This window comes from Vulpes vulpes, unplaced genomic scaffold (genome assembly GCF_048418805.1).
Source record: "Vulpes vulpes isolate BD-2025 unplaced genomic scaffold, VulVul3 u000000707, whole genome shotgun sequence".
Lineage (NCBI taxonomy): Eukaryota > Metazoa > Chordata > Mammalia > Carnivora > Canidae > Vulpes > Vulpes vulpes.
The window spans coordinates 1-126947 of NW_027325785.1; the positions used below are offsets into that span (position 1 = coordinate 1).

The 126947-nt window shown below is 39.1% G+C and overlaps 2 protein-coding genes and 2 long non-coding RNA genes across 5 annotated transcripts; all 4 read right to left on the reverse strand.

Moving 5' to 3' along the window:
* Positions 1-14324: 14324 nt before the first annotated feature.
* Positions 14325-24116, reverse strand: LOC140597343 (uncharacterized). Of its 2 annotated transcripts, XR_011999200.1 has the most exons (4): positions 23545-24116; positions 17272-17333; positions 14545-14635; positions 14325-14383 (listed from the first exon to the last, which is right to left on the reverse strand). It is a non-coding gene; the product is annotated as an uncharacterized lncRNA (long non-coding RNA). The 2 variants fall into 2 exon arrangements; XR_011999199.1 differs by lacking the exons at positions 14325-14383; positions 14545-14635 and having other exon boundaries at positions 16646-17333.
* A 9773-nt stretch (positions 24117-33889) lies between these two features.
* Positions 33890-60156, reverse strand: LOC140597344 (uncharacterized). Its single transcript, XR_011999201.1, has 2 exons — positions 60022-60156; positions 33890-36201 (listed from the first exon to the last, which is right to left on the reverse strand). It is a non-coding gene; the product is annotated as an uncharacterized lncRNA (long non-coding RNA).
* Positions 60157-66284: 6128 nt separating this feature from the next.
* On the reverse strand, positions 66285-76549 carry LOC140597341 (rho GTPase-activating protein 20-like). The gene is made up of 5 exons (XM_072745558.1): positions 76248-76549; positions 75246-75435; positions 73905-74016; positions 69695-69870; positions 66285-66398 (listed from the first exon to the last, which is right to left on the reverse strand). The coding sequence occupies exons 1-5, from the start codon at positions 76418-76420 to the stop codon at positions 66285-66287; spliced, it is 765 nt and encodes a 254-aa protein (XP_072601659.1). The 5' UTR covers positions 76421-76549.
* A 90-nt stretch (positions 76550-76639) lies between these two features.
* Positions 76640-120381, reverse strand: LOC140597342 (rho GTPase-activating protein 20-like). The gene is made up of 17 exons (XM_072745559.1): positions 119779-120381; positions 119584-119698; positions 108682-108991; positions 107577-107744; positions 100454-100603; positions 98650-98691; positions 97931-98015; positions 94126-94203; positions 91898-91958; positions 88868-89056; positions 87088-87260; positions 85614-85775; positions 83733-83842; positions 83027-83216; positions 81702-81813; positions 79664-79839; positions 76640-78336 (listed from the first exon to the last, which is right to left on the reverse strand). The coding sequence occupies exons 3-17, from the start codon at positions 108744-108746 to the stop codon at positions 78139-78141; spliced, it is 1959 nt and encodes a 652-aa protein (XP_072601660.1). The 5' UTR covers positions 108747-108991; positions 119584-119698; positions 119779-120381; the 3' UTR covers positions 76640-78138.
* Between the last annotated feature and the right edge of the window lie 6566 nt (positions 120382-126947).

Genomic DNA, 126947 nt, shown 5'->3' on the forward strand with positions numbered 1-126947 from the left:
TACTGGCACAAAAACAGACACATAGATCAATGGAACAGAATAGAGAATCCAGAAGTGGACCCTCAACTTTATGGTCAACTAATACTCGACAAAGGAGGAAAGACTATCCACTGGAAGAAAGACAGTCTCTTCAGTAAATGGTGCTGGGAAAACTGGACATCCACAAGCAGAAGAATGAAACTAGACCACTCTCTTGCACCATACACAAAGATAAACTCAAAATGGATGAAAGATCTAAATGTGAGACAAGATTCCATCAAAATCCTAGAGGAGAACACAGGCAACACCCTTTTTGAACTCAGCCACAGTAACTTCTTGCAAGATACATCCAAGAAGGCAAAACAAACAATAGCAGAAATGAACTATTGGGACTTCATCAAGATAAGGAGCTTTTGCACAGCAAAGGATACAGTCAACAAAACTAAAAGACAACCTACAGAATGGGAGAAGATATTTGCAAATGACATATCAGATAAGGGATAGTTTCCCAGGTCTATAAAGAACTTCTTAAACTCAACACCAAAGAAACAAACAATCCAATCATGAAATGGGCAAAAGACATGAAGAGAAATCTCACAGAAGAAGACATAGACATGGCCAACATGCACATGAGAAAATGCTCTGCCTCCCTGGCCATCAGAGAAATACAAATCAAAACCACAATGAGATACCACCTCACACCAGTGAGAAAGGGGAAAATTAACAAGGCAGGAAACCACAAATGTTGGAGAGGATGTGGAGAAAAGGGAACCCTCTTACACTGTTGGTGGGAATGTGACCTGGTACAGCCACTCTAGAAAACTGTGTGGAGGTTCCTCAAAGAGTTAAAAATAGACCTGCCCTACGACCCAGCAATTGCACTGCTGGGGATTTACCCCAAAGATTCAGATGCATTGAAACGCCAGGACACCTGCACCCCGATGTTTCTAGCAGCAATGTCCACAATAGTCAAACTGTGGAAGGAGCCTCGGTGTCCATGGAAAGATGAATGGATAAAGAAGATGTGGTTTATGTATACAATTGAATATTACTCAGCCAATAGAAATGACAAATACCCACCATTTGCTTCGATGTGGATGGAACTGGAGGGTATTATGCTGAGTGAAGTAAGTCAATCGGAGAAGGACAAACATTATATGGTCTCATTCATTTGGGTTATATAAATGATAGTGAAAGGGAATAGAAGGGAAGGGAGAAGAAATGGGTAGGAAATATCAGAAAGGGAGACAGAACATGAGAGACTCCTAACTCTGGGAAACGAACTAGGGGTGGTGGAAGGGGAGGAAGGCAGAGGGTGGGGGTGAATGGGTGACGGGCACTGAGGGGGGCACCTGACCAGATGAGCACTGGGTGTTATTCTATATGTTGGCAAATTGAACACCAATAAAAATAAATTTATTATTTAAGAAAAAAAGGATGCAAGTAAGAAGACAGCACAGAGAAACCTGCATTTCTGCCTCCTGGGCGGTGAATGCCGAGTGGATCTTTCCAGGTTGGAAGGAAAAAGAGAAAGAGTTTGATGTACTTGTGAAACAGGACATAAAGCCACCCCGACGAGGCTTTGACAAAAGTTACCGGTAAATAAAAGATGAGCGATTTGTCTTTTTGAGGCTTAACTAGGGTGGCACCTGGCTCCGTGATGGGGTTGTAACAAGGAGAAAGCTGCATAAGCAGGCACGATGGGGATTCGGTCACGGGGGGACAGTCTCTGAAGGTTGAGCCACTCACAGGAACACGGCCCCCGTACTGCAGCCTTTCAAAGGGAGTCGCACGGGATTTCTGGGTCTGGTTAGAATGAATTTACTTAATTAAGAACAAACTTTAGTTATGGGCATTCTCTGCAATCTGAGAGTGCAGCAACCAAAAGAAAAGCAAGGACATAATCCTGCTGCCTTTATAGGGGATTACGGAGATGCTCCGACTCGAGCCTTTAAACCCACTCCAGACACGCCTCCCGTCCTGCAGGCCTTAAGACCCCTTTGAGCAGCTCATTCCACCCATCAATGTGTCCGACAAACTGTGATCACATAGATGCAAAAAGGACACTTCACACCCAGATATGTCCCCACTCAGCAGCGTCCAGAAAGTTGGGAGCCAGGCCGCTGCACCTCGGGGCCAGGTCCCCCTGTGGCCAGGCCGGTGGTGCAGCCAGGCCCAGCTCCCGGAAAGCACGGTGTGGGCAGCTCAGGGTGCAGGTGAGGGGGTGCTGTGATGTCCGGGGGTCGGGGGCACCCCACCCACCTCCTCCCGGTCCCCCTGCTCTGCACGAAGGCTTTGGCTACTGGCTCTGGCCCAACAGTGCCTGCCCTAGGCCTGTGTCTCCCTTCCTGTGGGAACCAGGACACAGCCAGGCTTCAGGGTGGCCCTGGACCCCTGACACTCTGCGGGGGAGGGTCCCCAAGGGTCCTTCAGCCTGGCCCCCGGACTAGCCAGCCCTCCACCTCCACACCAGGATGCTCCAGGGGCAGGACACAGGACAGGGCCCCGGGAGGGCCTGGCGGGTGGGAGGGTACTCCTGTGACTGGCCCTCCTCTCCATCCCTGGGGTAGGGTGCTCCTGTGACCCAGTCCTCCTCTCCATCCCCAGGGGAGGGTGCTCCTGTGACCTGCCCTCCCTCCTCTCCATCCCCAGAGGAGGGTGCTCCTGTGACCCCACCCTCTTCCCCATCCCTGGGGGAGCTTGCTCACAGTGACCAGCCCTTCTCCCCAGTCCCAGCCCCTTTGCCCTGGGAAATGTCTCTCTTCATGTCAGTTGACACCTTGAGCCTTCCTGAGACCTTTGCCTCTAAAATGGGCTTAAAAACACAAAGGCTTTTACAGTTTGACTCCTTCTCGCTCTTAAAGTGCAATGATGGTCTCTTGCTGTTCTGGACATCTTACCTGTAATTAGAAGAAATTCTCTGAAGGTGCATTTACCTTGTTTTCAATGATGAGAAAAATTATTATTTTAATGAACCTGATTATCCCTGTCTTTTTGGTTGTGTGTGTAAGTGCCCTCCGCATGGACTTTAGGGATGGAGTTCTGGATCATAGGCTCTATGTAGTTCGTGTATTTTAATTTTACATGCATTTTATACTCCATGAGCTATTGTTTCTGCTTTTAGGGTCATAATTTACTTATATTTGCCCACACATTTTTTCTTTCCATTACTCTGTACCTTAATGATTTTAGTGTTTCTCTCTGTTATCGTATTTTTGTCCTGGAAAAAGTAATTTTCGTAACTCTTTCAAATGAGAGTGTGCTGCTGATGAATTCACTCCATCTTATTTTGGTTGGAGATATTGATTTCTATTCTTCAGTCCAAAAGATACAGATATAGAATTCTGTTTGGCAGTCATGTTCTTTCTGGAATTTAAAGGTTATTCCATTGCCTTCTGGCTTTCATCATTTAAGATGATAATACTTAACTGTCAATTTTATTGTTACTCCATGAAGGCTAAACTTCTCTTAATGCTCCCACCCCTGGCTGCTTTTCAGTTTCTAATTTCTTTTTAACTTATATTTTAATATGCTCAGATTCATATGTCTTATGCTAGTTTGCTTCTTTGTGTTTACCTGCCTGGGATCTATCATTCTTGAATCTATAGATGATGCATTTTATCATTTTTAGAAAATCTCAGCCATTATTTCTTCAAGTATTATGTTAGCATCACCTTCTCTCTTCTGTGTTGCTTCATTTGCAATTACATAAATTAGACGTTATTCCATATACACACATTTTATCTTTTTCTTCCTTCTCTTTGTTCACATGTAAAAGCTCTTCTGGTGCTCTAGTCTGGATATTTTCTCCTGAACTTTATTCCAATCCTCCATTCTTCTTTACCTAATCCATGGATGAGTGACTTTTTTTTTTTTTGTAAAGGACTAGATAAGAAATATCTTATGCTTAGGACATACAGGTAGAAAACTGGGCATCCTAATACACAGAGAGTCAGACACATTATGTAACCACGTGGCTATGACCTGTTCCAATACAAAATCCATTATCAAGTATTCTGCACTTGGACCGTAGGCTGACATTTGCCAATATTATGTTTAATAAGACCTTTGAGTTCATAATTTCATTACTGTATTTTTTATGCCTAGAGTTTACATTAGACCATTTTCATAGCCTCTAGTTCTCTGTGAAATTTAACAGATTACCAGCTCTTTCCTGAGCACCTTAGTTGTCATTATTTTGTCATTTGTGTCTGAGAATTCCAACATCTGAATCAGCACTGAGTCTACTTCTACTGCTGTTTTTTGCTCTTAGCTGTATCTCTTGCCGTGTCTATTAACATCTTATGAAGTCGGAGACTTAATTAATATGAAAAACTCTCAGAGCTCTAGATGATACATTATCTTCAGCCTGTAGTCAGCATATGGACGTATCATCTTAGTACAAGTCAGGTCAAGCTCGATCAAGGCTGAGTTTAGTGCTTTTAAGTCCTGGTGTATTTCTGCTTCTCCCTTACTCCTGTGGTTACTTGTTTTCAGAAGTCCTACATGAAATTCTTGGGAATTTGTAAGGGGCCCTACTCAGTGGCAAGCCCTGTGTGCCATCCTGGTGCTGGAGCTGCCCACTGCTGCAGGGCCCCAGCCCTCTGGCCTGCATGGCCTCGGGGTCGCTGGGTTCCTGGAGGAGGCAGCAGTGCTCCCTTGCCCAAGTCTCACTTGCAGGGAGATCTTGTTACTCAGGCATGGCGGGCTTAGCATCCTTGGCGTCTGGGTTGCACCTACCAGTCTTCAGAAATGTGGAGAAACTCCATTTATGGTCTCCGTCCCTTAGCAGCCATCCTGCTCAGCTTCTCAGCTATTCACTCTCATCTTAGAAATGGATGTTTGCTTGTCATGAAGAGCGACGTGTGGCACCAAGTCTTCCCCTGTGAGCATCTCTTCTCCTGCCATAATCACCTTTCAAGCACACACTTACTTGCTAATTTTTCATTGCCTTTAAATAGATGGTTGATTTTTATTGTCTGCTTGTTTGAATAATTTCTAGTTTTTTCCTTAGTTTTTTGCTTCGTTTTGAGAGGATATTATATAGATTGCTATGAGCTAGTCCGTCATTACCGGGAAAATGAAAATTTACCTATTATTTTTTTTAATCTCTTGAAAATAATTCAACATGACATTTTCTCCTCTTTTTATCACTTGCATTTGCTGTATCAAAGTCATGCACTTCATGTTTCCTCTCTGCTCCATGTCCGAGGAGATCCCTCAACCTGTGTTACCCACACTCCCTTGCTGCCTGGCTTCCTAGTGGGTTTGGGGGGAAGAGAGTCCAAGCATGGCAGCTGAGAGGCTGAAGCATTTGTTACCTTTCTTCATGGAAGGAAGCATTCTCACCCTTTGGCCTCAGGTTCTGTGTAAAGGCTACTCTCACACGGGTCTAGCTTCCGTTTGGCTAGACCACCATCCTGCTTTGCCCTTTCCATGTACTTTGGGCCTAAGGGTAGGTGGTGGGGTTTCTTGCTTTTGCTGGAAATGTGGTATTTAACTTGACCTTGGTTATTCCCTTAATAGCCCCTTAGTTATGTTTCTTTCAGTTAATCTTTTGAATATGCCATCTGCTCTGCTTGGACCTTGACTGATACATATTCACATTCTTCATTAGGGTAATGAGAGGGGCTTTTGGGGATTTGTAGCTAGGATGGTTCAGATTTTGCCCCAAACTATGGACCTTTTAATGAATGTAGCCTTGCATTCAACAGAGTCAAACCTAAAAGAACAAATAGTGATAATTTCATAAAAAGAACTCTCCAAATGCACGTGTACACTAATGTAATTTGTGCACCTACAAAACACAAGATTAAAAAACAAAATGTTAGTTATGAAGTAGAACAAGATACATAGAGTTGTTAAGTAAGATTCCAGCTGGCAATGTACTACAAAGGTAAGCCAGTAATTAAAATGCATTGGGCTGGACAAAAATGGGGTAGACAAAGCTCAACTGGCTTTAGTATGTCAGTGTCACTGACTTTGAGTATTTTTCATTACTATAATGATTAGTCTAAGATTTGCAGTTCTTCCCTTGACATGCTGACCTTTTCACACTGATTCTTTCTACCTGCTGCTAAGATGCAAAATCAATATAATCAAACAAGCAAATCACTTGATACTGAAATTGCCTGATAATAGAGAAGAAAATCTTATTACCCAGTGTCCTTGGATGTGCTTATGCATCTATAAAGACAGGCCCAGAGACCTACCTTGAAGGAGACCTGTTACACTCCCACATCCAACATATGACCTTAGTATTTAAAGGTGTGCTGTTGAACAGAATCCAGTGGGCGGACATGCCTGCTGATGTTTGATGCCGTCTCCCCTTGATGATATCCTATGGTATTTCTTTCTCTTTTACTTTTATGGTAGTTTTGTTAGCTTTCCTCCCATCCCCATTTCTATCCTGTTTTTCTGCACCTCACCTGACATAGAGCTCGTCGAAACCAGATATGTAATGGAAGGGTTTTAAGGAGGTGATTCAAAGGGATTGTGGACCCTGGTCGTTTTTCTTCCCTTCCCATCCTTCCACTCCTTTGGGAGACATGCTGGTCATTTGAAGTATTAACAGCAGCCCCTTCAGCCTTTGTGGGGTTTTTTCTGCCAGAGTCCTGGATCTTGTTCACAAAAACCCAAAGCAAGTTGCTTCCTTAGGGGGGTTACCCTGACACAATTCCTTAAATCATAGTTTGTCAGTAGTCATCCATGTATCAGTTAGATTTAATATACTACTAATTAATCTGTATAAAAAAACTAACTGTAGTACTTGTAAAATTTGTAAAACTTTGTTTTTAGAGCACCTTGCTCTGTTTGGAAAGTTTTGACTATTAAATTTTACTCCCTGAGAAAGAAAATCCCATAGGGAGTTCTATGATTCAGGTATTTGCTGGAAATGATATTTTATTTAGCTGTGCTATGTGTTCATCATTGTCAAGAGTGGCAAAGCATATATGCTGATTTAAGGGCACAGTGCATTTCCTTTTGAATATTTTATCAAAGTTAAGTTTCTTAGTTACTTTTTTAAAAAAGTGGTAATGTATTTTATAATCCATTGTTTTGAATCTAGGAATCAAACTGGTAACAGGACAATATAAAGAATCTACAACACGTTTTTCCCTTTGGAAGCAATCTTCATATAACTCATCTATAATAAGGATATTACATATTCTCCAAATGTAATGCATTCACGTTAACTGGTGATAAATTGAGATGTTCATTCTTAATGTCTGGTTGGAAACTAGTCCCAAATTTTAAAAATTGCTGTTTAAGGAAATAAATCTTCTATAGAAAAATGTATTTTTATAGCATACTTGTAATTCATTCCATGAATGGGGCAGATGGGGCTAGTTGTAATCATCAACTCAACTAAGTGCCTTTTATTTGCTGAGATTGGGTCTCATGTCTATAATATAAAAATGTGTTCTAACACATTTGTTAGTTGTTTGTCTCAACTTTTAGTGGAAAAAAAGGTGATCGGTGTTGGGTTTAAATTATGAAAACATTTCAGACTTAAACTGCAATTGAAAAATATATTCTTTTTTTAAACTTTATTTTTTAGAGCAATGTAAGCTTCACAGCAGGACTGGGAGGATCATGGAGATTTTCCACACATTGCCCACTGACACACACACGTGGCCTCCTGCATTATCAGCATCACTCACTAGGTAGTGCATTTGTTACCAATGATGAATCTACATTGAACATCAAAATCACCCAGAGTCCAGAATTAACCTCGAGGTTAGTGCTTGCTGTTGTGCATTCCGTGGGCTTAGACAATCATATAATGACACTTATCCATCATTCTAAAATCATATAGAGTAGTTCCACTGCCCTAAACATGTGCTCTGTACATTTATCCTTTCTTCTGCCACTGTTGACATTTTTACTATTTCCATATTTTTACTTTTTCCAGAATATCATTTAGTCATAATCACGCAGTCTATAGTCTTTTCAACTGGTGTCATTCACTTCGTAATATGTACTTAGGGTCTCTCTGTGTCTTTTCATGGCTTGAAAGCTGATTTCCTCTTAGCACTGAATAAAATTCCCTTGTCAGATGTACCATAGTTATTTTTCCATTTACCTACTGAAGAAGAATAAAAAAATTAAAAAATGATGGATATCTTGGTTGTTACCAAGTTTTGGCAATTATGACTTAAAGATCTATGTGTATGTTTTTGTGTGGACACATTTAAAACTTTTCTGAGTAAATGCCAGGAAGAGTGGTTGCTGGATCAAATGGTGCGTTTAGTTTTATAAGAACCTGTCAAATTGCTTTCCAATATGGCTAGACCATTTTGCATCTCATCAGCAGTGTATGAGCGTGTTCCCATTGCTTCACATCCTCACCAGCAATTAGTGTTGCCAGTGTTCCAGATTTTAGGAATTCTACTAGGTATTTTGTGGTATCTTCTGCATTTTTCTGTGGGCATATAATGTGGACTATTTTTCATATGCTTGTTTTATATCTGTATATATTTTAAGGTCTTTGGCCCATTATTTAATTGGTTGCAAATATTTTCTCCTGGTCTATACCTTGTCTTCTAATTCCCTTGACATTGAATTTCATTGAGCAAAAGCTTTTCATTTTAATGAAGTTCAGCTTATCAATTATTTCTTTCATGGGTTGTGTCTTGTGTTATATCAAAAAGGCATCACCATACCCAAGATTATCTAGGTGTTCTCCTATATTGTCTTCTAGTTCTATGACCCAGTTTTTTCTTTAAGAATTATTCTAACCACATATTTTATATAACCACTTTTTAAAAATATACCATTTATATAAGAGAAAAATGAATGACACAGTGTTTTTATATTAGATTATATTTAGATTTTTTGACTGTATAAATGGCCAGTTTCTTATAAGATAAAATATATTTGCACATCATTCTGAAAAATGGCTATTATAACTATTTTTAAATGAAAAAAAAAGATCTCATCTAATACAGTAAATTCTGTAGTACCATTGATACCACTGATAGAATCATCTTCATTTGGGGAAATAATTACTAATAATTCATAATCTTGTGTTGGAATAGCTCTCTTAGAAAAAGGATTATTTAACTATTTTATTAAAGGTTTCCTGGTCAAATGATGAGAGACTCTTTAACTCTGGGAAACAAACTGAGTGTTGCTGAAGGAAAGTGGGTGGGGAGGATAGGGTAACTGGGTGATGGGGATTAAGGAGGGCATGGGATGTGATGAGCATTGGGTGTTATACTAGATGTTGCAAATTTAATTTATTTATTTTTAAGATTTTATTTATTTATTTACTGAGAGAGAGAGAGAATGAGCAGAGAGAAGAGGCAGAGAGTGAGAAGCAGGCTCCTTGCTTGAGCAGGAATCCCTGATGTCGGGCTCAATCCCAGCGTCCCAGGATCATGACCTGAGCCCACCCAGACACTCCAGCAAATTGAATTCAAATTTAAAAAATCAAATAAAAGTTTCCTGGAATTTTGTGCTATGTTTTAGAAACTCCTCCTCCTGACTCCCTATCAATGGATTCACTTATTCACCCAGAAAATATTTACTCAGTACTTTCATAGACACAACAGGGGTTAATGGATATTTGTATTATGGATAAATGATTAAATAGAATGCAAATAAGACTGACATGCATTCTTTCTTTGACAAATATTTACCTCTCAACTTTTAATTTTTAGCTCACTGATCCTTCATTTATGAAGTCTTTCATTTATTTAGCACTTACACTGGAATCTCGACCTGTAAGTTTTAGATACTAGATTTATATAAATAAGAGATAAGTATCCATTCTGCATATGGGTATTTTTTAAACAAAACAAAATTTTGAAAAGACAATCTTGTGCCCAAATCCTTTTCTAACCTAAAAGGGGGGGAGCAAATATGGTGGCAGGAGTTTATGGAACATCTCTTATTTCTTTCTATTTGTTTGTTTTCTCTGAGAAATGGAGAAGAATAAGAAGTCATAGACTCAGTAAGGATCGGTGAGGATGCATTATTAATTTGAGAAGAGGTCTGGCCTAGTCTTCCAGGAATGCAGAAGAGTGAACAGAATAGGAAAAATATATTGGGTGCCATTAAAGTCCTACTTGTGGTGAGACTCAAATGATCACAGAACTCACATGGTATGTGTTTTTCTTTAGCTGCATGAAACTTTGTGAGTTCAGATCCCAAGGAGGAGGAAATTTGTTTTAAACTAAGATTGTGATTATTCAAGCAAATGCTCTGAAGGGAGCATTGCATAACGGAGTTACAGGTACATGCCTGAAAGAAATTAAACCTTCCATGGAATTTAAGCTAGTAATATTGAAAAGGAAGGCACAAGGATGAGGTCATAAAGAACATCGAAAATGCAGTAGAAATGATGGACCGAAAGTCCAAGTGGGTCTGTGGCATTTTTGGAATTAGAGTACTAGAAGAAGTAAGCTGGAAAGATAGGAGCTGGTGATTGGTGAGCTGGGTTCTTAAGGCAGTGGAAATTAGTAATTACAAACATAGGCATGATTATGTGAGTAGCTGAAGCATGCTGAGAGCCAAATCCACTGGAGAGAAGGACATGGAGTCACTGAGTGAGACACCAGGATCAAAAGTCATCAATGTAGATAATAAAATTATCAAGGATTTTGATAAGAATTGTGGTGTAAGTCTTCAAGGAATAAGAGGAAACACAAAGGAGTAATAAAAGGCTTATAAGTAGGGAGGAATATAGTGAGTGCAATACATATGGGTAATTCCTCAAGATTATTGTAAAAAACATGAAATTTTAGAAAGGAGGAGGGAGAGAGCCTGGTCACAGCAATGATTACAGGTCTTGTTACAATTCCTGAGCCTCCAGAGGAACAACTATGCCCCCACCCCCACCCACCTCTCCCCACCTCTTGCCTTCTGCGTTCCAGGCATTTGTGGGAAGAGGGCAATGGAGGACATAGCCTTCAATTGACAGGACTTTAGGGGAAGCGATGTCCTCAGTGGGGAGACACTTTCAAGTAGGGAAAAATATTGATAAGAACTTTGGGGTAGCAGTTAGAGATACAGGCAGGTTTAGCAAACCCTGATTGTGAATTCTGAACATCACTGTGCAACAGTGTCAGGATATAGACGTAGGAGTATCACCTAACAGAACGGGAATTTAAGACTGATGTTAACATATTTGGGGATTAGATCCGAGAAAGTCATTATGCAAATGTGAGAAATGAGGAAGATTTGTTTAATGCTGCAACATGCTCTGTTTGTGAGAAATAAATTTTTTCTTTTTTTAATAAATTAATTTTTATTGGTGTTCAACTTACCAACATACAGAAAAACACCCAGTGCTCATCCCGTCAAGTGTCCCCCTCAGTGCCCGTCACCCATTCACCCCCACCCCCCGCCCTCCTCCCCTTCCACCACCCCTAGTTCATTTCCCAGAGTTAGGAGTCTTTATGTTCTGTATCCCTTTCTGATATTTCCTACCCATTTCTTCTCCTTTGCCTTCTACTCCCTTTCACTATTATCTATATTCCTCAAAAGAATGAGAACATATTATTTTTGTTCTTCTCTGACTTAATTCACTCAGCATAATACCCTCCAGTTCCATCCATGTTGAAGCAAATGGTGGGTATTTGTCGTTTCTAATGGCTGAGTAATATTCCATTGTATACATAGACCACATCTTCTTTATCCATTCATCTTTCGATGGAGACCGAGCTCCTTCCACAGTTTGGCTATTGTGGACATTGCTGCTAGAAATATCAGGGTGCAGGTGTCCTGGCGTTTCATTGCATCTGAATCTTTAGGGTAAATCCCCAACAGTGCAATTGCTGGGTCGTAGGGCAGGTCTATTTTTAACACTTTGAGGAACTCCACACAGTTTCCAGAGTGGCTGCACCAGTACATATTCCCACCAACAGTGTAAGAGGGTTCCCTTTTCTCCGCATCCTCTCCAACATTTGTTGTTTCCTGCCTTGTTAATTTTCCCCATTCTCACTGGTGTGAGGTGGGATCTCATTGTGGTTTTGATTTGTATTTCCCTGATGGCAAGTGATGCAGAGCACTTTCTCATGTGCATGTTGGCCATGTCCATGTCTTCCTCTGTGAGATTTCTCTTCATGTCTTTTGCCCATTTCATGATTGGATTGTTTGTTTCTTTGGTGTTGAGTTTAAGAAGTTCTTTATAGATCTTGGAAACTAGCCCTTTATCTGATACGTCATTTGCAAATATCTTCTCCCACTCTGTAGGTTGTCTTTTAGTTTTGTTGACTGTATCCATTGCTGTGCAAAAGCTTCTTATCTTGATGAAGTCCCAATAGTTCATTTTTGCTTTTGTTTCTTTTGCCTTTGTGGATGTATCTTGCAAGAAGTTACTGTGGCCAAGTTCGAAAAGGGTGTTGCCTGTGTTCTCCTCTAGGATTTTGATGGAATCTTGTCTCCATTTAGATCTTTCATCCATTTTGAGTTTATCTTTGTGTATGGTGCAAGAGAGTGGTCTAGTTTCATTCTTCTGCATGTGGATCTCCAATTTTCTCAACACCATTTATTGAAGAGACTGTCTTTCTTCCAATGGATAGTCTTTCCTATTTTATCGAATATTAGTTGACCATAAAGTTGAGGGTCCACTTCTGGATTCTCTATTCTGTTCCATTGATCTATGTGTCTGTTTTTGTGCCGATACCACACTGTCCTGATGACCACAGCTTTGTAGTACAACCTGAAATCTGGCATTGTTATGCCCCCAGCTATGGTTCTCGTTTTTAAAATTCCCCTGGCTATTCGGGGTCTTTTCTGATTCCACACAAATCTGAAAATAATTTGTTCTAACTCTCTGAGGAAAGTCCATGGTACTTTGATAGGGATTGCATTAAACGTGTAAATTGCCCTGGGTAGCATTGACATTTTCACAATGTTAATTCTGCCAATCCATGAGCATGGACTATTTTTCCATCTCTTTGTGTCTTCCTCAATTTCTTTCAGAAGTGTTCTATAGTTTTTAGGGTATAGATCTTTTACCTCTTTGGTTAGGTTTATTCCTAGATATCTTATGATTTTGGGTGCAATTGTAAATGGGATTGACTCCTTAATTTCTCTTTCTTCAGTCTCATTATAAGTGGATAGAAATGCCATTGATTTCTGGGCATTGATTTTGTATCCTGCCACGCTACCAAATTCCTGTATGAGTTCTAACAATCTTGGGGTGGAGGCTTTTGGGTTTTCTGTGTAGATTATCATGTCATCGGTGAAGAGGGAGAGTTTGACTTCTTCTTTGCCATTTGAATGCCTTTAATATCTTTTTGTTGTCTGATTGCTGAGGCGAGGACTTCCAGTACTATGTTGAATAGCAGTGGTGAGAGTGGACATCCCTGTCTTGTTCCTGATCTTAGGGGAAAGGCTCCCAGTGCTTCCCCATGGAGAATGATATTTGCTGTGGGCTTTTCGTAGATGGCTTTTAAGATGTCGAGGAAAGTTCCCTCTATCTCAACACTCTGAAGTGTTTTGATCAGGAATGGATGCTGTATATGCTGTATTTTGTCAAATGCTTTCTCTGCATCTAATGAGAGGGTCATATGGTTCTTGGTTTTTCTCTTGCTGATATGATGAGTCACACTGATTGTTTTACGAGTGTTGAACCAGCCTTGTGTCCCAGGGATAAATCCTACTTGGTCATGGTGAATAATTTTCTTAATGTGTTGTTGGATCCTATTGGCTAGTATCTTCTTGAGAATTTTTGCATCCATGTTCATCAGGGATATTGGTCTATAATTCTCCTTTTTGGTGGGGTATTTATCTGGTTTCGGAATTAAGGTGATGTTGGCCGCATAGAACAAATTTGGAAGTACTCCATCTCTTTCTATCTTTCCAAACAGCTTTAGTAGAATAGGTATGGTTTCTTTTTTAAATGTTTGATACAATTCCCCAGGGAAGCCATCTTGCCCTGGACTTTTGTGTCTTGGAAGGTTTGTGATGACTGCTTCAATTTCCTCCCTGGTTATTGGCCTGTTCAGATTTGCTATTTCTTCCTGTTCCAGTTCTGGTAGTTTATGGCTTTCCATGCAGGGATCCCAATGTGGGACTCGATCCTGGGTCTCCACGATCAGGCCCTGGCCAAAGGCAGAGGCTAAACTGCTGAGCCACCCAGGGTGCCCTATTCATTTGTTTCTAATAGTGATTAAGAAAAAATCATTTTAAGATACATTGAGTACCACGTGCCAATTCAAAGTTACTATTGATGTTTTTTTTTAAATTTCCAACTGATCTAGATACTGAAAAAGGAATCTGACAATATTCAGTTACCTGGCAAATAAAATACATATACATAAAATATACATAAAATATATATTACAAATAGAGACAGTCATATATATCAAAGGAAAGGCTAATTATCTAACTTTCTAAAAGTGAATTCCACATCATCAATTTGCCCAATGCAGTAACATCTTGTGGAGGCCTGTAAATGCAGCAAAAAGAAGTTTATTAGTTAATGGTGTCATTTCTGCATCTAGAGAACACTATGCTATCGGTGATCTAATTATTAATATTAAATTTAAACTAGAATATTAAAATTAAGTTAGAACTTTCATGTTATACGACAGGGAACTACAAACAAACCTTAAATGAATTTCCAAAACCCTGGTCCAGAAAGAGAAAAAAGAACAGGCAACTGAGAGGTTCAAAGAATTGAGAGAATCATCATGTGTACCTAAATCCAAAAAATAAATCATTTTAGTAACAAACTACTTGCAAAGCTCTTCCTTTGGACTGATAATCGATTCAAATAAGTAAAGTACAGGAGAATGTTGATCTGTATCTCTGAATGACACACAAAAATCATGGTGGCTTACAGTTTTATTAGATTCAACATTTTGGTAGTAACATCTCATATTGAATTCAGATTTACAGGCAAATTTGCACATACAAGAGCTTCTCTGAATGTCCTAGTTGTTAGGGTTTTTCAAACAAACTTAGGAAATGAAGATAAACAAGCCCAGAAAAATGTAGTAAGTAACCTGGCTGGAATGATTCAACAGGAAAACTGGAGATAGTGCCTTATGGTAGAGATGCTACAGAGTATTCTCTTGAGGCGGGTGCTCTGCCAAAATCCTAATGCACCACAATGACCGTTTCTGAATTCATAAAGTATGGAAGGGTCGCCATATAGTGTTATATCCAACTGTCATGAAGTTTGAATGATTACCTGTATGCATATAGTCTTTAAAAATTACTATCATCAGTGTCATTACCTCTTTCCTTACTAGTAACCTACTCTTACCTCGCTAGAGTGTCTTAGCTGATTGGGAAGTTCCAACACAGGAATCAGTACATAGTGATGGAATCAGCCCCTATGCCAAAATAAAAACTCAGGTCTAGAGAAGAATAAGGAGAAAGACTGGACGATGGGCTTTAGAACTAGACTAGGAACTGACACTACTCTCTTACTTTCTGCCTATGTAGATATCCTTCCTTATCCCATGGGCCTCAATTTCCTCATCCATAAAGCAGAAAATAGAAAACTTATTTATGCCTTGGATCGTACTGCTATTTTCCAATAAGTGGCTAAGAACACATAAAAGAAACAACAATACCTCACATTGATATAGCACTTGGCAATTGTCTAAAAATATCACGTATTTTATCAGGCTTTCACCTTCTGAGAGATGGATGAAAAAGTCAAGTGCATTTCCAAGTACACTGGGTGGAGAGACTCTGCCTTGGAATCAGATAGACCTGACTTGGGATTCTGGTATACAACTTATTAGCAATGTATCCTCAGGAAAGTTTATCTTAACTTCATTTATTACCTTATCTACAAAATAGGATCAATAGCACCTACCTAAAAGAGTAATTCTGGATTAAAAAATTCAAAAAATATCAGGAAGGGAGACAGAACATAAAGACTCCTAACCCTGGGAAACGAACTAGGGGTGGTGGAAGGGGAGGAGGGCGGGGGGTGGGGGGATATGGGTGACGGGCACTGAGGGGGACACTTGACGGGATGAGCACTGGGTGTTTTTCTGTATGTTGGTAAATTGAACACCAATAAAAATTAATTTATTAAAAAAATTTCAAAAAAATCTGGGTCCATCTCCCAGAAGAACACCTCCAAGCTGTGCACATTTTACCAATGGGAGAGTTGAGACAAAGTGATGATAAACAATTGTAAAGCTCACACTTAGCAAATCCTAGAGCCAGCCTATAACTAGAACCATGAGAAGAACAGGCGTAGTGAACTCAGGAGTGAAATAGAATGAGTTAATCTATATATAGCTTTCAATTTTCCTGGATAAAACATTTCTTAAAGGAGGCTAAAACAACCCAATGCGTTTGACAGCTAAATGGAATTTGTCCTCATATATTTCTTTTATTTCTTATGCTTACTTTTCAATGACTCACAAAACAATTTCCTTTCTTTGGCCAGACACCTATTATTAACTATGCTACCTCAATGTTATGTGCAGGAAGAAAACTTATATTCTGTTATGTACATCTGATATTAATGTACTCATGAAATAGCCACTTATATGTCATATACAAAGTAAGAACACTTAATTAGGAGACAAGATTGTTCTTCTGGCTTTGGCTTTCCCATTTGGGCCCTTTCACCTTGGGCGAGTCTCATCATCTTTGAAACTCTTTCACTTAATCTGTAAAATGGTGTAGGTAGACTTTGTAATCTCATCCCTTTCAGAACTAGATTCAATCACAGGTGAAATAACATCTTTCCCAAGAGCTTTAATGACGTTAAAGAGAAATGCATATACAGGATGATGTGATCATTGCTGCCCCTCTCAGACCTCACCCTTTGAAAAGGACAGTTGGTATGGAATTAAGAAACACACTTAAGTGGGATATGACAGTGAAAAACTGGAATACACAATCTTGGAAGATTGGGGGAGGGGACTTCTCTGAAATTACACAGGATAATGTAAGCCACCATTTGATAAGCTTTTACCAATGGAACTGCTTCTGTATTGTGGCAATAGCTAGGACCAAATAAACTCACAATGCCTTCCAGTCTAATTCTTTCTGATTCCATCACTATCACAAAACATTTACTCCTGGATATCTAGATGTATCTACTTTTCAAACTTCCTATCTCCTTCCAACATCCAGCATCACTCACAAATCTCCAATTTCTCTGACAAGTTGCCCACTGTCCCTTTTCAAGTACCATACCCCACTAAGATTTCATGTTCTCATGCATTTGAGGTTCAGTTCTGCTATTTCAAAACAGCAAATGTAACTATCTCTTGTTTTGTAAGGAAATATAGTCCCCACTGTGCACAAGTAAATATAACTCTAGAAAAGGCCATGCGTGATTTGGTATTTCAGCTGCACCTGTCTGTGACTTAACTTGGTTTCTCTTTACTTGCTGGGAGACTGTTGTCCACATGTGGATGCTGTTAAAAAAAAAAAACAACATGACTATGAAATTGGCAAAGGCATAATTTAGTGTATTGAAATGGTAGTAGATAGCGTCAGATTATCCAGCCAAATTGACTAATGACTAATCAATACAATAGGAAATAGTCTTCAAAATTCCTAAAGTTACAAACTGAAACTATACCAGTATGGACGAAAAAAGTTTGAACTCCCGCTCAATTATCAATAGAAGTAGGAGACAAGTGATAAAGGTGGAGAAAATAAAATATTGTGAAGTAGGAAGTAAGAATTCCATATGTAATGTCCTTTCACTTAATTCTTCCTTACAAAGATCCTAATTCAATCTCAACCTGTATATTAACATCAGTTCTACAGAGTTCAAAATATAAAGCTGAAAAATATCAGGAAAAAATTATTTCCACAGTAAAATTCACAAAATATATCCTTAATACTCCTCTAACAAAACAAAAAATCTTTAAAATGAACACTGGGTGTTTTCTGTATGTTGGCAAATTGAACACCAATAAAAAATAAATTTATTATTAAAACCTAAAAAAAGACCTGACTGTAACAGAGCATTGCATTCCTATTTATTTACTCCCATCCCAGGAGGGGGCACTGTACCAAGTTGTGATCTAGCCCAGAGTGGTGTGTGTGTATGAGGTGTGTACTGTATCAGGCTTGACCAAATGACTTGTACTGACACATGAAATGTGACTGGAAGCAAAGTGAATCATCTCCAAGAGAATGCTTTAAGAGTCGTCATGTTTGGGGGACTGTTCTTTCCCTTCTGCCAGAAAAATGCATGTCTCTTGTAAGTGTTGTTCCCTTACACATCAAGTGGAACCAAATGCTGGAAAGAGTCACAGCCTCCTGTACCCCACACTTGCATGGACAAGAGCTAAATCTTTGTTGCTAGAAACCGCTAAGACTTTAAGGTTATTTGTTTGAGCAGTCTTCTTGGCAAAAGTTGACTGATACAATGACTTAAGCAAAATAATACTTTTTAAATTATTCCCTTGGTAAAAATGAAGCATCTTTTAATCAAGGAAATTTATGTGAAGCAGAAAAATGACAGGTGTATTCAAAAGAGTGAACTGTGCAAAATAAGTTAATTTCATATTTACGGCACACTCATCGGGTCCTATTAAAAAGTGAAGTTTCATTTTTTTTTTTATTTTATTTATGATAGTCATAGAGAGAGAGAGAGAGGCGCAGAGACACAGGCAGAGGGAGAAGCAGGCTCCATACACCGGGAGCCCGATGTGGGATTCGATCCCGGGTCTCCAGGATCGCGCCCTGGGCCAAAGGCAGGCGCCGAACCGCTGCGCCACCCAGGGATCCCAAAAGTGAAGTTTCAAACAAATGTAAATGTTTCTTTTCTTTTCTTTTAAAAAAGATTTATTTATTTATTTGTGAGAGAGAAAACAATGGAGGGGAAGAGGGAGAGCAAGAAGGAGAGAAGCAGATTCCCTGCTGAGTGTGGAATCCTACTCAGGGCTGGATCCCACAATCCATGAGATCATTACCTGAGGTGAAATCAGGAGTCAAATGCTTCACCAACTGAGCCATCCAGGTGACACTAAAATGGTCTCTGATGGTTTCTAATCACAGCTAATAATCAGCCACACAGCAAGGAAACAATTTAATAGGATTCCTAGGAATGGGATACTATATTAGACAAAAAAACTAAGTCCATAAATAAAAAACAACAACCACAAATCACTAACATATATGCTATGTTTCTCTGAGGGGCTCAGGCAAAGACAGTAATCTTTTAAGTATCTTACAAAAAAAAAATCTGACATGGAAAAAAAGTCAACAGAAAAGACAAGAAGAATAAAAAGAAAAATCTGTTACACAGAAAACATGTGATCTGATCCTAGGAAACAGGTACTCTTCACAGGAAAAAAAGGTATACCTCAACTATTTTACTTAGATAAATTACCAATCTCGACAGGCCAAGAAACTTTAGAATAAGATTATGTCACAGAGAACAGAGTGGCTATTTTATAGACAAGCAATTAGAGAACATATTGTGTTCCCAGAGCATTTTTGCTCTATTTTACATCAGAAGTTTTTTAACTGACCTCCACTTAACTCATTCCCAGATTTACCTGACACTGCATCAAGTCAGCTGAATGACGTCCAAAGCAAAGTCTTCTCAGTTGGCAGCCTGCTCTCTGCTTTACGGGCACACCTCTGTCCTCAGCCCTTGACTAGCATGCTTGTGTCGCGAGAGTCCCTTGTGTGTGTTCCCACATATGTTTATGACACTTGTACAAGATATTTTAATCGATAACTTAACCAAATATTACATAAACCAAAGATATACGAGTAAGAAAAAAATTCACTTGTTTTTAAGAAAATCAGCTGTATATTTTTAAAAAACACTCAAAGGAAAAAAAAAAACTCAAAGGTAAATCTGTAAAAAGAACTGTCAAGTTACAGAATGAAAAAAAAGAGGAAAAAAACAAAAAAAGTTACAGAACGAAAGCAATTATAAAAGATGGAGGAAAATCATAAGTCTGGAAGGAGTTTATACTCCACTTGCTTTACAAGAAGGAGGCTTTACTCATATTACTTTAAAAATAGCAAAACTGAATACTATAAGGAGTGGTTATAAAAAATATATATGGTTGCAAACTCTAGTGAGAAAACCTATGCTCAGAATCAAGAAGGCTTTGGTCATAAATTTTATTTTTTAAAAAAGATTTTGTTTATTTATTCATGAGATAGAGACAGAGACAGAGACACAGGCAGAGGGAGATGTAGGCTCCATGCAGGGAGCCCGACGTGGGACTGGATCCCGGGTCTCCACTATCACGCCCTGGGCTAAAGGTGGCACTAAACTGCTGAGCCACCCAGGCTGCCCATAGTTTTAAAAATTAAAGAATCAATGTGTTCTCATTCATTTAGGGAATATAAATAATAGTGAAAGGGAATATAAGGGAAGGGAGAAGTAATGTGTGGGAAATATCAGAAAGGGAGACAGAACATAAAGACTCCTAACTCTGGGAAATGAACTAGGGGTGATGGAAGGGGAGGAGGGTGGGAGGTGGGGGTGAATGGGTGACGGGCACTGAGGGGGGCACTTGACGGCATGAGCACTGGGTGTTATTCTGTATGTTGGTAAATTGAACACCAATAAAAAATAAATTTATTATTTTAAAAAAGAATCAATGTATACTTACAAAACTTAAACTAAAATTAAATGGTTGAAATATCAGTTCTATTTTCCCTGCTAGCACAAACTTTTTCTATTACCTGACCACGTACCGGTCCATATCACATCAGAAAAGAGAATTTCAACCAAATTATTATATAACCAAGTTTGAGCAACAGATTCCCCACACATGCCTCCCTAACCAACTTTGCTATCCCTATCAAAGTATTTCCCACCCTGATCTGTATTTATTTAGATGCATCCCCCAACTGGGCTGCAAACTCCATGGGGGAAGGGGTTATATCCTCAAATTACATATAAATTATCATTCCCCAAATATATATTATTCTCAATGGCAGGAGACTTCACTAAACACAGATTTCTCCTTCCCCTTGCCTCCTCCCTTCCCCAAAGATTCCTTGCTCCCAGAGGGCACGCAATACATCATATTCATCTATGTAGAAATCTCAGTACCTGACACAAAACCTTGCTCACTGAGGGCCAGACACAAAGAACCCAATGGACTAAAAACTAAGAAAAATAACTGGCATTTTCCTGTAAATTAATAAGATGATAAAGGCAAGAATGTCATTCAGGAAAGTGGAACTTGCTAGAAAAAGGACTGAGGAATCAAGTTCCCATTCCCAACAAATTCTTAAGAAATCAAAAGTTAACCAATAATTGAGAGTATTTTAACCGACTGGAAATAAGAGGACAGAGTAGATAAGCAGATGTGCTTCCTGGAAAGAGAACCAGAATCAGGCCAAGCACACTCCACTCACATACCAAAAGTCAATTCAAAAACCTATGAGAGAAACCGAGTGTTCATTCAATGCATTTATTGTAGCACATCATGTGCACCATCCTGCAGGACCCCCCCACCCCCCACCACTCACAAGAAAGTCAATACCAGTTTCTGCTCTGTAGGACTTGACATGCTTTTGGTGGAAACAGAATAGGAACTGGTTAAATTACCATAAAAAGTAAAAGGGGCCAAGACAATTGCATGGAGAGCAGCAGCTATGGAAGTTTCAGAGGCAGTTTCACAACAGTGTTTGAGATTCACTCTGAACCTTGAAAACTAGGAAAGTTTGGGACAAGACAAGATTGAGAGGGAGTGGGTTTATTAAAATAGGGCAAACAATGTCAGCAAAGTCACAGTATTACCAAGCATAGCTTAGATTATGGTAAGCAACAAACCTAGATAGAACACTGGGTATTGCAGACAAGTTGTAGAAAAGGAGACTGAAAGAGCAGCTTCGATGTGTGGAGTGACTGAAAAGTCAGGCACAGATTCAACATGCCCTGCCTTTGGCTCAGCTCGTGATCCTGGAGTCCGGGGATCCAGCCCTGCATCAGGTTCTTTGCTCAGTAGGGAGCTTGCTTCTCCCTCGGCCTTTACCTGCCTTCATGTTCTCTCTCTCTTGCTGTTTCTAATAAATAAAAAAAATCTTTTAAAAAAATCTAAATATGCCTTGTCAATTGCAGCATTTGAAGAAAATTATAAGGCAACCACCTCACCCTAATGAAATAGAAAAAAAAAAAAGACTAAAAAGTAGAAATCTATAATAAATTTTGTTCATTTGATCAATATGATGGTATATTTTATGTATCAACCTGACTGAATCATAGGTTGTCAGATATCTGGTCAAACATTATTCTGAGTGTATCCATGAGAATATATTCAAATGAGATTAATATGTGAATTCATTGACTGACTATAGGAACTTGCTAGCCACAACATGGGTGGGCCTCATCCAATCAGCTCAAGGCCCAAACAGAACAAAAGACTAACCCTCCCCTGAGAATTCCTCCTGCCTGACTGCCTCCAAACTGGGACATTAGCTTTCTTCTGCCTTTGGACCTAAGTTGAAACACTGGTTGTGTCTCGAGCTTGAGAGTCTTTGACCTGAGCTATACCCTCAGTTCTCCTGGTTCTTAGGCCTTCAGACTCAAACTAGTACAGCACCAGCTCCCTTTGGTCTCCAGCTTGCTGGCTTACCCTGAGGATCTCAGAACTTGTCAGCCTCCATAACCACCTTAGCCAATTCTTACAGTGAGATATATAAAAAGCGTATAAGCTGCAAAAAAATAGAACAAAAAAATGAGTGGCTAGGAGATGGTTTCAGTGAAGTCAAGGAAGAGAGTGCTTTAAGAGGGAGGTATCTGTCATCTGTCAACAACCCCTAATGCCACTGGGCAGATCAGCAGAAGGAGCTCCAAAAAGCCTGCAGTGCTTTAGTGACACAAAGTGCATGGTGGCCTGAGAGAGTCACTAGAAAGCTCAGGGCAGAAGCCATCTCAGTGCGGGCAGAGGAGCACATTGGAGGTGAGAAAACTGGAGACCTAGAATATCCAAGCAAAGAGGGGATCCCTGACGAAAGGGGATGTAGAATCAAGAGGGAACAATTTTGAAAAGAAAAAGTCTGAATGTTTAAAATCAATGACAATGATCATCAGTGTCAGAGGGTGAATATCAAATGAAGAGAGGGGATGCTCTACGTCCTAAGTGTTCATCAGAGGGGGTACACAGGCTTGTTCTTCAGAAAGAGGAGGGGACAGACACTTCTCTATGCCGGGAGGACGAAAACAGAACGAGTGCACCGATGAGTGAGTGTGAGTGTGTGCTGTCAGGAGCTGATGTGTCAGTGTTATTTACATTATCTTTCCAGTTGTTTACTGACATTCTAGGGTTAAAATTACCATAGGGTTTCCTATGGGATTCAGATGGTGTCAACAGAATTAAAAATCTTACGTGTGGCAAGGTACAAAGTATTTCAAGGGATTATTAAATGTCACTTTTGTGTACAATATGGCATTGGGTTTATTAAAATAGGGCAAACAATGTCAGCAAAGTCACAGTATTACCAAGCGTAGCTTAGATTATGGTAAGCAACAAACCTAGCTAGAACACTGGGTGTTCTACCATGAATGGGTCCTACCATGAATTGAAACAAAGCAAAATATATTTATAAAAGTTTAATATAGCATATAAATACCCAATAATGTGCATTTAAATTTAATAGAGAAAAAAATGAAGAAAGATCAGGAAAGCTGTTTACAAGCACACTACATTCCAAAGTCGACAAATGGGCCCATGGAACTAAGTCGCGGAGGGAAAGCTCTCCAAAGCCTGCTTGGTTCCATGCTGTTGCTAGAGGAAGAGTCAGGGAAACTGTCAGCAAGAATGACCATGCTCCTTTTTCTTTGCTTTTCCTTTCTGAAAAACAAAAAGAATGGGAGGGAGGGAGGGAGGGAGGGAGGGAGGGAGGGAGTGAGGGAGGAAGGAAGGAAGGAAGGAAGGAAGGAAGGAAGAAAGGAAGGAAGGAAGGAAGGAAGGAAGGAAGGAAGGAAGGAAGGAAGGAAAGAAGGAAGGAAGGAAGGAAGGAGAAAGAAAGAAGGAAAGCAAACCGATAGACAGACAGACATGTAACCCACCCCTAACTGTGCACAGCCATACATCACAGGACTTAGTTCACCAAAGGGAAAGACACAAGGAAATGTCGCTGTCATCTCTGCCCACTGAGATGAATTAAATCAATCGCCCATTCAATCCCGCCTGAAGGAGGCAGCTGAGCTGGGGCGGGACCCTGAGGCTGCGTGTCCTGCCCCTGAACAAGGGGCCTGGGACGCGGCCTGGGTGCTGCTGCTCCTGCTGGCGCTGCTCCAGGCGCCTGTGGACAGCGCGCGCCTGCACGGATCTCTGCATGCAGAGAATTCGATGCCTCAGGAAACCACCAACAGGGAATGTCACCTCTGTGACCTCCAGCTCTAGGAGCCAGGCCACCAGCAGCTCCGGGAACCCGCTGACCAACCGCCATCTCCATCTCCAAGACACGTGGCTACAGCCAGAATCCCAGCAGCTGGGGGCTGGGCCAACAGGATCTCCAGCAGCTCAGGGTCCCAGAACACAACCCAGGCGACACTGGCCTCGGAGACCATCCCCACGACAGTTCAGCCGCGGCCTTTTCTTATCAGTCACAATCACACCAGCTATTAGCTCTAAAGGAAATCCAGGATCCAGAGTGGATACTGGCAGCTCTCTGGGCGGTATTGTGCTGACACTGGGTGTCCCGTCGGTTCCTTACATCGGAGGCAGAAGGTATTATTCCAGAAGAGGCGTTCGATCACGAACCATTGGTGAACATGATGCCATCATCTAAGGAGGTCCAGGACCAGTGGAAGAAGACGGATACAGCCCTGTCAGATCATTTCGGTGATTCGGCCATGCACATAATATACAATGTGCTATATAAACATGTGGAGCGTCCTCCTGGTTCCTAAAGGGAAAACGGGTTTGGTTTGGGTTTTCTAAAGGAGTATTTGGAACATAGAGTTAATGCAATGGTTATAGTCACTTTTAAGAAATACACAGTAAGACAAGGCCTGCCCTTTCCTTGTATGGCACTGGTCACAGCAGGGGAGTGATCGGCAGACATGGTCCCCCACGGGTGCTGTGCCCTCCCCACATACAAATAAGGCCCTCAGGATGCTGACAGAAACACCACACAGCAAAAATTATAGGAGTTCACCAGCTCGCAAGCATAACTTTAAAGCGTTGTGCCCGGTGCACTGCCCCCAGGGCCCAGTCAAACTAGCAATGATATCTGGGCTTTGCCCTGCTAGGGAGAGCCTGAACTTTCAATGAGAGGTAATCTAAGTATTTTTTTCCTCTGTGTATTTCACTAAATTGGAACACTGAACAGTGTTTTAAAGATTTGGTTAGGTTATTGCTGATGTGAGACTAGTGTCACTACCAGAAATCGCTCTATTTCATATGGAACAGTTATTTTCTGTTTAGTGAATATTTTTAAGAGGTGTAAAGCTTTCTGCTCCTAGAATCGCTGAATGTCCTGTAAACTTCCCTAACCTAAGTTCCTCCTGTGATTTCCAAACCCACCCCACAAGCTAAGGCTGTGCCAGTCCATCCAGGGGCCGTAGGGCAGCACTACCTACACAACCCCTCAGGCTCCCACCTACATACCAAATGCTGCATTTTTGTGCACTGTTGATTTTACTCAGATTGGGGACATAGCATTTTTATACTACAAAAGCTTTGGAGTACATTTTTAAGGCTTTTAAAGATAAGCTTTTATTATTCTTCAGGCCACTGGTCTCCTGGGGGCGGGGACATGGCTGTATTATGGTATTAGAGAAAGCCCCATGTTGTAGGGACCCCAGGGCCAGTCAATGTAGTTCCTGTTACAAGCAGCCAAAACTCGTTCATGTTTGGTGAAAAAATGGTACTTAATCTGACTATATGACCATCCGACAGAGTGTTGCTATCTTAGTAAATTTCTGCTAATCCAGAAATGCACTAATATGTCCTAATGTCCCTCGTCTGCACTGCAAAGGATTTAAATGTGACTTGTGATCAGCTTTTGTGTTTCAGAGGATGCTAGGAATTTCTATGTAAAAGCATCACGTCTACGCACTGTGCATTAAGGCCTAGTCTGCTGAGGACCAGGTAACGCCGCAGGCCTGAGATGTGTATTGTAGAAGGAATCCAAGGAAGCCTGGGTGGGCAGAGTTGGTAACAGACCACATACTTGCCTGGTAGGAACCCCCACCGTTTCCATTTCTTTGTAAAATGACGATGCGGGTGGGGGGTGTTTTCAATTTTACCTTTTTCATCTCTTGTGTTCTTTGTGCTTTCCGGCTTGAGGTCCATTAGAACCCCAGAGGCAGGGGATCCCTGGGTGGCGCATCGGTTTGGCGCCTGCCTTTGGCCCAGGGCGCAATCCTGGAGACCCGGGATCGAATCCCACGGCGGGCTCCCGGTGCATGGAGCCTGCTTCTCCCTCTGCCTGTGTCTCTGCCTCTCTCTCTATCTCTCTGTGACTATCATAAATAAATAAAAATTAAAAAAAAAAAGAACCCCGTAGGCAGCTGGATTCTGAGCACTCTGAGGATAGGGAACCACTTCATGTCCCTGAATACCTTTCCGGTGGCCTGAGGCCTGTCTTCTCCGTGTGGAAGCTGCATCGCTCACTTCCCAGGCCAACCACTGCTCCCCTAGTGCACATTTCACGGGCATAAACTCATTACCTAGTCCTGTTCACTGCGGCAAATACTCGCTTCCGCTCCCGCTGAGAAATGTATTCACTTGAAGATGCGTGAGAATCCAATCCAGGACTTTAGATAATCCAAAACATGAATCACTCCCATTCAGGTAAATGAGAGTTGACAATATATTCGTGAGAATTTTCTATTTTTAAGGAGAAAAATTTAAAGCAAATTCCTTTAACTCTTTTTTCCTTTTATTATAATGACCAGGTTTTGGTATTTAATTGTCACTGAGAACTATTTTTAGAATAAAATTTTGTTCTTCATCTAAAAATTAAAAAAAATAAAAAAGTAAATACCAACCTAAGAAATAATAGACACATCAGTCAGTTGATTATGCATTTAATTAAGAATAATAGTGTGTATAGTTTTGACATAATTCAGCCATGATAATAATATATTTAATTACTTTTTAGACTCTTGTTAAACAAACTCCCGGGATCCCTGGGTGGCGCAGCGGTTTAGCGCCTGCCTTTGGCCCAGGGCGCGATCCTGGAGACCCAGGATCGAATCCCACGTCGGGCTCCCAGTGCATGGAGCCTGCTTCTCCCTCTGCCTCTCTCTCTCTCTCTCTCTCTCTCTGTGACTATCATAAATAAATTAAAATAAAATAAAGTTTAAAAAAAAGAAAAAAAAAAACAAACTCCAAAAAAGAGAAGGCCACATTTTAGAACTCCTCTCCTTTTTTTAAATTTATTTTTTATTGGTGTTCAATTTGTAAACATACAGAATAACACCCAGACTCATCCTGTCAAGTGCTCACCTCAGTGCCTGCCACTCAGTCACCCCCACCCCACGCCCACCTCCCCTTCCACCACCCCTAGTTCGTTTCCCAGAGTTAGGAGTTAGAACTCCTCTTCTATTCAACTCTGTACCCTCTTGATGCAATAAAGCACCACAAACAGTGGCCTACAACTCAGTAACTTATCTTCCTTTTTCTTTTCTCCAAGCAGTCTTTTTTTTTTTTTTTTTTTTTTAGGCACAGGATTTCTTTTATTTTTGATTTTTTTAATAATAAATTTATTTTTTATTGGTGTTGAATTTGCCAACATACAGAATAACACCCAGTGCTCATCCCATCAAGTGCCCCCCTCAGTGCCTAGCACCCAGTCACCGCCCCCCCCCCCCCGCCCACCTCCCCTTCCACCACCCCTAGTTCATTTCCCAGAGTTAGGAGTCTTCATGTTCTGTCTCCCTTCCTGAGCAGTCTTTTTTGGATCATGTGAGATTTCCAAAGAGGGCTAAGGCACAATGAAGGATGACTAAAGTTCTAGGAAACATTTTTCCTAAGGTTCTAAGAAACATTTTTCTTAAGGTTCTGTGAGCTTGTTTCTCAAATTCTCATAATTTAATATACTTAGCTGAATACATCTTTATTGTGCAGGTTACATTCACTGAATTATATAAACTATAAATATAAATCATAAAAATTTATATTACAAGACAAATTTTAAACCTTCTTTTGAATATTTTATTAATTCAATGATGCAATGTAGAACTTCACATTTTATTTTGTATGGCTAAGTAGTGGCTGAATCTTTTATAAGTATCCACTCATGTTACTAGATGGAATACATTTTTCTTGAATAAAAATCTCCCTAGAAACACAACTTTCCTTCATAAAGAACTAAATCTAGCTAATTCAAGTGTTTTATGTTATGTGCATTAAATTAACTTCACTTTGCAGCTTATTGACTATTTTTATACCAATCATTAAGAAATAATCTAATACTCATCATAAAATATATCCCCAATTAAAAAAAAAAAAGGCATTTTCTTCTTTATCTTCCTACACAAAGAAATCCTGTCTGGAAACAAGCAATATGTATGTTTAATTTTAGTTGTCTAGATATTAGATTTAACACTTAAAAGTGTTATATTCTTTTAATTTCCTCTTGTGATAAGTGATGTATTCATGTTATTTGCCTTACTGAATCTAACTCGAATGCCTCTTCTTTTCATCATAGTTTTTAGCAACAAAAGATTGTAAACTTTCTCCTTTTTAGTTTTTACCATATCTCTTCTTAAACCTGTGTATTTAATGCAATGTGGATTAATTTTAGAATACTAATCTTTCATTATTACATTTGTTAAGCATAATTTGAAAGAACCCTGCAGCAAATACCATCTTCGCATGAACCTTAGTCATTTCACTGCTCTATATCCAGGTTTCTGAGTAGTCCAGACAGGACTGCCAGGTTCTTAGTCAATGGGGTATCTTAATCGAAGGCTCTGATTATCTGTGGTAATAACCATAAAAAGATCTATGACCTAACAACAAGATGCTGTTGGCCACACAGTTATGTGGCTCAGAGATAAGCTACTTACACAGTAGACCAAAATGTGTACACACATACCAGTACATACTCAGCAATCCCAGGGTAAAAATGTAACACTTTGCCAGACCAAATACTTCCATGCACATGAACAGCAGACCAGAGTTCAAGTGGAAGAATTTGCTTTCTGTGACTTCCAAGGAAAGAGACATAAGCTTTCTTCCGAATTGAAAAGGCACACTGGACGAGGTGTACTGCATCAGGAGAGAAACGAAAGGGAACAGAGGAGGCCAGATCACCCAGCATTCACTGAGCCCCGACTGCCAGGGTGGGCAGTGAGAAAATAAACATAGCTGTTCTGTGTTCCTCAGTTCTTGAGGAACTCAGTTCAGTGACAAAAACACATATATAAGTAAATCATTTCTCTAAGTGGGCCCATGGATATATTACTCTAGATTTCTATTCTAGAGGTATTGGGAAAATCTTAAACAATTCTGCTTCAAATTCACTTAAAATGTTAAATTAGAAATTAAATAGAATTTAATTTTAAATTAGTAATAATAATAACTTTAAATATAAAATCGAAGACTCAGCACTTTTCCTCCCAAAGAAGAATTTCACAGAATTCCTTTTTTAAATTCTATTTCATACTTTCAGTATCACCAATCCTGTTAACAAAGGCCGCAGCGCAGTTAGGAAACAAACACTCTAGCTTCTCCTTGGTTGATGCCTCAGCGGTAGGCTTTACTGCCCTACAAATTATGAAGGTGTAGGCTCACTGAAATGATTTCTAAAGACCCTACCTACTAACATCCAGCATTCCCCATTCGGAAAGGTAGCTGACTGCAGGCACAAGGTTGACTAAGAAACAATCAGCTGGCACAAAACCTGCTTCTCTTAAAAAGCTGAAAGCGGTTTAGCATAATAATAATGATCTTAAACCTATCTCTAAAGCTGCCAAACCACCATATCTAATAAAGGTCTCTGCACAGCACAACAAGATATCTTCCCTACAGGACATTTCTTACATTTATAAAGTCCTAGCAACCTTTCCAAAGAGAAGACAGGCCACCCAGCCATAGCCAGTACGATGGCCCCGGTAAACAATATTCAAGTGGCCTAAGTGAACACATGCTTCCCTGTGCATCCAACTGAGGAGCCCAGGAACAGGGCACTAGGCTGCTGCTGTCTTCATTGGGAGTAGGCCCGTTAGGACTGTCATCCACATAGCACGTTGTTCCTTGAGTGGTGATTATTTACTTAAACGTCTTTGGCATGCTTGGGATTTATACCAGCTACCTTGAGATGTTAGAGAAATAAAACAGACTTTGCTCTGTTTTATATAGAAACAAAACTACAGAGACAAAAACTATACACATGGCAGAGTGGTGATAAAAATACTTGCTAACTTATATGGCACACATAGGGTCCAGGTGTTTTGCTTATGTTATCTTATTTAACTTAATCTTCACAAAATCCAATGAGGTAGGTATTATCATCATTAATTCACAACAGAAACAAGAGTTCCAAGATTATTTTTACCACTATGGAAACAGTGACTAGATTATCTTTTGAACTATAACATGTCCAGTGTTCTGTACAGGCCCTGGCCCACAGCAGATGCTCGAGGGCTATCAGTTGAATGAATGCATCAAGTGAAGTGTTCAGCCAACAAGGGTCAGAAATTAGGCATTTATTGCCTTTCTTAACAGAATCCAAACTGGGCTCAGTTTTGTACAGGCCCTGGCCCACAGCAGATGCTCGAGGGCTATCAGTTGAATGAATGCATCAAGTGAAGTGTTCAGCCAACAAGGGTCAGGGCCAGAAATTAGGCCTTTAAATTGCCTTTCTTAACAGAATCCAAACTGGGCTCAGTTCTGCATTCTTTCTACTTCTATATCAAGTGTTTGTTTTGTCCACTGACTCTAACTTTTCCTCATCCTCCAACAAAGCTAATTTCCCTCACCAAAGGGAAAAAGAGGCTAAAACACATATTGCCTACGCATGACTTTTGTATAAAAGAAAAGAAGGTGCAATGCCTTTGAATGAATTCAGGATGTTTTGAGAACTTAAAAATATCAAGGAACATGAGTTCTAAATAACTCTAAACTATGTATATTCTTAAATGAAACTGTTTGCAAATGTTCAGTAGTTTCAAAACTATCTAAATAGTAAATTCAGAAGCATGGAAGGCTTTTAAAATCTGTGTTTACTCTTTTGCAAATTAACTCTAAGGTATTAGAGCACAGAGGTTTACACGGTGGACAGGGAAGACAAATTACCTGGACTCAGTTCCTATCCAGCTACTCAATGGCTGTGTGGCTCAGGCAAGTTACTTAGATTCTGTATCAGCAACCTCACCTGACAGAGGAGGGGACAATTCTAGTGCCTTCCTCACATATTCATGGTACATATTAAGGTTCTAATACACATGACCACTTATAGGCACATAGTACCTATTCTGTGCTAGCTGCCGTCACCATCATCATTATTAAGGATTAAATGATGTATTTCAAAGTTATCAATCTATACAGCTTAAGGATATTTCTAAAAATAGTCGTTTGACTTGCGGATAATCTCCAATTGAATTAAAATAATATATTTATAAGTAATATAATAATTTAACTTCCTATAGTAATATGTAGCCACAGTAGGGCTAGTACTTAAAATTTCATAGGACCTACTGCTTCTAATTGTACTTATTTTAAACTTTTAACTAAGGAAAGACAAATATGTACTTTACTATAAAATAATCCATTAAAAGATCTCCAAGATATTTAACTGATATTATTATGGTATTACTAAAGAAATCATTAGATAGCTGCTCCCTAATATTCTGTAACAGAGTCTAGAAAAATTATTAAAAAAACATTTATATAAATCTGATTTAAAAAACAGAAAAGAAACTGAATTAGAGAAAAGTCTTTATAATTTTTGGTATAAATGAAAAATCCAGTTGATTTTTTTTTTTTTTTTTGGTTGCTAGGTTGGTGCCCCTGCGATCTGAATGCTGCATCAACAACATTTAATAAGCCCATGGATTTCAATGTCTTCATGACAATGGAGAAAGTCTTGTCTGTGCTTTAGAAACAATCAAGTTGCTTCTCTCACAGGAATCCACATTTGATCTCTTGGCTTGACCATTTTGAAATATCATGTGTCACCAGAAGACTCCAAGATAAACTGCCTAAGACTACCCATCCTTGCACAAGGCAGAGAAAGGAGAGAAAATAATATGTAATAAAATAGCTCTCCTGCTAATGGGAAAACGAAACTGACATCAGAATTGGGACAAAGCTTTGTTGACATCACAAGTTTGGCTCAATACCTAGTGCTCTCTCAACATATTCAGTCCATCCCCACAACCTGACATCCCTCATGAGGTGTTCCAAAAACCCAGGTTTTCTATATGCTCCTTTTTCTTATAACACCAAGCCACCTTTTCATTTATGTTGATATTATGCTGCAAAAAAGTCCCAGGAAGGGATGCCTGGAACTATGTCTTTAAGAACATGAGATGTAGCACTATATCTAAAATATTCCAAGAATTCAAAGTCTTGACTTTAAATGATGTAATTCTGTACATAAATAATTTTCTATGAAAAGATCAGAAATTTTTAAAAGCCTGTAAAATCTGAGTAGGTCAAATATTTCTTCCAATATTACATTTTTCCTTTGGTGTAAAGAAATTAATACTTAGTAATAAGAATCACCCATTTTTTATGGAGCCTAAGAATTCTTTTGGTTCATTTTAAGCCACATCTTTCACACTTAGAATTTTCTGGTTCAGTTGGAAATACTTTTCAGAAGTTTGAACTTACAGTTCAATGAATTGTTCTGAAATGTGTGCATGTGGGAAGAATTTTTTGCTTATGAGATCCTTCAATAATTCATATATTTAAATCATCATTTCCAAAGCAAATCTTCCAAAATCAAATAAATTGCAAAACTACCAGTGAACTAAGTCTCCAAAAAGGAGTTCCAATTCTCTGCCAAAACAGACTTCAAATTCTTAATCCCTTGTCCAAAAAAATTGGACCAACTATTGATGTTTTCCACCAAGCAAGCCACATAGCCACAAATGTTTCTCATTTACTCCAATCCTGGGACATACAGCTCAAACAAGAAATTTCCTGAATACCCCAAATTTCAGATACAATTTGGAATGTAAGTGATTCATAATGTTAAGCAGGAAACATTATGGTCTTCTCCTACCAGCTCGATGTTTCTGGAATGCAACCCTCAGGAGATTATTCCACCGAATCAGAAGGCTGACATCACTGTCAGCCTTGTGACCCATTATAGCTGGGTCCTCTGCTCCCAGCTCAGATGTGATTCTGAACCCTGAACAGTCTGCTACTCCAGCTAGCATTCAAGGAAAACAGACGTTCCGCCAAGGGAGCGAACAAAGATCCATACTGTGCTCTGTGGCAAGGAACACAGAGTGCACTCGATCCCACTCTAAGGAAAAGCCAAGATAATGTTAAAAGGAATTAAAGACACTGTCATCACTTGTGCACCAAAAGGCTCTCACACTGGCCTCTGAACAGATTCTAATTAATTTGAATATGAAACTTCACAGATCTTCTAGTTTATGAATCCTCTTCCAGTCCCACCCCCACTTCACCTCCTCTTAAATCGAACAATAATTTCTGAGAGTATCAAAGTTGCCAACAGTCATCTTCTGTAGATTCCTACTCTATTTCAAGGAAGGAAGCGCACCTGACATAGCAGAAGACAGGTATGACACTGAATGACCGAATGACCGGGAGAACTGTGTGAGTCTTTGCAACACCGGCTACTAAACAAGAGAGACGTGCAGGTGGTTCCCTTATAAAGAAATACATAAGTAGGGCCTAGAGGAGTGATGTGGGTAAAAGGTGGAGATAAACACTTACCGACATAGTATTCCATTACCTAAAGGGATCATTGCAAGCAAAATATACAGTTAAAGGGAACTCAAAGCTGAGCAGCCAATCCTTTGGGAGTCTGGGCAAACCTAGAGTGTTATCGATGATACAGACATAACCACCAATAGGAAGAAAGGTCACAAACAAAAGGCAGCTGAGCAAAGGTTAGAGTTACTATTTAAGCATAAGGAAAAAATGTAGATTAAACAGAATAACATTCTCTAAAACACAGAATAAAGAAAGAACACAAAACAGTGGATTTGCCTAAAGTAAATTCCATGAGTCTACATGTAGGCTTTTTGATATCAGTAACATTCACAAGGAGACACTTGAACTGAGTTTGTAAATTAAAATTGTGAGGTCATGCTGGAGGTGCTGGAAGAGGACTGCATCAGGAAGCCATAAAAAATACAAAATGCTTGGAAAAAATTAATGTATGCACATTTAAAAATATCAGTTGAAATTTGTGGTTGGATCAACGTATATCCTGAATAACCTAAAAAGTGGCTTGAATATCTCCAGCTGCCAAAAAGATTCTATTTTCCAGCCCAATCTAGCCTTTTGTAAGAGGCATCTCTCATTTATCCAGACAAAAAAAGACAGTAATTACATTGGTTATCCAATGCTTATCTGTATGGAGAAAATATGGTTAGCTAATAACATCAGGAAATGGAATATTCTAGATGACTATCCTTTCTGGTTACTTTAAAAACTAATTCTGTGCATTTTCCCTCTTCTGACTGTGGACTTTACACTCAGAATGGAGTGAAATCAGCATAACTCTCAGCAAATTATTAAATTTACAGTCTTTCGGATCAGAGTAAATGACATGATGTACAATGAAGCTTCTAGAACAATAAACATGGTAAATTCTTTGTTTTTAAAGATTATTAATTTATTTATTAGAGAGAGAGAGAGAGAGAGAGAGTGAGAGAGAGGCAGACGGAGAAGCAGGCTCCATGCAGGGAGTTTGACATGGGACTTGATCCCGGGTCCCCAGGATCACGCCCTGGGCAGAAAGCAGTGCTAAACCGCTAAGCCACTGGGCCTGCCCGCACATGGTAAATTCTTAAAGAAATATTAGTTTCCTTATTCTTTCCCTTCTCTCTTACTTCTGCCAACCATAGCTTTGCTTTTTTTTTGCAGCTTAGGTACCAGGAGCTGTGCTTTCACATGCAATCAACCAATTTCCCAGTGAATTGCAATGTTTCTTCATTCTGTTAACCATCTGATAAAGGAGTTTTAATTAGAGGACTCCTCTAAAAACTTATTGCTTAACTTTTTCTCATCTTGGCGGAATTTCTGCTGAGGAATCAGCTATGTTCAACTCACAGTTTCTGTCAGAGCCCAATGTAATGTGCAGCACTAGGCAAGGATACAGGGATATGGAATTCAATAAAATACGGTTCCTACTGAGGATGGTTAATTTTATGTATTAACTTGACTGGGCCACAGGATCACCAGATAGCTGTTCAAACATCATTCTGGGTGTTTCTGTGAGGGTGTTCTGGCATGCGATTAACATTTAAATAGATGGACTTGACTAATGCAAATTGTCCTCCAGTGTGGGTGAGCCTCATCCTATCAGTTGAAGACCTGAACAGAACAACAGGGTGATCCTCCTCCACATAAGAGGATTCTCCTGCTTGATGATCTTCAAACTAGAATATCTGCTCTTCCAGCCTAACGGTGTGTAAAGTGGGACACTGGTTCTTCTACGTCAGCCTGTGGCCTCTAGATTCAAAGTGGGACACTTGTTCTGCATATTCTGGACTTGGCCAGCCTCCATAACCACGTGAGCCAATTCCCTGGAATGAATCTTTCGATAGATAGAGAGATATATAAATAGATAGACAGAAAGACAGATATCTAGATCCTATCAGTTCTATTTCTCTGGGAAACACTGGCTAATACACTATCCTCGAGAAGCTCAAAATCTAGTCATGAGGATATACCCAAATAAAATTTCTCCATGAAGCCTTTCCCAAGTAATAACACAGAATATTGCACTATGAGCCAAATAAACCATCAAGTAAAGAAACTATCAATAAATGTTCACTGAATGAATCAAAAGTACTTGAAAACAAGATCTGCCAAGGACATTATCAGAGCATGTAATTCATTCCCTCAAGAATTCTCATAAAGAGAATGATCTGGTGTCAATTTACAACTAGATTTAACCCTTTTCTGCATATGCTGAATACATGAGATTTCTCTGCTTTAAGAGTTAGTTACTGTAATGTGAAGCAGGTCATTGGGAATAAATTTAAAACAGGGAGTGCAGTTATAAATTGGTTCATTCCTCTCACAGTACATAGTACAAATAAGAAGCAAATAAGCTTCCTTGAATGGCAGCCAAGTTTTTCTGCTCCTGAGATGGTGCCTCATGAACAAAGCGAAGCCAGTTGGAGTGTCGAGGGTTGGTAGCATCCAAAATGTATAGTACTTCTCCCTTACTCCCACGAACCTGAAACATAAAAAGCTGCTGAGTTTGGACATGAAGTTAGTATTAGTCATACTAAACATATCAAGAGTAGGATATGATATTTTCTCATAAGGATACACATTTCTTATTGACAGATGTTGAATAGATGCTGGATTAACATCCATTCTCCCCCTTAAACATACGTACAAATAGAACCTACTATTTTATTTGGCAGATGTCTAGACGACTCACAATTGCAGCAACTCTCAGAGTTGATAGCTCTTTTCTGGTTCAAATTATTTGTTAGTTGGTATATTTTAATAGACGTGTTGCAACTGCAACCACCCAGGGGACAACCATAATTGCAACCTGTCCCCCTTTTCCCACTGAAAAGGGGATACTGCTTGGTTCCCACTTGAGGGGGGCAGAGCTGGAGCAATCCTTTCAATTTCACTCTCCACCTGTTTCCTGAATCTTTTCCATATGAGGAGAACTTGCCAATGAAACCAGTAGAATCTGACATCCACTGAGCCACATTTTCACATTTCTAAATAGTAGATAAATAAAATAGGTTCCATTTTGTCTTTTCATGGCCTGCTCATGGCTTGTTGAGGTCAGTGCGCCCTCTGTCTTTTGTTTCATGCCATAAGGCTTCCTGGTCAGACCCACTCAACATTCAGTTGGAGGGAGAGAGGTAACTGCCAAAGGAGTGGGTAGCTCATTTTACATTCTGGAAACCAAGTTGCTTCAACTCAAGCTTCTCCAAGGCCCCCACGCTGCAGGTTATCAGGCGGTGCTCAGTTTAATAATGGAAAAATCAATCTCCATCCAACTCACTGTGTGTTTAAATTCCAGTGGAATCCAGGGGATGAGGAAAGGAGTGAGTGATCAGCACTTCAGATCTCTAATACCAAGTAACACAAATATAAGAATATAAATTCACCTTTGCAGACTTGGGGTGGGGATAAACAAATTCTACATCTCCAAAACTTCATTTAATAAAATAAAGCACCACGAGCCTAATAATGTCTGAATTTCCCAATGATCCATTTGGACAATCATGCATTCACTGGACATAATTCACTGAGTCCCTACCATGTGCCAGGTACAACTTAAGGCACTATGAATCTTTCAGTGAACAAGACAGCTGGAACTGGACATCGTTGCAGCACTTAAGAACAAACAAGCATAGGATATCACTTCAGGGAAAGGTAAGAGCTGTGAAGACAACTCAAGCAGAGCAGAAGGAGGCAGAGTGAGGGGAGCTGAGCAATCTCAGAAGAGATGATACAGCCTCTCTGACCTGAGAGGAGCTCTAAAGAAGGTAGGGACTGGCCAGTGGCCAGTGGAGGGCTGGAGACAGAGTGCTCCTACCCAGAGAGAACAGCACATAGAAGGCAATTAGAAAGGCCCCGGGAGTGGCACAGAAGCAACCAAGAAAATGAGGGGCAGGGACATCAAACAAACTGCACAGGTCCAGCCACATACTGATGTACAGACTAGGAAGCCATCTGCAGAGGTCAAGTTACCTCCAAAAGACTGTTACATCAAAACATCTGCTACATGAGCTCCAAACACTGATATGTCAAGATTTTAGCATATATTGTCCAGAAAAAATGCAGTTTTCCTGTTCTGTCTTTATACCATTCACTGCCATGTGTCTCAAACAATTCCTGTTTTCTTAAATGCCAAAGGATCCTCAATAATCATTTAAAAATCTTGCTGACAAAATGTGAGACCTCCATGAGAAGCAGAAATTTAATTTTTGATATTGTAACTGCTAAAAGAAGAACTCAGGACTATAAACACCTACTATTTATATCTCATATGTTTAGGTGAGAAGCCATGGGAATTTTAACTTCTCACTAGGAAAGCTCATACTGAGATCTCCTTTGGGAGGCACTTGAAAACTGTGCTATGTTGCTGCTTACCCCTCACTGCCCATTGGGTAACGTCAGAAGTGTCCAGAAAGACTGCTGGGATACATAGAAAGAACTCTCCATGCCCCTCCTCAAAGAGGACATCAACTCACTGTTCTTTAAGGACAGTGAATAAATCATTAAATAAGTCACGTTAGATAATTGGGTATGAAGTCTCCTTTCCCGGTTCCTCTGTAGCTACAGTAACAAAACTGTTTACCTTGACAAAGAGCTAAATGAAGCAGAATGAGCAGCAATGCCATTAGATTCTTGAAACAAAAATTTTCTTAGAATCAGATTTTAAAATCTGCGACTGTTTTACAGAAGGGAGACTGAAGCAGTGGAAGGAACACCCTAAGGCACGGTCCCCAGTCTTTAAAGGGAAATGATGGGGAGAGGAGCAGAGGCAAGGCTGGTGATAAATAAGCTACACATTAAAATCCTGGGAAGAGGCATGCCTGGGTGGCGCAGCGGTTTGGCGCCTGCCTTTGGCCCAGGGCGCGATCCTGGAGACCCGGGATCGAATCCCACATCAGGCTCCCGGTGCATGGAGCCTGCTTCTCCCTCTGCCTATGTCTCTGCCTCTCTCTCTATCTCTGTGACTATCATAAATAAATAAAAATTAAAAAAAAATCCTGGGAAGACAATGGCCTCCTTTGTAGTTTCTAAGACCTTGGGGTGGGCAGATCAAATGCCTCAGGTGTAGAACATGCTCTCTCCCCTTCCACCCCTACCCCAAGGTAACCCCTAGACTCATTATAATGTATTTGCATAATGGCTACAACTCTCTATCCCCCCCCCCCCACGGAGAAGGCTGCCAAACCTCAGAGGGTCAAACTCTTACTCCCAACTTGTGGGAGGAGTTTCCCAAATGACTGGAGGCAGCCTCCATTAAGAGACCACCTCACTGCAGATCACAGCTCCTCCCAGCCCAGAGAGGCCCAGTAATACCCAATTCCAGAACAACCTAGGGGCCGGTTCCACCTCTCAGAACCTGCCTATTCTCCCACCTTGAAAGTGCACTTTTTTTGCTTTAACGAACCGCTTTGCATTTACTACATTCTTTCTGGCTATCTTTATTGGAGTGCAGATCCCCACATAAATCTTCTGGGGAATCCAAGGACTGAGACCTCCATTTACACAAACAGACACTCTCTTCCAGAACACCATTACTGTTGGAATCCACACAATCCAACTTTTTTTTTTATGTAGGGAAACCCCAATGGCTCTGTCAGGGACATATCTCCGTTGGAGAGGACAGCACTACTCACAGAAACTACCTCTGAGTCATACATTGGCTGCCCAGTAGGAAGTACAATATACATCAGATGTGTCTGACATTTGGAATTCTTTCTTCAAAGATGTGAAATGTAACAAAGATTTCTCTGTGACTTATTAGAGTAAGGACACTCGGCCAGGGGCATCGTTGGCTCTTTGTATATTTCAGCTTTTTCCCAGGCCCTTTGCCTCCAACCAGGTCCAGGTATTCAGTATTAGTGACTTATTTCCGGTCCATTAGATGTATTCACTCTGGTTGTCTGTAACCATCTCACACCACATCACAGCTTAGGAGACAAGCACCATTTAATTTTATATTAAACTTCTGATGAAACCTGTCCCTTTCAATACATCCATTTTACATATCGATTCAGGATTACTTATATTCTCATAGCAACAAGATCATAGACAGCAGTGTACTGTAGAGTTGCTTACATATTCATAGCTGAGATACTTCTTTTTGTTCATTAACAGAACCACTATTTATTTTATTCAAAACACCCTGAACCAAATGACTTCTGAGTTCCTCTCTGCAGGCTACCTGTTCCCTCCAACTCTGAAGTGCCTTGTTCCCCTTCCCAGTCTTAACACTTCCCTGAAGCTGTAAGATCATCTGCTCATGTGATTTGTATCTTCCCACCCTACCCACAGCATTCCCCTCTTGAAATATCTAAGAGACATTCAAAGATAATCTAAGCCATCCTTCCTCTCTCCAGACAAACCAAATAAAAACTCTCCAGACAGATGGCTACTATTAAAGTCTCCATTTATCTATTTTTAATTTGATACCAAACCCTGAGGTAATAAATTGAACATTTTTAAAGTCTAAGGAATAAGGAAGATATTCCTCTTAGTATCATTTTCCTGCATCTAACTAACCTTTGCAGCCAAAATATAATTTTTTCCTGTCAAAACTTGTCTTCCAAATAGCATCATCTTTTATTTGAATTTTCATGAAGATGAAGTGTATTGGTTACTGTCCTACTGAAGATCATCTCCCACATGTCTGGGGGCCTGTAATGAGTGAATATTCTCATCTTGCAGTAAAAACCATCTCGATCCCAAACCCTGTTTGATTTGCACAGACCTCCTAAGCCAGTTACATAAAAAAAAAAAATGTAGCTAAGGTGGGGAAGGAAAAGAAAAGAAAAAGAAGCTAGTTTTAAGCACTAATATTTAAGGTAGGGATATCTTTGGAGAATCAGATGGCACCATATGTTTATATTAAATTACAGGCATTTTTTCCTTTGTTTTTAACTGAAGTTAGGCCAGATGCTCTGCCTTCAGTGTCCAATTAAACAGATCTCAGGATATCCTTAGAAGCACAAAGAAAAAAAAAGTCTGCTCATGTAATCAATTCTGACAGCACACCGTTCTCAGATTTAAACCCAAGAGAGACACATTTTTAGAAATCAACAAAGATCGTCACTAGGACAGTAGAGATTTACGGTTTTTCAGCAAAGGGCACAGGGCTTTTTCTATTGATTTCTCAAAGGATTCTTTTTTTTTTTAATAATAAATTTATTTTTTATTGGTGTTGAATTTGCCAACATACAAAATAACACCCAGTGCTCATCCCGTCAAGTGCCCCCCTCAGTGCCCGTCACCCAATCACCCCCACCCCCTCGCTCCTCCCCTTTCACCACCCCTAGTGATTTTTCAAAGGATTCTGTTAAAAATTCTTGCTGTTTTGGGCTTATACACACGTATACACATATCACCGAGGCCTACCTGTTTATATCTTCTCCAGGGGTATTATCCAATAACCCCGACCCATGGAATCCCCTATCTCCAGATTGAAAAGCAGATAGAAAACACATATTTTTACAGATCGCAGTCTCTTTAACTGAACAGCATTCAGAATACAGTACACAGGAAGTTAAATAACTTAAAAGGGTTGATGTGAAAAATTAAGTCAGTTTTTCATTACAAGTAATTAGTGCCCTAAATATGTGTAGCTGAAGAATGTCAGAAAAGTATTCTGGGCAAGATGGTGGAAGAGTAGGGTTCCCAAGTCACCTCTCCCCACCAAATTACCAAGATAACCTTCAAATAATCCTCAAAATCTACCAATTTGGCCTGAGATTTAAAGAGAGAACAGCTGGAACGCTACAGTGAGAAGACTTCATGCATCTATCAAGGTAGGAGGACGGGGAAAAAGAAATAAAGAAACAAAAAGCATCCAAGGGGAAGGGGCCCCATGTGGAGCCGGCTAAGGCTGGGGACGGTGTCCCCAGGACAGGAAAGCCCTGTCCCGGAGAAGCAGGAGCTTCACCAATCTTCCCAGATGGAAAGGGGCTCACAGGAAGTTGGAGCAGGACCCAGGAGGGTGGGGATGCCCTCAGGCTCCCAGAGGCACTAACAGACACCTGCGCCCCGGGGACAGCACGCCACACCCCAGAGCCGAGCTGCCTAAAGGGCTGCAGTGCACTTGGCTAGACCGGGGAGTAGCTCGGAGGGGCTCCGGCTGCGGCTCCGCGTGAAGGGGGTTGCGTGGCAGGAGCAGGATTCCAACAGCACAGGCCTGGGAGCCCAGGGCGCCGGGGACACAGCCCAGTATCTGGCCTCCTTCGCTGACAGGTAGAAGCCGCGAGGGCCAAGGACAACAAGGAGGCTCCTGCCACAAGCTGAGCAGATGAGTGCCCCCGCCCCGGAGTCTCCAGGCCCCTGCAGACTGAGAGCTCCCGAGTTACTGCGGGAGCTGACTGTAGGGCTGGAGAGCTGGCTGCCACTACTCTGGTTGCTCCTCCTGAGGCCTCAAGGGGTAAACAACCCCCACTGAGCCTCACAGTGGCCTCACCTGATAAACAGTTTAAACATCTTTCACTGAGCCTTGCAGCAGGCAGGGGACTGAGCAGTTCCCCCAAGTGCTAACACCTGAAAATCAGCACAGCAGGCCCTTCCCCCAGGAGACCAGCTAGGGGGACAGGGGAAAAACAAATTATTCACCAAGCAGCACTGGAAAGTTCCAGGGGGGTCGAGGGATTTACAGTACACAGAATCAAAGGGTACTCCCCCTTGTTTTTTTTTTGTTTTTTGATTTGTTTCTGACCCCCCACCCATTTTTTTCTTTTCTTTTTTTCTCTTTCTTTTATTTTATTCTCTTTCTCTTTCTTCTCTTCTCTTCTCTTCTCTTCTCTTCTCTTCTCTTTTCTTTTCTTTTGCAAGAGAAACACAAGCAAAAATGAACTATTGGGACTTGATCAAGATAAGAAGCTTTTGCACAGCAAAGGATACAGTCAACAAAAGTAAAAGACAACCTACAGAATGGGAGAAGGTATTTGCAAATGATGTCTCAGATAAAGGGCTAGTTTCCAAGATCTATAAAGAACTATTAAACCCAACAGCAAAGAAACAAACAATCCAATCAGGAAATGGGCAAAAGACATGAACAGAAATCTCACAGAAGAAGACATAGACATGGCCAACACGCACATGAGAAAATGCTCTGCATCACTTGCCATCATGGCAATACAAATCAAAACCACAATGAGATACCACCTCACACCAGTGAGAATGGGGAAATTAACGCAGCAGGAAGCCACAAATGTTGGAGAGGATGTGGAGAAAGGGGAACCCACCTGCACTGTTAGTGGGAATATGAACTGCAGTTAGGGGATTCCAGGGTGCAGCCACTCTGGAAAACTGTGTGGAGGTTCCTCAGAGTTTAAAATATATCTGCCCTAGACCCAGCAATTGCACTGCTGGGGATTTACCCCAAAGATACAGATGCAATGAAACGCCGGGACACCTGCACCCTGATGTTTCTAGCAGCAATGTCCACAATAGCCAAACTGTGGATGGAGCCTCAGTGTCCATTGAAAGATGAATGGATAAAGAAGATGTGGTCTATGTATACAATGGAATGTTACTCAGCCATTAGAAACGACAAATACCCACCATTTGCTTCGACGTGGATGGAACTGGAGGGTATTATGCTGAGTGAGATTAGTCAATCAGAGAAGGACAAACATTATATGGTCTCATTCATTTGGGGAATATAAAAAATAGTGAAAGGGAATAAAGGGAAAAGGAGAAAAATAATTGGGAAATATCTGAAAGGGAGACAGAACATGAGAGACTCCTAACTCTGGGAAACGAACTAGGGGTGGTGGAAGGGGTAGTGGGCGGGGGGTAGGGGTGACTGAGTGACAGGCACTGAGGTGGGCTCTTGACGGGGTGAGCAGTGGGTGTTATTCTATATGTTGGCAAATTAAACACCAATAAAAAATAGATACATGAAAATAAAAAAGCCACAAAATGTAAAGTAGAATAAATAAATAAATAAATATTTTTTAAAAATTTAAGGAAATGAGACATATAACGTGACAGCATAGAGTCTCAGACAAACCTTATGCCTAATACAGTCTTTAATACATGATAGATATTACTTTTCAGTTAATCAAACATTATTAAATGGAGTATACCTTCAAAAGTGATTTCTTGTAAAAATAAAAATTATTCAAGAGGCTTGTACAGAACAACTAGATGTTAGCCACTGCTGCTTCTTAGGCTCCTGTTTTAAAAGCACTAATATCTGTACAGAAACACTTAAAGGAATAAAATGGTCTTTTCAATGCTTGTTTTCTCTCAATTTAGTACTGAAAAACCATTAAGACTCCCTAGACTAATAATAACTACACTATATATGATGTAATTTTCTGAATAATTTATAAAAATAAAGAGCTGAATATTTAGTTGAGAAAAATAAATATAAGAACATATCTTGTTTTCCCATTACTATCAAAAACTTAATTTTTTTTGCAGAAATAAGTTATAGATTTGGGGGACCTTTTTTCAAAATATCAAAGATAAAACTCACAACAAATGTGAGAAAATATATAACTATAATGAAAACAATTGCAATATTTCACAATAATCATAATTCTAAATCGCAGAATGGTTTTTAGTACTAGACAACATAATACTTTAACACTCTGATACAGATTTGGAAACTAAAGTTGGTCTGTTATAGCTCCTACCGAAGGGGCTCAATTGAGGAAATTCTCTAAGTATGCTGAAGCTTGGGCCTCCAGGAGGGCTATGCACCAGGTTTTTGAGCAGTAATATTTGGGGAGATTTGCAGGATGCTTCAGACAAGTAGATTAAAAAGTTGCAGGACCTGAGTAATCCACAAAACACAACATATTCCCAAGTTTTGAAGATTACTATTAAAGTGTCATCCCTTTTTCTTTCTGTCCAGTGCTTTTTTCCATAAGTCATGTGAATTAATCACTTTAAAACCAGAATTACAAAAATTATACTAATTATTTGTCTGGAAAGGGATGGTTAAACACCTATACGGAAATCTGCTAAAATGATCTGTAGGAAAACCACAAAAATAACTCACAAAAATAAATATAACATTAGATATTTTTCCTGCCCTTCAATCCTAATTTTACAGTTTGAGTTACACTGTTTGAATGATTTGACCTGCATCCACTACTCATATTTTTGGAAAGTAGTTAAAGAAGAAAACTATTGAATCTGAGAATCTGACACTCTGCTCTCCTTGTGAGAATCAAGAATGCTTAGTGCTGGGGCACCTGGTGGCTTAGTCGGTTAAGCATCTGCCTCTGGCTCAAGTCATGATCTCAGGGTCCTGGGATAGAGCAAGGAACCATGGGCATCAGGCTCCCTGCTCAGGGGAGAGTCAGCTTCTCCCTCCTCCTTCTGCAGCTCCCCCTGCTTGTATTCTTTTGTTTGTGTGCATGCTCTCTCTCTTGCTCTCTCAAATAAGCCTAAAAAAAGAATGCTTAGAGCAGAGAGTTTTTTATTCATAAATTTTTTTTTATTGGTGTTCAATTTGCCAACATATAGAATAACACCCAGGGCTCATCCTTTCAAGTGCCCTCCTGAGTGTCTGTCACCCAGTCACCTTCACCCCCCGCCCACCTTCCCTTCCACCACCCCTAGTTCTTTTCCCTGAGTTAGGAGACCTGAAAGAGATTTTTAAGCTCACTAATGAATGTCTCTGCTTTGATTCCCTACCCTCTCTCACTTTAAAGCTGAGGGTTATTAATTTGGGCCAATTCCAATGCTGGGGACAGCACTGGGAGGTCTGAGCTCCCCTTCCACTTCCTTTTCCAGTACCTCACAGAATTCACAAATGGTTCTGTTCAAATCATTAATTAACATTCATGTAAAAAATAAGGACGCTTAAAATCTATAAAATCACCATTCATTTGTTCTAATTCCCACTTGCCAGAATAAAGCAATGACTGTCTGTGATTATATTTAAGGTGCTGATGATTCTCAAGATAAAGAAAAAAGAGTAAACTACTGAAATTCATTCTAGGAGAGAGAAGAAAATATACATTATTTCCTTTAAATTTCTTAAGAACCCTACAAAGTAAATGCTATCCCCATTTTACAGAGGAGGCAAATGAAGCACCTAAGGTCATACTCTTTGAAAGAGATAGCTCCAGGGTTTGAAGCTAAGATTTGTCCTATCTGGGGCCCTTACACAGTATTCATCAGTAGAAATCAATATGAAAGAGTTTGGAACAATGGCTTCTAACCAAGTAGTATGTACGTAATAGTATGTCCTTGGGGGCATTTGGAAATGTGGGTCAGTATGATGGGGGCACTCTGGCAATTAGTGTCTGGGGCCTTGGGATGTTAAATATCCTGCAATGTGTTGTACAGTGTCTCAAAACAACATAAAAAAGCCACCATCGAACTCCAATAGCATCCCTCACCTTTTCTTTTTGAGAGGGGGAGAGAGAGAAGCTGGGGAGGGAAAAAAGTGAGAGGGAGAGAGAGAGAATCTTAAGCAGGGTCCATGCCCAGGATGGAGTCCAAGGTGGGGCTTGATCTCACAACCCTCAGGTCATGACCAGAGCCAAAATCAAGAGCTGGACACTTAACCAACTAGACCACCTAGGTACCCCCACAGCATCCCCTTTGAGGAGTACTGCTTTAGATAAAGAAAAGATGACTACACTATAATAGGCTATTATATGAAGCTGGGGAGATTCGGAGCACCTCCAAGTGATATCCTCAAATAACCTCTACTCCGATATTACAGTGATTAGTTCTCTTGGATCTGGCATGGAAAGGACATGAACGCTCTGCCTGAAGTTATCTAGTATTTCCAAGTTTTCTCCAGCTATGAAAACATCTGAGAAGCTAACTGGGACCCAATACAAATTAAATGCATAACTGCTTCATGTGGTTTTACATTCACACTTGACTGAGAGTTGAAAGAGATGTGTTCTGTAAATTTCCGTGCACTCACAAACACATGTGTGAAAAATATTCCTTAAAGGAAATCCTACTTATCTCTGAAAGAAAACATAGTCACTGACGTCTATGCTGTAAATATGTAAACTGATTTGTTTTGCAGCTGAGATATGGGAAAGACTGTGCTGGTTTGGCACTTGGGGGCACCTCCAATTGGAGGGACCCCAAACAAGTGTGTTGTGGAGATCTGTAATTTTTCTATGAAAGTGTCTTAAATTTTGTGTTTCCACACTGATGATAATAATAATAATAATAATAATAATAATAATAATAATAAGAAGAAGAAGAAGAAGAAGGAGGAGGAGGAGGAGGAGGAGGAGGAGGAGGAGGAGGAGGAGAGAAAGAAGGTGAAAGAAGTATACTTTAAAATACTGGGATGACCACCTTGGAATCAAGCACTGTCCTGCAATTTTGGCAGTCAGGTATATATTTGTGTTCACAATCACACTGCAGTTTAATGGTCGCAGAACAAAGGGAAATCTTGAAAAGAGACCACCTTGATATGCAAATATGCTTTCAGACCAAGGAAAACCCAAAGTTGGTATGCTGTGCTATTGGAATAAAAGCTTCCTGACTGAGCAGACCCAGGGGAAGAAGTCAATCATCATTAAGGCAACTGTAGCAAAGGTGAGCTGACCTCAGCAGACCCTTTACTGGGCAGGCAGGGCCAGATTCACTCTAAAAGGGTGATTTAATAAATGCTGTCAACTTGTATCTGGCTGGGGTTGTACCATTTTAGTTCGTAATTAACTCACAAATTTATTTTGGTATTACAATTGGAAAAATGCTGTAATTATGGCAGCATTATACCAGCTCTTAAGAATTCCACGTTTAACTAACATTAAATAAAAGGAAGCCCGGCACTAGATGGTAGGTATCTGGAACTTCTTGCTGTGTCTACATCGCTTTCTTTTAGGAAATTCCCTCTCCCCCAAAGGCATTTCAGATTGTGGCTTATCCACCCCTTGGATAAACCTATTCTTCTGGACACAGTGATTGGTCCAGAGCTGGCACATGACCCAAGCAGGGCCAGAGTAATTTTGAGAGGACTGACACAAATAACAAGGTATTTCTCTAGTTTCAGAATATTAAGAGCCACCGAAAGTTGCACCAAAAAGGCTTCCAGCCTATAAAGAAAACGTACAGAATAAAGCCAACACAGCATAAGACCAAAAACTGGAAGGGTAGATGGACAGAAGGAAAGAAAGAAGGAAGAAGAGGTGAATGGATGGACTGAAGGAAGGACAAACAGATTAAACAGACATACAGACAAACAGAATCTTGACGGGTATTTGATCAGCTCAATTTCATAACCAAACCAATCTCCAGGCACTTAATCATGTAAGTCAATTTTATATGCATCCAAGTAGGGTTTATGTTACTTATGACCAAATGCTTTCTAATATGCTAGAGATGAATAAGACTGTCTTTAGCAGGGGAACACTACTTAAGTCTGAGAAACACCGGATTTCATGATCCTCTCTAACTCTAAAGTGCAAAAATTCTGTGTGTGTGTGTGTGTGTGTGTGTGTGTGTGTTTTAATTATTTCATCAGCTTAAGAGATCCGGATCTTTTCTTATACCTCGGTATATGTACAGAGAGCAGAAATAAGGATGGCTATTTTTTATAGTTATCACTAGAGATATGATACTAGAAGAGGATCTTTTCAGTCCCAAGTTTAGTTTTAATAAAATTATTCAGAAAAGGTAATTTCCAAAAGGTTGACTTTACAATTCAGAATCAGAGGAAAAGTCTCGAGGAAAACAGAAGCTACCAATGGCACATAACACTTTAAATAGCATGTTCAGTACAAACTACAAACCAGAGAAATAAATAGATATCCTTAAGAGCTTCTTAAAAGGTTTTTAGAATACTTAGCAAAATGACTCTTAAGAACTCAAGTTCTTAACTAATTCAGCACAGTTTTGCAGTGTCAAAACTTAAGCCAAGTGAGTACTTGGCTTTACCTGCCTTAAACATTTGCTTGGCAGTAAGCGTAAATTTCTACCAGTTAGAGAAAATGAATAAAGCACTTACATCGTAAAAAAAATATATATAGTTCAAGTTAAGTGGGAATACCAAGTCGGTAAATAAGATTACAGAGCTAAATATCAAATGAATGACTCCTATATTGGAAAGCCTTCCTTCATTTTTTATTCCTAGGTATGTAGCTCACAGGCGCTTTTTACTCAGAGCCTGATATAACAGATATCACCACGACCACATCAATCAGCTGTAAACACTGGTCAACTGAATCCGCATCTATCCAGCTAAACTAATTTCATAGGAAGTCCTGCAAAGTCAGTAACTAGACTGCATCCTAAATTCAGAAATTAGTCGTTTTGAACCCTCCACGATCAATCAACTCAGTGATTTGTTTAATTGCCCAGTGGTCCTTATGGAAGACTTTCCTCCTAGGAAGAGGCTGTCATCCTACAATCAGCTCTGAGAACAAAGAACACATCTAATTCGACATAACAGTTACAGGTTTAATAAAATATTAGGTTGAAAAATGTTTGGGGGATAAAGTAATAAACACCAAACAGTTCTGTGTAGCCTTTTCAACTACAGAAGAAATCTTTCTTGAGCATTCTTAAAATGCAGTAGGAAGTTCAAGCAAAGTCCTAAGTTATTTTGTGTTTCAAACCTTAGGAAACCTTCTCTGTATTCAGATAAGGATGAACGTACAAATTCTACCTTTGAAACTTAAAAGCCAGTTTCAGATATTTTAAATATTTAGGTGGAATTACTAAAAAGAAAATTTTGTTGCACAACATATTCAAAATACTAAAAACTGCACATCTTGAGGTGAGTACTAAAGAGCAGCTTAAAGCTGGCTATATGAACGCTGTTTATAAACCATACAAAAAGAAAAGGTCATCACCGCATCAGAATTACCACCATAAAATTATTATAAATAAGACCGAAGTCAGACTGAGTCAATAACCATAGAGTTTTATTATCTTCAACACTAGTGACAACTTAATAACATATGCCTCACAAATCATTTATCTGATAATTGGAATTATATTCCTATATATTCACAGAAACAGTATCTTTTGAAAAAGTGGATGGCAATATTTATTTGATATCTATCATCTGATTTTATTTCATTTGAATTTTTTATAATACATTTATCTTTTATTGGTGTTAAATTTATTTCATCTGATTTTAATAGAACTATTTTGCAAATAAGAATATTACAGCTTTTAGAGATGAGAAAAATTATGACAGAAACAAAGAAAGAGAGAAGAAAAGAAAAGAAGTGAAAAAAATCCTAGACACAGGACCAGGAATGTGAACTAATTCAGCACAGTTTTGCAGTGTCAAATAAAAAGTCTATCGCTGAAAGCTACACGGAAGTGTAAGACTTCTGTTTCTGGACTTTGATCCAAGCGGTCATAAAAACTTGTCCTCACTTAGTAATTCCTATTTCCATTAAATGCCAAATATTCTGAATATTCTCTTTGCCTAGTACAAAACAAAGCAATAAAAAGTCAACCATGCTACTCCTACAATACTAAATGATGTAAAACATCACCCTCCTTGGCAGAGAAGTTTAGTAAATAATGAAAGGTAACATTATTTTAGTATGATGGCAAGAAGAAGAGCTGTTAAAGTGGCACTGGCACCAGAAGCCTTCATTTGCAAATGCATGAAGATTAGAGCCCTTAGTTCACAGGGTATGTACACAGGCAGGTAGAACAGTGAGGGTGGGATTTTCCATACGTTGTAGTTTGCAAGTCTCAAAATAATTTTTCTGCCTATAGACTATGTTATGAATTCTTCAATTGACACTCAAATTCACATAAAGAGGCTGCGATTCCTTTTTTTTTTCTTTGAGGCTGCGATTCCTAAAAAGCATCTATGCCCCAAGCTTGTAGCTTTAAAGTAGGTGCTTAGCTCTGTGTTTGAAGATAAGTTATAACAAACAATGTAATATAGCAGCAGAACTCCTTTCAAGGTCAACCAATTTTCACAGGTATTTTTTAAATTTTATTTATTTACTCATGATATATATATGTGCAGAGACACAGGCAGAGGGAGAAGCAGGCTCCATGCAGGGAGCCCAATGTGGGACTTGATCCTTTGTCTTCAGGACCACAACCTGGGCCAAAGCCAGTGCTAAACCGCTGAGCCTCCAGGGCTGCCCACCTGTACTCTTATCTAATTAATACTTTCCTTAAGTAAATTTAAGGCTTTTATCTAAAATTTTATTGATGATGGAACTCTGTAACTAGTGCAAATCAGAAACCAGAACTAATTGCCTTAAGTAAGTTGTAGAAGATTTGTACACTGCAAACAAAGTCTGGGTTTATATTCTTCCCTGCCCTTAAGTGAAATAAGGAGACAGAGAGAGAGAAGAAGAGAGTAGCAATTACTGCGGGAGCAATATATACAAACTGGCACCAGTTTGAGACTTTATCCTTGATGTAATAAAGTTAATTACAAAGAAGTTTTAAAGGGAATAATTTTTTTATGGTCTGATGCTGTTGTTACTTAAGACCACTTTGTTTAGTCCCCATAATCATCTTGTTTATAGCCATGGCCTACTTTGGGAACATTTCTTGTAACATGGTCCCCAAACAGAACACACAGCACACCTAAATTCGTAATTGTTTGATTTTTCACAAGTTACTTAATTCCTTTAAGCCTTGGTTCCTCATTGTGAAAAAGGGCTAATATATTTACATTTCAAGATCACTCTGAGAATTAAATGAGGTAATGTCCACAATGTGTCTAGTCCTGTGCCTGGAGTTTATTAAAATACATGAATACCTTGGGGCAGCCAGGTGGGCTAAGTGTCAATTGGTTAAGTGTCCTACTCTTGATTTTGGCTCAGGTCATAATCTCAGGGTCATGAGATGGAGCCCCATATTGGCTCCATGCTGAGCGTGGATTTTCTTTCTCCCTCTCTCTGCCCCCCCCACCCCACCCCCACGCATAAGCTTTCTCTCTCTCTCTAAAACAACAAAAACAAAACAAAACTATGTGCCAAGCACACCTCTTTGGGGCTCAGGCTCTAGAAGAACACGTGACAGAAAATGGCTCTGCTTTCATGGAACTTACAGTCTGTTGAGATACAAATTAACCATAAACTCAACAAAAGAGCAAGTCACTCCAGGCAATATCGATAAAATCTCTATAGTAAATAAAGTGAAGCACCATGAAAGAAAGTGACTGGTGTTTACAGAATGCTAATTTTCCTCCTGATTTTCAACTGTATGTGATTAGTGTTCCATATATGGAGAAAGAGATACCGGCTATTGAGAATATGCTTGTCCAATGAGATAAGCAAATGGCAAAAGATAGAGAATGAGTAAGAACTGCAGTTTAAAACATAAATACGTGGCCCAAATTTTAAATGTCTGTACTGCTCTAAGATGTGCCTTCTTAAATGATGTTCTTTTTTTTTTATTAAATTACTTTCTATAGAACACATGATCCTCTCAGAAACAGAGAACATTTCATTGTTCATTGTCATTGGAAAGAAAATACAGTTGGGGCTTTATCACTTTTGTTGTGGTTGTGCTTAAAGAAAAAAAAAGAACATAACCAACTTCAGAACTTACTGTAATATGTGTGATGAGTTTGATTTTAGTAAAACTAAGAACATTTTGTCACATTATTCGGGCCCCTAACTACACTGAAGTCCACAAATTCTGAGTTTGGCTGGGCTCGGAAGTCAGCGTGCTGATGAGGACAGAATGGGAAAAATTAGGATTTGTTTCTAAAACAAAGGATGGATTTATATAGAGAGAACCAGTTCTGAGATTTCTGAGACCTATTATCTGGCCCATGAATGATAAATGAACTCATTTGAGGCACTGCAGATTAACTTTAGAGGGCCAGGAAAAAAGTTTCCTGTTTTCCAATCCATTTATCTCTTTGCCACTCTAGTCATTTGCAGTGACTTTGAATCCTGTTGCTCTTACTGGACTCTGTTTAACATCCTTCCAATGTCTAAATGGCTTAATTACTGGAATTAAGATTTTGAAGAATCCATTAAGAGTATCTTCTGGAGATAGGATACCCAATTAGGAAGCACTGAGAAGGCAGCTACTCTGCTCCCAGCATCCTTCATCTCAGTCCTAATGGAATTCTGCTTTTCCCTCTCAAATAAGAGTAAGTCTTTTGATCTCTGTGAAAGAAGCAAAGATCAAGCTGATCCTCTGAATGAATATCCTCCTTCCTCTACTTCTTCAAAGATGTAGTTAAGTGTGAGTTGTACTTATTTTTTAAAAATGTTTTCCAATGCAATTACCAGACACAAAAGAAAATTACTTCATCATCATAACACAAAACACCATTTCTTTTTTCTTCTAGTTTTTTTATGTTACATTTTAAATCAATGAGAGTCTTGTAAATTTAATTTTTTTCTCTGACAGTTCACAGTAAGAGACTTTCATGGTAATGCCACAAATAGTTGCTTTTTTTTTTTTCTTGTGTAAGAACTGTTACCTCTAACACAAGTCGTTCGGGGCTGTTGGTTCATAATTTACTTTGGAAACATAATGATTTTTATTTCCCAGAACAGCAATTGAGAATGTTTAACAGACGAGATGATATAGTGGATAAAGCTGTGATCTACTTCTGACCCAGTATTTGCTATTTGTTTTCCGCAAGTGAAATCTGAATTCTGAGCCCCCAGTTTCATATCTGTCGAACAATATTTGTCCATGGTGCTATTTGGAGGAAGAATCAAATGTGGAAATACATATGTGCTGTTTTTAAACTGCCAAGGCTGCTACGATTAAGTTTTATTATTACCACGGTGCTAGAAGAAAAACGTGAAAGGGCTCATGAAGCATAGCAATAGTTAATCTCACGTTTTAGTGCTTACTTTATGCAGCTACTTGCATTCATTTGAATGCTTTCAAATGTCATTTCGACAGAGTTTGAAATGCCCCTGATGCTGTATCAGTTCTGCTCTAAAAAAAATCCAGGAGATGACTGCTGAGATTCCAAATACAGAATGAAAGAGCAGCTCAGATCCACCCTTACCTAGCGACTCTCCATCAGTCTTGACATATGTATCAGGGTACAGGTTTAAAGACTTCAAGAAAATTTACTTCGAGCAATAATGACACAAATGATACACCATCCATGATGTGAATTCAGTGGCAAATGTGTATTAACATTTTGAGATCAGCCTGCCTCATAGACATTTGCTTTTTTCACTCATTGTCTCTTCCACCAAACCTACCATGCAGGAAAACCTCTGATACACAAAGCTGTTGGGAATTTGGTCTTTGTGGCTGTGTCATCTAGAGAGCTCTTTGAACTCCTGATTAGTTCAGAGGTTTTAGGTCTGTAGCAGATTGGAGACCCTTACAAAGCTGAAATCATATTGCATTTTATTTGGTGGAGTAAGGTGAAATGAAGTAGAGCTGAGTGAGGAAAAGAGGTAGAAAACAGAGCCTAATAGACAATGACACACCGTGATGGTTAATTTTATGTGTTATTGTGGTTATGCTATGGTGCCCAATAGTTTGGTCAAGAACTAGTGTAGACGTTACTGTGAATATATTAGATGTGAATAAGATTTAAATTAGTAGGCTTTGAGTAAAGCAGATTACATTCCGTAGTGTGTGTGTGTGGGTGGGGGGCATCATCCAAACAGTTGAAGGCCTTAAGAGCAAAGACCAGTTTCCAATAGAAGAAGGAATTCAGCCTCAAGACTGTGCCATAGAAACCTTGCCTGAATGTCTCATTTGCCTGTGCAATTTGGGCTCAAGACTATAACATCAATTCTTACCTGAATTTCTAGCCTGCAAGCTTGCCCTATAGATTTGAGACTTGCCAGACTCCACAATTGTGTGAGCCCATTTCCTCTTTTGAAATAAAGATTTTATTGAATGATTGATTGATTGATTGATTGATTGAGAGCATGCAGGAGAAGGGGCAGAGGGAGAAGATAAAAAGTTTCTAGATAAAAATTGTGGTTGTTTTTCCCTCCAAATTCTAATCTTCTCTTAAGGATAATACTTTCTTCTTAAATTATAACCATTTACAGATTTTCTTAACACCCATTAATGTGCTTTGGAAAGAAATCTAAAATTTGCTGTCTGCAAAGAACCATTAATGCTATAAAATTTGTGTTCATTCTGGGAGGCCTGAGGCACCATTTTTTAAAGAAAATGTTAGAAGGGAACTAACATTTAGGAGATTGGCACAGAGATGTTTGAAAGATTAAGAGGAGTGATGACTATGGATGTAGTCTGCATGTTTGCACACAAACCAATCAAGAATAAGCTGACCCAATTATCTAGACATAACTGTGCCAGTCTCTTTGGGAGCAGAAGCCTGTGTTCTCCTAAGAGAGACAAAGCTAAAACATACTACACATTTATACCAATATTTTTGGGTTCACAAAACTTTTTGCTCAGATCCAAAAATGAAGTAATAAAGCAAAAAGTATAAAAAAAGAGTTGAGCTGCTTGTTCAAGGCTGTGGAGTGACCAGAGCAAGGCTCCACTGGTTTGCTTAAATTTCCCACTGCTCTAGCCCTGCTCTTGTACGTGCCATGTAGAACCACCTGAGAACCATTCAGCAGTCACATTTTCTATTTCCTCATATTCTAGGACCCGTGGATTACATATGTGTTATCCATAAAAAGCATTTGATGGGTAAACAGAGAATTGCTGAAAAAGATATAGATATATACACAGACAAGAGAGTAAAATTGAAATTTCAATTTCAGAAAATGTAAAATTACAAAATGAAACGTGCCTTAAAGACTACATGTCACAAAAATCACAGGAAAATGATTATAAGGCTACAGAAATTCACAAGAGAAAATGCCAACATGACTGAACAAATCAAGACAGACTTTGTTGGGAAGCTGACTCTATAGGTCGGACATGGATGGGAAGAGGACAAGAAGGGAACTGTCTAGGGATAGCAAGAGCATGAGTACAAGTGCTAGAGCAGAGATGACAAACTGAGAAATTCGGAAACTTGAGAATTTTCCACATCTTTGAGTCCTGACTTCTTTTTGCTTAATACCTTCTTCAACTCATTTCTCTCTTCTTGCATTTTAGTATAAGCAGTCAGGAAGAAACAAGCTCCTTTAAAACTTTCCTGAGCAATCTACTCAGATAAATCTCTGATTTTATTGCTTCCAAGTTCAAACTTCCACAAAATACTAGAACACTCGTTAAGCCAAGTTTCTGCCATTTCATGACAAGGTTCTCCTTGTTTATGGTTTCCAATAACACGTTCCTTATTTTCATCTGAGATCTCACAGAAAGATCTTCAACATCCATGTTTCGAACAATCTGTTTCTGATTAGTTATGTATTCTCTAAAAGATACAGTCTATCTCTGAAGCTCTTGCTTTTATTTCTGAACTCTTACCAGAATCGCCTTCAACATCTATTATTTCTACCAATAGTTCCTTCACAGCAATGGGGCTTTTCCCAGTGTGGCCCTCCAAACTTCTACAGCCTTCCCCCTTACCCAGTTCTAAAGCTGCTTTGGCATTTTTAGGTATTTGTCACAGTAAGACCTACTTCTTGGTACCAAAATCAGAGGGGAAAATGAATGAAATGAACTTTTTAAAGATTTTCATTTAATTAAGAGAGAGCACATGAGCAAGAGAGAGCAGGGAAGGAGAGAAGAAGAGAAGGTATCTCAAGCAGACTCCCCGCCCAGTGAGGAGCCCCATGTGGGGGCTCCATCTCATGACCTGAGCCAAAATCAAGAATTGTATACTCAACCGACTGAGCTACTCACATGCCCCTGAAATGATCTTTACTGAAAAAATATAAAATTGTATGAATAGGAAAAAGATCTGATTAGTAATCCCAGAAAACATATAGGTGTGGAGAAAAGAAAAAATAAGAAAGTAAAAGAATAAACTCTAGAATGACCAAGGTTAAGGAAATAATAAACTGGAAAAAAGAACTGAGAATTTTACCCAGGATGCAGTACAAAGAGAAAAAGTGAAAAGGTTGTTCGTATCGAGTGTTCTTTGAGAATCATTGTTTCAGAAAATTTTAATGGATTCTTGTAAAAGATAATAGAGGAATATTGGAACAAATTGGTCAAAGACATAATAGCTGAGAAATTCTAATATAAATAAAAATTGACACAGAGCATACAAAAATATGATTTATGAATCTAACAAAACTTAGGAAAGAAGAAAAAAGGAACCAGGAGGAATCTTCAATGAAAAAGAAACACAAAATACGGTTTGTCAGTATAACTCGAAATATACTATAATGACAATAAATGTAATAGATTAAATCGCTTTAATAAACATCAGAAATTATCAGTGTGGGGATCCCTGGGTGGCGAAGTGGCTTGGCGCCTGCCTTTGGCCCAGGGCGCGGTCCTGGAGACCTGGGATCGAATCCCACATCGGGTTCCCGGGGCTTCTCTCTCTGCCTGTGTCTCTGCCTCTCTCTCTCTCTGTGACTATCATAAATAAAAAATAAATAAATTATCAGTGTGGATATAAAAAAATCAGTTATATGCTGCTTACAGGGGACACTGCTACACACACAACCTAAAACAGAAAATATAAAAAGGGAAAAAAAGAAATAGACTAAGCATATATGAACCAAAAAAAAAAAAAAAAAAAAACGCTAGTGCAACAATATCTGTGAAAGTCGAATATGAAGTTGAAGCATTAATGTGAATAAACCAAATAAGCTATAATATATAATTCATGAAAAGGCTATAGAAATTATAAATTTGTATGTGCCTAATAATATAGACTTAAACCATAAAACACCAAAAGCCAGCAACTACGAAAACTCAGAATTACAAAATAAAAGTGAAAAGCTCAGAGAAGCATAGTGGCAAAATTTAACACCTCTCTCAGAAACTGCACATTCGGAGAATATATAGAGAATTTGAGTAACACGTATGACATAATTGTGAGTTTACATATCCCTGCACTCAAAAGAGGATACAACAGAGAATAGACATTCTCCTAAAGCATGCATGCAACATTGTAAATATTTATAAAATCAACTGTACACTCTCAGTCACAAAGAGTCATAGTTATTCAAACCATATTATCTGATTACAGTGCAGTTTAATTAGAAATGAACTATTACAACTAGTAATTAAAATCCTACAGGTTAGAAAATCTGAAAAAAAAAACCCAAATGCTTAAATAATGACTAGGTTAAAAAAGACTTCACAAGGAAAATCATAAACTGTAATGGCTTTATCAACAAACTAAAATATGAAAAATAAATTTGTGAGGTATAGCTAAAGCAATACTTAGAAGTTCTGAATAGTCTTAAATATATTTACTACAATCAGCTAGCATTTAATCCAAGAAGCTAGATGAAGAAATCAAAAGAGTAAGAAAGTTGAAGCAACAGAATTATAAAAACAAAACACAAATTAATAAGCCTAGGAAAAACATTTATGGAGATGATTTAAAAAATCAATTTCTTTGAAAGCTAATAAACTAGGTAAGCCTCTAGAAAGTTTGACTCGATGTGCCCACACATACATATATCATCATATAATGGAATACTACTGTTCAGCCACTTGGACTGAGTGAACCAGATCATCAATACAGAGGAATCACAGATAAAATTGCTGAATGCTACGAATTTCTGTAGTTTAGGGACCTCTGGGTGACTCAGCGATTGAGCATCTGCCTGCCTTTGGCTCAGGGTGTGATCCTGGTCTGGGGATCGAGTCCCGCATCTGGCTGCCTGTGAGGAGCCTGCTTCTCCCTCTGTCTGTGTCTCTGCCTCTCTATCGGTCTCTTATGAATAAATACAAAATCCTAAAATTTCTGTCGTTTATTTACTTATTCATTGAACAGTGTTTTGTATGTTTACATATACAATTCAATGTGTGCGTTTGTGTGTGCATGGGTATGTGGTAGATATTTATATGATCAAGTTACCTACAACATGTTCTTCATTAGTATGAAGCACATGGTGAAGTGTAAGCATTTTGAAATCTTCCAAGAATTTAAATTGATGTATGTGTGCTTGGAGTTTCTTTCTTTCCCCTTTCTCCTAATCCTGGTCTTTCCTTGCCCAGAGATAATTATTATCCTGAGGATGATGTTGCTTTGTTATGTTTTTTTTTTTTCCCCCAACTAGTTTTACACTTTTACATTTTGGAAAACCTCCCATTCTTATAAAGCAGTTTCTCTTTATCCACTTTAAGAAATTACAATTTTCCTTTGGCAATTTGGTTTTTCTACTTGTTTCTTTTATTTGACAAAGGAATGACTTCATTCTTTAAAAGAGCAAGCCAACTAAATTAATACTGACATTGAGGCCCAAGACTACGAAAAAACCAATTTGTTCGTAGCACCAGTTATGCTATGGGTAAGTAAAACAAAACAAAACTGGAAAAGACTCACCATCCACTATAAATCTTCAGAGTATTTATTGGCCCATTCGACTAGCATAGAAAGAATTACAGAAAAATATAAAAGGCATTGTTCAGTGCTCTCTGAAAAAAAAGCTGGTTTCTTGTACTGATATATATTCCATTCACCAAATTCTTACATGTTCCTCGTATGAATAAAAACTGAGTCTTATTAGAGAGAGAGAGAGAGAGAGAGAGAGAGAGAGAGAGAGAGAGAGAGAGAGAGAGAGATTCATCATGGTAATTGATCCACCAATTATGAGAATTAGCTTTCTTATACTGGTAGCCTGTGAGTAACTTTCTTTCTGGAATAAAGTCAGATAGTCATTCTAAGTACCTTTGTTTTACTTTTAGACATGTTAAACCTTAACTGTATCACTAAGTGCATATTAACTAATGATTACACACACCTTACTCCCAGGTATGGTAAAGGCCAATGGGGAACACCTAATTGCCTGTCATTCATTCTAGATTATGCAATTATCCTTTTACAGTTTATCAGTATTCTCAGGATCTTCTCTTCAAAATTAAGAAATGAATTGCTCAGTCCAAGTTAACTCTGTCCCCAGAATTTAGTTTCTGCTTTAGGATTCTGCATGATTTTATATTGGCTGATTTTTTGAAGATGCCTCTGTGACTGTCATTTAACAAATTCTGTTAGGATTCATGGATTCATATTTGGCACAGGATGTGTCTTTAGTCTTAGGTAAGATGTTTTCAGTTGTTAGATTAGGTAGACTCAGTTGAAAGAGACTGGAGACTACTGTGAGTTCAGAAGGCAATGGGAAAATGTGAAGATGATTCATGCACAGAGTCCATTTTGACTGATCTGAACAGGCCTACGTGGGTCTCTGGAAAAAAGTGGAATGGACAAAAAGTTGTCCTGCTGTATTGGCCTCATGACTCTGCAATAGATAAATCAAATGACACTACCAAAGCTTCTCAGCCACAGCCAGGGGCTGTCTATAGGTTTCCCCATTTGGGGTAAGTTTGCATGAGAACACTTGGCCTCTCCGAGGTCCCCCTCCTCAGGAAGGCAATAAAAGACCAAACTGAGACCTACCAGAATTGGGAAGGGCAAGTTGTCATTACTACAGATATCCACGAGAGGGAACTCCAAAGCGCTGTCTGGGATCTGCAGAAGGCTCAGGTGTGCACTTGTTGCAGCAAGTAGCACCGCAGCACCAAGAGGCTAACCTTCTGAAAAGACTTCTTTTAATGATCTTCTGGCCTGAATCTAAGGAAGAAGGGAGGTTAGTGTATTTTCATTCACTTAGCCTTATTTTCACCATTGTCATTCTAGAGCGTGTTCATTGTGGTGGCTAGAGGAGGGACACGGAGTCATTTGTTGGGTACAACTCTCCACGTTGTGCTGTTGGCTAATACCATCGTTATGGTGTTGAAGAGTTCTTCCTCATATCCTTCATTCTGATGGTTAAACCTAGAGACTAGATCAGATTGAAGGTCAGTATTTCCTGTGCCATCAGTTACTGTCTTTGCAATGCAACAGGAGACACTGAACCTGGAGATGTTTGTTTTCTACTGGAGTGATCAGTGGGTTCAGGTGTCAGATCTGATTTTAAAGGCTAGAAGGATTTGGTACGCAAGTCAAACTGAGTGTGGTGATCCTCTGCTTTCACAGCCAGTCTCCCCTCAGCCTCAAATTTCCTCTTTGGCTTTCTGACTGCTCAAGTTCTACCATCCAAAGGATCTGCCTCTTTGGAAACAACTTGCTGACCCTACTTCTCTGTTCCTCTGCTCTGGGCCACCTTCAAGGACGACTTTCTGCAGTCAGGGTCCTTGGGAAGTAGTCATTCCATGCTGGCTATGTGGTGGCTGTGTTCCCTTGTGATACCACTCCAACCCACCCAGAAATGATGTTTTCAGTTAAATAGGTTTAACATTTACTGAAAAGAGCCTAAACCAGAATGAAGTGTGGAAACACTTCCTCACACACACACTCAAACATACATGTATATATACACCTACACACAAGCACAAGGCTTGAAAGAAAACATAGAAAATGCAAAACAATAAGAGGTTAGGAATGCATTTATAGACCACCAGTTTCCAGAGATGATTTTCAACTACTCAACATTCCCTATTGAAGGAAGAACTTTCCAAAGAAAAGGAGATCAGCAGTGAAAAGCTGAGTTCAAATTTCTACTGCTCAGCAGTGAATGTTTCCCTTTGAAGATACCTTAACATTGCTTAAATAACCGATTGCTTTAAGAGTCAACAGATGAGCCAAGCTGTCGAAGGATAAAAAGATGAGGAACATTTCGCCAAATAACCTTAAACACCGGGCAACTTGGCTTTTCTGGGATGTAGTACGTGCATCAGCACCTCCACTCATGTAGGGCCAGCACTGCAACAGAAGCATCCATGTTCTGCCACTTAGGAAGCTCAGCATTTTAAAGCTTTGGTTTGCTCAACTTTAACGTAAATGATGCTGTCTACACCAAGTTAAACTAAATGTATAAGATACTATTCGGCACAAGACAATAAATGTTCCCAGGATCATTAATGAATGGGGTCGCTTCAAAAGGGTCGAATAATGTGAAATATATGGGGAAGAAAACTGGGGCATTTGACTTCCAAAAGGAAAGTAAGAATTTCCTAGACCTATTTAACAAGGGAACCGTTCCTGGGAAAGGGAAAACAATGCATGGATCATATATTCTATATGCACTGATAGCAATCTCCGTCTACACGCTGGCATAACTCAGAAATGTACAGTTCTATAGTTCTAAATAGCTCACTTGATGCCTAGTTTGATTCTCTGTTCTGAGACTGGTAGTGATTTAGGTTTTCTTAATTGCCCCATGAGTGTGTCTATGTTCTGGAGTCTTCTGGTGCAGGACAAGTTGTAAAATGGTGAAGTGCCACTTATCTAATTGCTCTGTGTCATTGATGTATATAAATAGCTGCTGAGGTGTCCAAACTGCTCTCTGGTCCTGGGAAATTGGCCTGTACTCCTATTGCTGAGGCATGTCTTTCACACCCAGTGGCTTTTTATTTCTTCCATACTATTCTGGGACTGATGGAGATACATGTTCCATGTTGAGGTATAAGAAACTTACATGGACATAGAGGGCCCCATAGTTCTTAGACATGTCAGCTCACTATTCTGTGAGGATTTTCTGCTTCCATTTGGTTTCCATGCAGGAAATGGTGCAGATATCCTATGTACCTACCAAAGGTTTTGGGCTTTTTTCCCGTGAGATTGCCACCCAAATCTTCTACTCTATGCCATGAATCATTTCTGTTTCCTAGAAAGCCAACACTGTAAAACTCATAAGCAACATGGAGATCCCTTTTCCTCATATTCTCCTCTTGCTTCTATGCCCGGAGGAGGTGATTTAATTGTCTCTAAAGGCAGCTTAAGGTAGGAAGAAGGTTGAGGGAAGGAATATCTCAGGTAAAAAAAAATTAGTATTTCAAAGATTCTTCCTACCCTACTTGGAATACCCCTTAGGAAATGCTGGTGTACAGAAATGAGGATGAAAAGCCAGTGAAGGAAAGGATATGTGTGGTAGTGGTGCTGCTGTGAGTTTTATGATGTGTGGTCTCAAGAAATAATGCCTCCTCGTCTTGAAAACCACCACCTTTGGCGTGGTCCTTTGCACAGTCCTCTCCCACATTAACTCTTGAAAAGTCCCTCTTGCCTCTGGGTACTCTTCCTCCACCATATGAAACGAGGAGAAGCTACCTTATGGAAGACATGGGGACCAATTGAGAGCCAGCGCCAATACACAGACACCTAGGTTAGCTCGACAGGAGCTGCAGGCTAACTGTAAGTGCACAGGTGACCTCAGCTGAAACCAGAACTGATCAAATGAGCTTCCACTGAAGGGTTATGTGAATCATGAACAAAGAAATGGTTGTCTAACCTACTGAGCTATGGAATGATTTTTATTATCCATATAAAAGTATACAACACAACACAGTACAATACAATTCAAAAAGTAGGTAATAGGATATGGTCGGCATTGAAGATAGAGGAGATAATTTGTGGGACGATATCCTCAATATGAATATATGGGACCATGGAAAATCTTTTGAATGCAAATAGCTGGGTCTTGGAAGGGGTTCATTTCTCATTCATTGGAAAAATAAAGAGGAGGTGTCAAGTGTCATTATGGAGATTCCAGTCTTCAGTGACTTCATAAACTGTAGATATGTAGGTGGATGGACGCATGCCAGATGGGAACTTGGTAACATTCTGCAGTTGTGCCTTTTGGGAAATCAGTAGCACTCTCAGTGGCTTGGATTCAACAGTTTGTTTTTCTGTCACTGACGACATGAAAAACAAACACTTGTCTTGCACCAGCACATTCTCTGACATGGCACTAGACTCATCTTAATTCCTGATGACACGGATTATCCAAAAGCTTCCCTCAACACAATGAGGTATATGTCGTAAAACGAAGACATGTCAAAAGTATGGAGGGATTGATGATATGTATCTCCAGGTTCTGAATCTAAACGCCATTTTACAAAAAATGGGGTGTTGCCAGTGAGCTGTGATTTGTTAGGCTCCAATAATACTCACACTAGTCTCAGGGGAACTTTTCCTAGTTCTATTAATTACGTTTTAGAAATGTGTTTTACACCCTTTATCTTATTGAATCTTGACAACATTTCTAAGATTTAGACATTATTTTTATCCACATTTTAGGCATGAATAAAGTGATACGGAGCTAGAGTAATTGGCCAAAGGTCCTATAGCTGATAAATGGGGGCACTGGAATTTGTACCCTGGAGAGGTTGTTTGACATCAAGTCAAGTCCTTTTCTCTCAATGATGCTGGTTCTTTTCAACTTATTTTAAAGAGCACTGGAATCCTGTGGTGCCTCAAGAGCCACTGATCATAAAGAGGATGGAGCAGGAATAAAAGTCCCGTGCTATGGTTTCAACCAGAGCACATTTATATATTATTACTAGAAATAAATAATTATGCATTATATGCTTACCTACATATATAATACAATATAGATGTGGGATCCATTTAAAATTGTGTTTTAAAAAATCCCCAAACACTGTATCATACCATGCTATCTCCTAATACTGCCAAAACGTCTTGAAGTTTCTATGCTTTCGTGGGTCTCCAACAGTGTGAAACCTCCCTTGACCTGCTAGCCAGCCTTCAGAAGAAGGAGCAGCTGGGAATCATTGCCCTGGGGATGCTCTGGGCTCCAGAACAGGGCTAAGTATCTGCCATGACCCCTGGCAACCTTGCTGTCTGTGTCTCCCTAAAGCTTATTAAATTATCCACAGTACCTGCAGCCTTCTCATTGTAATGACAACTCTTTGAATTATCTCCCATGAGAGAAGTGATGTCTTCGCCAAATATCTTCAGACAATTTTCATACAAAAATTGTATAAGAGAAGCCTGTAATGCAAAAAGAACACAATGGGGTGCTCTTTTTCATATGGAAGAGTTATAAGTCACATTTTGTTTATAAACCTTGGATCTAACCAAAACTGTGAAAGACTTCTATGAAAAATTCAGAGATGATAAAAATATATAGAAACCCAATTTCTCTAATAAAATAACATAGAGTGATACTTTCCATTGTACTTTGAGTACAGATTTTAAAATACTACTAGTCAGTGGGCTAAAGTCCTAATTTGTGGCATAATTTAATAGCTAATATTGTGATACCAATGGTTACACCTTAAAACTAGGATAGCTTTCAAAGTAATCTACCTTCTGAAAGTTTACTTATTTTGTAAATATTTGCTTCCAGAAAATATTGGGATGTAACTTAGTATAATATATGATTAAAATGTATAAAGCAGAGACAAATTCCTATGAAATCAATTTCTTAAATAGGGCAGAATATTTTTTGGAAAGTGCATATTCCTGTGGATTTTTTTTCTATGTTTTCTTTTGTTTTGTTTTTGAGTAAAACCTCACAGGGATGGGGAGAAAACATGTCTGTCTCTCTAACCGAAGTCCCTTCTCATGTCTCGCTTTGCCTAAAGCTGGCTCTTGGCATGAGCTTGGGGAAAAGCGGTCATCTTATTAGGCATGTGTGGCTTCATTAGGATGTTCTGGAATATCTCTCTAGTTTCTGTCTGATGTAGCGGAGGCAAAACAGTAGCCAAGTATTTTTCTAAATGAGCCAAGACTTGCAGAGCAAAGCCAATGTGTTTGGAGCCATGGGTGCTCATAGTGCCCGAGGCACCTAGGACGTGCCAGTAAGGACCACAGAAGCCGGGGGTTGTTATCATTGTGTCATGAAGAAACCATGGCTTTGCCCAAGGTTACAAGCTCCCGCCTCAAGGATAAGGCTGAGATCTGACCTTGGCTTGTCAAACTCTGGAGCCCAGGTCTTTTCTACCATATTACATCATTCTTCTCTCTCTTTTGTTTAGTCAGTCTAGTATTGAATCTCCTGGATGGGAAAGAAGCAACTCAACTGCCCTGCGTTTCCCACTTTAACAACACCCCTTCCCAGATTCCACCACAGAAGGATAACAAACTCTGCAATTCCAAGGAAGCCTATGAAGATGTGCACTTTTCAGAACTGATCCATCCAATTGACTACTACACATTTCAGGTTCAAAGCATGGATTCTAAACCTCAGGGGACACATATGAGAGCTCTCCCTACCTTTTTTATGAAGTTCTCTTCCAATTCCAAGCTGCCACAATTAGGTGGACAAAGAATGCTTGGGGCTATACACACTGATAAATCATAAGCTGATATCTGGTTGGGTGAGGATTCTTGCTCAATGTTGTGTAGCACTCCGAAAAGGTATCGCAAGACAACCACATTCACATTTGGCAGCTGAGCTAGAAGCCTAAAGTCAGAAGGATGTACTTTTGAATAAGGCAAGTCATTGCACTTAGCAGCTGGAAGTATAGAGATGGAGAGCAGAGAACATCTTTCTAGATCTAGTACACAGCCTGCTGTAGCAGAGTTCCAGGCATGAACGTATACAAAAATGTTTTACCGAATTCAATTTCTGAGATAACCCACTCTGTTTAAATCATTGACAAACTGAAGGTTATACCACAGACTGTTGATGCTCTGGCATCTCTTTTAGGCCACTGACTTTTGTTTACCAGTTTCATATATACAGAAGTTGTATAATGGCTAAGGAGTCCACATTAATAAGGTCTGGAGAAGAGCAATAATAGCCATAAGGCATGCCTGTATTCTGAAACTGGCCTCCATGGGTGTGAAGAATTGAAACTATTTGGCATTGAATATTGTTTTAGTGGTCAAAGAGGCAAGAAGGAAGCCAGTATTTTCCTAATAGTATATTGGCTGTATTTCTGAGCCATGACCAGAGTAGAGTACTTATTGAATCATTACCTCCGGGCTGCATTTATTTTCTCCTCCTCGGTCATTTCGTCAAGAACACCAAGCCATTTTTCGTAGAGTTCCGATGAAAGTAAACTTCCTTCGATATTTTCAAGAAAATCCTTATGTGGATAGAAAAATAAATCAATACATGCAAACAGACACATTCACACAGACGCAGACACACACACACACACAAATATATAGGTATATATGATACAAAATATATATTGGAAATATCACAGAGAAAACACTTAGTTCAAAACTTCAGTTCAGTCCCTAATTTCTTCCTAGATACCCGAACTGTGACCCACACGGAGTTCACCTCATACTCTCCATTGACTTGCACGTGCAAAAGCAGGTTGTGGATTTTCTCTAACAAAAATGAAAGCATCAAAGCAGAGCCTACGCTTCAGTGGAAAGGAAGACAAACTCCCTTCTATCATATGGCACTTACTCTCTTGTGTGCTTTTTTGCAAACTACTACAAAAGCTACTCTCATAATTGCTTCATTCTTCCTTTCCTTAACTATACAAAAGTAGATGGTCTAATGGCAAACTCATGATGTTCCTGTGGATGTATTCATTTCTAGTGTAGACCAATTCTCCAGAGAGTTTGACATCATACTATTCAGGCCAAGGTTGCAGAGTCTGTTCCTCCACAAAGATTAGTCAACTTTAAGTAGGGAAAGCTTCAGAAATGTCTAAGAACTCTATGCACACGTGGTCACCATCCTCCTAGGCTGTGCCTATAACACGGAAATAGAAAAGACCCTACTAAACCTTGCTAGAAACATCAATTGCAGGTGTGCACCTTCAAGAGGGCAACACTTATCATGCTATTCGAGTACCTAATGTATCATCATTCTTTCTCCTGTGTCTTGATGCCTATATATATATATATATATATTTACTGGTGTGTTTTACTGTAGCCCGGTGTAGTAGTGGTCAGGGAGTATTGCTATTTATCATATAGTTGGACAGTAATGGGGGACAAGGAAAGACCACTTGTGACAAGGAAGGACCAAATATGACCTTGGTTCTAAGAGTGCCATCATTACTGCCTTCACATACTTTTGTTCAGAGCTGTTAGCAAAGTGCCAAGGTAAATGGATTAAATTCTTTGTTCTAGTTCTCACTTCTTTCTCCATTACCATTTTAGCAATAGAATGGGATATCTGTGATGTAGCTGTATAATTTCCAAATTAATCTAGTTTTTAAGTCATTCTATTGAATTTTCAGAATACCAAAGTACTTTTGTCTCTTGCACCTACTCCAAAAGTTAGATTTATCAAAAGAGGCATGTAGCTAGAGCTGGTTACCGTGTCATTATAACCTTGGATTTTGGGCTAGACATCACAAATATTAACAAAAGGATACCTAAGATCTGGTGAAAGGAGACACAAATGGCGAAATCCTTCCTCCATGACTTATAAAGTAAAAGGCACTAAGAAACAGGAGACAATGATGGTTAAGAATGATTTGGTCGCCTCACTGAGCCTTTTTGTATCCCTCATAAAGTAAACATTTGCTTACTATTGTGAACTTCTAGATCTATTCTCAAATTTTTCATGTGATTTTTCTTTTGGAAACTGCCTTCATTAGGAGTGTGGTGAGGTAATCATCAGGAACAGGATGTTTTCTTTGGTAAACGTTATGAAAGTGTCAATGTATATTTTGAAATTTCTTATTATTATAGTAGTCACATTAGTACTAGTATTTTGCATGGAGTCTTCAGGTGGGAGGTGTGTGGTGAAAACAGAAAGTATCTCTAATGTAAGGGGCTTTTTCCTTCTACAGTATCTTCCTTAAATTTTTATTTCATGAAGTGTTTTCCATCTGACCAGTTCTTAATCAGTTATGCCTATGTTGGTTCTTGGGCAATCATAATGAAAGACACCATCACAGCTTGAGTAACTCATATGTGGATAAAGCTAGAACTTTCCCCACCTTTAAAACAGATGGTACCAGAAGAACAGATTCACTGTCCAAGTTCACTCTGTGCCTAGAATTTAGTTTCTCTTTTAGGATTCTGCATGATTTTATACTGGCTGATTTTCTGAAGATGCCTTCCATGAGTGGTCCTTTTTGATTGATAAAGGAAAGCATATAATGTAGGAAAAAAAGAAGAGTATATGGCATTTCATATCTCAAGCCCAGAGCAAAAGCTTGCTTCCTTTTTGAAAGAGCTAGGCTATCGGATGGTATACAGTTTTAGAGCTGCAGAAGTAAAGTCAATTTAGATTCTTTAGTCAATGTGTCTCTATCGTTTCTACCCAAAATCCACGTTACAGTCATACACTGAAACTTTGTAATCACTTATTTAAATCAGATTTTTTCATTGAATTTACTTTTAAATCAAGCTTCCGTGTTTCAAGGTCTTGTGGAATCCTCGCCGGGTCTCCTACTTTATCAGTCTTTTTTCATTATTCCCTTCCATAGATGCACTTCCCCATATATGGAAATCTTTTGTATACTCATTTCCCATTAGTTGATTCCTCTTTAAGTGATTGTATCCTCCAATCCTACTATCTCTATTTCCCTTCCTCTTTAAAAGAATAGCTCAAATGCTCTCTTATTCTCTGATTACATTCCCTTCATGAGTCTTTCAACCGTCCTTTGCTCTATCTTCATGCCCTCTCCCTGCAGTGTAGAAAGATAATAAGGGCTGGAGTCAGATGGACCAAGGGTTCAGAAACCTACTCTGCTTCTGATCTATTGTGTGACCTGGGGCACATGCGAACTGTACTGAAAACTTTCTAATCCATTTATAATGTGTGGAGGATGACAGTTATAGCTACCCCCTAAAATTGCTGTGATGCAAGGACTGGGGTAGTAGCAAGCATGGAACTAACGTGGTTAATTTCTTCACACCTAGGATAACATTCCCAAATCTAGTGCAGGGTTGCAGATGTCCTGGATACTCCGCAGTTTCCATACTGACAATTCAGTATACCGATTTCAGATAACACAGGCCAAACTCTGTGGCTGTCATTTAACATGCTCTTTTAGAATTAGCAGATTCATATATGCCTCAGGGTGAGTCTTTATGCTTAGGTAAGATGTTTTCAGTTGTTAGATTAAGTAGACTCCATTGAAGGAGACCTGAGACTACTGTGAGTTCAGGAAGACAACAGCAGAATGTGAAGATGATTCATGCACACAGAGTCCATTTTGACTGATCTGAACAGGCCTACATGGGTCTCTGTGGAAAGAAGTGGAATGGACAAAACGTCGTTCTGTGTATTGGTCTCATGACTCTGTAGGAGGTAAATCAAATGACACTAGCAAAGGTTCTCAGCCAAAGCCAGGTGCTGTCTAATGATTTCTCCATTTGTGGGTAGGTTTGCATGAGGACACTTGGCCTCTCCGAGGTCCCTCTCCTCAGGAAGGCAATAAAAGACCATACTGAGACCTACCAGTATTGGGAAGGGGAAGTTGTCCTTATGAAAGATATCCGTGAGGGAAACTCCAAAGAGCTGTCCTGGTTTTTCAGACAGTGCAGCTCTGCACTGGTTGTTCTGGCAAGTGCCAGCACAGTGGCAAAATGCCGAGTTCGTGAAAGCACTGCTTTCCTTGGTGTTCTGGTCTGAATCTAAGGAAGAAGGGAGATTAGTGTTTTTTTAATTCACTTAGACATATTTTCACCATTGCCATTATACAGCATGTTCATTGTATAGGCTAGAAGAGGGAAACTGAGTCATTTCTTGTGCAGAGCTCTCCACGTTCTGATATTGGCTAACAGCATCCTCATGGCATTGGTGAGTTCTTGCCAATAACATTCAGACTGATGGGTAAACCTGGGACTTGATCAGACTCAGGGTGATTATTTCCTTGGCCATCAGTTACTGCCATTACACTGATGTGGAGGCACTGAAACTGTAGATGTTTGCTTTCTACTGGTGTGATCAGTGGGTTCAGGTATCAGACCTGATTTTATTTTTTTATTTTTTATTTTTTTCTGATTTTAAAAGCTATAAGTTTTTGGTATGCAAATCAAGCTGAGTTTGGTAATCCTGTGCTTTCACAGCCAGGCTCCCCTCAGCCTCAGATTCTCTCCTTGGCTTTCTGAGTGCTCAAGTTTCTACCATCCAAAGGAATTGCCTCTCAGGACACAATCTGCCTGACCCCTACTTCTCTGGTTCCTCTGCTCTGGGCCATCTTCAAGGACGACTTTCTGCAGTCAGGGTCCTTGGGAAGTAGTCATCACATGCTGGCTATGTGGTGGCTGTGTTCTCTTGTCATACCCCACCAACCCACCCATAGATGATGTTTTTGGTTAAATAGGTTTAACATTTACTGAAAAGAGCCTAAGCCACAATGAAGTGTGGAAACACACTTCCTCACACACACACTCAAACATACATGTATATATACACCTACACACAAGTACAAGGCTTGAAAGAAAACATAGAAAATGCAAAACAATAAGAGGTTAGGAATGCATTTATAGACCACCAGTTTCCAGAGATGATTTTCAACTACTCAACATTCCCTATTGAAGGAAGAACTTTCCAAAGAAAAGGAGATCAGCAGTGAAAAGCTGAGTTCAAATTTCTACTGCTCAGCAGTGAATGTTTTCCTTTGAAGATACCTTAACATTGCTTAAATAACCGATTGCTTTAAGAGTCAACAGATGAGCCAAGCTGTCGAAGGATAAAAAGATGAGGAACATTTCAACAAATAACCTTAAACGCTGGGCAACTTGGCTTTTCTGGGATGTACTACGTGCATCAGCACCTCCACTCATGTGGGGCCAGCACTGCACCAGAAGCATCTTGGTTCTGCGACTTAGCAAGCTCAGCATTTTAAAGCTTTGGTTTGCTCAACTTTAACGTAAATGATGCTGTCTACACCAAGTTAAACTAAATATATAAGATACTATTCAGCACAAGGCAATAAATGTTCCCAGGATCATTAATGAATGGGGTCGCTTCAAAAGGGTCGAATAATGTGAAATATATGGGGAAGAAAACTGGGAAAGTAAGAATTTCCTAGACCTATTTCACAAGGGAACCCTTCCTGGGAAAGGGAAAACAATGCATGGATCCTATATTCTATATGCACTGATAGCAATCCCCGTCTACACGCTGGCATGATTCAGAAATGTACAGTTCTGTAGTTCTAAATAGCTCACTTGATGCCTAGTTTGATTCTCTGTTCTGAGACTGGTAGTGATTTAGGTTTTCTTAATTGCCCCCATGAGTGTGTCTATGTTCCGGAGTCTTCTGGTGCAGGACAAGTTGTAAAATGGTGAAGTGCCACTTATCTAATTGCTCTGTGTCACTGATGTATATAAATAGTTGCTGAGGTGTCCAAACTGCTCTCTGGTCCTGGGAAATTGGCCTGTACTCTTATTGCTGAGGCATGTCTTTCACACCCAGTGGCTTTTTATTTCTTCCATACTATTCTGGGACTGATGGAGATACATGTTCCATGTTGAGGTATTAGAAACTCTGCATGGACATAGAGGGCCCCATAGTTCTTAGACATGTCAGCTCACTATTCTGTGAGGATTTTCTGCTTCCATTTGGTTTCCATGCAGGAAATGGTGCAGATATCCCATGTACCTACCAAGGTTTTAGGCTTTTTTCCCGTGAGATTGCCACCGAAATCTTCTACTCTATGCCATGAATCATTTCTGTTTCCTTTAAAGCTAACACTGTAAAACTCATAAGCAACATGGAGATCCCTTTTCCTCATATTCTCCTCTTGCTTCTATGCCCTGAGGAGGTGATTTAATTGTCTCTGAAGGCAGCTTAAGGTAGGAAGCAGGATGAGGGAAGGAATATCTCAGGTAAAAAAAAAAATTAGTATTTCAAAGATACTTCCTACCCTACTTGGAATACCCCTTAGGAAATGCTGGTGTACAGAACTGAGGATGAAAAGCCAGTGAAGGAAAGGATATGTGTGGTAGTAGTGCTGCTGTGAGTTTTATGATGTGTGGTCTCAAGAAATAATGCCTCCTTGTCTTGAAAACCACCACCTTTGGCGTGGTCCTTTGCACAGTCCTCTCCCACATTAACTCTTGAAAAGTCCCTCTTGCCTCTGGGTAATCTTCCTCCACCATATGAAAGGAGGAGAAGCTATCTTATGGAAGACATGGGGACCAATTGAAAGCCAGCGCCAATACACAGAAACCTAGGTTAGCTCGACAGGAGCTGCAGGCTAACTGTAAGTGCACAGGTGACCTCAGCTGAAACCAGAACTGATCAAATGAGCTTCCACTGAAGGGTTATGTGAATCATAAACAAAGAAATGGTTGTCTAACCTACTGAGCTATGGAATTATTTTTATTATCCATAAAAAGGAAACAACACAACACAGTACAATACAATTCAAAAAGTATGTCATAGGATATGGTCGGCATTGAAGATAGAGGAGATAATTTGTGGGAAGATATCCTCAATATGAATATATGGGACCAAGGAAAATCTTTTGAATGCAAATAGCTGGGTCTTGGAAGGGGTTCATTTCTCATTCATTGGGAAAATAAAGAGGAGGTGTCAAGTGTCATTATGGAGATTCCAGTCTTCAGTGCCTTACTAAACTGTAGACATGTAGGTGGATGGACCACATGGGGACTTGGTAGCATTCTGCAGTTGTGCTCTTCTGGAAATCACTATCACTCTCAGTGGCTTGGATTCAACAGTTTGTTTTTCTGTCACTGACGACATGAAAAACAAACACTTGTCTTGCACCAGCATATTCTCTGACTTGGCACTAGACTCATCTTAATTCCTGATGACATGGATTACCCTAAAGATTTCCTGAACACAATGAGGTATATGTTGTAAAACGAAGACATCAAAAGTATGGAGGGATTGATGATATGTGTCTCCAGGTTCTGAATCTAAACTTTATTTACAAAATGGGGTGTTGCCAGTGAGCTGTGATTAGCTAGGCTCCAATAATACTCACACTAGTCTCAGGGGAACTTCTCCTAGTTTTATTATTTGCATTTTAGAAATGTTTTTACATCCTTTATGTTATTGAATCTTGACAACACTTCTAAGATTTAGGCATTATTTTTATCCACATTTTAGGCATGAATAAAGTGATACGGAGCTAGAGTAATTGGCCAAAGGTCCTATAGCTGATAAATGGGGGCACTGGAATTTGTACTCTGGAGAGGTTGTTTGACATCAAGTCAAGTCCTTTTCTCTCAATGATGCTGGTTCTTTTCAACTCATTTTAAAGAGCACTGGAATCCTATGGTGCCTCAAGAGCCACTGATCAAAAAGAGGATGGAGGAGGAATAAAAGTCCCATGCTCTGGTTTCAACCAAAGTAGAAAGAAATAATTATGCATTATATGCTGATCTACATATATAATACAATATAGATGTGGGATCCATTTAAAATTGTGTTTTAAAAAATCCCCAAACACTGTATCATACCATGCTATCTCCTAATACTGCCAAAACATCTTGAAGTTTCTAAGCTTTCGTGGGTCTCCAACAGTGTGAAACCTCCCTTGACCTGCTAGCCAGCCTTCAGAAGAAGGAGCAGCTGGGAATCATTGCCCTGGGCATGCTCTGGGCTCCAGAACAGGGCTAAGTATCTGCCATGACCCCTGGCAACCTTGCTGCCTGTGTCTCCCTAAAGCCTATTAAATTATCCACAGTACCTGCAGCCTTCTCATTGTAATGACAATTCTTTGAATTCTCTCCCAAGAGAGAAGTGATGTCTTCGCCAAATATCTTCAAGCAATTTTCAATCATAAACTGTATGAGAGAAGCCTGTAATGCAAAAAGAACACAGTGGGGTGCTCGTTTTCATATGGAAGAGTTATAGGTCACATTTTGTTTATAAACCTTGGATCTAACCAAAACTGTGAAAGACTTCTATGAAAAATTTAGAGTTGATAAAAATATATAGAAACCCAAGTTCTCTAATAAGATAACTTAGAGTGATACTTTCCATTGTACTTTGGGTACAGATTTTAAAATACTAGTAGTCAGTGGACTAAACTCCTACTTTGTGGCCTAGTTTAATACCTAACATTGTGATACCAATGGTTTCATCGTTAAAACTAGGACAGCTTTCAAAGTAACCTGCCTTCTTAAACTTTAGTTATTGTGTAAAATTTTCTTCTAGAAAATATTGGGTTGTAACTTAGGATAATATCTCATTAAAATGTGTAAAACATACATGAAATCCTATGAAATCCATTTCTAAAATAGGGAAGAATGTTTTTTGGAAAGTGGATATTCCTGTGGATTTTTCTTTTTTGATGTTTTCTTTTGCTTGGTTTTTGAGTAAAAATCACAAGTCTGGAGAGAAAACATGTCTGTCTGTCTAACCACAGTCCCTACTCATGTCTTGCTTTGCCGAATGCTGGCTCTCAGCATGAGCTTGGGGAAAAGCTGTCATCTTATTAGGTATATGTGGCTTCATTAGGATGTTTTGTAATATCTCACTAGTTTCTGTCGGATGTAGCAGAGGCAAAACTGTAGCCAAGTATTTTTCTAAAAGAGCCACAACTTGCAGAGCAAGGCCAATGTGTTTGGAGCCATGGGCACTCATAGTGCCCGAGTTACCTAGGATGTGCCAGTAAGAACCACAGGAGCTGGGGGTTGTTACCATGAGGTCATGAGGAAGCCATGGCTTTGACCAAATTTCCAATCTCCCTCCTCAAGGATCAGACTGAGAGTTGAACCTTGGCTTGTCAAACTCCGAAGCCCAGGTCTTTTCTATCATATTATGCCACTCTCTCTCTCTTTTGTTTAGTGAGTCTAGTATTGAATCTCTTGGATGGGAAAGAAGCAACTCAACTGCTCTGCATTTCACAATTTAACAACACCCCTTCCCATATTCCACCAGAGTAGGATAAAGAAGTCTGCCATTCCAAGGAAGGCAATGAAGATGTGCACTTTTCAGAACTGTTCCTTCGAATTTACTACTACATATTTCAGACTCAAAGCATGGATTCTAAACCACAGGGGACACATATGAGAGATCTCTCTACCTTCTTAATCAAGTTGTCTTCCAATTCAAAGCTGCAGGAAATGGGTGGACAAAGCAGACTTGGAGCTATACACATTGATAAATCATAAGCTGTCATCTGATTGGATGAGGATTGTTGCTCAATGTTGTAGAGCACGCCGAAAAGGTATCGCAAGAGAACAACATTCGCTTTTGGCAGCTGTGTTAGAAGCCTAAATCAGAAAGATGCACTTTTGAATAAGGCAAGTCATTGCACTTAGCAGCTTGAAGTATAGAGACGGAGAGCAGAGAACATCTCTCTAGATCCAGTATACAACCTGCTGTAGCAGAGTTCCAGGCATTAACGTATACAAATATGTTTTATCGAATTCAATTTCTGAGCTAACCCTCTCTGGTTAAATGTTTGACAAACTGAAGGTTATACCCGGGCTGTTGATGCTCTGGCATCTCTCTTAGGCCACTGACTTTTGTCTACCAGTTTCATATATAAGAGAAGTTGTACAACGGCTTAGGAGTCTACTTAATAAGGTCAGGAGAAGTACAATAATAGCCATAAGGCATGCCTGTATTCTGAAACTGGCCTCCATGGGTGAGAAGAATTGAAACCATTTGGCATTGTATGTTCTCATTGATTTGGGGAATATAAATAATAGTGAAAGGGAATATAAGGGAAGGTAGAAGAAATGTGTGGGAAATATCAGAAAGGGAGATAGAACATAAAGACTCTTAACTCTGGGAAACGAACTAGGGGTGATGGAAGGGGAGGAGGGTGGGGGGTAGGGGTGAATGGGTGACGGGCACTGAGGATGAGGGTGAATGGGATGAGCACTGGGTGTTATTCTGTATGTTAGCAAATTGAACACAAATAAATAACAATTAAATATATTATTAAAAAAAGAAACCATTTGGCATTGAATGTTATTTTAGTGGTCAAAGTGGCAAGAAGGAAGCCAATATTTTCCTAATAGTATATTGGCTGTATTTCTGAGCCATGACCAGAGTAGAGTAATTATTGCATCATTACCTCCGGGCTGCATTTATTTTTTCCTTCTCAGTGACTTCGTCAAGAACACAAAGCCATTTTTCGTAGAGGTCCGATGAAAGTAAACTTCCTTCGATATTTTCAAGAAAATCCTTATGTGGATAAAAAAAAAAACACACACACACAAATATACACAGAAACACACACACACACATATGTATATTTAATACAAAATATATATTGGAAATATCACAGAGAAAACACTTAGCTGAAAACTTCAGTTGATTCCTACTTCCTTCATAGATACCCAAACTGTGACCCACATGGGGCTAAGCTCTGACTCTCCATTGACTTGCACGTTCAAAAGCAGGTGTGTGGCTTTTCTCTTACAAAAATGAAAGCATCAAAGCAGAGCATAGCCTTCAGTGGAAAGGAAGACAAAGCTCCCTTCTATCATAGGGCACTTGCTCTTTTGTGTGCTTTTCTGCAAACTACTACAAAAGCTACTCTCATAATTGCATCATTCTTCCTTTCCTGAACTATACAAAAGTAGAGAATCTAATGGCAAACTCATGATGTATTCATTTCTAGTGTAGGATGTATCCATTTCTAGTGTAGGTCAATTCTCCAGATAGTTTGACATGATACTATTCAGGCCAAGGTTGCAGATTCTGTTCCTCCACAAAGATTAGTCAACTTTAGGTAGGGAAAGCTTCAGAAATGTCTAAGAACTCTATGCACACGTGGTCACCATCTTCCTAGCCTGTGCCTATAACACAGGAATAGAAAAGACCCTACTAAGTCTTGCTAGAAACATCAATTCCATGTGTGCACCTTCAAGAGGGCAACACTTACCATGGTATTCAAGTACCTAATGGATTATCATTCTTTTCCTTGTGTCTTGAAGCCTATATATATATTTGCTGTGTGTTTTACTCTAGCCCAGTGTAGTAGTGGTCAGAGACTATTGGTATCTTTTGTGTAGTTAAACAGTAATGGGGGACAAGGAAAGACCAAATGTGGCAAGGAAGGACCACATATGACCTTGATTCTAAGAGTGTCATCATTACTGCCTTCACATAGTTTTGTTCAGAGCTGTTAGCAAGTGCCAAGCTAGATGGATTAAATTCTTTGTTCTAGTTCTCACTTCTTTCTCCATTCCCATTTTAGCAATAGAATGGGATATCTGTGATGTAGCTGTATAATTTCCAAATTAATCTAGTTCTTGAGTCCTTCTACTGAATTTTCAGAATACAAAAGTACTTTTGTCTCTTGCACCTACTCCAAAAGTTAGATTTATCAAAACAGGCATGTATCTAGAGCTGGTTACCATGTCGTTATAACCTTGGATGGTGGGATAGACATCTCAAACATTAACTAAAGGATGCCTAGGATGTGGTGAAAGGAGACACAAATGGCGAAATCCTTCCTCCATGACTTATAAAGTAAAAGGCACTAAGAAACAGGAGACAATGCGACAATGATAGTTAAGAATGATTGGTTGCCTCACTGAGCCTTTTTTAGATTCCTCATAAAATAAACATTTGCTTACTATTGTGAACTTCCATACCTATCTTCAAATGTTTAATATGATTTTTCTTTTGGAAACTGCCTTCATTAGGAGTGTGGTGAAGAAGCCATCAAAAGCAGGATGTTTGCTTTGGTAAACATTATGTATGTATCAGTGTATATTTTGAAATTTCTTATTATTACTAGTAATCATATTAGTATTAGTATCTTGCATGGAGTCTTCAGGGGCGTGGTGTGTGGTGAAAACAGAAAGTATTTCTAATGTATTGGGCTTTTAACTCCTACAGTAGATTCCTTAAATTTTGAATTCATGAAGTGTTTTCCGAATTGAGAAGTTCTCAATCAGTTCTGCCCATGTCGCTCCTTGGGCAATCATAATGAAAGACACCAATCACAGCTTGACTTACTCATGTGCAGATAAAGTTAGAACTTTCCCCACCTTTAAAACAAATGCTACCACATGAACAGATTTGCTGTAATGCCTCACTCTGTCTCCAGAATTTAGTTTCTTCCTTAGGATTCTGCATGCCTTTATACTACCTGGTTTTCTGAATATGCCTTCCGTGAGTGGTCCTTTCTCATTGATAAAGGACAGCATATCCTGAGAGAAAAAAGAAGAGTATATGGCATTTCATATCCCAAGCCCAGAGTAAAAGCTTGCTACCTTTTTGAAAGAGCTAGGCGATGTGATGGTATACGGTGTTAGAGCTGGAAGGACTAAAGTCAATTTAGATTCTTTAATCAATGTCTCCCTATAGTTTCTACCCAAAATCCACCTGACAGTCATACGCTGAAACATTGTAATCACTTATTTTAATCAGATTTTTTTCTCATTGAATTTACCCTTTTAAATCGAACTCCCGTGTTTCAAGGCCTTGTGGAATCCTCGCCTGATTCCTTGTGGAATCAGTCTTGATTCCTTATTCCCTTACATAGATGCACTTCCCCAAGTATGGAAATCTTTTTGCCATACTCATTTCCCATTTGTTGATTCTTCTTTAAGTGATTGTATCCTCCATTGCAACTATCTCTATTTCCCTTCTTCCTTAAAAAAAAAAAAAAGCTCAAATGCTCTCTTCTTATTAACTGATTACATTTCCTTCATGAGTCTTTCACTGTCCTTTGCTCTATGTTCATGTCCTCTCCCTGCAGTGTAGAAAGATAATAAGGGCTGGAGTCTGATAGACCAAGGGATCGGAAACCTATTATGCTTCTGATCATTTGTGTGACCTGGGGCAAATGTGAACTGTACTGAAAGCTTTCAAATTCATTTTTAAAGTGGGAGGATGATACTTCTAGCTACCCCCTAAAATGGATGTGATGCAAGGACTGGGGAAGTAGCAAGCATGGAACTAACGTGGTCAATTTCTTCACACCTTGGATAACATTCCCAAATCTAGTGCAGGGTTGCAGAGGTCCTGGGTACTCAGGAAATTTCCACAATGACAATTCAGTACACCGATTTGAGATAACAAGGGCAAACTCTGTGGCTGTCATTTAACATCCTCTTTTAGAATTAGCAGATTCTTATATGCCTCAGGATGAGTCTTTATGCTTAGGTAAGATGTTTTCAGTTGTTAGATTAAGTAGACTCCGTTGAAGGAGACCTGAGACTACTGTGAGTTCAGGAAGACAACAGCAGAATGTGAAGATGATTCATGCACACAGAGTCCATTTTGACTGATCTGAACAGGCCTACATGGGTCTCGGTGGAAACAAGTAGAAGGGACAAAACGTTGTTCTGCTGTATTGGCCAAATGACTCTGCAGTAGGTAAATCAAATGACACTAGCAAAGCTTCTCAGCCAAAGCGAGGGAATGTCTAATGATTTATCCATTTGAGGGTTGGTTTGCATGAGAACACTTGGCCCCTCTGCGGTCCTTCTCCTCAGGAAGGTAAAAAAAAAAAACGACCAAACTGAGACCTACCAGTATGGGTAAGGGCAAGATGTCCTTATCAAAGATATCCGTAAGGGAAACTCCAAAGAGCTCTCCTGGTTTTTCAGACAGCACAGCTGTGCACTGGTTGTTCTGGGACGGTCCAATGCGCTGGCAAAAGGCCGAGTCTCTGAAAGCAGTGCTTTTCATGGTCTTCTGGTCTGAATCTAAGGAAGAAGGGAGATTAGTGTGTTTTAATTCACTTAGCCTTATTTTCACCATTGCCATTATACAGCATGTTCATTGTAGGGGCTAGAAGAGGGAAACTGAGTCATTTATTGTGTAAAACTCTCCATGTTCTAATGTGGCTAAGAGGGTCCTCATGGCATTGATGAGTTCTTGCTCCTATCGTTCAGACTGATGGTTCAACCTTGGGACTTGATCAGATTGAAGGTCAGAATTTCCTGCCATCAGTTACTGTCTTTGCAATGCAACAGGAGACACTGAACCTGTAGACGTTTGTCTTCTACTGGAGTGATCAGTGGGTTCAGCTGTCAGATATGATTTTAAAACCCAGAAGGATTTGTATGCAAATCAGGCTGAGATTAGTAATCCTCTGGTTTCAAATCCAGTCTGAGACCAGAACTGCTCAGATGAGTCTCCACTGAAGTGTTATGTGAATCGTAACCAAAGAAATGGTTGTCTAACCTACTGAGCAATGGAATGATTTTTATTATCCATATAAAAGTATACAACACAACACAGTACAATACAATTCAAAAAGTAGGTCATAGGATATGGTAGGCAGTGAAAAGGGGAGATAATTTGTGGAAGATTCCTCAATATGAATATATGGGACCAAGGAAAAAACTTTAAATGGAAATAGCTGGGTCTTAGAAGGGGTTCATTTCTCATTCATTGGAAAAAACAGAAAAAGAAGTGTCAAGGGTCATTATGGAGATTCCAGTCTTCAGTGCCTTACTAAACTGTAGACATGTAGGTGGATGGACCACATGGGGACTTGGTAGCATTCTGCAGTTGTGCTCTTCTGGAAATCACTATCACTCTCACTGGCTTGGATTCAACAGTTTGATTTTCTGTCACGGACGACATGAAAAACAAACACTTGTCTTGCACCAGCATATTCTCAGACATGGTACTAGACTCATCTTAATTCCTGATGACATGGATTATCCAAAAGCTTCCCTCAACACAATGAGGTATATGTCGTAAAACGAAGACATGTCAAAAGTATGGAGGGATTGATGATATGTGTCTCCAGGTTTTGAATCTAAACTCCAATTTACAAAAAATGGGGTGTTGCCAGTGAGCTGTGATTTGCTAGGCTCCAATAATACTCGCACTAGGCTCAGGGGAACTTCTCCTAGTTCTATTAATTGTGTTTTAGAAACGTTTTTACATCCTTTATGTTATTGAATCTTGACAACACTTCTAAGATTTAGGCATTATTTTTATCCACATTTTAGGCATGAAAAAAGTGATACCGAGCTAGAGTAATTGGTCAAAGGTCATGTAGATGATCAACGGGGGCACTGGAGTTTGTACTCTGGAGAAGTTGTTTGACATCAAGTCAAGTCCTTTTCTCTCAATGATGCTGGTTATTTTCAACTCATTTTAAAGAGCACTGGAATCCTGTGGTGCCTCAAGAGCCATTGATCAAAAAGAGAATGGAGCAGGAATTAAAGCCCCGTGCTATGGTTTCAACCAGAGCAGATTTATATATTATAAGTAGAAATAAATAATTATGCATTATATGCTTACCCACATACAAAATATAATATAGATGCGGGATCCATTTAAAATTGTGTTTAAAAATATCCCCAAACACTGTATCATACCATGCTATCTCCTAATACTGCCAAAACGTCTTGAAGTTTCTATGCTTTCGTGGGTCTCCAACAGTGTGAAACCTCCCTTGACCTGCTAGCCAGCCTTCAGAAGTAGGAGCAGCTGGGAATCATTGCCCTGGGCATGCTCTGGGCTCCAGAACAGGGCTAAGTATCTGCCATGACCCCTGGCAACCTTGCTGCCTGTGTCTCCCTAAAGCCTATTAAATTATCCACAGTACCTGCAGCCTTCCCATTGTTATGACAACTCTTTGAATTCTCTCCCAAGAGAGAAGTGATGTCTTCGCCAAATATCTTCAGGCAATTTTCGATCAAAAACTGTATGAGAGAAGCCTGTAATGCAAAAAGAACACAGTGGGGTGCTCTTTTTCATATGGAAGAGTTATAGGTCACATTTTGTTTATAAACCTTGGATCTAACCAAAACTGTGAAAGACTTCTATGAAAAATTCAGAGTTGATAAAAATATATAGAAACCCAAGTTCTCTAATAAATAACATAGAGTGATGCTTTCCATTGTACTTTGAGTACAGATTTTAAAATACTACTAGACAGAGGGCTAAACTCCTACTTTGTGGCCTAATTTAATACCTAACATTGTGATACCAAAGGTTACATCTTTAAAACTAGGATAGTTTTCAAAGTAACCCACTTTCTAAAAGTTTACTTATTTTCTAAAATTTTGCTTCCAGAAAATATTGGGTTGTAACTTAGGAAAATATCTGATTTAGATGTATAAAGCAGTGACAAAATCCTATGATATCCATTTCTTAAATATGGACAAATATTTTTTGGAAAGTGGATATTCCTGTGGATTTTTTTTGAAGTTTTCTTTTGTTTTGTTTTTGAGTAAAAACTCACAGGGCTGGGGAGAAAACATGTTTGTCTAGCCGCAGTCCCTTCTCATGTCTTACTTTGAATAATGCTGGCTCTTGGCATGAGCTTGGGGAAGCTGTCATCTTATTAGGTATGTGTGGCTTCATCAGGATGTTTTGGAATATCTCACTAGTTTCTGTCTGATGTAGCGGAGGCAAAAGAGTAGTCAAGTGTTTTTCTAAATGAGCCACAACTTGCAGAGCAAAGCTATGTGTTTGGAGCCATGGGTGCTCTTAGTGCCCAAGCCACCTAGGATGTGCCAGTAACGACCACAGGAACTGGGGGTTGTTACCATTGTGTCATGAGGAAACCATGTCTTTGCGCAAGGTTACAAGCTCTCCCTCAAGGATCAGGCTGAGATTTGAACCTTGGCTTGTCAAACTCCGGAGCCCAGGTCTTTTCTACCATATTACATCACTCCTCTCTCTTTTGTTTAGTCAGTCTAGTATTGAATCTCCTGGATGGGAAATAAGTGACTCAACTGCTCTGCGTTTCCCACTTTAAGACCCCTTCCCATATTCCACCAGAGAAGGATAACAAACCTGCCATTCCAAGAAAGCCTAGGAAGATGTGCACTTTTCAGAACTGATCCATCCAATTTACTACTACACATTTCAGATTCAAAGCCTGGATTATAAACCCGAGGGGACACATATGAGAGCTCTCCCTACCTTTTTTTTGAAGTTCTCTTCCAATTCCAACCTGCAGGAATTAGGTGGATAAAGAAGGCTTGGGGCTATACACACTGATAATTCATAAGCTGTCATCTGATTGGATGAGGATTGTTGCTCAATGTTGTAGAGCACTCCGAAAAGGTATCGCAAGAGAACAACGTTCACTTTTGGCAGCTGGGCTAGAAGCCTGAAGTCAGAAAGATGCACTTTTGAATAAGGCAAGTCACTGTACTTAGCAGCTGGAAGTATAGAGATGGAGAGCAGAGAACATCTTTCTAGATCTAGTATACAGCCTGCTGTAGCAGAGTTCCAGGCATGAACGTATACAAAAATGTTTTACCGAATTCAATTTCTGAGCTAACCCACTCCGTTTAAATGTTTGACAAACTTTAGGTTATGCCACTGGCTGTAGATGCACTGGCATCTCTTTGGCCACTGACTTTTGTCTACCAGTTTCATATATTCAGAAGTTATACAATGACTAATGAGTCAATGTTAATAAGGTCAGGAGAAGTACAATAATAGCCATAAGGCATGTCTGTATTCTGAAACTGCCCTCCATGGGTGACAAGAATTGAAACTATGTGGCATTGAATGTTATTTTAGTGGTCAAAGTGGCAAGAAGTAAACCAATATATTCCTAATAGTATATTGGCTGTATTTCTGAGCCATGACCAGAGTAGAGTAATTATTGCATCATTACCTCTGGGCTGCATTTATTTTTTTCTTCTCTGTCACTTCGTCAAGAACACGAAGCCATTTTTCATAGAGGTCCGATGAAAGTAAACTGCCTTCAATATTTTCAAGAAAATCCTTATGTGGATAAAAGAAAAATACACACAGACACACTCACATATACAAAATATATATTGGAAATATTACAGAGAAAACACTTAGTTGCAAACTTCAGTTCAGTCTTACTTCCGTCGTAGATACCCAAACTGTGACCCACATGGAACTCTGCTCTGATTCTCCATTGACTTGTACGTGCAAAAGCAGGTGTGTGGATTTTCTCCAACAAACATGAAAGCATCAAAGCAGAGCCTAGGCTTCAGTGTAAATGAGGACAAAGCTCCCTTGTATCATATAGCACTTACTCTTTTGTGTGCTTTTCTGCAAACTACTACATAAGCTACTCTCATAATTGTATCATTCTTCCTTTCCTGAACTATACAAAAGTAGAGAGTCTAATGGCAAACTCGTGATGGTCCTGAGGATGTATTCATTTCTAGTGTAGGCCAATTCTCCAGATAGTTTGGCATGATACTATTCAGGCCAAGGTTGCAGAGTCTGATTCTCCACAAAGATTAGTCAACTTTAAGTAGGGAAAGCTTCAGGAATGTCTAAGAACTCTATGCACACGTGGTCACCATCTTCCTAGTCTGTGCCTATAACACGGGAATAGAAAAGACCCTATTAAACCTTGCTAGAAACATCAATTCCATGTGTGCACCTTCAGGAGGGCAACACTTATCATGCTATTCGAGTACCTAATGTATCATCATTCTTTCCCCTGTCTCTTGATGCCTATATAATATTTAGTGGTGTGTTTTACTGGACCTCAGTGTAGTAGTGGTCAGGGACTATTGGTATCTTTCATATAGTTGAACAGAAATGAGGGACAAGAAAAGACCAAATGTGACAAGGAAGGACCACATATGACCTTGATTGTAAGAGTGTCATCATTACTGCCTTAACTTAGTTTTGTTGAGAGCTGATAGCAAGTGCCAAGGTAGATGGATTAAATTCTCTATTCTAGTTCTCACTTCTTTCTCCATTCCCATTTTAGCAATAGAATGGGATATCTGTGATGTAGCTGTATAATTTCCAAATTAATCTAGTTCTTGAGTTGATCTATTGAATTTTCAGAATTCCAATCTACTTTTGTCTGTTGCACCTACTCCAAAAGTTAGGTTTATCAAAACTGGCATGTAGCAAGAGCTGGCTAACATGTCGTTATAACCTTGGATGGTGGGCTAGACATCACAAATATTAACTAAAGGATGCCTAGGATGTGGTGAAAGGAGACACAAATGGCAAAATCATTCCTCCATGACTTATAAAGTAAAAGGCATCAAGAAACAGGAGACAATGCGACAATGATGGTTAAGAATGATTTGGTCACCTCACTGAGCCTTTTTGGATTCCTCATAAAGTAAACATTTGCTTACTATTGTGAAATTCCCTACCTATTCTCAAATTTTTCGTATGATTTTTCTTTTGGAAACTGCCTTCATTAGGATCGTGGTGAGGATGTCATCCAAAGCAGGATGTTTGCTTTGGTAAATATTATGTATGTGTGAGTGTATATTTTGAAATTTCTTAGTATTAATAGTATCATATTAGTATTAGTATTTTGCATGGAGTCCTCAGGTAGGCTGTTTGTGGTGAAAACAGAAAGTATTTCTAATGTATGGGGCTTTTAACTCCTACAGTAGCTTCCTTAAATTTGATTTCATGAAGTGTTTTCCAGTTTGACAAGTTCTTAATCAGTTATGCCTATGTTGGTTCCTGGGCAATCATAATGAAAGACACCATCACAGCTTCAGTTACCCATGTGTGGTAAAGCTAGAACTTTCCCCACCTTTAAAACACATGCTACCACATGAACAGATTTGCTGTAACAGTTAACTCTGTCCCCAGAATTTAGTTTCTCTTTTAGGATTCTGCAGGATTTTATACAGGCTGATTTTCTGAAGATGCCTTCCAGGAGTGGTCCTTTCCGATTGATCACGGAAAGCATATCCTGTAGGAAAAAAAGAAGAGCATATACATTTTGTATCCCAAGCCCAGAGCAGAAGCTTGTTTCCTTTTAGAAAGAGCTAGGCTATTGGATGGTGTACGGTTTTAGAGCTGGAAGGACTAAAGTCAATTTAGATTCTTTAGTCAATGTCTCTCTATAGTTTCTACCCAAAAATCCACCGTACAGTCATACACTGAAACATTGTAATCACTTATTTTAATCAGCTTTTTCATTGAATTTGCCCTTTTAAATCAAACTTCTGTGTTTCAAGGCCTTTGTGGAATCCTCGCCTGTCTCCTACTTTACCAGTCTTCGCTCCTTATTCTCTTACATAGATGCTCTTCCCCCAGTATGGAAATCTTTTTGTCATACTCATTTCCCATTTGTTGATTCCTCTTTAAGTGATTGTATCCTCCATTCCAACTGTCTCTATTTCCCTTCTTCCTTAAAAAAAAAAAGCTCAAAAGCTCTCTTCTTATTATCTGATTACATTTCCTTCATGAGTCTTTCACTGTCCTTTGCTCTATCTTCATGTCCCCTCCCTGCAGTGTAGAAAGATAATAAGGGCTGGAGTCCAATAGACCAAGGGATCGGAAACCTATTATGCTTCTGATCATTTGTGTGACCTGGGGCAAATGTGAACTATACTGAAAGCTAATTCATTTGTAAAGTATGGAGGATGATAGTTCTAGCTACCCCCTAAAATTGATGTGATGCAAGGACGGGGTAGTAGCAAGCATGGAACTAACGTGGTTAATTTCTTCACACCTAGGATAACATTCCCAAATCTAGTGTAGGGTTGCAGAGGTCCTGGGTACTCAGGAAATTTCCACACTGACAATTCAGTACACCGATTTGAGATAACAAGGGCAAACTCTGTGGCTGTCATTTAACATCCTCTTTTAGAATTAGCAGATTCATATATGCCTCAGGATGAGTCTTTATGCTTAGGTAAGATGTTTTCAGTTGTTAGATTAAGTAGACTCCGTTGAAGGAGACCTGAGACTACTGTGAGTTCAGGAAGACAACAGCAGAATGTGAAGATGATTCATGCACACAGAGTCCATTTTGACTGATCTGAACAGGCCTACATGGGTCTCGGTGGAAACAAGTGGAATGGGCAAAACGTTGTTCTGCTGTATTGGCCAAATGACTCTTCAGTAGGTAAATCAAATGACACTAGCAAAGCTTCTCAGCCAAAGCCAGGGACTGTCTAATGATTTCTCCATTTGAGGGTAGGTTTGCATGAGAACACTTTGCCTCTCCAAGGTCCCTCTCCTCAGGAAGGTAAAAAAAAGACCAAACTGAGACCTACCAGTATTGGGAAGGGCAAGTTGTCCTTATCACATATATTTGTGAGTGAAACCCCAAAGAGCTGTTGTGGTATTGCCGATGGTGCAACTCTGCACTGGTTTTTCTGGCAAGTGCCAGAGCGCCGCCAAAAGGCCCAGTCTCTGAAAGGAGTGCTTTTCATGGTCTGGCCTGAATCTAAGGAAGAAGGGAGATTAGTGTATTTTAATTCACTTAGCATTATTTTCACCATTGCCATTTTGCAGCGTGTTCGTTGTAGTGGCTAGAAGAGTGAAACTGAGTCATTTGTTGTGTAGAACTCTCCACGTCCTGATGTTGGCTAACAGCATCCTCATGGCATTGATAAGTTCTTGGTCATATCCTTCAGACTGATGGTTAAACCTAGAGACTCGATCAGACTCAAGGTGAGTACTCCCTGTGTCATCAGTTACTGCCAGTTACAAGGCATCAGGAGGCACTGAACCTGTAGATGTGTTTTCTACTGGAGTGATCAGTGGGTTCAGGTGTCAGATCTGATTTTAAAAGCTAGAAGGATTTGGTATGCAAATCAGGCTGAGTTTGGTAATCCTCTGCTTTCACAGCCAGTCTCCCCTCAGCCCCAGATTTCCTCTTTGGTTTCTGAGTGCTCAAGTTTCTACCATCCAAAGGATCTGCTTCTCAGGACACAATCTGCCTGAGCCCTACTTCTATGTTCCTCTGCTCTGGGCCATCTTCAAGGATGACTTGCTGCAGTCAGGGTCCTTGGGATGTTGTCATTACATGCTGGCTATGTGGTGGCTGTGTTTTCTTGTCATATCCCACTAACCCACCCAGAGATGATGTTTTTGGTTAAATAGGTTTAACATTTACTGAAAGGAGCCTAAACCACAATGAAGTGTGGAAACCTACTTCCTCACACACACACTCAAACATATATGTAAATATACATCTACACACAAGTCCCAGGCTTGAAAGAAATCATAGAAGCGAAAAAAACAATGAGAGGTTATGAATGCACTTATAGAGGTTATGAATGCATATATATATTATATATATATATGAAGGCACCAGTTTCCAGAGATGATTTTTAATTACTCAACATTCCCTATGAAGGAAGAGCTTTCCAAAGAAAAGGTGACCAGCAGTGAAAAGCTGAGTTCAAAGTTTCTAGTGCTCAGCTGTGAATGTTTTCCTTTGAAGATTCCTTAACATTGCTTAAATAACTGATTTTTGAAGAGTCCAGAGATGAGCCAAGGTTTCGAAGGATAAGCACATGAGGAACATTTCACCAAATAACCTTGAACACCCGGCCACTTGGCTTTTCTGGGATGTAGTGAGTGCATCACCACCTCCACTCATGTGGGTGCCAGCACTGCACCAGAAGCATCCTGGTCCTGCCACTTATGAAGCTCAGCATTTTAAAGCTTCGGTTTGCTCAACTTTAACATAAATGATGCTACCTACAACTCGTTAAACTAAATATATGATATACTACTCAGCACAAGGCATGGCTCAGGGCAGGCTTGAAAGTGCTCTGAGGGTATAGAGAAAGACAGGAGTTAAAGGTCTTCCCAAAAGATTTAAAACAAGGAAACAACCTTCATAGAAATGAGTTGGGTCTTGATGTCAGACTTTTGAATTTTTCTAAGCTTGATTTTGGGTAGTTTTTGCATTCTTTCCTATACTGTTCCTCCTCATTGATGACAATAAGCTCACCCAGAAAGAATAAACTGTGTGTCTGAATTGTGTTTAAGCATGGAGACATGAGCCAAGGGAAGGCACTTGAAGAAAAGCAAGCGGCTCACCTCTCCCTTGCTTGTTCTGGGCTGGGTGCCTGGGCTTCAGTATGAAATGGATTTGCATCTCTGTGATCTTCTGCTCCAGAAGGAGGGCCTCCTGAGTTGGGGAAGGAGAGATGGAGTCCTCTGCTTCCTTTGGCAGTGCTTTAGTAGATGGAAGATGGCTCATTTTAATTCCATAGGGATGTTCATGTCCTGTATGGAAAGAAACCTGAATATTTAGGATGATGGTGATGGCTGTCATCAAACTACCTGAGTGTAAGCATCACCCTATTTGTATATGTTGGTATTCTTGTCATCAAGAAAAAATTTGTATATGTTGGTATTTTTGTCATCAAACCAAACCTGAGTGTAAGCATCACCCTATTTGTATATGTTGGTATTTTTCTGGGACTTCTAGATAAAGAAGGCTGTGCCTCCTCAGTGAGCATCATATGCACCCTTGTGGGAACACCTTACAGAAAGCGTGTGCCCAAGGGAAAGATTTTAAGAAGAGAAAACAATTGAAAGCATGTTACTTTGCTTGAAATACATATATTCACGAGTGCAATAAACAATGCTGACTTTTGCTGGGTAACTATCTGAGAATGTTGAAGGTTTTCTAGTTTGTGCCTTGACACTAACTACATCTATACATCTTAGGCAAATTACTTGACCCCGTCGAGCCTTACACTAATTCTTTGAAATGCTTGTCCACACACAAACTTATCAGAGTGAATATATTAATAAGCATTGGTGGTTAATATTCTTATTTTTTATTTTTATTTTTTGGTTAATAAATTTTTAAATATTTGGAGTATATATATATAGAATTGCTATCTTCACTATTCTCTCCAACAGAATGTCAGTCGAACAGATTTTTTGTTCATTTCCTTTTGTCAATTCTCCAGCCAGAGCTACTCTAGAGTAGTGGGATGGGTTGCCCTTATGCTTTATGGTTCCCTTCCACTGCTGCCCTCCCTCTATGGGGTGTCCTGCCAGGCAATGATCAGAAGGAAGGGTGTGCAGAGTGGGAAACCCAGAAGCAAACTGTAAAACGATGGTTAGAGAATAGAAAACCACACCCAGAGCTATCCAGAATTGCCTGCCAAGTGATTTGTTTTGCTCTTTTATGCTTTAAATTGTTTTTCCTCTCTAGAGAATTCTCAAAGACCCTAGGAAATGATATGGATTTCATTTTTCAAGAATAGAATGAAAATTCTCATTCTGGGGATCCCTGGGTGGCGCAGCGGTTTGGCGCCTTCCTTTGGCCCAGGGCGCGATCCTGGAGACCAGGGATCGAATCCCACATCAGGCTCCCGGTGCATGGAGCCTGCTTCTCCCTCCGCCTGTGTCTCTGCCTCTCTCTCTCTCTCTCTGTGACTATCATAAATAAATAAAAAATTAAAAAAAAAAAAAAGAAAATTCTCATTCTGTCATTCCAGATTTATTACTGAATGTACCTAAAGGAGCTTTTGCTGTTCTTTTCATCCGTCATGAATGCAATGTTCACAAGAATCACAGGGACTTCGCTCCATTAAGGAAAAAGAAGCTTCTATGACAGCAATACAACCAAACCAAGATAACCAGGAGTTAATCCACAATTGAGAATTGAGAGTATGTTTTAAAAAATGCATTTTTGAATGCTCTAATGGATCATCATGAACGACAGGCTCTTCAGATTCCTTAGAGCTGCGTTCGTGTGTGAAGCTATTCAAAGTCTCAAAAGTTACCATCTACATCATTTTATCTAAATTAATGCACTTTATTGAAACATATATAAGTATTTAACTTTTTTCCTTTTTACTGCTAACCAACTATTTTTTTAGATTTTATTTATTTATTCATGAGAAACAGAGAGAGAGAAAGAGGCAGAGACACAGGCAGAGGGAGAAGCAGGCTCCATGCAGGGAGCCCAACGTGGGAGTCGATCCCAGCTCTCCAGGATCCCACCCTGGGCTGAAGGCAGCGCTGAACCACTGAGCCGCCAGGGCTGCCCCTGTCCAACTTTTACAAAGATGTCAACATTAATTCAAAACAGGAAGTGGTACTGAGGGGTTTTGTTCTCAGTGATGAGCTTTGTGACTCTATAGTCTAAGACTGGGAATATATATTTTGCAGAAAGAAATTGGTTGTTTTTTAAAAAAAGGAAATTGGTTGTTTAGATTTCCAGATTATTTGAAAAAGAGTTATAGCTTCACAGGTTTATTAAAAGGATAAAAAAATTTCATGTAAGAAGGAATGCTTTAAGATTTCTAGAAGAGATTATTGTCACCATTACCATCCATTACTATACTTCAAGGCCTGCTACCAATCCTGTCTTCTTTTTCTTTTTTTTTAAACCCTTCCATTACTGGAAACACTAAACAATTTTGCTAATCCAAAGATTTTTTTTTTCAGAGAACTTGTGCTAATAACTATTTTAGAAGAGGTGCAATCTGTTTATCAATAACCTTAAGAACAGTGATGGAAAAAACCTGAGAAACAGCAAAGTGCAGGCGATTTCATCAGTGAAGATGAGAGGAGTTTAAATGTGATTATCTCATTTTCCTTATGATGCAGAGAAAACTGGGCACAGGGCAGGGGTGTTAAATACATATCTGTACCTGGATTCAGAGACATAACTGGATTTTAGAGAATTCTCACAAATAGAGGCTTCTTAGCAGTTAGGAACTAGAATTCAAAATTGACATATGAAAAATAAATGTATGGGAAAAATTCCAATCCATTTTGCTTTCATACCTAATGAGTAAATAAGTAAGTAAATAGTAAATAATCACACTTTTTCAAGACAGCTCTGTTTGTCAGGTAAAAAGAAGTAGAAACAAAAATTTACATTTCTCTCCCTCACTAAATCATAGCTGCTGAATGAAGAGATGTTATCAATGCCTGGGCAACAGTACCTGGTAATTCTTTATTAAACATGTGAGTGAATATTGCATGTGATTTTCACTTTTAAGGATTTTGAAGCTTAAGAAAGAACAACCATTACTTTGAAACTTAGAGTTACAATTTTGAACCTAATCAATCCCATCTTAGATTTTCCCTGACACTTACCAATTAGTGGAAGTTTTTCCTTGCCAGAACTCGCCCACAGCTGGAAGTCGTTCTCAGAGCCCTTGGAAACAAAAAGAACTAGGTGTCAAAACATATCTTTCACAGTACTTGAAGAACACATTTCCTTAGCATATCTGTGTTTCCAAAAAGAAAGAATTGGGGCCAGGATAAATGGTATTTGGTCCATGGAGGTAGCTATAGTAGTTGTTAACTAGTTCCCCTCACAGCTTCCAATAGACTGTCCCAGATTCTTGTAATTTTTGATAAAGACCGGGAAACCACAGTACAGCCAGCCCCTCACTTTGTGGGTGGCCCATGGTGTAAGAAATGAGATTTGTGTCCCTTTACTATGGAGTAAAAGTCTCATCTCAGAGTCCTCTCTTCTGCTGTCTCTAGACTCCTTGGATAGCGTTGGCCTTTGTCTCCAAATGTCCCTGCCCAGAGATGCATGTTGTCCAGAGAGCCATATACTCTGCTATGACTAATCCTGAGCAAAGTAACTTGAGAGGCATCAATAGCTCAGCAGCCCTGAGCCAAAGGAGACAAATGCCCAAGAGACATTGAGGAGATAGTGGACGGAAGTCTGCCACTGGCTTTGGGGCAGGCAAACTCCACTTTAGGGAGAGAAAGGATGAGGACTCTAGGCAGCATGTCAGATGCAGAAAATGATTACTCCCAGCACAATTATTGCCCAGTAATACTGAAAATCCCAATTGTTTGAAACAAACAATTCTAAATTATAAAGATTGCTGAACTATTTTAAAGAGTCTTCCTGGAGACTAAAGCAAAAAAACGTTTGAAATGGAATTATTGGTAATAGTTATCATGTGCCCTTGACTCCTGATTAAAAATCATGGCCTTCACCTTATGAAGGAATGTCATAGGTATGGGCACAGACACAGATACACACACACACACACACACACACACACACACACACACACAGCTAAATCTGCTCAAGATTGTGTTGCAAATAAGAAGTAAGAGCTAATAAGGTAGGGTAGGGTTTGGAAATGCCATGCTGGAATCCTTTAAATCAGGTATACATAAAGCCAAATAAGCCCAGTTCTTCATTAAAATAGAAATTCTTTGCCTAGTGACATTGATCGCTTTAAGTAAAGAAAATCACAAACATGAAATAAAATGAGTTAAATCATTAGTCAATCTCCCCACCTTCATCCCTCAAACCACTCACTCTCTTTTCCAGGATTTAATTCTTACTTAGGGTTTCTATATCATACAGGTTAGAAACGTATGTAAAGATGTGCTTTAGTCAGTACATATAAATTCAATTTTATTTTGGATGTATTATTAAATGTTGTTTGTACAGAAATCATTGATTTCTTCTGCCAAATTCTCGTTGCTCTGAAATTTTAAAGGCCTTTATTATACCATTGGCTCAGATAGAATTTACAAACAATCTTATGATTATGTCACATCACATTTACAGAGGATTTTGGATAAGAAGCTGTGCTTTCCAAGTGCTCCCTTTGGTTCTCTCCATCTATCACTGTCCCTCTTTTTTCCCTTATAAAACCTCATCCTCAAATATATTTCTCTTTCATAAAAAGAGATCAGCCCCAGATCCATGGTCTTATTCAGAACTTGTCTTTGTCTTGACCAGTTGCTAAAGGGTATGAGCTGCTTCATCCTCAGGATCTGCATCAAAAGGAGGTAGCTTGTAGCCATGTAGTCTTTATGTCAAAATGTACAACAGAACATGTAATTTAGGATTCATTAAACGGATTGAGTCCTTCCTTGTGTGATAACTAGGGTCAATAGGGATGGAGACGTATCAGAATTGAAAACACAGAAAGAAGAGTCCAATAGAGGAGGAAATATTTAGAAATTTAGAAACAACAATAAAAAAGAAACTTAGAAACATCTTTATTGTCTGTATTTAAAATATATACAGTAAACTGCATATTGTTATTAGCACTCTAAAATTATAGTCCAATTTTAGACTATAACTTTGAATTTGCAGAAAATTTCAAATGGGAATATAAGAATAGCACTCATGTATAAGCTAATACTATAGCTTCGCTGCCTTCAATTTCTAAAGTTGGAAGGAAAAATATGAGTATGTTATCCACAATAATCAGCTGTCTTATGATGGGAGGTGCACAACACCTACACACACACACACACACACACACACACACACACACTCACAAAACTCAAAAGTCAAAGTTGGTTCGTAAACTAAAAATAGATAGTAGGCAACTTACGGTTATTCCCAGCATTGTTAGTAACATGTTGATAGTGTCATTTGCTGTGTCGGAATTTGTCACTGTTACAGTTACGGACTGTAAAAAATAAATAAGAAAAATTGCTACAATTTTTTTAAAATTTAAAGCATGTGACCAAATAATTGTCAAATTATTATCCATACTCCAAAAGTAAAGCTTGTTTCCAGGTAATGACAAAGTAAAGCACGTGTAGAACACGAACCCTTAATTATAATTTCATTTTTTTATATAACATGAAGCTAGTAGGAAACATGTCAGTAAAACATATATTTCCCTCCAAGAATTTGTGGCATACAAAATACAGCAGCTGAAGCAAGGAAGAGAAAAATTGAGAATTCTAAGAGGGCACATGGGGTGACCCTCAGCTCCATAAGGCTATTTCCAAAATGGTGGGAGGGGGATAGTATTAAAGGAAGGCACTAGATACTTTCCTCTCTTACTGAGTTGTGTTTGTATAGTATGGCTTAGTTCCTTTGTTTGTTTGTTTCTGGGTTTTTTTTTTTTTTTTGGCTTAGTTCCTTTGTAATTACATAGTCGGTTTCAGTAAAATCAGGTAAGAACTGGCTATGAAAGACACTTTTTAAAAACTACTATTTAGTCCATATTTTCTTTGTCAGGCATCATGGTTAACTAAGACTTCCATTGTTGCAATCTCTTAAGACTGATGAATCTAGGAAATGAGACTGGAAATGTTAGAAGTTGATGTTCCATTCACAACTCTGCCAGCGAGTAGGTACTTCTAATAGCTCTCTATCAGACCATACATTGAGAAACTGCTCCATACAACTAGGAAAAGTTTAAAGAAAATTTTCTGAAAGGGGTTAATAGCAATCTGAGATGGATCTATAAGACTATCTGAATTACAAACTATCTGAATTACAAAAATTACGAAAGTCATATAAGAGAATATGTAACCAGAACATTTACTATGCATACAGTTTTTATAACATGTTTAGGCAATGGGGCCTGTGTCCTTCGGGAAACAGTGCATAAAGAAGAAACAGCACAAGTGGACACCCACAGGCCTTGAAAATATTAAAAGCAAAGTTAAAAGAAACTCTTTCATAAATCACTCCTTGTCCTTTCATTGTATTTTTCTTCTTATGAATTGAATGCAATTGCTTGATATCACAGATGGTCCCAAAGTAATTCAATAATCATTCAAATAGCAATTCAAATAGTAATTTAAGGGATGTATGTATATTTTCCTGCATGTTGTAGGTTCTCCCAACAGACAAATTCCATTAGATAGAACTCTCTCTAAACAAATAACTTCAGAAAAATAAACTATTTTTTGAAATAATTCAAAAGAAAAAGAAAACTTAGGTTATGTTCATGAGTCAAAACTGTTACTTAATATATGAAGAACCAGGCAAATGAGATCAATTTTCAAGAGCTGAAGCCACACCTGAGATGATCTCGATGCTTAGACTATTAGCCAAACACAGCTATTACAATAATGCTCAATGATACAAATGAAAATATGTTCACATTAAACAAAAATAGAGGCATCATAGTATAGAAATAAGAAGTATTAATGACTTTTCCTTATTTGAGAGGAAAAATATTTAACATAGAAATTTTTATCGGAAAAATATTTTTATTTATTTATTTTTTTTGAAAAATATTTTTAAAAAATTTATTGACTAGGCTACATTGCATAATGGAGATGATGAAAAGAAGTCAGTGATTTGAAAATAGATACTAGAAATTATCCAGTGTGAAGAAGAAAAGGGGGGAAAAGATTGAAAAAAAATTACAGAGCCTGAGGGATCTCTGAACAATGTGAAAGTGTCTGATATGGAAAGAATGGAACTGTCAGGAGGAGAGAAAGAGAAATAATGAGGAAGGAAATATTTGATGAAATAATGATTAAAATTTCCCAAATTTGGTGAAGACATAAATTTACAAATTCAAGAAATTCAGAATATGTCAAATAGGACAGATTCAAAGACAACCATGCTTAGGAACTTCATAGCCACTCTGCTAAAAACCAAAAATAAAGAGAAAACTTGAAAGCAGCTAGAGAAAAAATGACAAATCACCTACTGAGGATTAATGTTTAATCACAGACTACTCATCAGAAAGCATCAAGACCAAAAGACTGGAACATCTCTAAAGGACTAAAAGGAAAAAAATTTGCAAACAAAATTCTACACCCCCAAAAATATCCTTCAAGAGTCAGTGTGAAATAAAGCCATATTCAGATAAAAGAAATTAAGTAAATCTGTTTGCAGCAGTTCTGCACAGGGAATGCTAAGAATCATCTTTCTAGGATGAAGTGAAACAGTGCAGTGGGAAACTTGGATCTTTAAGAATGGGTGAAGAACATCAGAAATGTTTATTTCACCAAAACTATACCTCAATAAAGTTGATTTTTAAAAATCTCAAGGTAATTTTCCAAGGAAAGTTCTGAATGTAAACCACTGCCACAATTGATATCAAAGGCAGAGACAAGAATGTGCTCTGCTGCTAGAGAATTCTCTCTCCTTCATGCAGTGCATCTAGCTGGCACTTAACAACAGATCAAACTATTTGCATGGCTTTTGCTTTAGCCAGGAATACCTTTTTTGTTCCACCTTCAAATGCTGTTTTGTGTGATCTAGAGCTACTTCGAACTATAACAACAACCACAAAAAATACCATTTAAAGATACCCAAATTATCTTGTTCATCACTGTAAATGTCTTGGTTACTGTACTACAATTTCAGAAATCAAATTTACACACAAAACTGGGCCAATTGGTTTGATTTTTTCCTCCCCACAGTATAAAGAAATGGAAATAGAAATATGCTGATCCCTTAAAAGTGTCATCCCTCTTAGTTCAATTCAATCCTGATATTCCTTGGAACAAAAGACTTTTTGAAACTCCTCTGCATTTGACATAACTACTCAATAAAACACCTGATCCTTAAGTGGATCCTGTACTAGAAAGGAGACATTATTGAGGTCAACTGACAAAATGAGAATGGGAATGGCAGAGTAAAGTATTACGCCAAGGTTAAATTCACTAAAGGTGATAACTGTAGAATATCTTTATTCTTAAGAAATACTTAGGTTTAAGGAAAAAGGGCTATAGTATATGTATGACCCTCAAACATATGTATACACATACATGTAATAGACACAGAGAAAGAAAATAAATGATAAAGCAAATGGAATAAAGTGTTACCAATAGATGAATCTGGATAAAGAGTATACGGGGTGTTTTTTGTATTACTTTTATTTATTTTTTTTTTTTAATTTTTTTTAATTTTTTTTTTAATTTTTTTTTATTTATTTTTTTTTTTTACTTTTATATTTACAACTTTTCTCTGAGTTTATAGTTATACTAAATAAAATATCTGGAGGGGAAAAAGGACTGTGGAGACAATCCAGACCATTCTGTATGTAAGTGGTGGCCCTTGGAAAAAATGATGGTTCCTTCTAAATCACTGTATTACAAGCCACTATAAGCAATTAGAAGGATCCAGAGAAATGTCATAGACACATAACATCCAATACTCTTTCCTTGCTTAAGCACTGTAGTATGTATTCCTCTTGCTTCATGTTACCTAGGACACAGTTTTTAGGTCTATAAAGAAGTACATGGAGAGGGGGAAAATACATTTTTCCTCATGGCACTTTTCTAAATATTCTCTCTCTCTTCCTACCTTTTGCTCTCTCCTTCCTCTCTCCCCAACTCACTGCTTCCTCCCTCTCTGTGTCTCCACCTCTATCCCATTTTTTCATTCAGTCAGAATTAGGAACTCAGAATTTAATTGTTGGTCTTAAAAATACTTACACAGGCACAGTTCTTGATGTTCTCAGTGAAGATTTTGAGGGGAATGCTTTTTGGCTGCTCCTTCTCTTTGGCTAGCATGATGTACCTAATCCAATTCGATAGTAACCCAAAAGAGAGTAGGATAAATTACCTTACTTTCAAATCAATTTATGTTGATCATATTTTCAACATACTTCGTTATTTTTAAATGCATATAAATAAGCTCAGCAAAAAAAAAAATTGGGGGTTGGAAGGAAACATGCAAAAATATTTCAGGAAAATAAGCTGTGACTAGGAAAACAATAGATCACTCTTGTCATGTGAGATTTGACCAGCAGATCCAGGCACCAAAGCTTTCCTGCCTAGACCGGAGGGCATACTAGCACCTTCAAATGTAGGAATGAGAAGTTGCTTTGAGCATTACTTGGTAGGGTAAACTGCACTTATGGAAATTTAATATATGTTTTGAGAATAATGTTAGCTATAATCATGAGGTTGGAAAGTGGGGGAAGATGAGAGTAATAACCAGAATTTCATAAAAAAAAAAGCAATATATGGATGTAAAGGAGAGCAGGTTATTTGTAGTAATGGGCAGGGTACAATTAAATAAGAAATCATTGGAGGATAGTGTAACAATTCGGACTAAGGGGAGGGAACATAGTTTGGGGGCACTGCTTTGAAGAGATCTACATTTTTTTCATCATGGGTTAAAGACTTATAATATTACACTGACAAAATACCTTTGAAGGTAAGAACGCCATTTTTCCTTTTGTTCTGAAGAGCTGCAATTTAAAAAATGAGAAGAAAAAAATTGAGGAACGTACGATACTCCTACTAACATATTAAGATCACCACTCCAGACTAAAAATATGAGCAGCCAGTTGTTAAGGGATGTGGATGTGTAAATTGTACTCCCCTTAGAGTGGTTTTGATGGACTCCACTCTTCTGTGAGTGGTATTAAAGCAATGGGAAGTAGATCCTAAAGAGGGAGAAAAGTTGATTTCAAATCTGAAAACTTAATTGTGACTATGTGATGCAAGCTATGAGATCACGGGCATGTTGTTAACCACTCTGATATTTAGTTTCCAGAACTGGAAAGGGGTTAAATTATAGCTCAGAGTGTTCCTGCAGCTGCAAGGGCTATTCAGATATAAAGAATATTACCATTCAAATTAAATCACATTTAAGAAATTTAGCAATTTGATGGAACTGTCTTGGCTCAGAAACAAGAATATCTTTTTTGGAAAAAAACACCTGTAATAGTTTTATTTCCTTATGCATATGGCAGATTGTAATATGTTAAATTAGTTCCTAAAAACCTTATTCTTCATCACTGTGATCTTCTGAGAAAGATCAATCCCCTGACGCAAAATTACTAAAGATTAATATTTTCTCTGCTAAAATTTTCACAGCATTTAATATCCAAAGTTGCAAATGTCTTAAGGCTCATTCACACGTGGACTTATCACTTACCAGCATTCTTTTTTATTGTGGTAAATTACACATAAAAGAAAATTGACCATTAGTGACCTTTACTATATTCATCGTTCTGTGCAACGATCGTGACTGAACATGTTTATCACCCCAAAGCAAACATGTGTCTATTAAGCAGTCACTCTCCCTTCCCTCCTGTCCCTAGCTCCTGTACCACATTTTGTATATTGTTGATAAAAACTTGGTTTCTTCTTTCTTTCTTTCTTTCTTTCTTTCTTTCTTTCTTTCTTTCTTTCTTTCTTTCTTTTGGGACAACTACAACAGAGTGAGGTTCAAGGTCTCCTCTCCAAGATCCTGCCCTCTGATTCCCAGGAGGTATCTGCATGTTTAAATCACCGGAATAGATTTCTTGAGCAAGTACTATTAAAGGGTCCCATTAAATTTGAGAAATTGCTTTTACACTCCCAAGTTAATTCCCTTAACAACAGTATGTAATTATACAAATAAATTGATCATGCCATTGAATACTAGGTTGCCTGAATTGCTGTGTACAGATTATCTTAGTTGGTAACGATCTGAAACAAAATAGGATTCCATTGAGGCACTAAACTCAGATTATTCATTTGATTCCATTGAGTAGAGTTTAGTTGTGTAAGACACATTCTTAGGCTGACATGAGGATGGGAATGTGGCTCTCGACCCTGGATATCCTGAGCAGACACCTCTGAGTTTACAGGGATCATGCCACACTTGCATCTCTGTTTGAAACATCCACACCCCAAGCCTCATTCCTGTTTTACGCAGTTGCACTTAACACACTGCTTTCTTCTCCTCACCCCACTCCACCAAAATCTCGCAGGTCATCATAAAGGTAAGACAACAAAATTTGAAAAACCATTGATCAAAACCGAAGGAAATTACTCCAGTAGTTCCCACTATACATTATCTACTTGTTTCCTTGTGGATATAAGCACCTTCTTACGCAGAGTACAAGGCAAAACAAGTGTCATGGGAGGTCAAGAAGTGAGTCACCAGCTTGGTAGACAATAGATTACAATGTTATCCTTTTCAAGCCATGTAGATACAGGACACCAAGGCATCGGTCTTACCTGAAGGTGGCCACGAAGTTCACCGTGGGCCAGCCCAACACAAAGGACCTCCCAGAACGGATGTTGGCATCTCCCACTGTATCCATGCAGTTGGCAATCCACATGGTGTTCAGTGGTATTTTCTTTTTTATCTTAAAGTTTTTCTTATACCTAGAAAGATCCCAAACAAGACCTCTGTTAGTTCATTTCAAAAATGTTATGGGAGCAGCTGTGCTCTTTAGAGACCAGTTCTCACTGCTCCAGGGCAAATCATGTCTCCCGCATCTCTATTACCCTCTGTGCACACACAGAAAATGGTTAGATGGGCCTTTGCAATGTGTGTGTTGAGCAAACTCTGGCTTGGAAACCTGAAAACACTTCCTCTAAAGGCAGCAAATAGCCATATTTTTGAATGGTGAGTATTGAGTAACCACTGTATATTTTAGAGCTTTGTAGGAAAACCATTCATTCATTTTCTATTGCTGGATTTGTTACTTATTACAGATAATTTTTATGGCTAATATTGCAGTTAATTATTCATTTATGACTTGCATACTTCAAAAAGTGTTTGAGGGGCTGAAGAAAGGTACCTGATACATGACTTATAAAAACAGTTATATGCTTTTTTTTTTTTTCCTTAAGAGAGACAAACCAGCGGCACCTGGGTGGCTCTGTCAGTTAAGCATCCAACTCTTGGTTTTGGCTTGGGCCACGACCTCAGGCTCTTGAGATCATGCCCCTGTGTAGGGCTCCCCATTCAATGAGTCGGATTCCTCGCTCCCTCTGCCCTGCCCCCCACTCATGTTTACTCTCTCTCTAAAATAAATAAATAAATAAATAAATAAATAGATAGATAAATAAATAAATAAATAATCTTTTCAAGAGTGTGAGGAAGACAGATGAAATCGAAACAAAAACATAAGCTTGGATCAGAAAGATTTAAAAGTTACTTTCAACGTTAATTTACAAAATATTTTCTAGCCTTTGAAGCATAGGTTATTTTCAATTTCCCTTCTTAAAATTTTGTCCATACCATTTTCCCTTAGATTCTGGCTAAAACAAAAAAATTGTTAGCCTACAGACTGAGCCCAACTGAAAAATCATCCATCCATCCATCCATCCATCTGTCCATCAATCAATCCAAGATCAGTGGTCCGGAGGTCTTATATGTAAGTCATGGATACTTCCCGTTTCTCTGAGGAATAAGAAGGGGTGAAATGGGTTTTTGATAATTTCTACCTAATCCTCTTTGACCTCAAAGATGAAAACCACCATTGATTTATTTTGGCTGATTAATTGATTAATTTGGTTAATTCATAACTTTGACTCGCAGGTGGGCTTGAGATTTAAATAGTTACAAGTCCTATAAGGAATGCCTGGGGAACTTGGATCCTCCACTCTGGAACTCCTTACTATTCAGAAACACATGTGGAAAACACTGAACTAAACTGAGATGAAAGCCACCTCATGTGCAAAAATCCCTATGGCTCCACTGATTCATGGAACAATTAGAGCTAAACTCTTCAGTGGGATTTATGAAATAAAAAAAATCTTTTAGGAAGCCCACTTGAAGGATAATCTAGATTCAAACTTAGGACACAATGAATATAAATATGATGGATACCAACATCTTTCCACATTTTTTTATTTCAACATTACACCCAAGTGCCTGTATCTCTGTGCTTGAAGATTTTTATGGAACATAGTCAATTAACAGATAAAATCATTTTTCTAGATAGTAATTCCAAAGGCATTGTCACGTCAAAAATATATGGCCAAGGGGAATGATAGACAGGTATCTGCTTGTTCTTACACATTTTTTTCTTTCTAATATAGGTATCTGTGTATATACAGACCCCTAAGATCCTGTGTGGAAACTTCCAAATACATTGACCTGGAAAAATCCATCCAATAACCTTAGTTCAATAAGGCACCAGGATTAGTTGAACCAAGGAATTTTCCTAGAGCCCAGTGTGTGGTTTCTACTCTCCTACAACGTTTTGAACTCTTATCATATGCCAAGCTCTGTTCTAAATATTTTATAAATATAAATATAAAAAATTTAATCCTCAAGCAACTACACTAGATGGTCTCTATTAGCTCCATTTTACAAATAAGGAAACTCACAGAAAGTTTAAATAAATTGTCAAATGCAGGAGACAGGGTTTGAACCCAGACAGCCTAACTCCTAAGCCCATGTTTGTAACCACTTGACCGTGAAGTAACCTTTTCATCTTTCCTACCCTCATCCTCATTTCTGTCCCCAGAGCCATCAGGCTTTCTCGTGGGATTTACACTGGGAGTGAGAGGATAAATCTCAAGGCATTATATCAATAAAACCAGTTGCTAGCTTGGAAATATTTACAACGTGTACAACAAAGCTTTATACTTTAATAGATTCTTCTAATGTCTTACTGTGTTTCCTTACTCTCAATCACTGACCCAATTGGATTATCTCAGCAGAAATTAGAAAGTGTTAATCTACTGTAAACTGACTCAAGAAGAAGAGGAGGAGAACTGCAGTTTTTATTTCTAAAAATAGTCATTTATTATAGTTGTATTAACATGATGTCCTTCTTGCTTTCCACTACCTTAATCTTTATGCCAGAAGGTAAGCCCCAGTGAACTGTGGAGTTTTGCAGGATTCTAGGGAGATTTCCTCTGTTCCAAGATAGAGGCATTCTCTTACAAATGTTGGGAGAAGGGGTCATAGTCTATTCTGTAACTATTCGTCATTTCACCGACAGTGAGTTAATAGTCATCTTCATCTTTTGACCAAATTAAATTCATTTTTTATTTCATTTCTACATTCCTTAATAACTAATGATGAGGAATGTGATGTTTAAAAAGGGTGAGATCTAAGTTCAGTCCCTTTTTCTAAATTATTCACGGGTCTCTACTAGTACAAATACCTTAATATTTTATCAAATAGATACTATTCTCTCTTTTTTAAAGATTTCATTTATTTATTCATGAGAGACACACACAGAGAGAGAAGGCAAAGACATAGGCAGAGGGAAAAGCAGGCTCCCTCTGGGGAGCTTGGTGGGGGACTTGATCCCAGGACCCCGGGATCATGACCTAAGCCAAAGGCAGACACTCAACCACTGAGTCACCCAAGGGCCCCAAGTAGATACTGTTCTTAAAAATAACATAATTTTTATTTCAATTTTTAAAGTACTTTAAAGTACTTTAATTTTTAAAGTAATTTTTATTTGAAAAATAACTTATTTAGCATTCTAATGAATATCAAAAGTGATAAGGAAGGTTCCATTTGACTTCAATTCTTGCGAACACAACTTTCTAGTGTATGAAAGAAGTGACAAAAATCCCCAAACAATTTTCACTATTATTAACATCTTGTACAACTAGAGAAATAGAATTTCTTTGTGAAGAAACAAACATTTAATTCCCCTCATTGTTACACACAAGACAAAATTCACTAATTCTGACCGAAAAATTGGTAGAAATTAATCAACTATTTATTCAACTTCTGTTAAATTCTGTAGTGTCAACCTAAAGATGAGAGAGTCTCCAGCTGAAGCCTGAGGGTGAGCTGAGGTAAAATGGAACCTGGGTCACCCTACCCCCTTTTTATTGCTAATTGGAAAAATTAGGCACTAAACTCAGATTATTCATTTGAATAGATTGATTGAGGGTATTGATTCCTCCATGTAAGACCAAGGCATGACAGGGATTAAATATGTTGGTTACTTCAGGGGCTATTTCTTTTTAGTTTTTACTTCTAGAAAAAAAAGGTAAATTTTTTCATATTAACAGTGATCATAAATATACCCAAATATTTACTATGGGAATGATCTCATAGTAGTTTTCTAAAGATTGTGGCAGGCATTAAGTGCTGCCTGCTACTGCTATGGATGAAATGGTGTCTCCCTCCCACTGCTTTCCTGCCTTCTTACCATAAAGCCCTCTCTGCCAATATCATCATGTTTGGAGATAGAGCTTTTGAAGGTAATTAAGTTTAAATGGGATCATCAAGGTAAGGTCCTAATCCAGTAAGATGGATGGTCTTGTGAGAAGTGGGAGAGATCTGTATGTGTGTACATACATGCATTGAGGTAATGCCTTGGGGCACACAGTGAGAAGGCAGCCACGTGCAAGCAGAAAAAGAGCTCTCACCAGAACCTGACCATGATGATATCTCGAACTCGGAATTCTAAAATCTGTGTTCTCTCTATATCAAAGACCTTGGCTTAAATATGAAACTCAAATGCCTGTGATCACTTACATTTTCTAATATTACCAATGTATAATACAAAGTATATAAGATAAACTTTTGGGAACCGAGTCCCTTTCAACGAACATTAACAAATAAATTGATAAAGATTTTGTCATATAAAAACCCTTGAGTAGACATAAGGACATATCTCAAAAGCAATATGTGAAAGATGAAAAATGTTCAACTTGTTTTGTCTTAATGAACTATTTGAAATAAAAATTCAGCCCTTCAATAGAGGCAACTCTCTAGTGGAAAAACAACACTATCTTTATATAAAAATCTTTTTAGCAGAATATCGTAGGCTCTGTAAAACCCGCTGAGAGGTAGGCAGCACCCAGGACAAGAAATAGTTCTGGTAAGAAAAGGAAAGTCTTCTCCTCTCCCTAAAGGCTATAATACTTACAAAGATGAAAAAAAAAAGAAGAACATATTCCCCTTACAAATTGAATATGAGTGGTCTGCAAGGTCCTAACAACCAGGAAATGAGTTTGCTATTTGTTAGCATGTCTCTTGGGCTAAGGATGGAAAGGTACAACATGGTATGTGAGGAAGAACATGGCCTTGTGATGAAGGCAGGCCTGGGTTGGAATCTCTTGCATGATTTCCCTATGTATGACTGGACCATTTCTGAGACTTCCTCTGTCCCCATTTTCATCTCTGCAGCCTGTTGATGATAAAAAATATGGGCCTTGGAGTGCTGTGAGAAAAATTTTCTTTATGCATGAGAGATACACAGAGAAAGGCAGAGACATAGGCAGAGGGTGAAGCAGACTCCCTGTGGGGAACCTGATGTGGGACACGATCCCAGGACCCAGGGATCACGACATGAGCCAAAGGCAGATGCTCAATCACTGAGAAACCCAGGTGGGTGAGGCATCTGTGATGTTCCTAGTGTGGTTCCCAGCATGCATCCCACATATTTTGGTCTCCCATACTCACTTTGGTTAAATAAAGAGAATGGTAACTAGTCTGCATTTTTAAAATAATGACATGGGCCTCTATCAAGAGGAAGAGAGTCTTTCATATGGACCTCATGCCAAGGCCTGGACATTCTTTTTCTCTTTGGCCTCCTTATGACATCACCACCTTCGAAGTTACATCTATGGGCAATTTCCCTAGTCTCAAATATATTTTACTACTATCTTTGCCTCTGATTTTTTGATAGCTATATTTCCTTCATTTTTCAATTCGCTAAGCGTTCTGATCTATTTGTTACCAAGCAGACTGGAGTTAGTTGTTCACTCAATGTAAAGGAAGGGTTGCTTTCAATAGTGAAAGAATCTAGGTGTTCATGGAATGTTGTATGAAATTCAGGAAAAAAGAGAGAATAGAAATGGTAGCACCACATAGTGAATAAAAGCCTGTGCTTTGAAATAAATAGACCTGATTTCAAATGTAGACTCTGTCCATTACTAATATGGTAACCTGGGCAGATCCATTAGACCTCTGAGCATCAAGGTTCTCCAATATAAAAATACTCCCATCTCACAGGGTCGTTGTAAGGTTGGACAAAATTAGGTACATAAAGTTTTTTAGCATAGTATCTGACATGTAGTAAGCCCCTGATAAATTACTATTAATGTAACTCAGATGAGTATAGCATTTTGCCAAATTATTACTAGCATGTCTTACCTATGACATGGCATAACTGGGATCTAGGGTGAAAGCAGTAAAAAAAAGAGGGAGTTAGTTTTTTCGCAAGACCATAGCTTCTTGATATTTTGTTTGTGGGAGTGTTCTTTGTCTTCCATGTTTTGTGAATAATGCAAACAGAGATGGAGTAAGTAAACAGGTGACCTTCCATGAACTGCTCCCAGACGTTTATTGAGCAATCATCATGTTCTAGACTGGATATTCGATGCATTTGTGTTCAGGGTTGAGAGGAAAGTGCACACAGTCGATTCTTTCTCCTAGATTCCATCTATCTGCTCCATCTTTTTTTTTTAAAGATTTATGTATTTATTCATGAGAAACACAGAGAGTAGAGAGAGAAGTAGAGACACAGGCAGAGAGAGAAGCAGGCTCCCTGCAGAGAGCCTGATGTGGGACTCAATCCTGGGTCTCCAGGATCACGCCCTGAGCTAAAGGCAAAGATAAACCCCTGAGCCACCCGGGTTAACCTGCTCCATCTTTCCTTTTTACTAAACTGCTAAGATAGAGCCCTGATACCATCCATCAGGACTATGGCCTCCCCTAACTACTCTCCCTGCTTCCACTCTTGCTTACCCATCCATCTATTATCTAGCAACAGTCAGAAAAATTTGCTAGAAATATAAATCAGATTTGGTCAGTCCCCTAGTTAAAAATCCTTTGGCAAAATATTTCCACTTTTTTACCATGGCCTGTGAAGACCCTGTGTGACTAGACCCCTGAGCATAGTATCATATCTGATAGCATGGCCTATGCTCTGGGCTCTAGTCAAATCAGGCTTCCCTGAGCCCCTCTCTCTGAGGGGTCAGATTGTACCCACGTAGGCCTGCAAGTCCCTCAGCCTCGACGGCTCAGGCACATTGTCTGGGAATGTGGCTGCTTCTCTTCTCATAGATTTGGTTTTAATGCTCCACCTCAGAGAAGCCCTCCTAGACTATTCCTCTCTAACACGTTCCCACCCTCTCCGCACAGCCCCCTATCCACCTTCTATCAGCAGCACTAATCATTATCATTCCCCCTCTTATTTTGCCATTTGTAAGTCCCAGGCAGGAGAGACATTGGCCTGTCACATTGGCAATTGTATTTGCTGTAGGGACATGACACAAAACAAGACCTCCAGAAGTACTCATGGAATGAAGGATTCAAGCATTGGCAAACACAAAAGGGAAAAAATGTAATGTTTTCGTATAGTAAGGGTTAATGGGAATGCAATTTTTTGGAGAATCACAAGAGCACGAAACATGGTACACCTACTTGGTATTAGACATCAGTAATAAATCGCTGTACAAGAAAAGCTGCCACTTCTTCCTCCTCCAGCCTTTCTTGAGCTCAACGGGACCATGGATGAGCAGGGTACGAGTGGCACCCTCAGATGATGTAGTGCTTTCGCTGTGGGTGTCCACCTCCACAGACGAGCTCTTCCTACAACACATCAAACACAGAGCAGCTAGTTACTGGTCAAATACACAATATAGTTTAATGCCAAGTTTCAAGGTTCACACAACACTAAAATGTAGTCTCAACCCCCAAAGCAGAGCTCCAGAGCTCAGAATCAGGGATTCCTGAGTTACCGAAAGCTATAGAAAGTGGTGAGGTCACTTGGGAAACTGATGCAGAGGGAGGACAGTTTCAAGGACAAAGCCCTTGGGCCTGCCAATACTTAGAGGTGTGGTGGAGAAAGCAGCAAAGCTCATTGTGAGCCATTAGGTAGGCAAAAGCCAAGAAGCCAAAGGTAGAGCACATTACAAGAAGGTGAATGAACAACAACAATAAACAGGACAACTTGTGGCCTAATATAAAATAAAACAACGTGTGAAGAATCAATTACAAATTGCTTTTATGTTAAGATAAAATGAAGATAACTGAAGATCCTGGAAGTTGACCCCCATCTTATCTAATTCAATATTCAAAATTGGGGTAAAAATTCTCAAAGATCAGCAAAAATATTGGAAACCTCAGAAAGTTTCTGCACACAAGAGTTTAGCTATTACTTGGCTGAGCTCTGACAGGAATTCCTGGTCAAAATAGGTACTAAAACAACACAATTGAACAGAATGTAAAAATTCTTTCATAACTAGGACAGGTATTTTCATAGACCCACTGAAAATTCTGTCTCATGGAGAGAGAGAGTTGGCTCTCTCGTGGAGCCAAGAAAGTGTCTCCGCCTCCCCCAAGGATGTATAAAGCCTGCTCCCTTCTGCTCAGCAGCACTGAATCTTAAGAACAGGAGCAGCTTTTCAGGAAGCTGGTGCTGAAGTGACTACTTAGTTTCTATGTATTAGAGGAAACAAAAGAAAACAACAGTTCCTGTTATTGCCGGTCTGTTTGGATGATCAGAAATAGTGTATCAGAAGACTACCTCATGCGCTGAAGCCTTGAATGACCACCTGTGAGCTCAGCATGCTTTCTGATTGACGGGAACATCCTTTTCTCTTCAATTCGTGGGACGGGAAATCAAGGGAGTCTACAGCACTTGGCAGAGTACTGTCAACTGCTTGAAGCCTCAAGATTCCGCAGCGGTCCGCGGTCACTGCCATTATGATGTCACAGATTCAAAGCTCATGCTGTAACTGCCAAACTGACATACTGGTTTCCTTTTCTTGGCCTCCAAGTTTTGATTTTTTAAAAGTAATCATTTTATTTTGAGATAACTGTAGATTCGTTTGCAGCTATAAGAAATAACACAGGGAGATGACATCAGTTTTTTTTACAGATGGAGTCTTCCAGAGACACTTCCATCACCACAAGGGTCCTTCCTATTCCCCATTTACAACCACACAAATTTCTTTCCCCCTCCACCACCTCCTTAATCCCGGGCAATCACAAAATCTGTTCTCCATGTGTAAAAGGTTGCCATGTCAAGAATGTTATACAGATGGGATCACATAGTTTATGACATTTGGGGATTTGCTTTTTCCCATTTGGTGTAACTGGAGATTCATCTAGATGGCTGCAAGGATTCACAGTTCATTTCTTGGTGTCCCTTAGTAGTACATCATGATATGGATGTATCACAGTTTGCGTAACTACCTGTTGAAGGAGTTCAAAGTGTCTGCAGGTTTTGGCTGTCACTAATAAAGCTACTATAAACATCTGTGTACAGGTTTTTGTGTCAGTGTGAAGTCTTCACTTCTCTGGGCTAAATGCCCAGGACGGGAAGAGCCAGGTCATATGCTAGCTATTTTGTTGTTGTTGTTGTTGTTGTTGTTGTTTTTATAGTTTTTTCTTAGGAACTGTCCAACTGGTTTCCAGAATGGCTGTGCCATTTCACATTCTCCCCAGTACTGTATGAGTCATTCAGTTTCCCCCCATCCACACGAGCATTTGGTGTTGTCATTTTTTATTTTAGCTATTCTGATAGCTGTGTAGTGTGATATCTCACTGTGGATTTCACTTGCATTTCCCAAATGGTTAGTGATACTAACCATTGATTTGCCACCTGGACATCTCCTTCAGTGTCCAAGCACCTACAGGAGCCTGTTAAAAACATGTTACATGAAGACAGTGTTCCCTTTCCACTAGGAAACTGATGATTTTACAGATGACGAGGCTCCTGCGCATACAGGTTGGGCTCTGAATCCAAGCAGCCGTGACGTAACATGAAGGATTCAAATCCAGGTGACTCAGGAGGTCACGCAGCTTCCTGTGAGGACCCCCCACCCCCACTCTTCCCACATGGACAGTGTCTTTCTTTGACAACTCTGGAGGACTGAAATTTGATCCTACAGACAAAGTTTGTGGTTTCTCTTACAGGCTCCTGTATCAGGCATGTGAAAACCTATCTTTTATGCCCCACTAGACTCTATGGACCTCAAGGAAGGAGTCTATGTCTGATTTATCATTAAATTCTCACAAACATTGACGCATCAGAGGAATCAAAAAATTCTGTATTGAACAAGTGAATGAAATAGTTTTCTGGCAGGGATGGACAGGGAAAAGGCATGACATAAAATAGTCTTTGTCTTATTTACTTTATTCATTCAACGGATAGTGTTTGAACCTGTACTAGGAGAAAGGCACTTGATAGGTCTGGGCAACAGGGAGCCAGGCCCAAGTCTCACAAAACCAGGATTTAAGTGAGGAGGGGGGAAGACAGATATTAAACAGAGAATGCCATCAAGAACTGCCTAACACAGCCTCTGGAAAGTACTGCAGAGGAAAATTAAAGAGTGAGATGAGAAATTTAGAGAGGGACTTGACACCTGATTTCAATTATGGAGAGGAAGACTTCTTTGACGAGCTCATTTGAAATGACCTTTAAAGAATGACTTGGGACTACACAGAAGAGAGAAAGAGGAAGAAAGGGGGAAGGGAGGGAAGATACATTTGTCAGTTGAAGGGACAGAATGTGACTAACTGATGTTTCAGAAACATGGAAGACTTTGCTGGTTTGGAGACACAGGCAGAAGGTACAGGAGAGTGAAATCGGCCTGTAAATTAGGTAGAGGTGAGAGCACAAGTCCTGGTAGTCCTTTTAGACTTTATTAAGGCTTCTCATCTTAAAACCAAACTAACACAGAAGTGGCATGTAGATAGTGGCCTCCAGGCTTCAAACCACTTTTATTAATTTTTTATTATTTATTTTTTTAAATAAGTTGATTTTTTATTGGTGTTCAATTTACCAACATACAGAATAACTATTTTATGTATTTGACAGAGAGAGAGAGAGATAAAGAGACAGTGCATGTGCACAAGAGGGGGGGCAGAGAGAGAGAGAGAGAGAGAGAGAGAGAGAGAGAAGCACAAATGGTGCTGAGTATGGAGTCTGACCTGGGGCTCTGTCTCATGATCCTGAGATCATAACCCTGAGCGGAAATCAAGATTCAGAAACTTAACCAAGTAAGCCACCAGGCGCCCCTTCTCACCACTTTTAAAGGACAAGTGCTAGTCTGGCCATGCTTGACTGTATTCAGAACCATGGAGGCTCATTGGGCAACACTTTCTGGCCTCCCATCAAGCACCTGTCAAAATCTATTTCAGGTAAAAAATAATCTATTTCAGGTAAAAAAATATAGGCAGACTTCTCTCTGCACCTTCCCCAATTCTCAGAATATGTCCCATTCTCTGCGTCTCCCTTCAGAGAGGTTAGAGATTTAGAGGCCAGGAAAACTTCTCTCCTTTTAGAATCTCGTCCTGTTGATCAATTCTGATATGCATCAGACTCACTTGGGAGGCTTTTCAGGCACTCATTCTGAAACTGCCTCCCCCAGAGCTTCTGATTCATCAGATCTGGAAAAAGCTCTTTGAGTGATTCTTACACGTAACCAGGATGGTGAGTCACTGGTTTTAAGGAATTAATTGAGAAAGATACAGTTTTTGATAGCATCTTCTCCTTGTAGTAAAGCAAAGGAGAGAAAAGTTTGCCTGAGAAAGCTAAAGGGAGCTTTCTTTTACCATGTCACAGTTACCTTTGCAGTAATAAAGCTTAATTTCTTCCATAATACCATTGTGATTTATTTTAATTTGATGAATGAGCTCTAAAGAGAATAATAATGATGGGGTCTGTTTTCTTTTTTCAAGACTTTATTTATGTATTTATTCATGAGGGACACAGAATGAGAGAGAGAGAGAGAGAGGCAGAGACACAGGCAGAGGGAGAAGCAGGCTCCATGCAGGGAGCCTGACGTGGGACTCCATCCTGGGTCTCCAGGATCATGCCCTGGGCTGAAGGCAGCGCTAAACCACTGAGCCACCTGGGCTGCCCGGGTCTGTTTTCATCTATTTCACCGAACACCTATGTTTTCACCCTAAATATCAAATAGAAGAGATACTGTAAGGTGATCTTTATGCCCATAATACCGTATTATTGATCTATTGTCCATTTTTGTCAATACCATACTGTTTTGATTATTACAGCTTTGTAATATATCTTGTAATCTGGGACTGTGATACCTCCAGTTTTTTTCTTTTTCAAGATTGCTTTGGCTATTTGGGGTCTTTTGTGGTTCCATACATCCTTACGAATTACTTGTTTTAGTTCTGCGAAAAATACTATTAGTACTTTGATAGGGATTCCATCAAATCTGTAGATCATTTTGAGTATGGAACATTTTATTAATACTTGTTCTCTCATCAATAAGCATGGAATATTTTTCCATTTGTGTTGTCTTCAATTTTTTTCACCAATGTTTTATAGTTTTTCAGTGTGTATATAGATATATAGGTCTTTCACTTCCTTGTTTAAGCTTATTTCTAGGTATCTTATTATTTTTGGTACAATTGTTAATGGGACTGTTTCTTAATTTCTTTTTTTGCTCTTCATTATTAGTGTATAGAAATGCAGTGGATTTCTGTATATTGGTTTGTATCCTGTGACTTTCCTGAACTCATTTATCAGTTCTAGTCCGTTTCTGGTAGAATCCTGAGGGTTTTCTACATATAGTATCATGGCACTTGCAAATAGTGAAAGTTTTACATCTTCCTTACCCATTTGGATGCCATTTATTGCTTTTTCTTGTCTGATTGCTGGGGCTAGGACTTCCAGTACTATGCTAAATAAAAGTAGTGAGAGTGGAAATCCTTGTTTTGTTCTTGACCTTGGGGAAAAGCTCTCACTTTTTCACCATTGAGTATGACATTAGCTGTAGTTTTTTCACATATGGTCTTCATTCTGTTGAGGTATGTTCCCTCTAAACCTACTTTGTTGAGTTTGTATCATGAATGGATGTTGTACTTTTAAATGCTTTTCTGCACCTATTAAAATGATCATCGTTTTTACCCTTCTCTTGTTGATGAGATGTATTATGTTAATGGATTTGTGAATATTGAATCACATTTGCATACTAAGAATAAATCCCACTTGATCATGGTAAATGACTTTTTTAATGTATTGGTGGATTTGGTTGGCTAATACTTTGTTGAGGATTTTTGCATGTATGTTAATCAGAGATATTGGCCTGTAGTTCTCTCTCTCTCTCTCTCTCTTTCTCTCTCTCTCTCTCTGTAGTGTCTTCATCTGGTTTTGATATCAGGGTAATGCTGCCTTCACAGAATACATAGAAGCTTTCATTCTTTGTTTTTTGAAGTAGTTTGAGAAAAGTAGGTGTTAACTCTTCTTTATATGTTTGGTAAAAAAAATTTTTAAGTATTTTATTTATTTATCCATGACAGAAAAAGACAGAGGCAGAGACAGAGGCAGAAGGAGAAGCAAGCTCTACTCAAGAGCCCGATGTGGGCCTCAATCCCAGGACTCTAGGATCACAACCTAAAGGCAGATGATCAACTGTTGAACCACCCAGGCATCCCTACATGTTTGCTGAAATTTACCTATGAAGCCATCTGGTCCTGTACTTTTGTTTTCTTGGGAGTTTTTTTATTACTGATTTGATTTCACTGCTGATAATCAGTCTTTCAAATTTTGTATTTTTTCCCAACTCAGCATTGAGACGTTATATGTTTCTAGGAATTTATCCATTTCTTCTAGGTTGCCCAATGACTTTGCATATAATTTTTTCATAATATTCTCTTAAAATCCTTTATATTTTTGTGGTATTGTTATTTCTCCTCTTTCATTTCTTTTTTTAAATAAATTTATTTTTATTGGTGTTCAATTTGCCAACATACAGAATAACACACAGTGCTCATCCTGTCAAGTGCCCCCCTCAGTGCCCACCACCGAGTCACCCCCACCCCCCGACCACCTCCCCTTCCACCACCCCTATTCATTTCCCAGGGTTAGGAGTCTTCATGTTCTGCCTCCCTTTCTGATATTTCCTACCCATTTCTACTCCGTTCCATCCTAGTCCCTTTCACTGTTATTTATATTCCCCAAATGAATGAGACCATACAATGTTTGTCCTTCTCCAATTGACTTATTTCACTCAGCATAATACCCTCCAGTTCCATCCACGTCGAAGCAAATGGTGGGTATCTGTCATTTCTAATGGCTGAGTAGTATTCCATTGTATATATAAACCACATCTTCTTTATCCATTCATCTTTCGATGGACACCGAGGCTCCTTCCACAGTTTGGCTATTGTGGACATTGCTGCTAGAAACATCGGGGTGCAGGTGTCCCGGCATTTCATTCCATCTGCATCTTTGAGGTAAATCCCAGCAGCGCAATTGCTGGGTCGTAGGGCAGGTCTATTTTTAACTCTTTGAGGAACCTCCACACAGTTTTCCAGAGTGGCTTCACCATTTCACATTCCCACCAACAGTGTAAGAGGGTTCCCCTTTCTCCTCATCCTCTCCAACATTTGTGGTTTCCTGCCTTGTTAATTTTCCCCATTCTCACTGGTGTGAGGTTGTATCTCATTGTGGTTTTGATTTGTATTTCCCTGATGGCGAGTGATGCAGAGCATTTTCTCATGTGCTTGTTGGCCATGTCTATGTCTTCCTCTGTGAGAATTCTCAGGTTGTACTACAAAGCTGTGGTCATCAAGACAGTGTGGTACTGGCACAAAAACAGACACATAGATCAATGGAACAGAATAGAGAATCTAGAAGTGGACCCTCAACTTTATGGTCAACTAATATTCGATAAAGGAGGAAAGACTATCCACTGGAAGAAAGACAGTCTCTTCAATTAATGGTGCTGGGAAAATTGGACATCCACAAGCAGAAGAATGAAACTAGACCAATCTCTTGTACCATACACAAAGATAAACTCAAAATGAATGAAAGATCTAAATGTGAGACAAGATTCCATCAAAATCCTAGAGGAGAACACAGGCAACACCCTTTTTGAACTCGGCCACAGTGGCTTCTTGCAAGATACATCCACGAAGGCAAAAGAAACAAAAGCAGAAATGAACTGTTGGGACTTCATCAAGATAAGAAGCTTTTGCACAGCAAAGGATACAGTCAACAAAACTAAAAGACAACCTACAGAGTGGGAGAAGATATTTGCAAATGACGTATCAGATAATGACAGGAAATTTGCATCAGCTCTCAATGTGGGTAGGAGACTCCTGATACTTTACAGAACGAGATCTTAGGTTTTAGACAGGCTGGGAGTAAGAGTCAGGACTGTGAAAGTCTAATGATTCCCCTCCTAATGTCCAGTGGTTCACATCTCTTTGATAGATACCAGGCTATGAATTTGTGGCTAAACATTTCCACTGCCTTCTAAGCTTGATACCCATCCTGGATCAGTATTATGAGTAATTTCTATCCTGATTCTGGCACTCTGGATTTTCTACTACCACTAATTGATCTCTATAAAGAGGGAAAAAAGGGAAGCCCAGGCCTTGGCAGTTAAGTGTTCACGCCGCTACCCTTTGCTGCCCTCTACTGACCATATCTGGAAATTACTTTTAACCTTCCAAGTCCTTGTCCCAAAGGAGATAGAGATACTGCAGTGAGTGAAACCAGGCACACAAAATTTGAGATGCATCAAAAAACTAAGTAAAGAAGATATGATATTTTAATGTAATATTTTTAGAAGTCAATTTTCAAAAAATACATGATGAACAAAATACCGAAATGTACCCTAAAACAGTACTACTAGCTTATATGTACAAAGACCCTGCCATCCATTTTTCATTCAAGAAAAAGGTCTAATACCACAGTGGAAAATCATGCTACCAGCGCTGATGAACCTTTTTCATCACTCGCATATTTGGGAAAAAGACCCAGAAAATTTAGAATAAACAAAAAAAAAAAAAAAAAGGTGCAAGTGGAAGAGATATTAGTAGACTCCTGAGGAAAACAAGAGAACGGAAAAAAAAATTAAGAAAACAAAACCAACAAACATCTTTAGAGTCAAGAAGCCAAAAAAGAGGTGGCTACAAAATAAGAACAAAGGCAGATAAATATTTCTTGTATATTAAAGGTATCATCGACCAAACTGAATAGAAAGTCTTGAAGATTGAGTTCAAGGAATCCTATTTGACCTTGACACTTGGAACATTCATCTTTCAGTTTGCCTGACCTAAGGTTACCCTTTTTTTTCCTCAATAACTAGACCTATTTAGTCCTTCAGTAAGGAGAAAATTAATCATTGGAATAACAGAAAAGCTATTTTAATTGGTAGAATCAACATACAAACAAAGCTTGGAAGACAACAAGTGTAAAAGAGAATCTAATATTAACACTGATAATATGAAATACTGGAAGTCTGAATATTAAAGCAGCAGAGAGATATGGAAGATAATGTCACAGATTTTTCTCACCTATTTATTTATATAGCAAGAAATCAATTATATACTGTGTAAAATTGATGTAACAAAATAGAGTTTAAATATACTATTTAAAATGATAATCACCAGAAATATCAAAGCAATGTAACTGGAAAAGTGTAGACATGGATGGATCAAAGAAATAAGTTTCTCATCTTCCAATAGATGCTATCTAAGGTTGATAAACAAGATAAAAGGAGAAATCAAGTATTAACACATATTTCAGAGGTACTGTGATAACCACCAGGAGAACAGAAAATACTTAAAAACAGGGAGCTGGAAATGAGTTGGGGAACAAGTTCAGGCTGAGAATTTACTTTTCCCTGGTATCATTCTCTACTGCTTGATTTTTAAAGCATGTGTATGTATTAATTTTAAGTTTAAAAGTTAGAAGAAACAAAACCAACTCGACTTTTTGCAGCTGCAGCTCTTGGCACCACTTCCTTCCCATCTGCAATCTCTCTCCTTACCCCAGTAGTCCAATCCAATGGAGGCAGGAGGGAATAAGAGACTAGAAAAGTTCCTGTCCTGGGGATCCCTGGGTGGCGCAGTGGTTTAGCACCTGCCATTGGCCCTGGGCATGATCCTGGAGACCTGGGATCGAGTCCCACGTCGGGCTCCCAGTGCACGGAGCCTGCTTCTCCCTCTGCCTGTGTCTGCCTCTCTCTCTCTCTCTCTCTCTCTCTATCATAAATAAATAAAAAATTTTTAAAAGCTTCTAAAAAAAGTTTCTGTCCTGAATTTAAGTTTTTTGGAATATTTTTGTTTTGTGCTTGGGTTCTATCTTTTCAATGTGCAACTCTTTGGAATACTAACTTTTGACTACTTTAATCTGTGATATCTAGATCCTCTTTAAAGTTTTGCTAAACTTTGTTATCTTTCTTTTACTTCTTGACAAAAGACTAATCTTGACTCATTGCCTCTTACTGTGATTACAGTATTTTATTTTCTTAGAATCTTGATTCTGTCCAACTACTGCTTTGCCTGGCCCAACTCAACCTGCCTAGGTAGGAATGAAACGTCTATGGACGAGAGATGACAATTATCATTTTCAGAATAAATAAAACTTCATATACTAGTAAAACATAGCACTAAGGGAGTAGGGTGATGTTCTTTATCCCATTCCTCATGCATTTTAAGAGGAGAGTGTACTTCCCTGTCCTAGAGAGAACAGACTTGGGAGAATGTGGGAGGAGAAATTCTCTCTAGACTTGTGGTCTCACAATCTTGTACCAAAGTAGCCAAAACATGAGACACAAGACACAAGGAAATGAAGAAACCAGAATACCTATCTACATTTTTGAAGAAGGCAATAATGTCTCAAATGTCACTCTCTGAGAGAAAGTAGGTAATATATATGGGAGACCACTGCACACATCACCAAAACAAAACAACAGCAAAAGCAAAGGAATACCTATATTAAACATGGGGAAGCACAACTATTGATGGGCACTTTCTGCTCAGTCATACAGATTCACAGGCCGTGGATTCAGTGCTGGTGCAGCTGGCTCGCTTGCCACCGGACCTAGACCAGGTCCTCGCTGTCTCCAGCATAGGTGCTACTAAGTTATCTGCTGTGCTCCGATAGCAGTATCAGATGACATTACATAGTCACTTAATTGGTGTACCACAGTTTTGTTTGTGACAACTTCTATAGTGGACAGTTTCTTTTGTGACTGCTGACCCCTTGGAGACTAGAACTAATTAGAGATTTGAAGCAACTTTGAAGAGGCTGAAGAAGCTATACTCATTCCTGTGAAATCCCAGGACACAGCTGCAGCTATAGGAACCTCGGCTCTAAGTAAAAGCCTCTGGCTTACACTGAGCCAATTGTATAAAATGGAGAGTGAGAGCATTTGGACTTTAAATAAAAGCTCCATGAGCTTTTCCTTGCAAGGGGATTTAGTTTGTGGGGAAGTTGAGTAACAAAAATCAGTTTCATATTGTTCAAATTTGGGACATTTTCATATTGATATAGTTCTCTGTATTCATTTCATAAAGTCTGGTGAGCTATTTTGGACAACATGACTGGGCATAATTAGTGATAAAAGAAATAGAATTAGAGAGTGAACTTTCAGCTTAGTACTATCTGACTCATGGTGCTAGTCTTTTATGGGCAAAAAGCAAAATGCCCTTCAAGAAGTCCCAGAAGGACTCTGTGTAGGGAGAAGCAGACATGGGGTCTGTGTGAGCACAGCAGCACTGTGAGCATGCACCACTCGGCTGAGAGGGACAGCTGCCTGGTCCCCTTCTGATGCCTGAGTACAAAGGGTTATGACATTGTTTCTCAGCCTTCCATCATGCGTACACCGCCTTCATGACTTTTCTACAAATACATGTTTTTAAGTATTCAGCATGGACTTTACAATCTTTGCTCAGGGTAATATGTGTTAAAACATGTTAGGAAAAAAAAAACAGGTATCTTTCTGACTACAGATGAAAATGCATACATAATTAATAAAACTGAAAAAAAAATGCCTGGGAGTATGCTACTTAAAACAACTCACATGATGCCAGTGGAATCCACAATGTAATATATTTAAAAAATTAAAAAGCTGGCAAGCATTAGGAGGGATGCGTGTTATTCCCCTCTTCAGGATTCGACTCCAATCCTGATGACACAACATGGTGTTGGAGAAGAGATTTGGGGTCGCTCTCTTCACTTTCTCACACCATCCCAAGCAACGTAGAGCAGACCTTTTTAAGACCTATAGAAGCTGTGTAGAGCTTTTGTACTTAAAGAGTTTCTTGGTCCCCTATTGGAGTGGGCTTGAGTGAGGACAACTGCAGTTGTCTGGCCATCCCATGGCTTGTTTATGGAGATGCAGTAGCAAACCCTGTTTTTGCATGACGTCTAAGCCTCTACCCAGCTTTACTAGGGAACCCTATAATTTGGATGATAACATACATTTCAATTGCCTGCTGTGTCCCCTTTCTCGAACTGGTTCCAACCCGTAAAGAAGCCCAAATTCCAACACAGCATGTAGTTACATAAACAAGTGAAAGAATGAGAGAAGAAAACATTGATGGAAGAAAATGCATGCTGCTATTATACAGCAAAAATACTATGTATATATAAACATTTAATGATAGCTTATTTTGAAAAAGTGTTTTTTAAAAAATGAATGCAACTCAATACTCAAATAGTGTTGAGTTCTCCTTCCCCAACTTGCAGGTACAGTCATGTAGTATTCCAGTCTTTCTGGCTGAGTCCCTGCAGCTGGAGCAGGGCACCTTCCGCTGTTGCCGAGTTTCTGAAAAACAGTGAGAAAGAATATTAGTTTAGGGTCAGGCCTGGGGCTAGATCCTGGATATCTGAAGTTCAGCAAATTACCTGGCCTTCCTGAGTCTCAGGTTTTATACGTGTAAAATGGGAATAACCCCTCTAGATTTGCTGTGAGGATTAAGTAATAATGCATGTGAGTCAGTGACACTGCCGTTCAGAAAGAAATTCAGATCCATGTCTAGGTATCCACTGGGTATGTCCATAACTAGATAGTTTTGGAAGAGGTTTGAGATCTTTCCCTTGCATGGATAGTGGAGTATGTGTGGTCGTGCCTATAATCAGAGGCTTTTGTTAGCACAGATAAAATGCCAAAACAATAAAGATTTTGATGTCATGTGTTCCTTTGTGCAAACAAGCTTGCCTAGCAAAATGGTGCAGATAAACACAGATGAATGGAATTTATACAAATAAATGAAAATTATGTTTCTCTAGTATAAAAATAGATCAAATGGTAAGAGCACAAAAATAGGTGAAATGGTAACATAAACTGACTTTTGTAATCAGAGGGTCAACTCTTGACATTTTCCTCTCTAAGCTTTTTCTGATAGTTTTGTTGCTAAGGCTACCATGTTTTTTGCCAGATTGGAAGAGGATTGTCAACTCTAATGAAGATTAAGTAGATTTCCCAACGAGATTTTTTAAAAATAAGCATCAGTTAATGCTGCTGGCTTTCAAAGCCATATTCATGAAGAATGGAAAGATCTTTAAAGAGTTGCTCTTAGAGACTCCTAAATCTGGGAAACGAACAAGGGGTAGTGGAAGGGGAGGTGGGTGGGGGGATGGGGTGACAAGGGGATGGGCACTGAGGGGGACACTTGAAGGCATGAGGACTGGGTGTTATGCTCTATGTTGGCAAATTGAACTCCAGTAAAAAATAAATAAAAAATAAATAAAAAACAAAGATCTGCTCTAAGAAGGTGTAACTAATAAAATTTGAAATTTAGCAGCATTTCTATTCCATAGTTATTCCAACACACAAGTTTTTATCATGGTTACATTGTACAAAAATAACTTAAAACAGAACTTTACATATTTAATAAAAAGATGAAGATATTATTACTTACAACTTTAGCCAAAAATTAATTCCCTAAAGAGTAAAAGGTTATTTAATGAACAATTCTTTTGACTGGTTGGGAAAGTGTTGCACAACGGTTCACAAATTCACACTTGATTTATTCTTTGAACGATATAGATAACTTACAGGATTCAGTCATCTGTCTTTTGGTTCCTGCCATTAATTGGTTAAAGTCATCTGAGGACAGTGTAATTACAACGCTCCCAAAGAAACCTGGAGTTTTGTAAATACAGTAAATGGAAAGTAATGTGTTATGGACATTCAATTGCTAAAAGGATGTAAAAGGGTAGGAGCCATTAGGAAAGGTGAATACACACTTCTCTTGATGTGCTTGCTGAGGAGCCAAATGAGCTTCTTGATCATGGACAGAAGAGACCACCTAAAGTTTAAAAAATGTAGAGCTGTTTGTGTGTCCATTGATCCTGCAATTCTACTTGTGCACTAAAGCAGGAAAGTTAAATGAAAAATTACCTAGCCAATACAGGTGCTGTGTTTTCTTCCTCTGATGTCTTTATATCTTTGTAGCCAGAAATCCCAATGTTAATTTCGAATAGGAAAGGCTGAATACTAAAGTTAAAAGTTCACCTTAATTTGAATATTGTAGCATTAGTGACATCTGATGAAAAAAGGAGTTACAGGGTAGCATTATTTAGGTATCCTGATCTTTCTATCACTTTCATCAGATTTTCGCACAGCCCTCTCCCCACGTCCATGGGAAGAGTGTACTTTCTGGCCCCATTGAAGTTTGGCTTAGCCTTAAGGCTTACCTGCATCAGTGGAATATGGACAAAAATGTCAGTGTGAACGTTCTGAAGATAAGCTTTAGGAGTCCTGGTGAGCCATTGCCCCTTCAATGATAGAAGGAGACACGTGCCCTGCAGATTTGCAGGGGCAAAGAAGAAGACAAGCACTCCAGATAACCCACAGACTACACGGGAAAAAATTGTTATTCTATGGTTGTTTGTGCAAAAGCCAATTAATACATGAGACTATTACACACCTCTGTGTGAATTCCCATGGAGGCTTGACTCCTCTCTCCAATTGATGACACTGGGAGAAGAATCCTGGAGACGTGTGGTTCAGTCCCTTCTGGGGCTCTATTTCAGACCCGGATAGGCCCAGTTGGAACATGTTTCCATTCCTCTACCTATGGTAAGCAAAACTGAGTCAAGAGTCCAGGGCAGGCCCATTAGGCTCTCTTAGAATCTTGGTTTCACTGTATAACATGGTGTGGAAGTCATGTAGGGCTTTTTTTTTCTTCCAAACATTTATTTAAATTTTAATTAACATATAGTGTAATATTGGTTTCAGGAGTATAATTTAGTGATTCATCACTTACATATAATACCCACTGTCCATAGGTCATTTGCAATTCTTACATCAGTTGGTTTAAATATCTTCCTCTTAAGGTGGACTTCAAGGTATAGGAAAAGAGGGCAGGACAAGTTTAGTTGGAGCCATAGGCTAAAGCTTTTCCAGTTGAGCTTTGCCAATAAAGCTTGTAGCGTGGCTCCCACTCAACTCTAATATATGTACTAGTAGGAGTCAGTAGTGGTATAAGCCACGAAGTATAAGTGGTAATATTAGGACTTTTTAATTTGGCGAATAAAAACAACTGACAGAAATTTAAGTATTATCCATGATCTATTAAGAAAGTTGCTACTGGTGAACATTTTTCATGGAATGACCACATTATTTCTGGTTATTTAGCAGAGGCATTTAGTGTTTCCTAAAGCAGTTACTGCTTTCTAAAAAGAATTTCAAACTTTTGTCCCAAAAGTAGGACCAGATTTTTTTAACTCTTCATATTTTTACTGAACTTCCAGTTCTGCTTTCCTTCTCAACCTAATGTTTCATGTTTAGAGGTTACAAACAGCACAGAATTTAAATGCTTTAATCTTACTAGTGTCCACATTGTAACATACCTCATGTTTGGAAAACCAGACTCTTGACCATACCTTAATTCAACATCATTTTCCTTTCTGCAGAACTGCTTTTCTTATTCAGGAAAAGGACATATGTGGGTGGACCTCAATTAGATAGCTTCAACAATTCTCCAGGCAATGGGCTTTCACAATAGCATTCACTATACCTGTCATCAAATACTGGCACTTATTTGTCTTGCAATGAGAGAATTGCCTTTTATTCTTAACAAGCAGGCAACTGGATCAAAGAGATTAGATTACTCAGGTGAAAAAACAAATACATAATGAGATAAACCTGTGTAGTAACTGCCTGGAAGCTTGCCATCTATTTTCCTCTCCATATCTCAAGCTTCAGAAAGACCAAGACTTTGTTTCATTCATCCTAATACTTGGCACTTTAACAGGTGCTCACTTTGTCATTTCTGAATGGGTGATACAGGCTATGTGTTTTTACTTTATAGTGAAGGTTAATGAGTTAATTCATATAAAAAGCTTAGAACGGTGTCTGATACTAAGCACTTAATTACAAAACAAGGTAACATTTAGGATAGAGATTAGAAAAGACGTCAGAAGTTTGCCTTAAACTGACCCTTAAAAAATAAGGAAAACTAGGCTGGCAATAAAGCTAAGAGGATAGAAAATTTCTCCAGTCCACTACATGCTAAAATGAATTAATTCCAAATGACATGTATTATTTTATACAGAGAATGATGCTTATTTTAAGTCTAAGGTTATAAGATTAAAGGGATATAATCAAAGCTTGTTCGTTAAATTGAAAGTACCTCCAGATTTATTCAAGTTGGTATCCTTAGGCCTCAGTAGGCACAAGATATTATTTGCTATACTGAATCCATTCTATTATATGTGTTAATACCACACCAATATAAACATATTTAAGACAAATTTTAAACATACATATTTAACTTTATTTCATCATCATTTATTTTTTTTTAATTTTTATTTATTTATGATAGGCACACAGTGAGAGAGAGAGAAGCAGAGACATAGGCAGAGGGAGAAGCAGGCTCCATGCACCGGGAGCCCGACGTGGGATTCGATCCCAGGTCTCCAGGATCGCACCCGGGCCAAAGGCAGGCGCCAAACCGCTGCGCCACCCAGGGATCCCTTCATCATCATTTAAAGCTTGATTTTATAAAACATAAAATAATTAAGAGTTCTGTATCACAGGAATTTAAACAGTGGCAATACACATAGCTTTGTAGGTTCGAGTTCTACAACAAATCAAAATCAAATAATTGGAAGTGTTTTCAATATGGAAAATATACAAATGAAATAAATGGCAGAGACCTATTATGAGCAATGTTTCATTACTTGCAGGTTGTCATTAGATAATTTCAGAATCTAAACAAAGACTCTCAATATTCATACTTCTGTTGCTGTATTTTACATTTAATATCTCCCTACCTATAATCCAGAGGCAAAGTCCTTGACCAAAAGGTCTGATTTAAGAAGGCATTTAGTTTTATGGCAAAAGTTATCCATCTACAGTTACCACTTTCAAGGAATTGACAACAATGCTGATGTGATCTGCTAGTTCCCTTTTGAACAATGTGCAATAATTTATGCCAACCCTGTATCAAGTCATACAGGTAACAAAAAATGGGACAATTATGCACAGTTCAATAGATGTATAATGTTAAGTTTCCCCAGTCTAAAAATTAAGCAGTGATACAAAATTTATCAACTATAGTTGACTTGGTTTCAGGAAAACCGCATCTGAGAACCACAAGTACATCACTGTCCTAATCTCATCCTCAGTCACTGGTCGGAATTTTATAGGCCACCATGCTATTTACTTTGTGGATAGTAGTAGTAAATGAATGAAGACAGACTTCCTCAGAATTGGTAATAAACTGTGGTCCCGACTCTTCCCATTTTTCAAGTACAACCAAATCTTTGTATAAATCAGTAGGTCAAATGAACCTAAATTGGGGATAAGATCATTAAAGTACAATTATTTTTTGAAAGGTACAAGTATCCTTCCTCTCTCCCTCACATGTGAGCCACCTATCATGTCAGAAAAGCTAGTTTGGCTTGATCTCTAATCAGTTATATTAGCTAATTGCTTTTCTTCAATGGAAATTTTAGTACAGAAAATACTGTACTCCTTTTTACTTAATGAAAAACTCGATTGTTTTTTTTTCTTCAAAGAGAAAAGCCATTAAAGATATTTGCAGAAAGTATATAATTGATCACGAGACAGCATGAATCTAAGCCAGAGAAAAAGAACATCTTGGTTTTGTGACCGCTGTATCCCAATGCCCAGAACCATGGAAGGCATACAGTAGGCATTTAGGGTATATCTGATGAATGAAGGAGTAACTAAGCCAGAAAAGAAAGACACAGTTATACCTGTCTAAGTCTTAATTATATACAAGGAAATGTGTATAAAATAAAAGTAATGGAAGAAATTACGTCAAAATATTCAGGAGTACTGAATGAAAACTTTCATTCTTTCCCTATTCGGCACTTGTAAATAAAACACAACCAGCATCGCTTTAGATTCATGACGTTTTTCTCACTTATATACCATGACATGGATAATTAAGAAAAAACTCAACAAAACTGTTAATTCTTAAAGTAATAGCTTAATCTTTCCACAACAAATCTGAACCATCATGAAGTCATATAATACTTACAAGAGACTTCCAACAGCGGCAGAAACCTCACGGTAGCTGTGATCTGTCGGATTACGGAGAGGATCTCATCCTGGATGGCCTTCTGAGACTTTCCTCTGGGTGTGCTACTGAAGAAACCAAATGAGTTGATTCATTTTAAGTTTTAACAAGTTATTTAAAACACTGGTAAGATTATTTGTTTGATTAAATGCTTCAAAACTCAAATTAAGGAATGCATTCAAAAGGAGTTTTTAAAAAACAATTATAATTTCACTTATTATTCCAGTGATTAAGGCTGATCTTAGTATCAGGTCATTAAATAACAGATGACCAGAAAACCTGCCAAGTGCTTCAAGTCAGGAAACATTCAGCATATTGTAAAATAAAGATAACAATTAGTATCTAAGATCTTTAATTGGCATAATCATTTTGGCATTTTTAGGAATACATAAATGTCTAATTCTGTAGTGCTTCAAAGAAGATGTTATATCAAGTTGTTTTTATTATTAAACATTTTCCAGGGGAGGGGCAAGATGGCGGAAGAGTAGGGTCCCCAAATCACCTGTCCCCACCAATTACCTAGATAATCTTGAAATCATCCTGAAAATCTATGAATTCGGCCTGAGATTTAAAGAGAGAACAGCTGGAATGCTACAGTGAGAAGAGTTCGCACTTCTATCAAGGTAGGAAGACGGGGAAAAAAGAAATAAAGAAACAAAAGGCATCCAAGGGGGAGGGGCCCCGCAAGGAGCCAGGCGAAGGCCAGGGCGAGTGTCCCCAGGACAGGAGAGCCCAGGCCCAGAGAAGCAGGAGCTTCACCAATCTTCCTGGGCAGAAAGGCCTCGCAGGGAGTTGGAGCAGGACCCCAGAAAGGCGGGGATGCCCGCAGGCTCTGTGGGACACTACCAGAGCAACTGCGCCCCGGGGAGAGTGTGCTGAGCTCCATAAAAGGGCTGCAGCGCAGACACAGCTCGACCCGGGAGCAGCTCACAGGGGCTAGGGCCACAGTTCCGCAGAGAGGCGGCTGTGTGGTGGGAGCACAAATCCAACAGCACAGGCCCAGGAGCACAGGGCGCCAGGGACACAGCCCAGGATCCGGCCTCCTCCCGGGACAGGCAGAGGCCAGGAGGGTCCAGGATGGGAAGGACGCTCCTGCCCCAAGCTGAGCAGATCAGCGGCCCCGACCCCGGAGCATCCAGGCCCCAGCAGATGGAGAGCTCCGTAGTTACTTCAGGAGCTGACTCCAGGGCTCCAGAGCAGGCCGCTGCCACTGCAGGTGTTTCTTCTGGGGCCTCAAGGGGTAAACAAGCCCCTCTGAGCCCTGCACCAGGCAGGGGGTAGAGCAGCTCCCCCAAGCGCTAACACCTGAAAATCAGCACAACAAGCCCGTCCCCCAGAGACCAACTAGACGGACAAGTTCCAGGGGAAGTCAAGGGACTTAAAGTATACAGAATCAGAAGATACTTCCCTGTGTTTTTGTTTGTTTGTTTGTTTGTTTTTGTTTTTTGTTTTTTTTTTTGTTTTTGTTTTTGTTTTTGTTTTGCTTTTTGAATTTTATGTGTTTCCCTTGGCCTTTTT

Bases quoted from the DNA above. Each gene is read 5' to 3' on its own strand.
- LOC140597341 (XM_072745558.1), bottom strand. From the start codon at position 76,420: ATGTGTGTGTGTGTGTTTCTGTGTATATTTGTGTGTGTGTGTTTTTTT. The intron at 75,436-76,247 runs GTAATGATGCAA...TTTCTGATTTAG, and splicing joins AAAATAAATGCAGCCCGGAG to GCTTCTAACACAGCTGCCAA. The intron at 74,017-75,245 runs GTAGAGAGATCT...TTTGCATTACAG, and splicing joins AAGACAACTTGATTAAGAAG to GCTTCTCTCATACAGTTTAT.
- LOC140597342 (XM_072745559.1), bottom strand. From the start codon at position 108,746: ATGTTCCCGTCAATCAGAAAGCATGCTGAGCTCACAGGTGGTCATTCA. The intron at 98,692-100,453 runs GTAAGACCGATG...TTTAAATTGCAG, and splicing joins AACTTCGTGGCCACCTTCAG to CTCTTCAGAACAAAAGGAAA. The intron at 83,217-83,732 runs GTAATGATGCAA...TTCTGACTTCAG, and splicing joins AAAATAAATGCAGCCCAGAG to GCTTCTAGCCCAGCTGCCAA.